Genomic DNA, 108,072 nt, shown 5'->3' with positions numbered 1-108,072 from the left:
CTTTCATTACACACAAAGGAGCTCCTTTTCTTTACTGTATACTTAATCATTTAACCTTTTTGAAACTGTACACTTCTATCTGATCGGAAAGATGATATAATCATAGGTGTAATATTGATAATAGAGCACTTTAATTATCCATGTTAGTTTGTCTTTCTCCGTTCCAAAAAGGAGGTCAGAGGTCAGAAGCAGAACAGGGAGCTTATAAGGATTTAGTGTCTGGCCCTTGGACACTTTGGCAGGATGGATATTGGCCTTGAACCTCTCAAAACATCATGTCACTGTTAGAAATAAATCATTTCCCTTTACTGGCCCCTGTGTCCACCAAGGGAATTCAAATATTTTGTTTATCTACCGTATACAAACAATTTATGCTTGCCAGAGTTCTTAGATGCAAGTGAAAACAATATTTGGATGACATCTTAGCAAACCACTTAGAGATATTTATCATGTTTATTTAAAGACTTTAAGAGATAAAGAAGAGAGACTTCTGAACCTTTAACTGCTCTTTTCAGCATGCTCTTTCAGGGCTAAACCCACCACGGCACCTCTCACATAAACGATTACATCAAGAGGCCTAACAAGACGTGAGGTGCAGAACACTTTTACTCTCACAGGTGTCCCGTCAGTCAAAACAGGTAAGCCAAGATATCGTGACCAGACATGTCGGCACTACGTGGGAACCGCTGCAGGCGATCGTGTAATTAATGGGAAGGAGGGAAAACGCGTGTTCAGTCCTCACATCACTCCTGACATTTGTTTTCGTTGGCAGAAAAAAGGGTCCGACTTGTTCCTGAGAGGTGTAAGCAATTCAGAAGACAGGGAGACATACGAGACGACACGTTTATGAAATCAAAGACCAACAGGTGAGGGAAGTGATGGAAGTTCTGTCTGCACAGAAGAATGGAACAGCACGAAGTACACCTGTTTGCTTTAAAATACTCTCCTGGGATTCAGACGGGCTGATCTGAGCCCAGTTTGCGGAGCGGAGCTGAAGGCACAGAGCCAATGCACATGCCACAACCACACAGGAGACATTCGCAATGGAAAATGAAATAAATCACTTTCTCAGTGTGAAACATGAATTGTTTCAATCAGTAGCTTTGATCAGCAGCCCAAACTGAGACGTAAAGATCATTTAGAGCAGGGATTCCCAACCAGGGGAACATTTACACCAGGCGTACTCATGCAGTCGCCACGGTTACGTACGTAGATAGAATGTCAGCAGCGCAACGAATTTGAAAAAAAAAAGACAATTTTTAATTATGATTCGATAAAAAAAATTTTAAAAAAAATCCACATATAGAGTCAGCTGTTACACATGAGCACCACTCGTTGCGATTGAGAGTGCATTTGAATTATAGTTAGCAAGGGAGGAGAAAAGTCTAAACAGTTCATGTAAAAGTGACAAATAAATTGTTGCAATTTTTGGCTTAAAAGTAACGAACACATGAACAAGATAGCTAACGGTGAAACAGTTTGAATAGTTTGCCAAAAGCAATGAATAAATGATTTAATGTCTAGTTTCTGCCACTAGTAAATGCAAACTTAAAGGGGAGCACCACCTCAATTAAAGGTCCCATATTTATTATAAAGCAGGTCAAAGTGACGTACCGCTGTGATGTCACTAACTACACGATATATAGACCGTTTCACAGTTTTGAATGTAAACATTCTTGCTGACAGGAAGTAATCGTGTGCCCTGGCCCAGCCCTGGAGAAAAAGGGGCGTGATACGTCTCCGTTTATTATGCAAATATGTTATTTCCATTGCCGATCAAAGTTCAAGTCACAAAGCCAGAAAACAGAGAAGTTGTGTTGTCATCAAGTAACGTGTCTGTTTATCTTTATTCATAACCAAATGAGCTTCATTCTATTGCGGCGTTGTCAGATCTGAAGCAGAAAATGTGCCCACGCACTCAGAACATTCCCCATAGTGATGTTCCCAACTCACTGTCTATGGGACAGCGCCACACTTTATACTCAATGACATCACAAATTTGAGTATTAGCACTCTAGTTTTTGGTTTTGGGAGAGTTGTTTAATCTGTATTAACCCTGACTTAATACAGATTGAGTCAGGGTTACGTGAGTTCATCTGACAGTGCGTCTGGAAAAAGAAGACGCACTGCATTGGACGAACTGTAAAGGTCGCTCCGCTCTTGACCTCTTTGTGTTTCGTCTCCCCATCCACACATTCAGGAGGCGACGCAGGAACAAGAAACAGAAGCTGCCGCTCTCTGCTCCACGGATATAACAAGCTTTGACAAGACCTGATGCCATTATCGCCTCGCCAAATCAAATCGCACCGCCACACGTTCGGCAAGTCTGATCGTAACGAGGGGGGGGGGGGGGGGGCTCAGGTATGGCCGGAATCCACTGGCAAACATTGGAAAATCCTGTGATTTACGTCCGCTGCGTGTCATCGTGAAAGGAATGCGTCTGTGTGTGTTCTCCTACACGTTTAGCAGCTGGGCATCACATGCACGCGGAGCAAAGCCGTCGAACACTCGGCGCCTGCCTTGGAAAAGTTCAAAAAAATCTCGCACTCTCTCTCCTCTCTTCTCCCCGGGATGGATGGGAAATATCCCAAATTTTCAGCGGGGGGAGAGCAAAGGTCGCCCCCCCCCCGTCACCCGTTAGTTGAGCAGGAACAGATGCCGAGAGAAGAGGAAAAGGGAGGAAAAAGAGGGACTTCAAATAAACAAATTTCTAAAACATAAAAAAAAGTTCACGTTTGAAAAAACAACGCATGCTGGGAAAAGTACGCAAAATACACACCGATGGCAGGAGACGTAAAATAAACACAAGTGGGCACAGCGAGAGAGAGAGAGAGAGAAATGTAGGACTTAAACCGTAGGCATGTTTTACCAAATATGGACACTTCTGACCTCACTATCTCCCCTCCCTCTCTCCTTTTCACTGTGACCTAGTCTCTCTCCCTTTCCTTCGGTCGGTGGTAATAGCAGCAGGGTGTGTCTGTAATTCAGGGTGTGTGAAGCCATTATATCATTCAGTCAGAAAGAAAAGCACCCATCCAGCTGCAGCATGTGAAAAGGGGTGGCACGGTTAACTCGCTGACCACTCTCGCAGTGTAATCGCGTGCGTGTGTGTGTGTGTGTGTGTCTCCTCATGCATAGAAGTAGCCCAGATCTGTGTCAAACTTGAGAGTAAATAGGTTGTTCTCACTCTGACCCAGATCCTCTGGCTGTAAACTCTTACCGGACAGGGCCTTTGTGTTTTTTGTTCAACATCACTCCCCAGGCATGTACAAAGTGTGTGTGTGTGTGTGTGTGTGTGTGTGTGTGTGTGTGTGTGTGTGTGTGTGTGTGGGGGGGGGGGGGGGGTGTTCTCCTAAAAGGCCAGAGCCACAATCAAGAGCACACCCAGCTTTTGAGATAATGTGCCAACAATGTCTTCTGTCCTTCAAGTTCCCCCTTCCCCAGCATCTATATCCTCCTCATTTCCTCAGTAACCAGCACACAGGAACACACTCAGGAATGTGGAGTAAAAGAAAAGTCAAAACAAGCACTAAGATGTCTATTCGCTAAATTACAATCCAGGCATATTGGACAGCATCTCTAATGAAGTCAATATGGTATTGCAAACTGTGTGTGTGTGTGTGTGTGTGTGTGTGTGTGTGTGTGTGTGTGTTGCAATAGTGACCACTTTGTCCGTCTCTGGTTGGTGTTTTGGTCTGGGGCAGAACGGAGAGCTAACAAAAGGTGGAGGGCAGTGTGTGTTTAAAATGTAAATACAGCTGTGAATTTACTATAAACAGAGAATGCTCTGGGGACGTGCTAGAGTGGTGTTGTTGTTGCTGAGTCTATCGCTCTCTCCCACACACACACAACCATGACCCTCTCACACACGCACAGCAAAAACATTTTGATATCAGTGATTTCAAACAAACACGCATAAACAGTTTCAGGCGGGACAGAGTCAGTAGAAGAAAACTGCAACTCTGCTTCTCGGCCCGTGTGTTCAGCAGCAGCAGCAGCAGCAGCAACCTAGCTTCCCCCCGTGTCTTTTTTCTTTGCCTTATATGGTCACAAGAGAGGTTGAGCGAGTAAGTGAGAGAGAGCGCGAGCGAGGACGGAGGTGTGGTCTATTGTTCCTGGCGGAAGAGGTGTAGGGTTACGTGCCGTTCTCGAACGTTAGGAGCTCGTGCTCGTCTGCTCAGTCGCCTCTTTCTCTCTCTCCTCTGACCGAGGAGGCAGACAAAAGAGGATGAGTTAACGTTAACAAAAAGAGCCGTCACATCGCCTCAGACATCTCCAAACCACACAGGAATGTCTTTCATCCAGCGTGCAACAAACGTGCGTGTACTTCTGGATCACCTGATTACGTAACGTCTGTGGAATCCCCCTTTATTCTTTTTTTTTTTTTTTTTTTTTTAAATGTGCGTGAACACATCATCAGTAATGATCTAATCCGAGCCAGCACCGCTAGATGAGACACTTCAAATGAGGTGTTACAATAACAAGTCAGTGCGGAGGCCCCTCGGCATGATTCTGTCAGCCGCGGGGGCTCTGTGATGACATGCCGGGTAAAGGGGTTGTGGACGTTTAGTCGGTTAGCGAGTCGAGGAAGAGAAGCGGCGCTGCAGGTGCTCTCCCGTCTCCTTCAGCCTCGCGCGACCTCATTTATCTCGTGTGTTTCTAGCGGGCACTGACACGGAAAAGGGCCTTTTAATCCTGCTCTCCGCCACACGCTCAAGGTCTCATGGGAGTCCTCGCACAAGGTGCGTGTAGCAGCACTTCCTGGTTGGGAAATTACTGAATTTATCTTCTGTAAAGGAATTTCCAATGCCTACTCTTCCACTGTTGACAATGTCCTTGTGATAACACGCCAATTTATTACTTGCTTTTATAACTGGGAACCATAGCACCACCACACAAGCAGACAAGCTGAAATCACACACACATATATGGACTGGTGGTATGACACACACCGAAATTAAAAGGTTGATCGGGGTCAGAGTTGTCTGCCATTGACTCTGATGGAAGAGAGAAAGGGAGAGGATGTTTGATGCGAGACATTATAGTCAAGATGAGAGAGACAGACGCTGTCAATTTGAGGGGGACGAGAGAGGTAATTTAAAGGACGGCAATAAGCGGAGGACGGTGCGTTTGTGCGTCTCAGTGTCACCGATGAGAGGGGCTGTGTCAGCATGAGCAACACCTACATGTTCAGACAGAAGGCCGAGCGATATGGAGGACATAAGACGCCGACGTCTTTAATCACACGGAATAATTGAGGGCTACTTCAGGTTCATCATTAAAACGCAGTGTTCGTGAAAAGCTCCCATTTATTTCCCTAGTGAGAAAAAACACAGGGAAAAGTACACAGCTATTACACTAAATCAGTATAATTTGGGGACAATAAAAGCTAGGACCATCTTGTTTTGTGTGTGTGTGTGTGTGTGTGTGTGTGTGTGTGTGTGTGTGTGTGTGTGTGTGTGTGTGTGTGTGTGTGTGTGTGTGTGTGTGTGTGGTGGTGGGGGGTTCAGTCAAAAACACAATTCAAATACAGAACATCTTCTGACTCGTTTATTACATCACTTGGTCATGTTTCCGGTACATAGAGTTCATTTGAGTAATAAACTAAATCAACTCGCAATCCCCACTTGACCTAAGTCAAGAGACACACAGACACACAGACACACACACATACATACATACATACATACACGCATGCACACACACACACACACCTTCCTCTCTCACATTAGGCAGAATGGTGTAAAACGACCCATGTGTGGCTTTTTGCGATGTGAAGAGAAACGCCACCACCGGGTGGACAAAAGCAGGAACTACAGGTTAACGCCGTCACTAGCCTCATTCAGTATTGTCAGCTTTTAAGTTGAATCCTCTCCACCCGCTAAAACTAAAAAAATAAAGTTCATCCCTCATCTTTTTACAGTATACGTGCAGTGTGGCGGCGTAGTTTCCATTCTGCAGACTTTCACACATTCACATAAAGAGCCCCGCCGCTCTCGTGAGGAGTAGAGCCGTCACATTATTGAAGAGAAATGGAAAACGCTGCAAAAAACCCCAAAACAACAACAACAAATGGAAGCGCACACCCGTCTCTAGGCAAACAAAAATAAAAGGAGACAGAGACAGAAGCAACGATGCAAAGCCGGAGCAGTTCGTCTAGGGATGGGTGTGAGCATTTTGAGCGTTTGCCTCCTGGGATCGCGGCCAGGTGTTTTTGTTTTTAAACCAGCTGAAGATGGCGGCCGTAATCACACACACACACACACACACACACACACACACACACACACACACACACACACACACACACACACACACACACACACACACACACACACACACACACACACACACACACACACACACACACACGGCGGTGAATGGCCGGGTCGGGGACGAGCTGGGTTACTGTCCGATGACCTTGCCGACAAATGAGTCCAGCTCGTCGTCGTCTTTGATCCCCACGAAGTGGTCGACTACGTCGCCGCCCCGTATGGCGATCACCGTAGGGACGGCAGACACCTGGGAACAGCCAGAGTCACGTGTTATAACACGTTATTATGACTAATCATTATTATGACTAATCACTATGAACATAAATCATGTGGCGAGATGTTTTTTTTAACATTTACTCGAACCACATTCCATCTGTAATCACATGATAGCAATCCTTACAAGTCAAAATGGTATTTAAAAGTATCCACAGTAACATTCTTATGAGAAGAAATCGTATTTCAAGATATCTAGAAATCCTTAAAAAAAACAACAAGTGGCCGTTTTAACATGTAATTGCTAGATTGGATATGTAATGCAGTAAAAAAAAAAAAAAAAAAAAACATTTGAGATGTCCACCGTGATATTTTTCCTATGCAAAAATGTTATTTCAGATATCCACTACGTCATGCTTCGTAGGAAAAATGACGTCACTTCTGCCATTGGTGTGTATGGGGTTTTTAATTTTCTGATATCTACAATAGAATTTTACAAGGAAAAACTGACGTGAGCCAATTTTGTAAATCCATAAACACATATCCACGATACAACTGTAGATATCTGACGAAATTAAAATGACGACGAGTAATAATTAGGTTATAGATATCTGAAATGTAAGATATCTATTGGAGATAAAGAATGTCATTTTGGATATTTACATCAAGTACTGTGGCTGCATATTATGTCACTTTAGCTTAAAGATACGTTTTAGCAAAAATGTATTCTATTAAAAAAAAAAAAAAAAAATGCGTATTTAAACAAACTACAAAATCCCAAAAGTCTAGATGTCAAATTCAACAAATGGACTGAACGCCATCAATGCTACCATCAGTGCTCTCACCCCGTACTCGATGGCCAGGTCTGTGTGATCGTCTATGTCCACCTTTGCCATGGCAACGCGGCCTTTCTGTTTCGCAATGGCCTTCTCCAACCTCGGCCCGAGGATCTTACAAGGACCGCACCACCTAAAAAAAAACACACACGAACAGAACCAAAGACCAACTTAATGAGGAATAAGCACAGCCGCATGGAGGAGTGAACCACGATAAGCTACTTGAGACTTTAAAAACATGGAGCAAACCACTTAAAATGCACTTCACAGTTCATTCAACGTCAGAACCAATCAGCTATCGGTCTGACGACAATTTAGCCTCCGGTGATAACGGCCGACATATCCGGGGTTCTGGTCTCCATCCTTTCCCAAAGGAAAGGAGAGAATGCTGTCCCACAATTCCTTGCGGCAGCAACATTTAAAGCGACGCACTTTTGCCTTTTTTTTTTCTTCCTCATACAGGAAAAATTAAATCCATTTCCATGGACACAGCCATGTGTTTATTATTAATCCCAAAATATCATCCTGATCCTGAAAACTCAAGACTTTTTTAAAGTATTATTTGATTGTTAAACATCTCTTGTGTCCGTTCTAAGCATTCAGTGATGAAACTCATCGTCATCGACTATTGGTGATATTTGCATCAGTGATGTCCAGCCGGCGTAGCAGCAGATCTGTAATCGGTATGAGAACAACAGTCATCAGGTGTTTCCTTTTGAACTGTTACGTAACAACTTCCACACGCAGCGGCACAGCCGAGACGCTGTGCATCATGGGTAATTGCCAAAAATGACGCAGGCGTGAGCGAGGTTGTTAAAATAGTTATCGGTGAGGCAGAAATAAAACAAGTTAAAGTGATGGCAGCCGGTTTACTACTTTTCAGAAGGTGGAATTACTTTAAATTTTGAGGAACTGAATAATGAACTTCAGCTTTTTATGAGAACAGACAAGTACACATTTTGGAACAGGACCAAACAAACGGGTTGAGTGGCTTAAATTGTAACCGTTGGCCATTAACGCTCTTACCTTTAACGTCTTACTTTCTCAGTTCAGCTCCAAATGGTTACTATCGATGGTGAACCATCGGGTTTTTGTAAATAGCGATAAGCATCGTCTACATGACACTAAATCTGAGTCCATGTAGCGAGCATCCCGACTGTCTCGATCCAGATGAGATCAATTTAAGTTTACATCAGAATGCATCAAATCATGTTTAAAACGAGGGAGAGGGAGACCTTTCTACTGGACAGAGAACAGTGTGGTGTTGTGCAACCTCACATGACTAGAGAGTGGAATACCCCCGGGTCAGTTATGTACATGTGGGTTTATTTTTAACACACCCTGTATGTAACACCTCTAGTCATTTAAAGAGGCAGGGCAGCTGGAAAGCTATTTTCCCGAGGGCAACGCCCGAAACTGTTCCTTTCTTTAAACTTTTTGAAAATCCTTTTTTTTTTTTTTTAAACACAGAAATAATCCAATCCCACGTTACATTTCATCACTTTAGTTTAGCTTCATATAGGTGGATAGTAGAGCATAGTCACCTACTACCAGCCCTCCCCGCGCTACTCACTGTGCGTGGAAGTCGACTAGCACGGGCAGCTCGCTGTTGATCACCCTGTCCGTGAAGTCCTCGTGGTCCTGGACGTTGAAGGAGACTTCCCGGCGGGAGGTGTGAGGGAGGGAGCGGGGCAGAGAGCGGGAGGGCGAGAGGAAGGACGCCCGGGTGGCGGCGGACTGCAGAGAAGAGGTGGAAAAAGAAGAAGAAGAGGAGGAGGCGGATGCTGGGAGGCAGCGGATGTCTTTTGCAGAGAGCGTCCAAATCCTGCGCACTAGCAGCCTGTAAGCCATCTGTGTGGAAGACGCAGCAGTAAAAAAAACAGAAGGAGAATGTTGGTTAAAAAGAGTTTATTGTGATTTCAGGCCAGTTTGACGCACAATGCTCTTGAATTTACAAGAGAACATGTCATAGTAGTCAGTGCTATGTAAGCTAAGAAGGTAGATAAACAAATAAATAATTAAATTAATAATGTTTACGCTACACTCTGGTCCTGTGCATATTCATTGATTCTGCAACAATCCAATTATTGATTAATTGAGGTTACTTTACAAGTGAGAAATGCTAGAAATGTACTGGTTCCTGCTTGTCAGATGTGAACATTTGCTGGTTTGGTGTGATGTCACGGCTTCCTGTCAGTGCAAGTTGAATAGATTTGGGCTGATGGACAGACAAAACACCTTCTTGATTAATCTACTGATTCTTTTTTTAAACAGATCATTTATTAAACGGGTTGGTCTTTAGATGTAAAAAAAAAAAAGAAAGAAAAAAAAAGTATGGTGAATAACGCCCAACAATTGTTTTCCCAAAACCTAAGCGAAGTATTGAAACTGGTTGTTTTGAATAGTCCAACAACAACAACAACAACAACAACAAGACAAGCAATTAATCGATATTCTGAAACTTGTTGCAGATGAATACTCTGCGGATTCGACTACGTGATCGTTAAACTAATCGTATCGATCGTTGCAGCCCTTAATAAAATGTCACATCGGATCAGCAGCTGACGGAAGACATCGTCCCCATAACCATTTGACCGTCTATCGTCCACAGACATTACCAGCTGTCACATGAGTTTTAGCGTCACTTAGATAGTTTACTTATACTCCGGAGCTCTAGTTGTAGCAGTCTGTCATGTTTTAGGAACATTTCTGTGACTCGTGAGAAACGTTGTTCTACCACACACTAGTAACTACTAGCTAGTAACGTTTTAAATCAAGTGTGCGTCTTTGTATTCACTCGGTGTATTCACGGCTTCTTATGCTTGCTGCGTATCTACCGGCGGCTCGTCTGCTCCACTAAGTTAACCTACGTTACGTATGACTTTGCCCTCTTCGTCCTCGTTCCCTCGCCTCCTAACCTCACCTCACCCGCAGTCGCCTCCTCGCGCCGTGAGACGCACAAACACTGAAACCGGACAGTTCCGCGACTCAACACCAAATGTCACGCGCGGCATTAACGAATTACAGCAATACGGTGGGTTTTCCGTGTTTACCTTGCTGCTTAGCTAGCGTTGATCTCGGCCTCGGCTGACCACTGAAGTACTTCCGCTTTGGTGCCGCGGATGAGAAAAAAGAAACAGGGGACCGAGCAGCTTTTTATCGCCTCTTCAGGCTGCAGTACCGCGAGTAGCGCCATCTCATGGCCGCCCGAGGAAGCACAGGGCAGTTCGTTGAAGAGAAGTAAAGGGGGAAATAAATCCTTTAAAACAATTCACAGGTAATATTTATGTTGTCAGCAGTGAAAAGTGACCAAGCACATTTACTCAAGTACTGTGTAAGCACAGTTTTGAAGTACTTGCACTTGATGCTTTCCATATACTTTATAGTTCTACTCCACGACAATTCAGAAGTATTACAATTATTGACTTAATCATTAGAGTCATTAGAAACACTTATTTGCAAGTCAAAGTCTTGCATTCAAAAATGTAACTTAGTATATATTTCTAGTAGAAATATACAAGTATTATAAGAAAAATGTACTCAAGGTAACCAAAAGTAACCTTGTCAGACTGAGATGATTATATCATTGGGACACTATTATAGATGCATTAACATGTCAATGTTTAATTCTATAACTGGTTTAGGTGGAGTTGATTTCAAATGCGTTATTTTGGGTAGTTACATTTATAACACAGCATCTTGTTTTATATATGGATCACATGTTTTGTTTGTAAAATTTTGATTAGAAAATGGGTTTAAATTGTGTTTAGAACATATGATAACTTTATAAAATATATAAAGTTAATATATTATAATAATATTATATATTTTAAATATTATTTAAAATGATACCATTGGTTCCCAACCTTTTGTACTTGTGACCCTTTAGAGAAAAAAAGCAGTGTCTGGTTGGGGCTGCATGTCCTATTTATCACCAAAGAGACAATTCCCCGTTAAACTTATCAGATGGTTTCATTTAAATAACTGTTTAAATTTAAAATGTAAAACTTTCTACAAAATTAATACAGATTTGTGTTGCAGAACTTTGTTTTTTTCTTATTTTCTCCCAGATTGATCCTGAGCAGAAGGTACTGACCCCCAAAACATTGGGCTAATCTAAAGAAGACAGAATCCACCTACAAACACCATTCAAGCTGAATAACTAATTATTGTAATTAATTAATGGTATATTTAGATTGTATATTTTCCTCAAACAAGATATAACAAATTAATCACTGAGCCGTAAAAGTGTTGGTGGGCAGATTTTGTTAGCCTCAGAGAGAGCCAGGCTAGCTGCTTCCCCTCGTCTTATGCTACGCTAACCAGTAGCTTCATATAATAACAACTCTAAACTTAGTAGTAAACATACATTATATCTTGGTTGTGTAATCCACGCACAAACAGAAATGTAAAAACAACAATCTTTTGGTTTAGGAAGTTATGTGCTGCAACTCTTTCTTGACAAAAGCTTAGCTTTATGCTAAGCTAAGCTAATTGCCTCCTATGCTTAGCTCCATATGTATAGCACACATACAATACATGTGAGAGTGGTATCAATCTTCTTCTCTAAACGGGGTGACCATGGCTAAGTGGAGAGCAGGGCTGACTTTCAATCAGAGGGTCAAAGGTTTGAATCCCCGGCTCCTGCGCAGCTAGTTTTATGTCAATGTGACAATTGCAATGCAAGACACTTAACCCCAAATTGCTCCCGTAGCTGTGTCTATATACCGTAGGCACAGCTACGGAATTGGAAGTCGCTTTGGATAAAAGCGTCTGCTAAATTACTGTACTTGTAATGTAATTTAAATTTCATTAGAGATTGTGTCCCAATATGTCAATTTATAGGCCATCAATTGAATTTCTATGTCAGCAACTGCGTCGTGACATGAGCAAGACAATATGATTGTAGACTGACTTTGTTGCTGTAAGACCGGCCTGTGATAACACGGTCTGAAAAATTGTTTGTGTTATTATGAATATAAACAATAAACATGTGTGTGGATCCTATTTTCTTCCGTAAATTAATATCGTTCCCTGACCGCTGCTTACGATTAATTCATAATTCATTGAGATGGTCGATGGACTGCGCCTTTCATGTCCGAGAGGGCAGCAGGATGAAAGGGATGGAAGGTGGGTGGGCTGTTTGGAATAGATATGGGTGTCATCCAGGGCTCAGTGAAGTCAGACTCAAAGAGACTGGAGAGAGAGGAACGGCGGTAAATCGTCATGGTGGTACACAGGGCCACCATGAGGACCGTGAGTTTCCTCTTGTAAGGATGAAGAGTCAGACTCCCTCTGTGTTGTATGGCTACTCCATTACAACTGTTTTCTTTTTCTTTGAGCCACATTTTGCCACTGCGGAAACTAAAGGACCTCCATTTGGAAAGCGGGGCTGGAAAGAAGATTGCTTCTACAAATTCAGTGCGAGGTCTTTTTGATCACCCTCACTTTGGATCGGAACGCTTTTGAACAGGATGAGTAAAAGCGTTGAGAGGAAAGTTGGAATTTCTAGACCCTCTCTCGCCCTTCGGCCTCCTCCGCTGTTTCGCAGCATCGGACCGCCTGGCCCTTCTGCCGGTCTGCCCCCACACCGACGACTCCGCTCTATTTTCTGCAGGTCCAGAGCTGTGCTGCCTGCAAACGTGCACCCCATCGAAGCTTCGGATGCACACGCCTTTACGGACATCCAGACGGGCAACCAAGCTGGTACGATTGTGCGCCCTCTCTCAGAGGATACTAAGTCCAGCACAGCGTTGATTGCACATCAGCCAGAAGTGGACTCAGATCTACACACGGGAGCTGTGTTCAGGTCAGGGGTTTTGGCCGCCACACAGTCTACAGCGTCAGCAAGCACTCAGGTCCAAAGCGAGCAGCAGGACAGACAGCTGTGTTCTCACCTCTGTCCGCCCGCAAGAGCCAATGGCAGAAACAGAGGCAGGCAGGGCAGATGGGTGACTCCGCCTCAGACATCAGAGGATCCTGCGATGATCAAAGAGAAGCAGCAGCAGAAGAGGAGAAAGAGGAGCTTCAAGGTGGACTGCGTGGGCAAACAGAAATATGCAGCGCCGTTACTCTGCGAGAAAGAGGACGATGCCAAGCTCTGTGAGTGGTTACAAAGTCTGGGTCTCGCAGGTAGCAAAGAGGTGGATTCTGTCACTTCAAAGGACCAGCGGCGGCTATTTGCATCCAGACGCAGCAGGGTGAGCAGAGAGCAAGGGACAGCAGCGAGCCACAGGCGAGACAGACGCCCCCATTTCCTACCTCCCCTCTGTCAGTCGGGCTCCCTGCTGCACGTGCCTCTCCTGCTCCCTGAGAACTCCCCCCCGCCCTCGCCCTGCACCTACCCAAACCCTCCCATCCACCAGCTACCCGTGCCGCTGCTGCAGCCGCTCTCGTCGAGGAGGAAGTGAGAGGCTGTCGGCCAGCCAAAGAGGGGAGGCCACTGACTCGCTCAGGTTCAGAGGCTCTGGATGTGTACTGATCTGAGTTTAAGTCTTGTTATGTTCTAACGGGTTCTTGATTTATTTCTATATCTTTTCTTCTTTCTCACTAAATCTTTCCATGGCATCTTAATTGTTCCCCTATACATGCATTTAATCTGTTTTTTAAATTGGATTAATCAAGGTGGACACAATAACATGAACAGCTGTACGGTCTGATGCAATCTGGTTCATTTTAGCTCTGTGAAGATGTTAAGGTTTTGTGTCTGCATTATGATGTTATATTTTCTTTTTCTTTTAACATATTTTTCAAACTTTCAAACCCAAAATAACCTAAACAGTTTGCATTAGCCCATGTGCAAAGACTACCAGCCAGGGTTACTTGCACCTCTGCAGTAGCCAGAGGCCGAGGCTACATAAGATTGTGAAGGAGTTCAACATATTTGAAAGAAATAGATAATGTAGATTCTATTTAAAACTACATGTAGCGATATTGATTCAGTTGTAACAACTGTACATCACGTGTTGCAATTGGACGGCCATGACAACTTGTTTACTATAGTGAGCAAAGACGTCTAATCACTTAGCTAAAAAAGTACTTTATAAATGGTTTAAATATATCGCAAAAAGTAATGGATACACCTGAGATAGCTGATATGAATGGATGCGCATGTACATTAGCTAAACGTAATGGATGGAGCCTACACATTTAAGATAGCTAGGCTAACGGATAGCCCACACTATTTTGTAGCTAAATGTGATACACATTTTAAATAGCTACACTAATGAAAAGCCTACACAATTTGTTCTGTAAAAGGTGATAAACATTTTAGATAGCTAGGCTAAAGAATAGCCTACACATTTTTGTTAGCTAAAAGTAATGGCTCCACATTTTAGACAGCCGTGGATAACAGTTGAAATGTATACGTTGTCCAAAGGCTAAAATAAGTAGCTGAATAGCTGAAAGCAATCTATAAACAGTTGAAGAAGTCAGCCAAAAAAATGTATAGTTATTTTAGGGACCTAAAATGTAATGGATAAATAATAAATAGTTTGCAAGCTAGTTAGCTTAAAATTAGCCTAAAGTAAATCGTGAAAAGGCAAAAAGTAATGTTTGTTATGAACCACAGTTCTAGAAGTGTTTGTGTGGATCTGTATTAACTGTGATGCATGAAGTTACTTATCAAGTCCTACTTGTTCAGTAATTACGGCGTTGAGAGAAATGTTTATTTCAGGCTCCTGGTGTTTGTTTTTTCTGTGTCACGTTCTCATCTCTCCTGCAGAGGGCGCTGTGCATGTAACACACGGGAGGCGGTGGGGGGATGTTTATTAGACTGTGGCCGTTGGGGCCTGAACAGAGCGGAGCTCTGTGTCCCCGCTGAGGTGGGATCTGTGTGTCAGGACCAGAACACACCAGCCTCAGTCCTCCTTACCGCTCGCCCTCGCGTACCCCTCCCGCACATGTTTACCCTTGAACGCAGCCCAAACTGTTTGTGAGTGAGGCTCTTTTTTCAAGGCCTGCCCGCCCCCACCCCCCCACCCCCCAGCCCTCTTTCTGCCAAATAAACATTGCACCGGAAATTGCAGGGATATCTGGGATTTTTGAGGGCTCCCGGTGGAAAGAAGGAGAGGACTAGAACAAGGGTGCTCTCTGTGACACCTCGGAGGTGAGGGGAGGGCGAAGACGCGGGGACGGAGGCGGGGGGGGGGTCCAGAAGGGAGGGCGTGACCTTACCTTGGGTGGTTGGTGAGGTGGGCAGCATCAGCATATCCACTGACGAACAGGTACAGGTGACCCAGTTTCCTTTGACCCCATCAGGGCCCGGCGTGCGTGCTGAAGCTGACCTCGCTAAACGCAGAGGACCCTGACCTCTGGCTAAAGGGTCGAGAGGACACTATACTCTGAGACGCACGGCAAACTGTCCGAACAGATGACGACCTCCTGGGGTCGTCGTAACTGCCGCACCTGATCGCTGTCCTCCTGTGGCTGTTTATTTCCGCTCCCGTCTCGGCTGCAAGAGTTGGGAATACAACAGCCATTGACGAAGCTGAGGTGTAGGGGACAAAGCACGCATGAATGGCAGGGTGTGTTTTCTTTTGCGTATACGACCCCCCCCCCCCCCCCCCCCCCCCCCAACCCGCCTTTGTGTGTGAAGTTTTGTCCCCGCTCACTCCCCATAAACCCAGACGTCTTTAATTGACAATAACACCCCGGTGGTGGAAAAGCACACACAGCTTACAGCCTGTTGTTGAGCAGTTTGCGCCAAGAAGATGGAAAATTACAGTTGATGACCGTGTGTTTATCTCAATTAGTGTGAAACTGTACCCACAGTGATTTTATGAGTCTCCTCACATGTCCTTTTGCTGGTCATCTTTTTTTTAAATGTTGTGACGCCTCTCTTTCTGTCGAGGCTTACCACTGGCCTGTAATTGAGATATCCTGAGAGTTATGTTCCTTATGTACACCATGTCTTCAATTATAGTCATATATGTACTGTATATATATATACATATATATATTTCTATAAATACTTGGGAAAAACAGGAATTGCACAAACAGGAACTCAAATGAACGCCTTTCTCATCTGTCCTTGAAGGTTTGAGGTCTTGAATATCTTAAAACGCAGAGCTACACAGCGAGGTTTACATGAAAGAACGCAGCCACAACGTCCCTGGTGAGAGTGTGAATTTGTGAGCATGAAACGTAGCAAACACTGACAGGAATGTGTTTGGATGTTCGGACGCAGACACTTGTATGGGATGACACACCTGACAGCTATGTGAGTTTATACGCTTCCTGTCTCCTTTTCCCCGCCAAGCTCTACTCTTAAACCGATCCGTGTTTCAGTGTTTGGGAAGTCAACAGTGGAGTTCCTGTTCTTGGTTTAAAAATAACTTTGTGACTTAAATTCCTTAAATCCCCCCCCCCCCCCTCATCCTTTCTTACTGGCACTCTCCCTTTGCTTGTTTTTCTTTCCTATTTCTTCTGTTTTGGAACAGGCTGTGCCCTCTCTTTTTCTTTCAGCCACCTTATATCCGTCCATGATACACACATGCACACACACACAAACACACTCATACAAGCACACATGCTGCACATGCTCGGAAGATTCATGGAGAGAAATGATGGTGATTATAACTATGATGATAATAACTGAACAAAATTGACTTCACTCTGCCAAAATGGTTGTCTCCTTTTTAAAAACAGGGTTAGGGGGTTTAGGGTTAGACAACACTGACAACAATGAGACGTTTATAGAACTAAAATTACTGCTTCGTGGCTGTATGCCTCCGCCAACCACTCTGTCCAAAGGTTTCATCACGTCATCACTTTATTCTATTAGATATTTGTGTGAAGTTGCCATTATTAGCACATGAATTATTAAGTTATGGACAAAAACATTGTTTTTTTTCATGTCACAGACATGACCTTTGACCTCCAAAATGGCCTTGAGTTTAGTGGACGTTTGTAGCAAAATTTGAAGAAATTCCCTTGAGACAATCCAGAGATATCGTGTTTACAGGAACGGAACGGACGGACGAAGAGACAACCGGAGAATCGCAAAGCGTGGAGGCATAAAAAAGTGAATTAACACCATAATAATAATAACGGCAGTAGAGGAAAAAGAACATAGAATACAAGGAGACAAACGTGAAATTAAAGCACAGAGAGTGCTACAGCATGGTCTTTTAGCATGTTAGCATGCTAACACTTGCAAAATAGCAGTCAACGCAAAGCACAAGCCAGATTTGGTGGCGCTAGCAAAGCAGCACAGCCTAAATGAGGGTTAAAAGCTAAATCATCGGAAAATACTAGAAAGACTGTGATATTTTATATATTATACATATATAATAATTTTTGCCTTTATTTAATATTTATTGAAGATAGAGACAGGAATTGAACTGTGGACATTGTGCTTATGTGGTGCGCACCTTAACCATTAGAACACAGGACACCCATAGAGTTTAAATTTAGGACGAGAAAACACTAAAACACCGTCCCACGCTCTCCCATAAAAGTCAGACAAAGAGAGATTACAACAACCTTCCCCTCTTGTGTGACCCCCGCTCCCAGAAAGGGACAACAAAGACACCTGTCCTCTTTCATCTGAGAAGTCCAGAGTGACATTTCCAACAGTGGACAGAGGCGGGAGCTTCAGGCTGTTACGCTGCCGTGACTTGACAAAGCTTTGCCATTTAAAATGTACTTGTGTGTGTGTGTGTGTGTGTGTGTGTGTGTGTGTGTGTGTGTGTGTGAGCGCGTGTACCTGCGGTTCATATTTATAATTATGTGTGTGTTTGTGGCGCATAAAGAGTTGGAGGAGTGTCGCAGCAGGTGCGGCCAGGAGCTCTGCTAAACAAACACCCCACACCTGTGTCACAAAGCCACTTTTCTGTGTGCTATGAAAATAATCAGATGTGAAAAGTGAGCCGCTTTTGTTCCACCGACCTCACTTTCCTCTCTTGTTCCTATCTACTTCCTTTTTCTTCTTCTTCTCACTGCCTAATATTTCCCTGGCTCCATGCATGCGGCCTACACCTCTGTCTGCCTCACCCCCTGTCTTGTATTTCCACTGACTTTGTTTGTCCACTGACTTTGTTTGTCCCCCCCCCCTCCCCTCCCCTCCCCCCTGTCACCATTCCTATGACTCTTTAATAGTAGCGTCAGGGAGGTTGTCCAGCGAACTCTTAAAGCAGACCTGTGTCACTTTAACCGTTGCGAGTTGACACGTTCTCCGTCAGCTCGGAGCATAAAGGTCACAGCGCAGGGGGGAAACCTCCCAAGCGTCCAGTATCCCCGAGAGCCAATGAAAGCCTCCACTCTGGTGTGTTGGAAAACTCTGCATGTTTGTTTATTATGTCTAGGGTGGAAGCCACCGAGACCGAAGTGGAAAAGGACACGCTCTTTGATGAGTCAATGGAACTTAGAAATGAATACGAAAAAAAAAAACATATTTCTCTTTCTATGTGTGTGTGTGTGTGTGTGTGTGTGTGTGTTGTGAGGGCGGTGCATACAAACAACACACAAGCTTCAGAGAAGTCCGGGGCATTTTTTTCTTGCTTCATTTTGTCTCCGTACGTGTTGGCCTTGTTTACACGGGCCTGTTACATCACCTCCGCAGACTGACAGGGAGAAACGGTTTGTGTGGGAAGAGGATGGAAGTTTGGTGAATACATAATTTTGCTCCCTGTGTAGGCCTCTGTGTGCCTGTGAGCACATTCTGTACACAGCATGCGGTGTGTGCTTCAGGTCAGTATCATTATCGTTACGATCGAGCTTAAAAAATAGACACCCAGCAATTAAAAAAAAAAAAGGTATTCTGAAGGTGTTTCCAGAATCCTCAAAGATTCTTCTAAAATGTTTGCGCAAATGAAAAACTTTTTTTTCACCCGTTTCTCAAGTTGCAACTGTATTTCCTGTCGGCATGGATAAAATCTCTATCTTTCTGTTCATCTCAACAACTACTGGGTCGATTGCTGTGAAGGTTTGTACCAGCATTCATGGTCCCCAGAGGACGTACGCTAGTGACTTTGGTGATCCTCTAGTGCCACCAGCGAGTTCACATCCGTGGTTTTTAATGAAACGTCTGCACCGTTATAAAATTGACGTAATCACTTTGCACACTTTTTGTCTAGCGCCACAATCAGGTCACACTTTGTATTTATGTGACGCTAGCTTATGACCAAATAGCTGCAACGCTAATGATATTTCCGTCAGCTTAAGCCACGCTTTGTGTTAAGTGCTAATCAGCAAATGTTAGCATGCTAACGCGCTAAACTAACTCTAACACTATAAACATCAGGATGCTGGCATTGTCATTGTAAACATGCAGCCATGCTGATGTTGGAAATTAGCAATATAGATGTAATGCTTAAAAATTACTTAACATTTTTTTTTTAATTTAATTTATACAATTTACAACTGTAAACTGCAACTGGAAAACTTAGTTGAAAATATTTGTTATTATGCAACACACCCAGGTGGTTAGAAGATTCTGAAAGTATCTTCAGGGCCGCGGTAAGGGTTTTTAAGAGACTGTCTGGGTTTTTCAAGCATCGCTGGGTATTTATTTTGTAGAAAAATCGGATGCTTCAGTCTAATACATGAAAGGCACCGAATGGAGCTAGGTGTGTGTGGGCTTTCGTATGTGTGCGTCAAGTGCTATTGGAGTGTGTTGCCGATATGCAAATATGAGTATATGCTTGCCAGAGGTGCATGCAGAGGTGTACGTGCACGTCTGTGCAGCACAAGCGGACTGAACGGGGGTGCAGGGGGCGATTTATAGAGGATGGAAGGGGGGACGACATTATCTCTGTTAGTACAAATGACCGCAGGCACCCCTCCGCTTAATGATACATTTTAGGGAAACTGCAATGGCAAAACAACAATTTAACCACCCACGAGCCCTCTCACTGCATTTCCACAGGCTGCCCACTGCCTTAATGTAACGGTTGAGAGCGCCTAGACGTGGAATACGTATTTAACCCCCTCACACAGAGCATCAGTGTGCGCGTCAGCCACCAGCTCAGGTAGTGCAGATGGCTGGTTTCCTGTGTGCGTGTCTGCGGGGATGACGGGAACATTATCCAGGCGGTGCTCACCTCCGCTCTGCACTCTTCAATGAAAAAAAAACCTTAAAACCAAAGTGGACTAAATTCTCGTCTGTTTACATGGGAAGCTGTTTGTGCTTGAGAGTGTGTGTGTGTGTGTGTGTGTGTGTGTGTGTGTGTGTGTGTGTGTGTGTGTGTGTGTGTGTGTGTGTGTGTGCAGAGAGAGGTGGCCTGGGAACCTGTGAGTAGGTAAAAGGGATGTGGGGGCTAAAGACAGGATATGGAGGGAGGAAGAGAGAGCGACCAATTGCGCGGGAGATTATCATAATCATTTTCACCATCACTATAAACTCAATCATGCAGTCATGACCGGCTCCAAGGAACACTCGGCTCGCCTTGTGCATGTACTTTATCTGTCCAGGTCTTGTCTAAAAGTATTTTTATAAAACGGGGGGGAAGGAAATTCCTCGCTGTTTTCCATGGCCGGCATCGAGTATTAATGTAGCACAGGCTAGCAGCTGAGTGTATTTATTTTATTTTTCACAAAGCAGCAACCGGGACAGAGGTATGCGTGTGAAACGGACTTTAAAGCATCAAAAATATTATTTTCGCTCAAACATAAATAAATAAACACCCAGAAGCCAGGTCCTCTTTGGAATGTAGTAATTCTGAATTTTTATGAATGACTGCATTCATGTTTGGCCACGCCCCCACCCCCCTCCCCAGAAGCCTCAGTTCTCCCGTGTTGGAGCTTCAGGCCCCGCCCTCCTCCTCCCCTTCTTGTCGGAATACCTTGGCCGCGCGCCTGCCTCCTAATTGGTTGAAGGAAGGTCCGCGGTGGGCGTGGCCGCCATAAAAAGCACGGGGTTGATATAAAGCACAAGCCTCAAACTTTGATCGATGAAACTTTACAAGTGATGGGAGAGATTCGAGGACCGTCGTGCATGTCGGATTTAATCTCTGTGGACAAAAGCTATTGTTTCTGAGCTGGTGGAGGATTTATTTTTCTGTGATCAAAAGTTGTTTTTTTTTTTTTTTTTAACATCTTCTCTTCTTCTTTGGGAATCAGCTGACAGCATGGGGATACTGCTATTATTCGCCGTCTTGCAAGGGGTGGCAGTCGGCTTGGTAAGTGCATGCAGTTTGTTTTCTGTCACCGTTCTGCTCTATGTAAACACTGAGGAATACAGACTCACGTGCCCGCACTCTACCGCAACAGCAGCTCGAGCGGATTCATGGTCGAGCGAGATCCTGCCCACTGTTCAGCTGCACACGAGTGATAAATGACTTGCTATACACTTCATTTCTCCGTCCACGACTAAATGTTTGATTGTAATTTGTTGCAGAAGAAGTGGTAAGATTTGGTGGCTTCCAAAGTGGGGGTTCGGGGAACACTAAAGGTCCTTGAGGGATGTCTCAGGGGGTCCGAGGCAAAATAGAGTATCGGGCTCCGAAAACTGCAATATACAAACACGCCAATACAAGTCCTGCACTGAGAATGTCACTCAACTAAAAGTATTACTAGCAAAATGTACTACTCATACTGAATACAAAGTGAGTTTTGTACTATATTGTGATAAATTGATAAATGAATGTATCAAATATAATTTTGCAGTTGTTGTTGGTCATCAAATAATGCAAAATGCATCGTGTTTTATAAGAGCATCACACGTTTTGTATGTAAAATCGGTAATCTGTAAAGTATCTAGTAACTGAAGCTGTCAAATTAAATCAAGTGGAGTAAAAAGTACACTTGAGCAGTGTGTACTTTCAATCCACCTCTGCCTTCATCCACCTCCGAATCCACAGTTCAGACACTCACCAAAATCTAAATAAACCGATGAAATGTTTTGATTATTTCAAGGGGTTTCTTAACCCGAAAACAAAGTATATGCACATGAGCTTCCATCTCTCTGTAGTTCCCAAATTACACTGCGGTAATATTACCCAACAGTGATACGAATGGAGATAAAAATACACTTACGGCCGATATGAACTCGCTGCACACTATAAGTGTTGTGGGACTTTTAGTGAGGGGCTATTTAAAGTACCAGGTTAATGCCAACGACGTGACTCTTAAAAAATGGACAGCTATTGTCGTCGCATCGTGTAATGTCATATCAGCCACACGAGACCCACGGGAGCGAGCTGTAACGGCAGGCACACCGGGACCTGGCCTGGGTTCAGACAGTGGCACCAGAGTCAGGAAGGGATCCCTTTGGGTGATCTGACTGTGGACAGCCAGAATGGCAGCTCTCTGTGATCTATACCTGCTTGGAGTTGTTGGAGTGGCTCTGGTGTGTGTGTGTATGGCGAGAGAGGGGGTGAGAAACAAAAGATGGGAGCAGTGAATGTGTGTGTGTGGGGGGGGGGGGGGGGGGGGGTTGGGGGCAGAGAACGTACCTTTCATCCCCGCTCGCCCGGTGAATGCCAAGCGGAAGGCGACAGAGGGTCACAGATATCCCTGCGGGGTTCGGGACAGTGCTGGGTATTCAGCAAATCTTTAAGCCTCGCACACTTTGAGGAATTTCTGTGATCTGTGTAACATGAGTCAATCTATTGTCCTGCCCGGTTCCAGTGCTTCCTCGCGTGGAAAACATCGATGGTAACTAAAGTGCTCGCTATGTCCCCTCCTGTAGGTGACTGCCGGCTGCCCGGTGGTGTGCGAGTGTCCGTCGGGGCCCCCGTCCTGTCCCCCGGGGGTCAGCTCGGTACCGGACGGCTGCGGCTGCTGCAAGGTGTGCGCCGGTCAGCTCAACCAGGATTGCCACGAGGGACGGCCCTGCGACCACCACAAGGGCCTGGAGTGCAACTACGGCAACGATGTGGGCCGTACCCATGGCATCTGCAGGGGTGGGTAGCACAGGGGCGGTGGGAAAAGCTGAAAGAGAGAGGGGTGAGAGGTGAGGGAGGGTCAGAGGCAGGGGGAGCTTTTGGGTTTAGATCGGGCGTCGGGTTTGGGGTTTAGCTCGGGGTTGAGTGAGGGAATGTGTAACTTCAGGGTGGGGAAGCTGGCTTCCGAGCCAAGCGGTTGGGGTTTCTCTTTGATAGGGGGGCTTCGGGTTTGAAGCCTGTGCCACGTTTCAAAAAACCGAGCACCTTCACGAGCTGCGACTGAAACCCGGCCAACTCCGGGGATTTATATAAGCAGTTCAGTGTGTACGCAAACGGCACTGTGTTTTTTTTATGTGTGTTTATTTGGGGGTGTTTCTATATGAAGGGGGAGGTATCTGGGGGTGTTGCATGGGGAGTCCCACTCAGAAAGGCGAAGGGGCAGGACGTTGTAAACAAGTCGAAATTCCTTTCAGATCTAAGAATAGAGCTCGCTTCAGAAATCTGGAGATAGTGTGTCCCTCCTTCTCTCTTCTGAGCCACTTCCTGTTTGATCTTTCCTTCTTGTCACAAAAACACTTCATATCTGGAAAATCATGTTTGTTTTTTTTAACCAAACTGCCCGTCTTCTTCCTTTCCCCTCAGCAAAGGCGGAGGGCCGCTCGTGCGAATACAACGGGCGGATTTATCAAAACGGCGAGAATTTCCACGCGGGCTGCAAGCACCAGTGCACCTGCATCGACGGAGCGGTGGGCTGCGTGCCCCTCTGCCCCAGCCACGTGCCCCTGGCGTCGCCCTCCTGTCCCGCCCCACAGCTGGTCAAGGTGCCGGGCCAGTGCTGCCTCACCATCGACTGCCACAGGGGCACCACCGTCGTGCCCCCGGTGCACCGCCGACCCCATCCGCCGGCCTACCCGCCTTACCCCTTCATTCCCTACCCGGCCTACCCCTTCCCGAAGCCTTACCCGAAACCCTACCGGAAGCTGTACCCTTACAAACCCAAAAAGGAGAAGGACACCCTGGGCAACGAGCTGGTGGAGGTGGGGCGCAGGTGGGACAAGCCGCGTGGAAACAAGCACATGGCGGGTAAGAGAGAGGGTGCCGCCGTGTCGCCTCAGAGTGCTGTCTGTTTCCTCCACGCAGTAAAGCATCATGTTTACGTTTTAGCCGTTTTAGCCCCGTTGACGCACAAACGGCCTCACTGTGAGCCTTTTCCTCTGCATCTACGTGTGTGTGTGTGTGTGTGTGTGTGTGTGTGTGTGTGTGTGTGTGTGTGTCAGCATTTACGTGAGGCTTGTTTTCCACTGGCTCCTTGCACACCAGAGGTGCTCTCACACAGCACATACCTCTGTCACCCAGCTTTCCCCTCTCTGTAATCGCCCTCTCTATGCGTCAGTGTTGCCTGTTCAGTGAATGAGGCTAGTGTGCTTCGCATCTCCCGGACCTCTCCTTTCCCCTCTCTCTCCCACTGGCCCTTTCTCTCCCCCCCCGGCTTTACTTTTGCCAATCTCGCTCCTCTTTCTCCGTGGTTTCGCATCGCCCATTGTCCTCTCACACGTCCTCTGTTTCATCTCTCGTAGCCTGGAGGCAGGTGGGAGATCAGTGCGTGGTTCAGACTACTTCCTGGTCCCAGTGTTCTCGGAGCTGTGGGATGGGCATCTCCTCTCGTGTCACCAACGACAACGCCCGGTGTAAGCTGATCAAGGAGACGCGTCTGTGCAACATTCGGCCGTGCAGCTCCATGTCCATCCCAGTCAAGGTGAGGAATGTGTGTGGAGGCTTTTTAAGATTCTCGTAAAGGGATGGATAGATTCAGGAAAGGATTGCTCTTAAGGGGTCAGATTGGTATTAATATCGCGGCATGTATACAGACCCCCCGCCCCTGGATCCCCCCTCTGTTGCTGGAGCCCTTTCTGGTCCATTCGTTCTATTCACGGTTCTGTTGCTGTGTGGGGAAACGTCCTCAGCAGGGTGACGACGGAGCCCATTTCAGACCACGATTCCTTTGCTCAGGCTCCGTTCATGGTTGGCCCGCTGCTTGAACGATTAGTTCCACATTTTGGGAAACACTCGTATTCACTTTCTGGCGCTGGAGTCAGATGAGAAGATTGATTCCACTCTTAAATCTTGTATGCAGTCGGTTAGCTTAGCACAACAAATGGAAACGGGGGGGGGGGGGGGGGGGGGGACGGACTGCTAGGCCGGCTTTGTCCGGAAAGTCAGCCTACCGCCACCTCTGAAGAACTAAAGCAGTGTTAATTAAAACTGTATATTGTTTGTGTAAAAATTACATTTCTACATTTTACAAGGGGGTTCACGGCGCGGACCATTTCTTGGGCGGGGCCAGTGACTTCCGAGTCTCTGCTGGGTGCCTGTGTGCCTTTTTAGAAACCTAATTTATTTGCAAAAAGTTATTGTCAACTTGTTTCCAATGCAAGAAAAACTTAATTTACATAAATCCCAGAACTTTTCAGAGACGTGACAAAGAAATCTCCCCTCGTTTGTCTGTGGGGGTTTGGAGCTCGCCCACGCCGAACCTGCGACACCGCGGCTGTCAGCTGCACTCGCGGACTCTTTGCTATGTGATTTGAAGAGCGCTTGATTCGCCCACTCTGTTGCTCTCTCGCATTTCAATAACGCAACACCCTCAAAAACACTTTGCCTCTCGTCGTGAGGCTGATGGGTTGTTTACGCACCTGTTCCTCCCAATGTTTGCAGAGCTGCTGTGGGTGTTAATGTGCGTCAGTGTCAATCCTTAACTATTGCTGGCATGTTCCTCTCAGGCGCTTTGTTTTGTTTTTCCCTGTCTCTGTAATTAACTGCATTAACTTTTTGTTTTTCACGTCGAAGGGCTTGAGTGATGAGTCATTTCATTTTGCTGTGCGGTGTGGCGGTTTCACTGGAAAGCGACCTGCATCACAGCTGCACCGCAAAAGATTTTTAATTGCATGACTATAGGGACGGCACTGGTTACTTAGTCCACCACTCTGGTCCAGACTGAACAACTATGGATTGCCTTGAAACTTTTCTAAAGCACTAAAGACTGAATCCTCTCTTCTGTTCTCCCTCTGCAGAAAGGAAGGAAGTGCTCCCGCACCCACAAGGCCCCTGAGCCCCACCGCCTGTCCTACGCGGGCTGCAGGAGCACCCGCCTGTACAGGCCCAACTACTGCGGCGTGTGCAGGGACGGCCGCTGCTGCTCGCCGCGTCGCACGCGCACCGCCAGCGTGGCCTTCGCCTGCCCCGATGGCGAGCGCTTCAGCAGGTCCGTGATGTTCATCCAGTCCTGCAAGTGCAGCGACGAGTGCAACCACCTCAACGAGGCCGCCATGCCCCCTCAGCGGTGGCTCTACGGAGACACGCACAAGTTCATCGACTAGCGGTATCACCCCCACCTCCCACCCCGACCTACATTCCCTCACAATAAAACAAAAGACATCAACTTCCCCCATAGTAATCCCCATGATAGAATAGCTGTCCTTAGTGTATCTATAAGTAGACGCAAGCGAGGTGAACAAGTCGAATCGGCTTTTCTTTGAGATTATTACGGGAGGAACGTGGAGAAGAAGGAGGAGTCAGACGGGAGCAAAGTGACCAGCTCCTGCTTTAGTGTAGATAAAGAGTTGTTTGTGGCCTGGCCAGACTGCTACAGACTGTGACAAAACTTGGACGCAACCAGCCGCCATGTTGCTGCAGTGTCCCCTGAACTCTTGAGACTTTTGTCGGGGACGCTGGAGCAAGAGCTGACACACACACACACACACACACACACACACACACACACACACACACACACACACACACACACACACACACACACACTGGCATAACTGTTGGTGTTTCTCTTGTTGGGGGCGTTGATTCACATCACAGTCACCGAGCAACAGGTCCGACTGGCCAATAAGAGAGCTGGTCCGACGTTGCTTTGGAGCCAAATATGAAACGCGCTGGAATCATGCGTCCGTGCGCTCCCAACAACGCAGTATTGATAAACCAAATGAAGACTCTCGGAGAAGACTTGACAGCGAAAAACTGGGGTTGTGACGGCGAGAAAATGGAGGAGCATCTCAGATGTCTCTTCCAGGAGCGCAGCTTGTGTCTTTTTATGGTATTTATTCACTGGTATTTATTGTTGAGACGGACGCAATGACACACGGTGGCTTGCCACAAGGGAAGGGCGGAGCTGCTATGTTTGGAGCACCAGTGTGGCCGAACAGGAGGGGGGGGGGGGAGGAGATCTAAGAGAGGGACAAAACAGCTGAGAGCTGTCAGTCACGAGAGGACTCCCACAGATCCGAGGCTTGACCCCCCCCCCCCCCCCCCCCCCCCCCCCCCTCCCCAAGGGTTGCATTGGAGGTCACAGCGGTCAGAAAGCTGTATCTAATGATGGACGATGAAGGCCACGGTAGAAGAGGAGGTATGTACTCGGAAAAGACAGAGTTGAACCTGAAGGGTCGAAGCTTTGTACGCATTAGTGGGGAATATGTGAATAAGGTTGTTTACACAGCTGGACTCATCCCGTGCTTTGCCTCGGCGAGAAAGTGAGACATTTAGCAAGCACCAGAAGAACAAGCCTGGGATTCTGGCGCCGAGACGTCGACCGCCCGATCCTGCGCAAATTAGAATCCTGACTCTTGACGGCGACAGCGAGAGAAGATCAGCCACTCTCCGGTTTTGCTGTAAAAATAAAATTTGGAAACGGCGTGCGATGAGGTAAACGTGTAATTTGTGACTCGCGGTCAAAACCGCGGGGCTCTGGGCCTGTAATCGAGCAGCACGGCAAACAAAAAAAAAAAATCCACGCTTCATGTTTTATAGTGGCGTCTGCTCCTGAGGAATGCTGTCGAAGGCCGTGTTGTCAGTTGACGTCAACTGTCGGAGGCGGAGAGGAGCTTTACGGTCCCGCTGAGGACGGGGCCACAGCTACCGGACGTCAGCAAGAACCTATTCCTAAGGACAAGTTGGAGGGGAATTCTGTATTCTCTCATTTTTCTGCCAAAGTCCTTTTACTATGACTGAACAGCCTAAAAAAAAAAAAAAAATGACTGACTGTAATGTGGTCACTCAACTGGGACTCGTGTTCAAGTTCGCGCACCTTACGACAGCCTGGATTCAAGACCTTTCGATCTCATGGAAAGGTTACACAGAGGGACTGATTTTCATCTGTACTGAATAAACATTTCAAATGGGTAGTTCTACATCATCTGTCATTTCAAAGATGTTTCGTCTTGTGGCTAAGACGTTCTTTTTCAGTTTGCTGTGAAACTGGAAAATATTTGCATTTTCTACTCTCTTGGCTTTATTAGGCTTTTTAAGCCTAAACCATACATGCGATTGTAATTGTTGGCCATGTTGTCATTGCTACTTGCCTTTGTAGATGCTGTGGTTTTGGTACTGTATGTCTAGTTTTGTTAAAGGACACTTATAGAGCAGCTATGTACAGATGCATCGTTACCTTCTTTGTAGTTCCATCTGCTGTATAAGGGCCAAACCTTTTACAGCGTTATACTGAAGTAGTCCATGTCTAGTTTAGCACTGAACAAAGCGGGGTTCAGATCCTTTGAGCGTTAGGTGCCAATTTGAAAGCATGATGATTGTATGTCTAGTGTACTTTTAACACCATCTGCAATAAAGTCATGCTTTTTACGGTCTAATTAAAAGAAAAACGTGTCGAAGCGTTCCTCATGAATATTTGTTGGAAACTGGTCGTCTAGCACGCGCTGGATTTTGAAGAGTTTCAATGAGTTCATCATTTTGCATTTTTAATAAAGACATTTCCCCTCACACACACACACACACACACACACACACTGTTGAACACCAACAGCTTTGAGACTGTACTTTGGTACATCAAGTGTTTTGAGCTAAATGCTAATATCAGCATGCTACTGTAAAACAGGTTAGCTATGCTTACATTTGATAATTAGCACTAAACAAAGTACAGGACAATTTTTGGATTGTAGTTAAGTGAAATATTTATAAATCTTCAAAATAACATGCACATTAAGTAAATTATTTCATTATACAAGGTGCTAATGACAATCTCATGATCAAAATTGGCAAACGCACCACTAGGATTCTTAGTGACTTCATTTATTGGAGGCATTCAATTGGAAATTCAAAGAAAGAGCTGCCATGTGAGCCAAAAACGTAATTAACGGTCACTACATGACTTTAAAGACCTGCTGGAGTGGGGGAAAAAGACAAAACACCAAACCTACTATACAAACTAGTTTGAACAATAAAAAAAAAAAAAAGGAGCTAAAAATCACTTTTACATGTTCCTCAGAACTATTTTTCTACACGTTGCTCTGCTGGAGATTAAATTCAATGGATATGGGGTAGAGACAATAGCCTCACAAGACACCACAACAGTAAAAAGGGCATTTTATAAAAAGTTTTAATTCCATTAAGCAAAAAAAACAGAACCCCCCCAAACAAAACAGTAAAAGACAAATTAAAAACGACCATACCCCTCCGCCCCCAAAAACTGACAATAACAATAAAGGTTTGGTGAACATCGGGGAACGAGCAGAGCTTTCAAATCGATGGTGAAACACGTCTACTTCCAAAATCAAGATCCACGAAGACGAGACTTCGGCTTGGCTGGAGGACTCATCTGGACTGCTCGACTAAAAAGGGGACAGAGGAGGAGAGACGAGTTGAGCGACAGCTGAGCATACCGACTTTTCAGCAACAGGTTAAACGGATGCGGGCAGTTTCCATTTTGACGAGAGCTCCAATGTTACATGACAGCACCAACTGGTGGCTCTAGTCGCCGAGATGAGTCTAAAAAGGTGCATTACACCGGCTTATTATCTGTGGGGCGGTCTTTAGCTGGGAAGATCTCCCTGGATTAAACGATTGTTTCGACAGCAAAGTGCTTTGAGCCCATTTATCCACAAATTACAATCATTCCAACAGGGCAGCCCCACAGGCATTGGGAAACGCGAGGGCTTACTGTAAGAGGAGATGTCGATCTCGTCGGGCAGCTCGGCCACGTTGACCTCGAAGCGGTCCTGCACATCGTTCAGAGTCTTGGCGTCGGTCTCGTCCGACACGAAGGTTATAGCCAGGCCCTTTGTGCCAAACCTACCGGCACGGGCAACCTGACGGGCGCAGAGAGACGCACGTCACGAAAATGTAAAACCGTTCACAATGAGCAACACAAAACAAACATCGCCACACTATTCAAAAATAACGTCACAGAACGAAACATTAGGGTGTGCAGGCATTTCCCCCTCTGAAGTTCTCACCCTGTGCAAATAGGTGTCGGAATCTTCCGGCATGTCGTAGTTGAAGACGATGTTGACCCGCTCGATGTCCATCCCTCGGCCAAAGAGGTTGGTGGCCACCAGGATCCGCCTTTGGAAGTCCTTGAATTGTTGATAGCGAGACAGCCTGTGGAGTAAGAATGGGCAGAGCCCGGGGGGGGGGTTATCAACACAGCTGCTGGAGGCATTACTGGACCGTACCCCCCCCCCCCCCTTTGAAGGCAACGATGTGTTGAGTTAACTGATGAGGCCTCATGCTCCATAAACATACTCAGCATTCAGAGCTCAATGGAGCGTATGTTTATGAGAGTGGGCATATCAGTGGGGGGGGGGGGGGGGTGTGTGTGTGTGTGTGTGTGTGTGTGTGTGTGTGTGTGTGTGTGTGTGTGTGTGTGTGTGTGTGTGTGTGTGTGTGTGTGTGTGTGTGTGTGTCTCATCTCACCTCTCCTCCTGAGCCATTCCCCTGTGGATGGCGATGGCAGGGAAATTCTGTTCCACCAGAAGCTGGGCCAGAGCGACGCAGCGCTGGACTGACTTGACAAAGATCACCACCTAGAGGCAAAGCAAAGGCATTGAAGTGTGGCTGCTGAGGGAGCATGGACACGAGCAGAATTACAGTGGAAGTTATCGCAGCGACTGAACAGCTTTAAAAAAAATTTTTTGCCGAGAGTTCAGACATGAAAGCGGTACGGATCTTTTAATACACGTTTGATGTGAGGCTACAGCCAGCTAGCAACAGGAGCAACAGGAGAGACGGGAACCGGGGAAACCAGCTCATCAGCTCATCTAAAAGCACGCCAATTTACAGGTCGGTCGTTCGTTGTACAAAAACTATTTGCTTCTTTATGAGATGCATGTGCTGGAGAAAAACATGCATCCTGGGGGGGGGGGGGGGGTGAAGACGTTGCAGTGAAGACGCATTTTCTGAAACCATTCAGCTACTAAAGCGCTCCGATATAAAGTATTGAAATGTGCGTTTGTGGTTCAGGAGCCGCGGGTAGGCGGATTTTGTTACCTTTGGTAACATATTTTACAGTTTTCTTGTAAAGCAACAATTCCAGTTCTGTAATCCCAAAACGACAGGACTTTCTGGGGAAGCCGTATGCTACTGGTTGTGCACCGTGCGACAGCTCCATCGCTTTACCTGGTTGAACTCCAACACGTCCAGCAGGTCAAAGAGCTTGCGGTTCTTCTCGCTGTCCTTCAGCTTGCAGTAGTACTGTTGCAGGCCGTGGAGTGTCAGTTTGGTCTCGTCGTCCACAAATACTTCCATGGGCTGCAAAGGACAAGACGATGAGAAACTGTTAGGTAAACTTCTAGTTACATCATCGGCAAGTGGGCAAAGCGTGTCGAATTCAAATGTGCAGCAGCTTTGACGCACCGCCAGTTTTCCGGCTGATAAAACAGTTCAGTAAAAACCTGAAGTAACGACACTTCATCGATCACTTACATCCTGCATGAATTTGCGGCAGACTGGTCGAATCTCCTTGCTCAGAGTGGCGCTGAACATCATGACCTGCTTCTCATGGGGTGTCATCTTGAAGATGTCCTGCACGTCACGCCTCATGTCTGTTTCACAAAGAGAGGCCAGAAGGATACAAATTAATACAGAATTAAATAGGGTGTAACCAGATACCCTGAAGTGAAATCTATGACAATCAAGAAGAAAATCAGCCATTACACAACAACAGAAAATACGCCTCACCTAGCTGCTCCAACATTTTGTCACACTCATCCAGGACAAAGTGCTTGACGTTCTTCAGGGTGAGGGTCTTGTTGTGGATGAGAGCGAGGATACGGCCCGGCGTTCCGACCACGATGTGAGGGCAGTTCTTCTTCAAGACGTCCTCGTCCTTCTTGATGGCCATGCCGCCAAAGAACACGGCGGCCTTTACCGCGGACATGTACTTGGAGAAACGCTCGTACTCTTTACTGATTTGGAAGGCCAGCTCTCGCGTGTGACACATGACTAATACAGACACCTGGGGGTTAGACGTACAGAAACAGATTCAGACACTTTGCATTCCGGTATATTATCCAATGAAACAGGACATGTGGGCTCTACTTAACGCAAGCCACAAGTTTAAAGTTGAAGACAGCCCAAGGTACGGCTTCCTTCACTTAATCCAATCCATAGACCTGGTGTTTTGAATACGCATACTGACCTGTCCATCAACGGGTTCAATCTGCTGCAGTGTGGCCAGCACAAACACCGCCGTCTTGCCCATACCAGACTTGGCTTGACACAGAATGTCCATGCTCAGGATAGCTTGTGGGATGCATTCATGCTGGACTAAATGGGGGGGGGGGGGGGGGGGACACAAGAACATTTTAAGCCAGCGTATTTGCATTATCATTAGAACATCAAGTATCTTAAGCTACTGAACAGAGAATGCAGACATGGGGCAGCCCTGCTACTTTTTGTTATATTTGTATTTATGAGACACAAATACGGGCAGCTCATGTAACTTGTACACAGTAAGGGACATGGCGTTTAAAAAATAAATTCTAATAAAATGATGACTAAAATGTCCCTCACCTTCAGACGGATGCTCAAAACCACAGTCGATGATGGCGCGGAGCAGCTCTGGCTTGAGCAGGAAATCTCTGAAGCCAGAGCTGTGGATGGAGACGTAGGAGCCCTTCACCTCCTTCTTGCCTGCGGGGGCCGCACTCTCTGGGGCTCCTTGGGGCTCCTCATCCTCTTCGTAGTCGAGCAGCTCGTTGTCAACATCATTCTCTGCCATTGTGTCTGTCTAAAACAGGGAAAAACAGAAAGGGGTTTGGTCTTTAATCGGTTCTTTCACCTCCTACCTTGGCTGAAAACCGTCTCTCTCATTGGGTTTAAAGGGTTAAAGGGGGGCTTTTAACTGAGCCCAGCTGTTGTTGCCACTCTTTGTGCCAGGTTTCACAGCACGTTTTAAAGTACATTCAGATAAGATGTTTGTGAAAAACGTGTGTATTCATTATTCCATTATAAGTTTGGTTTGTGTAAACTGTTGTACTAGTGCTGCTGTAAACACTAGCATCGTTGTGTTCACCCCGCAAAGCCCATTGTAAGACGTGAGGCCATTGAATGAGCTATGCTAGCTAATTTAGCAAAGAAGAGGGTCCACGTAAAAGTTTACGCTACAGTCTTTGCTCCGTATGCAAGCAAAAACTGCCTATTTACACGTACATCGCGTACAAACCTGGTCCAGTGAAGCATCGGAGGTTACGTTAGCCGACCCAACCGGTTATCAACTGAAACGTTTACAACACTGAGAAGCTATTGTGTTGCATAACCATTGCTAACGTGGCAAGCTAACGCGCTATACGGCAGCAACTATTTTGATAATGGACCGGCTGCACCATACATTCCTCTTGTGAATTAAGTCATTTAAAAAAAAAAAGAAGGAATACGCAAAATATAAAAAGGCTAACAACGCACTCGTAACATTAGCAAATACGAGGGAGACGGTGCGCTGACGAAGCTAACCAATGCTAGACTACAAAACGCTAGCTAGCTCAGTTACGGTTAGCACTCTAAAGCAAACAATAAAGGAAGCTATTTGATTCCAGGCTAGCCACTTTGTCGAAATAAACTAAGTTATGACTTCCTGGACGCCAGTCGAAGTTTTGAGAACTTTCTAGTTGCAACAATGAACAGATATTAAATTCTTACCTTGTCGGTGTTTGCTACGCGTCAACCTGAAGATCAAAACCGCATGGGGAGGCCTCAGTTCGTTTATACGAGAAACCGGACGTCCCGCCCATGCTGAAAGGCGTTGATGTCATTGGTGGATTCATACGACCGTCGAAAGAGGCAGCCAGCGATTGGACAGAAAGTGTGTCGCAGTACACTGCAGTATAAAAAAAGCGGGATACACCGGTATGGAAGACCACGGTAGTTAGATAAATATTAGATAAATACATATGCAAAATAAAATTAATTAAGCACAATATTGTACACACATACATTTTATTGTATATATGTATGCAATAAAATATATGTAATTTGCATACATATATATATATATATATATATATATATATATATATATATATATTTGAGTCTTTCTCTTCAGCTCTGAAGGACAACCCTTGCTTATTTAATAAAAAATGGAAGCGTTACTTGTACTGAACTGTAGAAACCACTGTACATGTATACTTCTGATAAAACCAGCACTGTGACTGGTATTCATTTTATTTGTATCTATTTTATTGCATTTATTCATTCATTCAGTTTCTTCTCTCCTCCTTCTGTTAAGCCAAAAAGATAAATTGAAATATTATTGATATTTTTGGAGAAAGAAAATTCCCCTCAAGTGGTCACAGTGCTAATATCGGTAAAATTGTTAGTAATGAGCACAACTCATGAGAGTGATTCTTGCAAACAACAGAAATGTCAGTATTGTTAATAAATGTGTTAATAAAAAGCAGTTTGATTTTTATGTTTTTCTGGTTTGGAGACAATGACCTGCTAGAAATGGTGACACCATCGTCAGGTCGGACTTGATAACACTTTTGGTGAGTACTTTTCACAATAAAGTGACCAAACAATGGCATCAAAAATAAACATGTTTATTGTTTTTTATTTAGTGGTTACAGTTAGAAACAACTTCACACTCTTTATACTGTGTATTATTATTATTTGGACATATAAATTAGTGTATTTATTTTCATGTCAATACTAATTTGAGTAGTTTCTGTATTAATAATATATGCTTTGTTATCAAACAACACAAATCTTTTTGCCATGTTATATTCAGTGAGATCCCTGCAAGAAATACTATCTTTGTGAATGTTTTTTCCCCTTATTTATTCATAATCATTATTCAACCCTACAACACTCGCAGATGGTCTCCTCATCTATCTCAGGAAAAAGTGCAAAAAATTGAAGTGCATGTTTCAGTCCATTCCTGCAAGCCTTTGGTTGCCACTAATTTAGTTAGTAATTAGTGTGGTATAAAAATCAATGTGCAGAATGTGTACTAGGAAGTAACATGGACTTATAATGGTTGTTAAAGCCTCACATTAAAATGACCAATAGGAAAGCTGCCTTCTAAAAGAACATGCTGGTAAACATTTTGCCGAAAGCATTGCAAAAGCAAATCCCGCAAATCAGTGTTGGGCTACTTATATCTGTGATTCCAGAGCAGAAGAGAAACTCCACTGTGTAGGACAGAAGTATGGGAAACTGTCCGAATCTGGGCGGGAATGACCCTCTGAGTGAGTACCAGACGGGGCGCAAGAACGGCTCAGGAAGTCCCTGACCTGTGGAGGCAAAGAAAGAAACAGCCAGTCCTCCACTAGGAGACCACCTCCGTGCAGCCCTGTGCAGCAGCCCAATTCAGCAGGCAGTTCCTCCAGACTGTTACTGCGCAAGTCCAACCTGCACAACAGACTTAAAGCTGCGATCCCCCTGGGTAACGAGTTAAGAGAGTTGCGAGCCACATTAAGGATGTGCAGCTCCAAACAGCTACTGAAGAGCTGAGGGGGGAGGCTCTCCACCCTGTTCCCACTGAGGTCCAGCTCTGTAAGCAGCTGCAGTGCCTTTACCTCAGCGGGCAGCACCTCTAGCAGGTTACCAGCCACCAGCAGTCTGCGAAGGCAGCGGAGAGTGAAGAGCGCTGGGGGGAGGCTCTGAAGCTGGTTGTTGGATAGATCCAGGATTTCCAGGCCTCGCAGCACACCAACGCTGGCCGGCAGTGCCAGAACGCGGTTGTAGGCGAGCCTGAGGCAAGAAAGCCGCCGCAGATGAGCCAGGCTAAGCAGTTCCTCCAGCGTCCTCAAGTTATTGTGCTGCAGGTCGAGCGTCCGCAGGTTGGCGAGAGCCAGCAGGGCCGAGGGCAAACGCTCCAGCCGGCAGTCCTGCAGCAGCAGCTCGGTCAGGTCGACCATGCGCTTCAGGCCTGTCAGCACAAGCAGCCGGGTGCCCTCATTGTAGATCTCCAGCCTCACCAAGCTGCCGGCCACCTCGCACAGCTCCCCGGGGATCCGCTGTAGCATGCCTCGGATCACCAGCACACGGAGGTGACGCAGTTGGCGGAGGCTCCCCAACGCCCAGCTGCGGCCCACCCCGCCGTCACTGCTCAGGCGGCCAGAGAGGTGGAGCTCATGTAGGCTGCGGAGGGAGAGGACCCAGCTGGGGATCTCTGACGCCTGAGTAAAGGTGAGGTGGAGGACCTCCAGATGTTCCTGGAGGACTCTGAGTGCACCGGGATCCACCGCTGCTGTGCAATGATAGAGGTGGAGCTCCCTGTTGGGTGAATAAACAATAAAAGACCTGCATATGTACGTCACAGCGGTCTGCTTTTTAACAAAATGTCTAGACATAGCTTTTGATTTGCATTGTTTAAAATGTGTGAAGCTTGACTGCACCACTGCGAAACCCACCTGAGTGAGGTCATGTTGGCCACCTGCGCAGTGAACCTGGCATCTGTGATGAGCTCCAGTTGGAGGACCTGAAGCTGGCTGAGGGTGAAGAGGGCCGGAGGGAGGCGAGGCAGGGCCACCAGCTGCAGTCTGGAGAAGCCCTCTGCGTCCACGCTAGTCATGGCACGCAGCTTCTCCTCCCCCCAGCGCCTCTCCAAGCTTTCCCCCAGCAGCCTGCTCTCACTGACAGGAGACAAAAAGACGGACAGACGCTGGGCCAGCAGAGGGTCATACTGGTCCAACATGTGTAAAAGAAAGGCCAGGTCATTTCTCAGGTCAGGAACATCTCTCAGGGAGCACAACTCCTTCAGTGAGTGGAAGGAATACTGCCGTAGAGGGCTAAGTAGGGCACAGAATAAGAAATATATCACACAGTCGCCCCAAACACAGCTTTACACTCTAATCCTATTATCAGGCCTCTGGTATGCCTTGAAGGCCCTTTGAACAATCATTCAAGTCTCAAAACATTTTGAATCAACCATTTTACATGTTCACTTTAATCAGTTCTTAGGGTATTTTTACACATATCCCTGTACACTTTACATCAATGCACTAACCTGTGTAAAATCCAGCCGAGGGTGTAAAAATTAAGCAGGCCGTACAGCCCCAGTAGGGACAGGTAAGCCACAAGCAGTTTGCGTAGAAGGGAGGAAAGCACATGGATACACTCGAAGGTAGCGTAGCCCACCAAGGCCTGCTCCTCAGGGTGACAGGTGTGGGTGAAGGAGAGGGAGCTCAGAAGAGGGATGGTGTAACTCAAGATCAGCGTCACCATCAGCAATTTCAATATTGTCTGAGCCAAGTAGACCTGAATAGATGAAAGGGAGGCATAATGAACAAAGTGACATCATTCAATCAAGCCTGATCAAACTCCTGCACTTTTAAAGGTCTAGTGTGTAAGAAGCTAACAGACAAAAGACAAAGTAGATGATATCAAATACAAACCATCTACATAGACTAGATGATCTAGTGACACCCAAGTGGAGACGCGCATCGCTGCGTGTTTGGCTGACATCTCAAAGTGGATGACGACACACCACCTCAAGCTCAACCTAGACAAAACTGAGCTACTGTTCCTCCCGGGGAAGGGTTGCCCGCACCGGGACCTGTCCATCACCATTGATGATACCGTGGTGACGCCAACTCGGACTGCGAGGAACCTGGGTGTGACCCTGGATGACCAACTGTCATTCTCTGCAAACATTTCATCCGTTACACGCTCCTGCAGATTCCTGCTCTACAACATCAGGAGGATTCGTCCCTTCCTGACTGACGAGACGGCGCAGGTTCTCATCCAGGCTCTCGTCATCTCCCACCTGGACTACTGCAACTCTCTACTCGCCGGAGCCCCGGCGTCGGCCATCAGACCTCTGGAGCTTGTCCAGAAAGCCGCAGCTCGCCTGGTGTTCAATCGCCCCAAGTTCTCCCACACAACTTCCTTTCTCCGTTCTCTACACTGGCTACCTGTAAGAGCTCGCATCCAGTTTAAGACTCTGGTGCTAGCCTACAGGGCAGTGAAAGGAACAGCTCCTTCCTATCTCCAGGCCATGGTCAAGCCTTACACCCCCGCCCGACCACTTCGCTCTGCTGCCTCGGGGCGATTGGTCGCCCCGTCGCTCAGAGGTCCTGGCGGCCGATTGACCCGGTCACGCCTGTTTTCTGTCCTGGCCCCACAGTGGTGGAATGAACTTCCCACTGACGTCAGGACAGCGGAGTCGCTGCCCATCTTTCGGTGCAGGCTGAAAACCCACCTCTTCAGGAACTGCTACCCTGAGCCTTCCACTTAGCACTTATTGTATTCATACTAGCTTGTTGCACTTATTGTATTCGTATTACTTATAGCACTAACTGTTTTTCTTGTTTCTGCACTGTACTTTGGCTCTGAGTTATGCTCTGCTTCATGCTCTTAGATGCTTGTTTGGGAAAAAAGCGTCTGCTAAATGACTGTAATGTAATGTAATGTAATCTCTCACCTTATAGATGACATCTGAGCTTTCGCAGTGTGACCGAAACTTCCTGACCCTTTCGAACAGCGCCCTGGCCTGTTCCCCATCACTTTTATCCAGACTCATGACCTGCCTGGGAATGTCAACCATGACGTGCTTGGAGGAAGGAAGGTGCACCTGGGACCCGAGGGATACAGACGACATGGCGTAGCTACAGGAGAGTGTGGAGGGGCACGGGGAGGGAGGGGCGCCATAGGACGCACTAACCGATCTCTTCAAAAGCGGGCTGTCTGTGCCCGAGTCTATGCTAGTTCGTCTCGTGCAGGTTACCGGGGGTGAAGATGAAGCTGAAGAGAGAGGAGGCTTGGGCGGTCGTCTCTCCTCCACCACCGCCGCCACCACCTCCTTCTCTTGGATGCTCTCCTGCCGGGCGGCATGAGACAGGGCCTGAGATGTCCAGGGTGACTCGCAGCACTTTGCCAAGATGGCCAGAAAGTGCTCTATGCGGGCGGAGGTGTGGGGGAAGTGGAGCCAGAAGGAGCCGCTGGCCACCAGCACCAGAGACTGCAGCATGGCCATGTACGGGAAGAAGCGGGAGCACAGAGGCAAAGCCTTATGGTAGCACACCTAGACAGATAGAAGATAGACACTTAAACCAACAATAACTGGCTTTTTTGTCCAGTTTGTGAACACAACATTGCATATATTATATATCATCATACTTTAAGCAAACGTGTTAGAAAACAGTGACTCAATTACACTTTCAGCCAATACGGAGCAACATCATCACTTATTTGGAGTCGTGTCTCTGACCACTTGGTGAGTTTAAGTCCAATTTCACTCTCTTTTAGCTCTGTTTTTGGTCTCTACCAACTCCTTAATCAGTTCCACCTCTTCTGTTGCATCATTTTCAAAGACAGTACCTGGCTAATGTAAATGTACTGCTGGTAGGCCAGATGTGTGCGTCGACCCCGGCCTGTGGAGTGAAGATTTGGGCTGACGTTGCGTGGAACATGAGTTGGGGGCTTTGGAGATGGAGTCAATACTTGTCTGCTAGTTGAGGGACTGTGATTAGTGGTGTTCGCAGTGATAACTGGATCCATGGGAATGCACACCACTCGATCCCTGGACAGCTGCTCCGTACAAGCCAGGACGGATGCCATCAGCATCAGGACCACCAGGTAGTCCATGAAGACCTCCCACCAGGGCTTCAACAGTTTACACCGACTCTGATGCTGGTTCAGAGGCACCAGCTCCGACAGGGAGAACATGGCGACCTCTGGGTCCCACAGGGATGACTGTAAAAAATAATAGTGAAATAGTAAAGAAAGATCTGAGCTACGCACTTAAACTGATGAAGTGATGTACAAGGATGAGTCTGGCTTTCACTGTCAGCCGTTTCGGTAACAGCAATTGAACTACAGTATGTGACCTGTGGCCTGATCCAGGAGCATCCTGGATCAGGCCACAGGTCACAGAATAAGAGGATCCTGCCCTAAAAAGATAGTTTCTAAATCAGCTTGTGATGGTGGCTGTGTGGTTGTTCGCTTATGTTGTCAATAACATCTAATCAAACTTTTAATAAGTAATGGTAAGGGAGTTTATTTTTTTTAAAAAAGCTTAGATTTTTGCACGTTTTGTTATGAATGTTACATAGAACAGTAAACACATAGAGTTTCAGGGAAAACTGCCACTCCACAATTCCATTAAAGAGCCCATTTAAAAACAGACATGACATCATCTTTCAGCTTTCATATTAGCTATCACAGTTGGACCTTTAAATAAACTAAATAAAATGGTACAACATCAAACACAATGTCCATTGTAGGCCAACATCTCTGAAGTCTACTTCTTGTCAAAAATACAAATCACAAGCGAACAGCTCCTGGATTAACTTTCACATACCTGGGTGAATAACTTGCTCTCTTTCCCCCTCTCTCCTCTGATCAGCCCACAGCCGCTTTACACAAACTTCATTCCGGCGCTGTCTGGTTCTGCCGTGAAACTTACAACAAACTCCTCCTCAACTGGCCGACACACAGCTTTTCAACGGTTGCCATGGCAGTGGAGGATGTGTGGCTGAAAAATCTAATTCAGCGCTAGAAGCCCGTTCAAGACTGACCCGGGGGGGGGGGAGGGTGCCTTTACTTTAACTCCTTCAGAACAGACTCTGAGGAAAATATCAGAGGAATATTAGACACATATTACAGTCACAAGAAAATACTAACTATTAGAACAATATATTATATCGAAAGTAAAGGTACTTTCTATGCAGAATGGTCCCTCTCAGAGTTTCAGCCTTCAGGTTGAGATGAAGTTCTATGTGCCAAAATTACCTTCTTCATAAAGCCTTTTGTTGGGTAGTTTAATCTCTAATATTTTGTCATATTTTATGAACTCACTAAATTTGTAAAACCACTGCTCTAGCCTGTTTTCATGAACCCTAAATGTTTTACAACGTTGTATCCAGCATCATCCAGCAGGGGCTGCTGAAGTTACTGTACTGTGAGTTACACATAACAGCAGCATCTGACTCCACACAGCTTCCAGAGGTCTGATGACCGGGGAGCGTTGTTATATTACAGTTATTGCGTGAGTGTGTGTGTGTGTGTGTCTGTGTTAACGGAAAGGCATGTCATATGTAACTTGGGGTGCTGTTTCCTTTGTATTTGGGTCAAGAAGAATCTGGAGCAAAGACTCAAACTGACAATGAACCACATCGCGATCTACTCTACACAGCTGGTGTGTTTATTTTCTGTGTGTCTGTACTGTATTTGCGAGTGTGAAAACGTGTGTGTGTGTGTGTGTGTGTGTGTGTGTGTGTGTGTGTGTGTGTGTGTGTGTGTGTGTGTATTTTACTCGTCTTGTGGGGACTCGCTTTGCTTTTGAGGACCAAATGGGGACAAAATGCACATTTCCATCATGTAAATTGTTACATTTCAGGGTGAAGACTTGGTCTAAGGTTGGGGTAAGGTCATGATTAGGTTAAGGTTAGGAAAAAAGAAAAGTGGTGTGGTGAGCTGTGAGGGAGTGGCATCTATTGTCTCCACAAAGAAGACGAGGTGTGAAGACGTAACTTTGAGGGACAGGGACAATTTCTTAGATAACGTATTATCACCATCTAGGCCTACTGCTACATACAAAGTCAAACCTACTATTGAACCGGGATTACTGTGCTTTTGAAACTTGTTAAAGCTATAATCAGCAGTGCAATCTTCAGTGTTGGATAAACAGCAAACTGTGTGACTGCATTACATTTTGTTGTTGTGGACTTTATATCACATGTGTGTCAGGGATTCTCTGTGTGCGTATGAAGTCATTCACATGGGTTCACAGCGTCCTGATGAGACCAACGCAGGACAACAAGCTGCTTTAACTGTGAGGCTGTACTCAAGCAGAGTGGTGCTTTGAGCTAAATGCTAACTTCAGCATAGCAACATGCTCACAATGACAATGTTATGTTAAGCAGGTATAATGTTTACCTTGTTCACCCTCTTCATTTAGCGTGGTAGCATGCTAACTTGCTAACATTTGCACAAAACACAAAGTGCAACTGAGGCCGAAGGGAATGATGTTAGTTTTGTGGGTATTTAGTCATGTTGGACAAATGAAAACTTTGATAAGTTATGGCTTAAGAGTTAGCAAAGAGTTCCAGTGCTGAGAAATGAAGCCAAAAACTGCAGTTCCTCAAATGGCCACTTGAGGCTGGCTTCCAAATACACTCAATCCCATAAGACCACATGCCCAACTTTACAGTGCAAACAAACATGTTTACAGCAGAGATCAAAAACGGTTTTGGTCTCCAACTAAACATGGTAAACAACAAAATATTTTACTGAAAAGTCGGTTTGGTTTGCATTTAAGAGGCCATTGAGGTTCCATGATCTCACTGCAAAAGTAACTGATGGAGACCAAAAAGAAAAATAAAAAAAATCTCTTTCAGGGAAATATGGGTTTAAAATTAGACTGCAGGGCTGTGGTGTGGCAAGCTCAAGATTAGAAGAGGGCCGATTACACCCTCGGTTTCAGAGTTCTGCTGTGAAAAAGGCCTGCGGCTTCACACCTCTTTGTTTGCAACACACTCAAAAACAGTAACAGCCACTGACACTACCGTGCCCATAGGCAGGGATGTTTCGGGTGGGGTTGTGTTATATGACAAGATTCACACGTTCCTATCATAAAAAAACAAAACTTCACAAGCTTGCAACAGACCTCTGCACATCAAATGGCTAAAATCTTTAAACATGAACAGCATGACACACATATTGTTGCCTTACTGGTTGATGCTAAACAATTTGTAACATTAAGTAGAAATGATGGCTGAAAGTTAACCCTGACTGAAAAGACTAAACAAGGTTCCTAAAAGCAAATGGTTATTTTACCATCATATATGAGGATTTTGGAGAGGGAAGCTAGATTAAAAAATGTATCCAATGATAAGGTTGTTTGGATCTGGACTTGGCTTTCTTAAAGAGTAAATGCACATGTAAACATGATGATGATATGACTGATGTGATGAAACACATCAATGTTTGCGTTAATGTTGACGTTTCTCACCAGATTTATACAAGTTGGCATTTCACGGTTAAAATTTTTCCAAAGCGCCATCAACATTCTGAGTCAACCATTTGGGACTAATCTACACCATGAAATAAAATAATGTTAACGTCCTCTAATCAGACCCACCTCCTCGCCTCTCCACACAGCATCTATCATCTACACTTTTTTCAGTAACCACTGTGTAGCATTACAATCACAGCACAAGCCTCTTTTCTTATCAGTACATTACAAAATCTGCTGAATCTGTGTCGATGACTGATTATCTGGCAATAGCAATAATTATTCCTACGTTACCATAAGAGTGCCTATGAATTATTAAATTGCTTAATTTGACTATTTAAGTGGTTGGCTAGTAAGCTAGCTAACATTAGCGAGCTTATTCCACAATGTTTTCATGCTAACGCTACACGTTACAGAAAATGAGCAAAACAGCGGGCTGGTGGCCAGCGCCAGCTGGGTCTAACGATCCGGACGGGGAGTGCGCTAGCTAGCTAATTCTTGTGTCATTTGTACTCAGATATATAACTCCACATCGCTTTTTTCCAAGCTACTGTAGCTGTCATATTTGTTGACGCTGTGTTTTAGGCTTTCGACAAGTGGAAGTGGCTGGGGTTGAACCTCTTAGCACCTTGCTCCCTTTTTTTAGCATTTTTCAATATGCTGTGGGTGGACTTAGGCGTAGACCTGGGGGAGAAGTTACACTTTAATATTTAAAATACAAGCCAACAGCATGACCATGAACAACATTCTAAGACAATATATCCTCTGGCCTGATGATATGGAGGCAAACAATAGAAGTAGGCCTAGTTCAATTTACAAAGCAATCTATTTTGAATATACATGAAATATACATATATTACTTGGATTGGCCAATAAAGTGTGTTTTTGGATGAATTTGTGTCTGATTGGTTGATCGGTCCACTTTGATCCAGACTGAAATATCTCATCAACTATGGATTGCCTTGACACTGACTTTTCCTCTCGTGTCACCATGAAGTTGAAATTTTTAGAGCTTTCATGAATTGAAAGCTTTTTAGCCAGCACCATCATTATCATTTCAAATTGAATTTATGACCAAATACCTGCAAAACTGGTGTCATTCTGATACGAGAACAGTTGTACTTTTTGTTTTCTTAGCTAATTAGCAAATGTTAGCATGCTAACATGCGGAACTAACTATGATGAACGTGGTAAACATATTGTGCCTGCATACCTGCTAAACATCAGTTGTCATTGCGCTCATGTTAGCCTAGCTAGCATGTAGACTTTCTTTTTTGACCCTCTGCTGCTGTCGTGGTGAATATGACAATAAGAGTGGGCCTGCTGTAATATATAGTCATACATTTATTCATCATTTTGGCTTGTGGTTATACATTTAGGCTTTCTCTCTTTACCAGCACCACTGACTTTGCAGATGTAGGCAGTGGCTTCCTTGGGTACCATATCTCTTTGGAGTTCTCACACCCCCTTACCTCTCTGACACCCTGCATTGTGATGCACATCTCAGTGAGTTGGCTGGTTGTGGGAGTGGGGATGCCCATCAGTTGACTGAATTTGAGAAATTGTCGTCATAATCATTATTATTTCCATGACATGAACTTGACAGTTCAGGTTTTTCAATCTGACAGCCATTGATTGAAAAGAGTAGGAGGATGTGATAAGCCGTAAAATAGAAAGAAAGAATACCTCAGCAACATACTTGTTTCCTGTTCAGTGGGAGGCAGTGTTGATGGTGTTTACTCTTGAACATGACCCTTTGATATAGTGTGATATCGAGAGAAAAGTACAGTCCACGGTTCCCATGGCTATAGTGGATGTAGATTTGTTGTTTATACATATAAGTACTGCAAAGCAAATCCTCTTTTTAAATATATACAGTATATAACACATATAGACGTTACCAGCATCAAAATCTCACTAAGCTCTCAGCCTTTTCTCCTCTCTTTTCTCCATTCCTTTCTCTAACGAGGAATGGAAAGCCCTGCACTGTCCTTAACCTTTGTTCTTTTGCCAACCAAAATGAGAGAAGGTTGAAAAGTTGTCAGGAAATGAGTGTAAAATGGGTGGGTGGGGGTGAACTGGTGACAGCAAGATAGAGAAGCTGTTGACCGTGAGAAAGTGGCACAGCGCTTCTTTTGTGAAGTCCTCTGACTAAAACCACTGTCAGCCACCAGCCACAACAGCACAGATAAACACCAAAGTGCTGAGACTGCGGCCTGACAATCTGATGCTTCTCTTTCTGTTTGATCAAATTATGTGATTTAATGTAGTACTTGTACTACAAAACACCTACACTATTTCCTCTGGAGTATATTGAGAAAGTACACAATGAGTACACAAACGGGAATACAAATATCAGCAACCTAGATGTTTCACTTGATTTCACCTGATGACATCATCGGAGCTAATTTTTACAGACTTTAGAAAGCTTTCTGCAGAACCACAGCAGGCATTGTACTGTTGTGAAACTGTTTTCACAGATTGAGCAGTATGAGCCCACGATGCATAAAACGTATCTTAAAGCAACACGATGTAACCTTTGCTGAGCAGCAGCCATGGTGGCCTCAACTGAAAATGACAGGATGTCTGAAAATGCTAAAACAGAGTAGAACAGGTAAAAGAAGAGTCAATTGACTCAGTAATTCTTTTATTCTGTTAGACATCAATATCTATCAAAAGTACACAAACAATAGCTAACTTTAGTCACACTGGGCTACTGGTCATACCAGCCCAAATACAGTTGTAGCAGCTAAACCTTTGAGTGGATTGAATTAAGTAAGGTTGTATGTCACTGCTTATTAGGGGTATTGAACCGTTCAGCACGAGGGTCAAGGTTCGACAGGCACTACAAACCGAACAATACGTTTGAATAATACTATTGCATTTGGAATGCAGAAGCTTAAATTGTGGGAAATATAATGTTCTCTCGGTGGAGCCACTGCGCTCAACATGGCAAACCACCTGACGTAATCATACGCTAGTCGCATATCGATGTGTCCTTGAGCAAGACACTTAACCCCAAAATTGCTCCCGTAGCTGTGCCTACGGTGTGTGAATGAGTTAGTCTGATAGGCGGGTGGCACTTAGCCCCTACCATCAGTGGGTAAATGACGACAAGTATTGTGAAAGCGCTTTGAGTGGTCGGAAAACAAGAAAAGCGCTATCCAAGTACATTGTACTCTGGTAAGGCACGTGTGTTCTGGGAGGCGCGCTACGCTAAACTAGCTTAGCAGCAAAACCAACAGCAGCACACAAGCTACAAACTCTCCATGCAGCGTTTAGGTAGCTACTCCCTACTGATTAAAACAGGGCTAAAGCAATCGTTACGCAATCCCCATTTTGCCATAATTCCTGCTTTGTAAAAGAAAACAAAAGCCGGACACAAAATGTCCGAAGCACCCGCTGTTCCTCTGACAACAGACGGCCGGACGTCACGGGCTAGCTGCTCACTGTAACGACGCAAATAGGCCGATGTCATTTATCTAGTGTCTCAGAAAGCATCGGCAGTACAGCAGATCTCTCGCCTCCTCCAAAGATCAGAGAGAGTGTGACCTTCTCTCACGGAAGCACAACAGCAGCCCATGTGTTAAAGACAAAACAGGAGTTGCTGCAGCTTCCTGTACACAAATGAATCCATCACTGTTCAAAGTGAATAAGAACACACTTTATGATGGCCTTTCTGCATTTTTTGCTGTATTGAACCGTGGCACCACTGTATCGTATTGAATTTGAAGAGAAAGAAAGTTGTGTGTGTGTTCTTTCCAAAGCTACAGTCTCACTTAAATGTGTAAAAGTGGCCTCTTTAAGGAGATAGGCTCGTAAGACACCAGTTTCCTCTTTTTTTGGATCACTGATTGAGAATCAAAAGTTAATAGAATTCACATGCTAGTATTCGTTTTAAAGGGGTTAGCACTCAAAATAAATGTTGCACCCCATCATTTGATTAAAATAGTTAATGTTAGGAACAGTTTTGAAAATAAATGTCATTTGATGGTTGGATGGCAGCTGGCAGCTTTCCGCTACACAAACATTTCTTAAATGTTATAATTCAAAAGAAAAAGGAAATATAGTTAATTAATAGTAGCATTTATTCATGTATATATTCAACACAAGTAAGTCATATCACACATTTACCACATTCCTCCCACTTGATATACCATACCTAGTCAGGTTTAAAGACTCATAACATGGTGAGTGAACATCAGAAACAAAGCAATAGGAAAATGAACTTTTGACGACAGTCACACCAGCGTCTCCCCCTCCTCCTCCCAGAGTTTCAGGTTCCTAGAAAGGCACTTTTTCTACCACCATCAGGGGAACAAGAAGCCCCTGAACCCCCTAAAACAAATGAGGCAGAAACCCACCGAACCCACCAGCCCGTCTCAGCTCCCTGCATCACTCTTGTCTGCTCTCCCTGACAGCCCCTGAGAGAAGGTTGCAAGCCCCCCACCACATCAACCACAGTGCACTGACATGCCTCTCTTCATGCACATCAAGGCGAACTCAGCTCCATGTGTATGCTGCTGACACCAGGAGTCAAATGAGATGTTTGCAAAAGTACAGCCACATTGAGGAATGCTTTTGTTTCTGCTCACATGTGGCCCTTGATGATTTGATTTTAATCTGAGGTCTGATTCAGACCTCATTGCTTGACAACAGATACTTATATGCAAAGAAAATAGCTTTTTTTGTCATTGTTTAAGAAAGGGTGTGTTTTGTAATTGTCTTATCAAGAAATGGTACCTTTATTAGTCATATTTCTTGAGGATTTGTGTATTTAATGACATTATTCTACAAAGGTTAAAATAGGGAGTTTAAAATATTTAAGTAGACATTCCCTTAAAGGCCTGTATTCTTCAGTGTGGTTTATTACATGTATTTAGTCTGTATTGTACTGTATTGTAACACTCACAAAGTTAAATAGTGCAACCCTGTCTCCTATAAAATAAGAGAAGAACTTAACTGCATTCTCAATTACACATTCTCAACTACGTTTCTGGGTATATTTTCTCCTGTCGCAGTTTAAAACACGTGGTTAAGATTGTAAATTAGAAACAAAACCAAACAAACTACTTTATTATGTTAAGGCAACAAAACCACTTGGTCAGGTTTAGTAAAATATCATGGTTTGACTTAAAATAAGTATGTTTGTTACGTTATTTAAGTTAGGGACGTAAATGAAAATAAACAAACGATGACTTTTGGTTTCACACTAGACACAAACAGCAGTCTCCTGGGTGAAAGTCCTGTGTTTGTGTGACCTACGCAGCCACCCGACCTCCTCTGTGTGTAGACATCTGCGGACTATGAAAGTATTTTTGAGATGTCAAAAAATTCGGGTCAAAGTACATTCCCAAGAAACCATAATTGACAATGCAGTTTTGTTGAATGTGAACGTAATTTTCCAGAAGACCAGGCTGAACACTGACTTGACCAGTTTCATATTAATCATATTTTATGTAGTATTTTGATTTTCATGACAGCTCTAGCTACTAAAGCATAAGATCATGTCCCGTACCCCGGAGGCTTTGTTAAGTAAAAGAGTATGTCATCTGCATACTGATTGATTTTGTGTTCTTTTAATTAAACCAGATATGCTTACTGTTGGTGAAGACTGGAGACTCTTAAGACTAAATGGTTCCATTCCTGTGATTAAATATTGAAACTTTTAATTTTGGTTCTGGAAAAAGCACAACATTTGGAAATGTTTTTTAAATGATAAAGGTATTTGTAATCAACATTTTACATGATCATAACATCTAATAAATCACCTACAGATCATTCGTAAAGTTTTAAAAGCACACTGTTATGAGTGGTCTCCCCTTTACCACAAATATTTGAGTAAGTCATCACTCATGGGCCCATTGGTAGATTGTATTAATGTCTATTGGCAGGGATACTGCTTTTTGCCTGTATTGTTTATTTCAAATTTCTCTGGGTATCTTGTTAGTACAGCAAAATGACACCGCTTGTTGGGTTGTTTTCTGTCGGGCAGGTAGTTGCTGGTCAATGTAGTTAGCTACTGGTAAAGCTATGGGCTGGTAAATGTGTTCGGGGTCGATGCTTCATATGTTGTGAGGAAGAAAAAGGAGGAACTTTGCAAATTGTATTGACAAGCCATATGCAGCACGATGACTCAGTATGTTTTATTGGCACTTCCTTCTTTTACCATGAGTGTTAAACTTTATATCTTGCTCTTAAATGATTATCAAGCACTTACCCTTTCAATTTACTCATTATATACATATTTATATATATATTTATATATATATATATATATATATATATATATATATATATATATATATATATATATATATAATTTACGATGATTGTACTTAAGAGCTTATGAATTACTTATAAGATCTCACTCCAGATCTGACTTCTTTCCAAGATATCACTTTAAATAAAACATCTTTAAGGCAATTATTTTCTGTCTTTCTGACAAAAAAGTTAATCAGGCTACAGTTCAGCTCTCAAGATGAAGTTGGTGAAAAAGGAAAAAACCTCCCTCCTCTCATAAGGAACTGTGTGGGATGACTGGGTGCCACATAAGAACACACACACACACACACACACACACACCATTAGACAGACAGACAGACAGACAGACAGACAGACAGATAAACAAAAAAGAAAGTGTGATGTGTAATTGGCGCCTCAATAGTAAAGGTCCACATGTTCACATGAAAAAGATGAGATATTCAAACTTTCCAAAGAATGCTCAGCGTATTTATGAGTCCACCCACATGAGCCCCACAGCAATAATCAAGGCTTCTCTTGACTTGACTTTGGTATCACAGCACCTTTATTCACAGTGGGTCCTCAACCTAAAGTGTATGGTTGACCAAACCTTTAGAGAAGACAGAGATGTTGTCATGTTTATGTAGACTTTGCTGGTCAGAATAAGGGCAGCAGAATAGTTTGATAGTTATCTGTTAACTTCTATTAACTTTTTGGGCAATTTTTTCCCTCCGATGCCGAAAGACCCACAATCCTCAGCGGAATCAAATCAAATCTCTTTGTCATGTCATGTCATCAGTCGATGGGTGTGAGAAAGAGAAAAGAGGACGTTGTCAGAAACGAAGACACAAGAAAGGCTCTCAACATTCAGCTGCGCAATACAGAGGTAAGATCAGTGCTTCATCTGGAATCTCACTGTTATGGTATCAAGATTATTTTCAATGTATTGAATCTTTTAGACGTTTTCTAAAATGGCAAATTCAATCAACTGGCATACTGCAACTTCTTCTGTCCAACTTCAAGGTTGTGAAGGGTACTATTTTATAGAATTGTATAATCAGGTTACTAAATAAATCATTTTTATTATTACAGAGATTCATGCAAAATTAAAAAAAACTGATAAAAAAGGTCAAATGAGTTTACTTTCACTTTTTTTGCAACGCAATTCTCTTGCATTCTCTTTTTTTACTTTTTCAGTTGAAGCTTTCCTCTTTCTTGTTTACCGTATGATCTGATAAAATGTTAAAATCAACTAATACCAAAGCAGTATTAAGAATTTATTTGACACATATCCTATGAAAAATGTATAAATTTAACACTTGGTAAATACTCTTTATATATTTAGGTAATGTGGAACTAATAATCCCAAATTTGTAATCATTCTGCTGTTGTTCTCAATGTCTAAATAGGGTACTGGGAGCTCAAATGGAAGTATAAAGAGTGTACCACAGTGTCAGTTTAGTTGTCAAACGCCACAGTTATCCTCAGTGAAAGCCCTGAAACCTTTGGTGCAGGTGGCGGGCTGTATATTTGCTGAGGAAACCTCAAGCTTTGGCATTGTAACTGAACATGTAGCGGCAGGTGTGCGACATCAGAGTGTGTGAGGCTCCAAACGTGACTTGAAAGAGCAGATTTTTCAGACCCCCCCCGTCCCTGGGTTTATTCTTGCAGGATTTTTCACCTCGTCTCCCATCACCTCCCTCAGTCACAACCATGCCGCGGTCGTTCCTCGTCAGGAGTAAAAGGACTCACCTGCTCGGCCCGTCTAAGGACTCCTACAGACAACACTCCCAGCCCCAAACGGACGCCAACCAGCCTGTGCAGCGTGCGACGGGACAGGGCAGGAGGAGGTGTCCCGAGGATGCTGTGAGGCCTTTGTCCCCCATGTTAGGAGTTAAAGACTTGCTGGCTTGCTCACCATGGGAGGGGATGGCAGTCCGTTCTCACAGGAACCCCACAGAAGAACCTTGGCGTTCAGGTACTCAACACTTTCTAATCGCTGAGTAAACAGTATGTGTTCTGTGGATAGCATGTATCTCAGCCATAATTCAGACAGTAGTTCTGTAAAAGAAAGTGCACCTCAATTCATCTCATGATTCATCTTTGCACACTCAAGGCGTCTAAAGCTAAGCAAAGACCCAAAAGAAAATGATTCTCTGTAAACTCAAGTCATTCCCATCATCCTTTCATATTCTAACAGAAGCCCCCGTGGAGAACCGAGACGTCCCTCGGCCGGTCTCGCCTTGGACGGCGGACGGACACCAGGCATCTGAACGAGAGAGACAACTGGAGGGACTGGTCTACTTGTTGCTCAACCACACGTCACACACCGACCTCAAATCCCCCGTCAGCGAGTGCCCGCTCTGTGAAAAGGTGGGAGGCCTCCGCATTGACAGAATATTTACGTCCTTATTATATCCGTCCTTATCTGCTGCCAGAAAGAAAGAGGAAAGGGTGAATAACGATAAAAGAAACTGCCATGACACAGAACGTGGCAACATATCAGAGGGTGACACGGCGATTCGCAGCGTAGAATAAAATATGTAGATGCAGTCTGTTGCCGTTCAACAGGGGTGTGTTTGCAATTATTCTTTTGCGGAGAGATTTTGTGAACAAAGGGGTCGATTGAAAAAGATAAGAGGCTTGACTGCTGCAAGAGGAATGCATGGTGAATACTTCGGAGCAAAAATAGTGCATAATGTTGTTTATGCTTTATTTTCATTCAAGCTTCAGCCTTGAAAAAAATAAATCTCAATCTCTGTGGATCAAAACCTTTGAATGTTTCAAGTGAAATGTCAAATATGAATTATTATATATATATATTATAACATGTTGAATAAACAAATAATAATAAATTATTCATCATTGTTTCAAAATTTCCTCAGATCTATCTTTGGCATTTCTTGTTAGTAAAAAATGAGTAAAAAAGGAGAAAAAGTTTTACAGTTTTACAGGGAGTTATGTGTCATATTTGCTAGGCAACCAGCGGTAACTCCAGTAAGTTACTGATCCCATCATAGAAATCATAATCAGTAAGCTTTAGGAGTGCTGATGGGCAGATTTCTTAACATTGCCGGCCAAAGCCATGCCAGCTGTTTCACCCTGTTTCCCAGTCTTTATGCTAAGCTAAGCTAACCTGCAGCACAGACTGGACAGTGGCATTATTCTTCTCACCATAATGTTTCACTCTCTCCGTCTCCCTCAGTCTCTTTCAGAAGTCTTGATTTCAAGAGGCGGCCTGCAGGCTCATCTCCACAACACCCTCTCCGTCCCGTTGACTAGATCCCCCATCGCCACCAACACCCTTATGCCCTTCGGCTTCAGAGCGATAGGCAGCTACGCGAGAGCCAAGGTACAGTGAGAGAGAAGTGGTATTATAATGTTTCAGTACAAACACACGACTCGTCACGGATTCACTTTGTTTCTTTTCAATGCGTTTGCGTATCCAGGAGCGCAGCTTCGACTGCAAAGTGTGCGGGAAGGTGTTCAAGCGCTCGTCCACCCTGTCCACCCACCTCCTCATCCACTCGGACACGCGGCCCTACCCCTGCCAGTACTGCGGCAAAAGGTTTCACCAGAAGTCGGACATGAAGAAGCACACCTTCATACACACGGGTGAGTGAACACAACCGCGGGGGCGAAACTCCGTTCCGCGGAAAGGAGCCCAAACTCACTAAAACCCAGTGCGCTTTCCTCCCACAGGTGAGAAACCACACGTGTGCAAAGTGTGCGGTAAAGGATTCAGCCAGAGCTCCAACCTCATCACCCACAGCCGAAAGCACAGCAGCTACCGGCCCTTCAGCTGCCCCAGCTGTCAGCACAGCTTCCAGCGCAGGGTGGACCTACAGCGCCACCGAGAGACGCACTGTGGCTATGGAGACATGTACGCCCCAAACTGAGACCATGACCATGGAAATCATTTCCAATACCTCATAATTGTAAAAGTCAGAATGGTGACGCCTTGGATAATAAAACCTGATTGATTGTGTAAGAACATTGGTTTGAGTTTTTTTTTTTTTATTTTTTTTTTTTAGAAATCACTTTGCCAAAAGTCATTCACAACTGATAATGTGGGCTGCCCCCCCCCAGGATGTTCCAGGAAACAGTGTCAAGAGGACCATTATCCAATCACGTCGTGCAATTTTCAGAGAACTATTTCCCTCAAAAAAGCAGATGTGATTGTAGTTTTTGTGCGATTTTCCTCATTGGATGTAGCGTCCTTGTTACACTGCAGCTGGGCTCCCAGCAGAGATGATTGATGATGACACAACCACAGGATGTGCTTCCACTACTGCATGGACAGGAGGTCCATTTTTTTAAATTACTTTCTAAAAATGAAAGTAAAAAGAAAAACACACATACAAAACTCTGTACCATCTCTACAGCCAGTTCGGTACATGTTACATTCAAATCCTGTGATTTAAAGCCGCACTGATCAACATTTTCATGTTAACAACGGACTAAAAGACCAAAAGACTACAAAGTGGCTCTCAGCTCTGCTCGCTCCACCTACTACTCTGGCATCATCCACTCCGTCAACCCCCAAGGTCCTCTTCTCCACAATAAACAAACTCCTCAAACCTATGGACAATCTCTCCCACTCCTCCACAGCAGAGAAATGAAACTCCTTCCTGTCGTTCTACAAAGCAAAAATTGACACCATCTACAACCAACTGGCCACTTCCAGCCCCGCTCCGTCCAACCCTGTGTCTGTAAATCCTCCACTAACCGACCGCTCACTCTCCTCTCCCCCTCGGATCTCAATACATCACTCTCTGGCATGAAGACTCCGACCTGTGACCTGGGCTTTTAACCTGTAAAGTCAGTTATGTATGTTTTTCTTGATTTCTTTTCATCTTGTTCCTTGCTGTCATGTCATTGTATTTTGTTCTTATTATAAATGCTTTTATTGTTTCTGTTTTTACCATGTAAAGAGTCTTTGAGTGCCTTTTAAAGCAATATATAAATAAAATGTATTATTATTATTATTATAAAATGGGACGAACCCACAGAGGATGAGCGACCAACTCAGTTCCCCTCAGCTCTGCGGAGCACTTTAACCAACTAATTGTTGTGGTTTTCAGGACACAGCTTTCATGTTTTGGGCTACTTTTGCTGCTGTTACGGGTTGTTTTTCCTGCTAAAAAAAGCTCTTAAAAACATTATATAAATAAAAAAAAGCCACTGAGCACAACCTTCTCAGCACCACACGGCAGACAGACACTTAGTGACTAGCTGGTGAACATAGCGGAGCGTTTAGCAGCCGAAGAGTATTTTTCTCAGGACTAAGCAGAGACCAAAACAGAGCTGAAAGGACAGGCTGAGCTTCATCGGGTGGACAGCAACATGCAAATCACTGCTGCTCTGTTTCTGCCGAATGTGGAAATAGGCAGAAACTGTATTTTACAGTGCACATTAACTTCCTTTGACTTGCATGTGATTTGAGTGAAACAACATGTTTATTACATCTTATTTGGCCACATAAACATAAACAGAATACACACACACACACACACACACACACACACACACACACACACACATAAATGCAGTTTTCCATCTGATTCACAGTTACAGCGCAAACAGTGACAATGACGGACTCTTCAAGCAGCCACTCGCAGTGACCTCTCAGTTCTTCTTTGACCTCGTCTCTTAAAAGGCGGCGATGTGATGATGTGGTTTCCGTTTGAGTCGCTCCGACTAAGCTTGGATCCCGTCAAATCCAGATGAACATCTCTCCGCGTGACGAGTCGCTGCCACTTTTGAAATGACTCGATGCAGGATGGCTGGCAGCAACAAACAAACGTTTGCGATGAGTAAGCGCTAATGTGTTCACATGGTTTCGGTCCTCAGGCGTTTTTTTCTGCTGCAGAGCGATGAACGATGCAGGAGAAGTGCACAAACACGGCTCTAGCAGCTGTGCGAGCTCACACACACACGCACACACACACGCACGCACACACACACACACACACACACACACAAGCTGTTATAACCTCTGTCCCAGTTCTCCTTTCTCAGATTTGCAGGAAATCCTGAGAGAGAGATAAAAGAATGAAAAACTGTTCAGACCTATCTGGCACATCGGAGTCGAAATCTGCAGGTGTTCGCCTAATGCTGATAAATGTTCTGGAACTGCCGGCGCTTCTAACCACAGCAGTTTATTTTAAATCCACCGCTCTGACATCCAGTTCACTCTGCAAGCCTGTAAACATGTGGTGCATTTGAACAAAGGGGTGGCTTCACATGCATGTGTCTGTGTAATGAGATGCAACGTGTTGCTGGCTTTCCCTTTGAATCATTTTGATGGTACTTTGTGTAATAATACAAGTATAATATATATATAATAATATAGTACAAGTAAACAATAAGATAATTACCAAAAATCTGTGGATTTTTTTCAATGGCAGTCCAAAATAGCTGTATGCCCACTGCTTGTGTTGTTAAAGGATTTCATTTAAATCAATTGGCTTCAGTATTCAAATGAGGATCATATAACCTGGAGCCCTGAGCAACGGACAAAAGTGTCTTCTGATTAGTCATCGTTCACATTTTTCCAGACAGTCAGACATAAATTCTAGAGTAGTTTCAAAACACTGGAACTTAGTAACACATTTGAGTTTAGAGAGTTCTCCCCTAAATTCGCAATTTAGCTGATTTAGTCGTCCCGTAACTCTGTCCGAGTCACGATGGACACTCGTTTCAAAATCCAGTATCAAAATCCATGCAGAATAACCGTAATTAAAGAAAAATCCCTTTCTTGTCAAGACTTGGCGCCACATTACCCATAATGCAACTCGACTGATAACAGTTTAGTCAACGATTCGGGTGTGTTACGCTCGTAGCGGCTAATGTAGCCTTGAGCAGAGATGAGCGGCGGGCTCCAGAGGTCAGGTGAGCTCACTTCTTTCTAACTCCACGCCCCCAAATATTAGTTTTCTTCCGCTTTCAAACTCGTACTCTTAAGCCCCAAATGATGCTGACTCGAGTGACATCACTTGAGGCGATTTAGCGGACGTCACAAAAGGCTCACATAATGCACTAGTAGTCCCCCGACATAGACGTCGATGTGTGACCGTCGTCATCCGACCGTCGTCATCCGACCGTCGTCATCCGACCGTCGTCATCCTTACCTCCTACACCGAGCTGGACGCCTGATCGGATGTTGACAGTGGATTCCAGATGTTGCCACTTTTATCAGTGCGGTCCGTTAACTGACTTTCTCCTCCGGGTGACGCTGGACGTGTCCCTTCAAAAGATAGAATTACAGTCTCTTTATAATGTCTCTACACAACCTCAGATGGGGAAAAAAAAACATAGTTAATATTGTTTAATGTGGAGACCTGCATGATCCTCACTTATTGTATATTATTTTAAATGTTGGATACTAACGGGTGGTTTCCTAAATCTGGATAAATCAAAAATCCGCCAATAATCCCACTAAAATGAACTGGCTGTGTGTTGAATTACTATTATGTTACATTAATCAGTGATCGACAGAAGCAAAATGGATATGATGATGATGAGGATCACTTGCTTGTCCGGTTCATATGTCAAAGGTCCTGGACATTTAAGACTCTTTTCAGTGACAGAAGGAAGCTGATCTCGTTACCTGTATAATAATAGATGCACCACAGCCCCCCCATCAGGCCGACGCCCATCACAAAGGCAGCGAAGACAATTCCCATCACTGGTCCTGTCGGCACTGCAGAGACACAGCGTTCATGAGACAGTGAGACGGTACAGCAGGTCAAATAGTCTCACGGTAACATTGAATAATAAGTGATGCTCACTGCTGTGCTCCGGGTCTGGACTGGCCAGTGGGGAGACACTCAGCCTCTTGGTTCTTTGGCCGGCAGAGGGCCCCAGTTTGGGTGCCAGTGAACTGATGGACTGGGTGACCACCATGGGCCGGTAGAGGTTTCTGATCTCACACTGAGATGGGACACAGGATAAATAAGACACACTTTCTTTAGGTCTGCCCCCTATTGAATGGTGAACATTTTCAAGTTACACGAAAGCAAAAGCAGTACTTTAGCAAATATGATTATTCTTTTTCTTGCTGAGATACCACTAACGTGTCAGTACGGTAAATATGAAGCTACTGCTAGCAGCCGGTTAGCTTAGCTTCACACATAGACGGGAAGGAGCTAGCCTGACTTTGCCCAAAAGTAACAAAATAAAGTGGTTTTGTTCCAAAGAGTTCCGGGGACTCCCTGAGAGGAACTGCCTACCACGGAGTACTACATAACGTCACGTTAACACCATCAACAGCAATGCTGAAGTGGCATAAAGCGTGACTTATGCTCGATGCATCCCATGAGGGTCGCAAGTGTCCGCACGGCTAAAGTGACTTCACACCATCAGACACAATGGGTGGGCGGAGAAAATGGAGAACTTAAGAGGACCTTTGAGAATGTTTCGCCGTATACAAAATAGATATAAAAGTGTATAAAATCCAAACGCTTCCTCGTCACTTTAACCGAGGCTTTAAGCTGGTTGGTGAATAGCAACGCATTGGCGAGTCAAAATGAATCGTAGACATACTCATCAAAGCCTGAGCTCCACTTCATTACAAGCTGCCGTTTGTATTTTGGGTGGTCCGTTGTTTACACGGCTAACAGGTTTTTAAAAATGGCGGCTGCTGGTGCTGCTCTGCAATCAGCCAACACAGGTAATTTTGTGGGACTCGTGTATAAAAATCTGATGTTGCCAACACTGTTTCATCAGGACGTTTTCAAATTCCCCCAAACATGCTTGTGTATAAATTCAAGAGTAGTTTCAAAACCTCGCAACTAAGCACCTCTTAGGGAGAGTACCTATTCTGAAATAGAATCTAAGAAAGTCCCTCAAAACGGCGTTATAAGAACTACGGCCGTTCCTCGTTCTTGCGGTGCATACACAATAAAAAGAGGGGATCTTAGACCTATGAGAAAGCTCCTGCGGTCCGGAAAAGCCTATTGTCTTGTCTTCACCGTGAGGTTACCAGGAAACCAGCTAAGGCTCCAGGAAGTCACCGCTCTTGGCCAAGAAATAGTCCACAATGTGTTATATTTCACAGACAGGTGTTAATACATGGAGCTTCTTGTTACCTTTAGACAGATCCAGGCTAACAGTTTCAAATCTTTATGCTAAGCTAAGCTAACCGGCTGCTGGCTGTAGCCTTATATCTAGCATCCACAAGTGAGGTATCAATCTGCTCATCTGACTCTTAACTATAAAGACCTTTTCAAACTCTTCCCTTGATGCATTTGACAGGAGGCTTTGTTGCTATGAAATGTAGCCCTAGTGTGCTAACGGTTTGCGTACCTGGTGTCTGGAAGATCTAGAAACAAGTGGAGGGATACGTAGTTTGTCCTCACAGTCGTTCTTTCCTATTTCCTCCGTGGGTTTCCCTTTTTTCCGGTCGGAGACACACAGACGGAGGCTGCAGTGGAGGAACTGCATAGAGTCATTATAAACTGGCCGAAGGATGAAACTAAATCTCAGGGGCTGTATCTCCTCCTCTGCTCCCACATCTGCGCTACTCTTTTCCATCCTCTCTGGTGCTTCTCTCCCTCTTCTGTCAACTTTGTGTCGGAGTAGGACATCTCCATCTCTGCCCTTTTCCAGCCCATCTATCTCCTCCTTTTCCTCTTCCACTTCATCGCCACCACCTTCGGCCTCGTCTTCGTCTTCATCTTTTGTCTTTGCACTTAGGGTCAGTGAGGGGTCTGTGGAGCAGCCGTCGCTTATCACGGTCCAGAAACGAGACTTTTTGGGGTCCGACAGAGGAGAGACCACGCACGACTTCACCTCCGCGACATCTATGAAGGGCCCTTTGGCTGAAATCTGCAGTAGGACAGATAACAAAACAGTGAGGAAGAAGACAAAGGAATGAAATGATGCACCATGAAGTTAGCTTGCTGTTCTCACTGGTGCCATACACTTGCATGACGAAAAAAATAATCGCACAAATGAGGTTCTTGTCTTTGAAGAACTTGGTTTTGACAGCTTGCGTCAAATAAGCACAGAAAATATACGACACACACACACACACACACACACACACACACACACACACACACACACCTCAACATAGACACGGTGGTCTGCAGTTATGACACAGGGGCCGATCCGCCTCTGCTCGTAGCTCTCAGCGACAAAGAGCTTCAGAAGAAGAACGGGCGCAGACCCGTGTCCGGGTGTCGGAAGGCGTCTCATTCCTGGATCGGGCCCCGGACCCCCGGGCGCCCAGGGGACCAGCCCTGCCGGAGGTGTGTTTACGTCGTCGTCATCGACGTGAGCAGACCCGGGGGGCGTGGGCACCGCAGCCAAACAGCTGAACTGAGAGGAGAAACAGGAGGCCGCAGGTTAAACATTGTTTTGTGAGTAATGGAGTATTCAGAGGTATATACGTTTACAGACGTCTCACATGTATGCCGAGTGGACTTTTGGACTTCATTTCTGTCTCATTGAGTGCCAGGATGGCCTGAGGCTCGTCTCTCCATAATAACACCTGGTCAGAGAGGAGGGAGACAGAATGCTGTATGGGTTCATTCACTGCAAAAAAAATGAAGCGCTCGATGTTATGAAGGTATATTTGTGTCTTTATTACGCAAACAAAGCAAATTTCTCGCGCTGCAATCAAAAATCAAGTTTGTAAGTGAAAATATATAAACTGAGAATAAATTATTTGTTAGTTTTGTCCTTTTTGTTTGTGTAATAAAGACACAAATATACCTTCATAGATGTCCAACGATTTCCAGCAACTAAACAACAATAAAGCAGAGATCATATTACTCATGAAATAAAACTCCTCACAGCTCATCCGTATTAACCTTTTACAGTCTATCGATGAATCTTATGACTGTGTCTAGATATCTCAGTTTTGATGCTCAAGTCAAGAAAGTTGTGCAGTCCTGCTTCCTCCACATGAAAAACATATGGAAAAGGTTGTCCATGCTTATATTTTGTCCCGTTTTGGACTACTGCAACTCCAGTTATTCATGTTTAAGCCAGAGTTCTCTCTGTCTCTGTCTCTGTCTCTCTCTGTCTGTCTCTCTCTCTCTCTCTCTCTGTCTCTCTCTCTCTCTCTCTCTCTCTCTCTCTCTCTCTCTCTCTCTCTCTCTCTCTCTCTCTCTCTCTCTCTCTCTCTCTCTCTCTCTCAATGACATTTAGAGCAAAATAATACCTGATTCAAGATTATTACAGTCAGAGGAAAGATATTTATTTTTACACATTATAGGCACATTTTTCATTTAGTGTTTCATTACACACACCTTCTGCCTTTGTTGCTTGCCTCTTTGCTTTGCTGAAATCACTCTGTATCCTCCCTCTAATCTTTCTCTCGCTTTATTTGCCTCTGAGCAGCATCCCGTCTTAAGGCTTTAACTCCGCGCTGCTCTGGTCATGATGACCCGGGTCACAAGTCCCACTGGGAACAACTCCCACTTACCACAATTTCAAGTGTCTATTATGTGCCTTGTGTTTTTGTTTTCGCCACTGTCTGGTAAACTTTGTCCTCATTTTTTAATTCTGTTGTTTTTCCATTTGTGCTCTCAAAGCTTCACTCATCCGGTTTCTGCTGTTTTCTCCTTCTCAAATCACATCTCAGATTTTCCCTGCCTTTTTTGGTTTATGTAAATTAACTGGACATGGATGACATAAAATCTCCCAGAATTCTTTACAAATTGAGCAAAAGAAAGAATAAGATTGGATTATTTTATGGAGTAAAATAAACATTGAATTTGGTCAAATATATAATATTTATTATATTTAATAGACAACATATTTCTTGTCTCACCATGTTTTTGTACTGCACCCCTCTCGGCTGTCCCAGGAGAAGACCCTCGGTCCCACAGGAAATGACTGGGAACACCAACAGGAAATGAGTCCCATTGGACTGAGCCAGGCACGTCGAGTCTCGCAGAGTCACGGCGGTCACTGGGACGGACAAGCTCTGGAAGGGAGGACTGATGTGAGACGACGTGACTTTCACATGAATCATTTTTCTGTATAAGTGAAAAGACGTACACATAGTGTGTTTAATAATAACAACTGCGAGCGCTAGAGTCTGCTGTGTCTGTGAGGCTGTACTCCATCTCAGTTTCTTGTGTTAGCATGCTAACATTTTGCATTCAGCGAGTACTAGCCAATCAGAGGCAGAGTAGGGTGGGTCTTTGCGAGACGTGTGTGGGTAAAATAATCGATCAAACTACCGTGGATTACAGGCAGCGCAACTGCCGACGGTTGTGAAAGAGGTCATTGGGGATGCGGATGAGAGGGCGCTATCGGTGCCACCGGTTACGCTACATAAGGCCGCCTAAAAAAAAAGTAAACTCAACCTCTCATCCAAAACCCCTTTTATTTTGTATTTCTTTATGGTCATTTTAGGGGCTGTGCAGCAAGCTTCAAACACACCACTGCAGTATTATAAAAATGTAAAGTTGATCTGGCTAAAATGTTGGCATCAAATTTATACATCTAGCAGACACGATTCAACATTGGCATCCCTTTTCGCTCCGTTTCCGATCTCCACTAAACCCCTGAGGGCAAACATCTGGCTCCAGCTGTGAGAGCTAGTCACTCACTTTGTGTGTCTGCTCAGCTACTAGCATACGGTAGGTTTAAAACTGTAAGGAGACACTAAAACACTCTATAAATCATTTTCATATTACATGCAGGCAGTTGATTAATTGTAAGTAAAAAAACAAAACAATGATTAGAGCAGCTTTAAATATGATTCATGTACAAGATATTCCCATCAAAAGCAAAGGTTGGTGTATTTCATTGATGACTACGGTTAAGTTAAGGTGCAAGTTTAAACTAAATTCTTATTAAGTCAATGTTGCCGCCACTACAAGCAGCCGCTGGGCATTATGGTCTTTGTGAAACCTCTGGATACATCAGTAGGCCGCCTCTCTCTTTATGAATGGTTTACGTCTAATACTGAGGTATGAAGACCTGCAGGACGCGTCGGTCTACGGTCACGCTGAGGCGTCCGTCCTCACACTGCACCGTGAAACTCTCCCGGGCTCCTCGTGCCCGGCCTCCAGCGTTCAGCCACTGCCTCAGCCGGCGCTCCTCGGCCCAGGGCGGCCTCGCGACCGCTGGATTCATCACGGCAACCGCGTCTGAGGCACAGACAGAGAGGAGACACGGAGACAGCCACGCGGAGACGTCAAACACTCACACTTCCAATACCCCTTTCATTCGGCACATGCGGTGGAAATATCCTGGTTTTTTTTCGTTTCTCATCCCCCACCGTAAAGCAAATAATTTCTCCTGTACATAGAGGAAACTTGGGCGGATTTCAAAATAAAGCGAGGTCACTCACACGGCGATGGAAACAAGAGACACACAGGGGTCCTGACCTGTCACGCCCCCAGCCAGCTGGATCACAAAGCGATTGGCCAGGTCGGCCTCGGTGTATGAGGTCAGCCCGGTGTAACCGCTCTCTCGGGCCCACGCGAGAAGGTCAGGTATGGTGGTCAGGTCAGAGTTAAGCGTACTGGACAGGGTCAGGTCGGGCTCAGGTGGGTAGGGGGGGGACACGCTGTTGGAGGACTACGAGAGAGAGAGAGAGAGAGAGAGAGAGAGAAGACAGATACGTAATCAAGAGAATCCCAGTTGGTAATCCATCGTTTTATCTGTTTGTGGCTTATCCTTGTGGTGTCTCTGGAGATGTTGTGAAGGCCAGTCTGCTCTCAACAAGGCTGAGCAGAGGAGGGATGAGGAAGTGGCTTCCACCCATAGAGTGCATATAAGAAGTGGACGTAGTCATCGTGAACCCATTGGTTTGTGGATTTCCGTTTTGGCCGACGCCCTTTTGGATTTACGGCCGGTCGCCATCTTGGCTTTTTTTTGCAACCGGTGACGAAAGTGACCCTATTTGGACGGCGGAAGAGTGACCTAGAGACGGCTCTGGTAGGATAGCGACCTGTCAATCACAGGGTAGCCCCACCCTAAAGCATACTCTGCTTTATGGTCTGTTTGACTCTAAATGGACCATAATGTACTAAATGAACATCATGCTGTGTTGAAGAAGACTTGAAACTAGAGATTGAGACCATAAACTCATGTTTACAATGTTTACTGAGGGAATAAATCAAGAGAGAAGTAGAGTAATTTTAGACTAGACTTCTATACAACCAGAGGAGTCGCCCCCTGATGGTCAATAAAGAGAAAGCAAGTTTAAGACACTTCCTCATCGTCTTCCATTACACGTCACTGTGGTCTTTTTTTAGTACATAGTGTATTTGTCAAACACGTCACCCAGTGCAACAGTGTGGCTTGCTTGTGTGTTTTAATAGATTTTGGGCAATAATAGAGCTCTATGGCACAGAGAAAGATGATACATCAGGCTATATGGCTGCATAGGCGTTACATGTCAGTAGGATCAATTCATTGTTGTATCGTTTTAAAAAAGTTGTTGACAATAAGCAAAATATAGAATAACGCCATCCTCTTCCATCCTCTTTAACTGCTTATCCATAGAGGCTGAACAGGAGAAAAGTAACTCTCCGGCAGTTGTTAGACGAATAAATCAGATGACGTATTCAGACACGAAGAGGAGACGGCGCTCTTACATGAACGGAGACATGACCCCGCACACCGTGAGCAACGACGGCCCAGTTGACTGGAACAGAGCTGCTGAGAATCAGCACCACCGTCTGGCTCTTTGAGTTGGTCACCATCGGCACGAGAGAGACGATCACCTCCACCTGGAGGGAGCTGGAGGAGACGGAGAGAGAGAGAGAGAGAGACAAGATTCAATGTAGCTTGTGCAACAACAGCCACTATATGCTCCTCACCCCCCCCCCCCCCCCCCCCCGAGGCTTCTCACCTGCAGAGCCCTGAGCCGGCCGAATGGAGCTTGATCACGTGGACCTCTGGGCCGGTCCCACCTGCCGCAGCGCAGACGCAGCCCTGCACTTCCTGTGGCTGCAGCTCAGAGGTCAGGTAGTTGTGAGAGAGGAACATGGACTGCAGCTGGCACACATCAGGCAAAGTGTGATCTGTGAGATGGAGTCAAGAGGGAGGCGGGTTTCACAAGGTCTTTCCACACCATCTGTCCGACCTGAGGCTCACGTTTACCTCTGGTGAGACGGGAGGTGAGATTGCATGACCGGAATTTTAACCTACAGAGTAGCAAACCGGTGCTGCACAGATGTTTAGGTTAATGTAACATTGTGAATAGAATTTAAACTTTTGGAAGTGGACGGACAGCATCATCACTTCTCGGGGGCTCACCCTCTCCCAGTGGGACGTAGACTCGGTTGCCGTGCGTCGCGTGTGTCAGAGAGGACAGGCTGCCGTGGTGCTTCAGGGCCCAGCGGTGCAGCGCACGTGGACGAAAGGGCAGCGAAGGCACCGATTGGACGTTCAAGCGCAGGTTGCGGGTCTGCACACTGGAGTTCGAGGATACCTAGCGGATGAAGGCAAAACAGAAGATTTCAAAGGGGAGAAAAAGACGTTAATGGAACAGGAAAACCGGCTTATGCATCGTACAGCAAATCATTTATGCGAGCGCTCAATCAAGTAAAGGTGTCACACAGATGTGATGTGACACACTCGGACCGACCTGCACCAGCACTGGCAGGTTTGGGGGCAGTCTGTCAGCCTCCAGCCACCAGGTGAGCGGGGACTTGGAGCTGAGCAGCAGGTGGAGGGCTCTGAGAGGTGAGGGCGAAAGAGACAACGGCTTCAGCAACACCGTCACCTGAAGACAGAAGAGGACACGGCTGGGATGTGGTTTACAGCAGTTAGGAAAAGAGCCAAAAATATAACAACTGAATACATGAATGGATAATACTGTATGTTAAATGATTACAGTGATGATGAATAGTTTTCCTTTAACCTCCAATCAGTTGGTAAAAAAGCAAAAGGTGTTTTACTTTCCTTCACAATTAATTAGTTGATAAAATAAATGCTAACTTGTGGAAATATATTTTATAAATTTTAAAAAAACAATATATAAAGTACATAAAGTAGTTCCCCCTAAAAAAGATATATATTTATATATATTTTTATATATATATATATATATATATATATACATACATACATATATACATACATACATACATATATATATATATATATATATATATATATATATATATATATATATACATACATAAATACATATATATATATATATATATATATATATATAAATATACAGTACCTTGTTTTCGGGGCTGCTTGTCACTCTCCCCACTGCAATCACATGAGTTTCCTTGTCACCGCGTTCCCTGGCAGCACAGCCCGGCCCGGCCTCGAACCTCTCCAGCAGACCCTGGACAGGGTGAAGCGCCCCCGTTGGTGCCACGGAGCACTGCACCTCCACACCGTGAGCTGAGGAGGAGCAGGAGACGCTTGGACTGTGAAGATGAAACTGCAGGTAGGGGTGTACACCCATATTCCTCAAATGGCTCAACAGTGACTGCTGAGCCACTTCTCCTGCCTTATTTCAACGTATCAGTCAGACAGTCTGATGTAAAAAGTCCTGCCAGAGGAAACTGGAATATTTCCCAATAGAAACAATTTTCCCTTACAATAAAGACCTTCGACTTGAGGCTGCTTGAGCGGAGGAAATATCACAGTTGGTACGTTTGATGTCGACACAGCACAGTCATGATTGTTGTCGGTCTGAAGATAAATGGGTCCGACTGATGCTCTTACCTCCCGTTCTCTTCCAGAGCAGAAGGAGACAGAGAACAGTCCATCCGACCCCCGACAGTGAAGGCATCATGAGCGTTTCACTGCTACGCTGACTTAATGTTCCTCTCGCAACATCCTGGTGAACAGAAACAGGCAATAAGACACACAGAACACCCCGTGTGACTAATACATTACAGTCTTCAGTGCTGTAAACTGTAAACTGAAGTGAGTTAGTAGTTAATAAGACAAGCAATTTAAATACATCACCGTGAGCTAATAATGATAATATAATAATAATAATAATAATAATAATAGGCATTTTCATTATTTTCTGATATTTCATAGACAAACAGATTAGTCAATTGATTGAGAAAAATAAATGGCTAATTAATCCATAATTAGCCAACCATCCTAGTTGCTATGGAAGCAAATTTACAGCAGAAACTAAATGATTATAATAACTATAATAATAACTATAATAAAGCCATAATTTAATCAATTATTGGATTAACAAGCCAACATTATATGACAAAATAAATATTTTACTTACTAAGCCAAATTATATTATTACAATTATATAATTTTTGTATATATATATTTTTAAATGATGTATTATATTATTCCACTGTCTTTATTTTAATGCACCAGTCACCAAGCCAACTTATTTGTATGTGCAAACATACAAATAACTGTTTCTGACAGTGAGTCAAACAATTCTGAAAGTAAGTCGATAATATCAGGTAAAAATTCAAAATTTTGAAAAACAAATGATGAGATAGTAAATAAAAAATATGAGAACTATTATTTGACTATGATAATTTGGCTCTCATTTTTATCATGAATACATTTGTATCTTTTTTTTTCTTTAACTTGCAGAAATGGGCTTCCATAGTTTGACTAGGAATGTGAATGCACTTTTTTTACAGCACATATCCCAAAAAGTACCTGAATATTAGAGCATGAATATCACACAAAAAATATAAGCACAACTTAAACAATCAATACATTGAAAAACAATATATTAAATCAGAGGTTTCCTTTATAGATTCCTACATAATACATGCACGTGACATTCAAACAACAGGAAAACCAAGCAACGCAGGACTGAAGAACATGAATCAAACTACATTTCTATAAAGGGTCGATCAAGCCGACTTATCGACTAATCTTACAATTCATTGGTGCACGAGGTACACACAGATTTACTCCCATTAGGATTTAAAAGCCAGCTTGTGTTATCTTATGTTTCTTTTTGAATGTCTAAAGCTCATCTGATGAGTCCTAACCCCCCCCCCCCACCCCCACTAAGGACTAAACGTGAGGAGAGACGGTGAACTCACCTGCGGCGCAGCACGGAGGGAGAGGCGGACTGCTGATCCAGCTGTTGATCCAGACTCCACTGGGAGGACTGCCCCCCCCCCGTCCTATTTCCTCAAACACTTAACCACGCAGTCACACACACCCTCCACATCTTAAACGACGCAAAAAAAAATACCCCCCCCCCTCCAACTCTCTCAGCTGTCGTGTCACGCGTCTTTCTCCAGCTGAGGTGCGACTTGTGAGAAGTATTTTCTCAGTAGAAAATTCACTTTACGCACCGAGTGGGACACTGAAAAGGGAGGGGAGGGAGGAGGCCTGGTTGTGGAGACACAATTAAAACAGGGGCAATGGGAGGGGACTGCGGGATGGTGTGACAGAGATGGCGAGATGGAGAGGAATAAAAGGCCTTTGGAAAACGTCTCCCAACGTGGACGGCAACAGGAGGGGAGAGAAGGAGGGAGAGGAGAGGAGGGGAGGAGGAGTAGGAGGAGGGTGGAACCAAAGGGGGTTGACTGGCAGGTGAAATGTTTGGGAGGGGGAGAAAACTCACACGTGTTATGTCTTCTTCGACCCTGTGAGACATTAATGACATGGTTCTTATTTTCCATATTTCTGCTCATGAGTTTTGAGTTGGTTCTGTCCCTTTCGACCTCACATGTCTGTGGGGAATAAATAAGGTCAATAGGAGCCAACACGAGCTTTCAAAAACTAGTTTATAAATATAAAACACTCTAAAGATAGAGTGGAGTAACGTCTGCATGAGAAGAGAGAAGTCGCTCTTCCTCTGCGTGTTGTAACAAGAGCGTCTCCTTACTTTGTTGACATAGACAGGCCGGTCCCGCCATGTTTTTAGGACATGCTAGCACGTGTGAGCGATGCTCCACTAGCTAGCTCACGGCCGCCGCTCTCGGTTACAGCTCATAACCGGCCGACCGACGTTTTGACGTCACGGAAGCGTAACACCCTCCGGTTCCCCCTCAGCTAAAAAAAAACGTTTTTTTAAAAAGACGTTTGCACCGCTAGCGCTGTTAGCAACGTTAGCTATAAACCGGCGGCTCGACGCCGCCATGTTGAGAGCCGTTAAGAGGTGAAGTCCCGCTGCTTTCGGTGTGCGGAAGCCAACGATGAGTTAAATCACGTCAGTCCCCTTTCATTTGTGCCGTGAATTACATATATGGGGTTTGATCATTTAGCAAGTGAAGAAAGGTCACCGTTTGCAGCGGGTTCGTCGTAGTAGCATTTAGTTTTGTGCGAAGCGGCTCAGTTGAACTACATCGCTCGTCTTGCACAATGTGTGTGAATCCTGATCCTGTATCGGTGGAGTTTCACCCACGCGGGATACCTCGGCCTCTGCTGCAGCGTTTCTCTTGTCAGTCCCCCAGCTGTACATTAGCGCAATACTTCATCGGCGAAAGAACTCTTTGAAGTTCACTTCTGGCAAACGTTTGATGCAACGTTAACACAAGAGATACAAGTGCGGCGATGGTGGATGTAGCCTACAGCACGCGCTGAATTAAATTGATGTTCTCATTAAGCACCCATCATCAGTTATGATTTCCACACATCGACTGTCCAAAATTGATAAGAGCTTTTGGTGGATTTTGTTAAATAGTTTGCTTTGCTTTTTTCGGCTAAGTGGAGTACTTTGTGACTTTTTTTTCCATCAGAACAACCGAATTACTGCTCAGTTTTCTGTTTTTTGAGGCATTTCGAGTAACGTAAAAAAATAAATAAAACCCACTTCTGTTAAAATATGACCATTAATGTAACTAGTGTCCAATTCAGCTTTCTTAATTGCTTTTTGAGACAAGTTGTGTCTACAGTTCTTCCTCGTCCAGTTTAATTCCCGCTACAAATTCTAGGAATGTTTTTAATTCCGACCAATTTAGGACACCATTAACAACAACAGCTGGGACCCGGTCTGGCTCTGCATCAGTCTCAAAAAACAACAACCCTCTCAGAGATGGAAAATATTGTGCCCAAAACTGCTGCAAAACTGGCTCAATAGTCTCAGCACTCATATTACATTTTAACCAGGTTTTTTATTCTGAACGGCAAAATCCATCTGAGCACCGGTGATTACGGAGAACTGATGTGGACATCAGCTGAGTTCACTGTCCTGGGGTCAGCGTGACCGTTGGCACAGAACAGACATCTGTACATTTCTTCTATTAATGAATTTAAAGAAACTTTGGAGTCATTTTCTATGTTGGTATTTACAGTCTGCATTCTGTCTGGGTAATGGTTCCTGAACAATGTGTCAAAAAACGGTATCTAAGGAGCATTTTCAGGCTTTAAAGTCTAAATATCTGCCTGCTGTAAACATCTGTCAACATCTGTTAACATTAATCCACAAACCTTTCTAAGAGTGCCGTCCTCTCCGAACATCAAAATGACTTAAAGTGACACACTGTTACCCCAAGATTGGAAATAAAATCGTTCTTTTTTTTCTCAGCGTTCTGTGCGATGAGATGCTGCTCTCCGTCACCATGTGAGATCAGAGAGGCAAGAAAATCCTGTCATCTCCTAAATCCTCCTGCTCCCGCTGTCTTAAGAGTTATAAAGATGTGCAGACTAAATCATTTTACTGTCATTAGAACTGAGTACATGCAAGATGTAAGAATTCCTGCTTCTCTGTGAGGCTGTACTGATTTGTTCTAAATGCTAACATCAGCATGTCGTGCTCTGTGACAATGCTAACATGCTGACGTTTAGCAGGTATAACGTTTACCATGGTCGTGTTCCAATACACATACGAACATGCTATCGAGTCTGCCAAAACAATATTTAGCATGTCCCAATGAACAGTGTGTTAGATGCAGGGGGGCCAAAGAATATTCTATTATTCAAGTTGCTACAATCCGTCTCTGAAGCTGCCCCCCCCCCCCCCCCCCCGCTCTCTTCCTCATAACCTTTTAAAAGAGTGGATAGACTTCGGCTCAGGCCTGGGGGCGAAGTTACACGTTCCATCATTAGGTCCTTCATGTTGACGCCGAGGCTTTGGGGGATGGCTTTAATGGAACCCTTGTGCGTTTGATCCATGGGCCCATGGATGTGAAAGATCGCGGTCATCCGGGTCATTTTATCTGAATTTTACAATCGGAAGTCTAACATTTTTTGCTTCATGAGCCACTGAACATCTTTCATAAAAATAAACGGGGCCCCGCCTCCAACACTGTATCCAGTTCTCTTTATACGTCCATGATATTATGGCGATTCTGACCCACAATCCTCTGCACGGCGTAAGATGAGCCAAGGTGACAAATTAAAGGTAGCGGATATATAGATATCTTAGCTTAGCGTGCTAATATTTCCTAATTAGCTAGACAAGGCTGAGGCTGATGGGACTGTCACTAGTTTTGCAGGTTTTTGGTCATAAACCATAGAACAGGACAAATACGTTTTTGAGATATATTGAGGATTTAGAGTTGCAGTGAGCTCAAAAAGGATGGAATGATGACATTTTTCCTCACTAAGCACCGATCAACTGAAAGGAAAATAAACTGATCAATGCTTCTGTGTTGGGTTCACATCTTTACTGAGTCACAGTTCGAACATATTTCACCAGCAAATGACAGAGAAGGAAACACAAAGATGAGGGGGGGGGGGGACATAAATCACAAAAAGAACTAAAATCTGTAAAAGCTTTTTTTGTCATTGAGAAATGATTGTAGTTAAAAATCTGTGTTGTACCGAAAGACGAGCAGACGATGAAGAGGTGTCCTACACTAACAGCTCCCCTCCCTCTCTGGTAGAACCCCCACCTGCTTCGCTTCTGTGACACCGTCAACGGGCAGCCGCTCTGAATTCCCTCCTTCCTCTGGCTCCCCCATGTGTTAATGTACAGGTGGTGCATGACTGCGGCTGACGTGGATACATTCATGACTGAGGCAGGGACACCGAACACAACGAAACACACACTTAGCAGCAACAAAAACAGCAGAGGTGAAGGGACGAGAGACGAGAGCAGGACAGGGAAAGACACAGACTGCTTCCTGTCAGAAGAATCACTTTTGACTCTCTGGGACTCGCTGAGTGCTTCACCGCGTCGGACAGACGGCAGGATCCCGTCATCTCGTCTTCCATCTGTTACATAATCTGGATTATCTTCATCACCACTTCCTCCTCCTCTAAAAGCCACGCGGCGTCACGGATCTGCAGACCTCTAGAGGTCAGCAGATCCGTGACGCCGCGTATGCGTGCGACATGCGATCCGACTGCGCCGATACCCGCTCGCACGCGCATCGGCCCGGCCGGTTCTTCCGTCCCGTCGCAAAGAGACAGACGTGGAGAGGAAGAGGGGATTAGCCTCTCGTCACGCCTTCTAGTTCCTCTCTCTCTCTCTCTCTCTCTCTCCGTGCGGGACAGAGAGTCCGCCTTCTCTCCTCTCAGAGTCTGGCCGCTAACGACCCCTGTGACCCCCTGACCCTAGCAGAGGTCGGAGACGTAGTCAAAGTCCTTGAAGTGGTCCTGTTCCTTGCGGGAGAGGGTGCGGCGCTCGCGGGGCGGCGTGAGGGCGGGAGCCTCGGCGGTGAACTCCACGTCGAAGTTGCTGACGTCTTCTTTTCCTCCGATGTTGGGGACGAACGGGGGCGGGGCCTTCCTCTGAAGAAGGTCCTCCCAGTTCATACCCTAAACACACAGGCACGTTCAGATCCTCATCAACGACTCTCTCCGTGACATTAAGACTAAAAAAACAAAGTCTCACCCTGAAGAACGGTTGTTTCTTCACGTCTTCGGCGTCCTTTTCTCCAGAGCCCAGACGTCTTTCTGGATTCCTCCTCAGCAACTAGAAACAAAAAGCAGCACCTTTTATTCTTTGTTGTCTAAGTGACAAGTGACCAAAAAAGTGCTTAAATGTGCATATTTTTCAACATCACAAGCAAAAAAAAAAGGGATAAAAGGTCAACTGGGCGGAGCCTGACCCGTCTCATGATGCCGATGGCTTCGGTGGAGAGGAAGCGAGGGTAGCGCACTTCGTCGTTCACTATGCTGTCGAAGACCTCCTCCTCATCGTCGCCTGGGAACGGAGACTGAAAGAAACCGACACTTTAGTTCGCATCGCATTACATATCAGACCTCGATGAACTCGGTCCCTAAAAGCCTCGATTGAATTATATATGAAAATATATTACCAGTCAATCAAAGGATGGATGTTACGGCACCACCTAAGCTCAGCCTGTACGAGATTGTGCTCCATTAGGGGAAACAGGGAAAAGACGCCCGAGCCACAGCCCATCCGTCAGTATTGACACCACTGTAGTGATGCCAACCGCTGGGCGATTTACCGCCATTTTACTCTCTTTTTCCAGCCAAGCTAACCACCTGCTGGCTGTAGTTTTACATTAATCACACAGACATGAGGGGTGGCCATCTTCTCATCTAACTCCTCCTTGACATTAATGTCTAAAATCAAAGCATGCAGAGGTTGCCAAACATCTCCTCGTGGTCTTTGATAAACACTTTGTCAGTCATTAAAACCACTCCAGCTCTGTATTCTCACCTCACCGACCAACATCTCGTAGACGAGCACCCCGAGCCCCCACCAGTCCACCGCTCTGGTGTACGACGTGTCCGTCAGCACCTCCGGGGCCAGAAACTCAGGAGTCCCACAGAATGTGCTGGTCCTGTCCCCATAACCCATGCCTCAAGAGGAAGACGAAAGTGTGAGGGCCGGAGTAGATTTTCGGGGCGACACAGGGGGCCGGTACGATGAATCAATAACTCACCTTCTTTACAGAGCCCAAAGTCGGCGATCTTCACGAAACCCTCCGTGTCCAGCAGCAGGTTGTCCAATTTAAGATCCCTGACAGAGAAAAGGAAGTGGATTTATGTTGCATACTGAGGGAGTATTTGTTCATCCTTTTTGTAGAGTATGTGCAATTATCCAAGTACTCACCGATACACAATCCTGTGGTCATGAAGGAACTGCAGACCCAACACCACACAAGCCGAGTAGAACCTGTCGGATAAACCACGGACAGAGAATTCAACATATATACACGAGTACATATTCACGCTACATACGGACGAATACACATGGAGCTTTCCAAACACACACACACACACACACACACACACACACACACACACACACACACACACACACACACACACACACACACACACACACACACACACACACACACACACACACACAGCAGAACTCACACAGCACGTGGCTCAGAAAAGACGTCGGCGTGTATGTGCATCATGAGGTCCCCTCCCGCCGTGTACTCCATGACGAAGCAAACATGCTCTGGCGTCTGGAAACATGCGAACAGGTTGACCAGGAAGGGGTGGTGCGAGCCGTTGACCGTCTCAAAGATCCGCTTCTCGCACATCAGGCTGGAGACAGACAGACAGACAGACAGACAGGGGGGGGTGAGACAGTGAGAACCGCGCGAGGCGAACGAGCTTCGTCACGCGGAGACTTTCCGGTCGCTACTAGTTACCTCTCCACTTCATCCCTCGCCACGATGTCTCCCTTCTTCAGGGCTTTGATGGCGTACAGGCTGCCCGTCCTTTTGTACTCCGACAGCAACACCTGGACAGATTCACATTTTAAGTTATTGTCAGTAATTTATCATAAAGAGACCAAAGCCATGCATTCAGTGAGCGCAAGGCACACAGGTTGTGCTGCTTACATTTTGAATATCGATTTTCATCTTTTTTTTTACAATATGAATATATGTTCAAATTTAGAATATTTGTTGACAGCCCTAATAAAAACGTTAAAGTTGTGGGATGTAAACCAAAAAAATCCCCTGTAGAGCAACTTTCACACAACACATAGCAAGTTGATCCAACAAAAACAAATAGCAATTCCATAAAACATATTGAAGAGTTAAAGTACTTTGTGAAGAGACACAGTTAGCATTTAGACCAGCAGCGCCAGGTGTGTTCATCCTAGGAGGAGAAAGTAAAGTTCGAGTACCTTCCCAAAGTGGCCCCTGCCGAGCACTGCTATCAGCTTGAAGTCCTGGAGGCACAGAGGGCCTCTGCTCGGTCTGAGAGAGAGATTAAAGGCAGATTATAGACGCCGCATGCAACGAAACACTACAGCATGTCATATTTAAATGTGCCTCAGAGACTGAGCAACACAGTAAAAACACTACATGACAGAACCTCCGCAGCGTCTACGTTGTGATTTGACTAATGATGTTCAGCATGTGACTCAAATCGGCATCACATATCACAGTATTTCATGTGCGGTAACAACACAGGACCATATTGTGTGGGGGTGTGATTCTGGTGTCAAGCTGTGTTGGCCATAATGCAAACAGATATGCTCAGGTGTGGTTTCCGTGTGTGTGTGTCTGTGTGTGTGTGTGTGTGTGTGTGTGTGTGTGTGTGTGTGTGTGTGTGTGTGTGTGTGTGTGTGTGTGTGTGTGTGTGAGAGAGAGAGAGAGAAATGGGTCCCCTTTGTGTTCACACCTGCGTAAAGAGTTCTGGGACAGAGATCTGGTTGGCTGCTCGGGAACAGGGACATCCGGCGTGGACGGGGGATCAGTGACCGGCGTCTGTTCCTGTGGGACACCGCAGAGACGAAGACAAGCCAGAACACCAGTGAAATGAGTGTGTGTGGCGGGACAAAGAAAATAGAGGGACAAAATGACTGCTGACATCTGTAACGCCCTTCCGTCTCAGCAGACAGACAGACAGACAGACAGACAGACAGACAGTTATCCGTTGAAGATCATCAGGAGCGGTTGCCAGATCCCCTGCTGGCTGACAGCCTCACTCCTCCCCTCTTCCTGTCCACTCCACCCCTTGCTCACTACTAATTAGTTCTCTAAAAAAACATCAGAGTAATTAATCCCATAATACTTCAACCCCATTGAACACACCATCTGCCACAGGCCCTCTACTCCTCCGACTCTCTCTCTCTCTCTCTCTGTGTGCTCGTCTAATTCGGTGTGTCTGCCGCTCTGCTCTCTAAAATGCAAGTTGGCTTTATTGTCGTGATCGTAACCAAGCACCGTATGCAGGCACTGCATCGCCAGAGCATCCAGAATATGACTGTGTAGTAACTCAGGATGTAAGGAAAAAAGAAAAGAAAAAAGAAAAGTGTGTGTGTGTGTGTGTGTGTGTGTCTATATATATATATATATATATATATATACATACATATGTGTGTGATAACATGTAATAAATGTAAGAAAAAGATAAATAAAAAGAAAAGATTATCTATATATATATAAATATATGATAACATGAGATTCAATCGCTCTGACTTTAAGTTATTATAATATTAATTCAACTCATGGAGTTCCTCAAGGCTCAGTGTTAGGCCCATTATTGTTTATGTGGTACATAAATTGTACATGCAAGTTTTCCAAAACATTGTTTTGTTGTGGTTAAAATATGGATTTTGGTTTCGGAAAAGCAAATAAAAGAGTTTGTTCGTTGAGCAAAGTGTCTCCGCGTTTAAGCGAAGCATCATCTTTGGTGATTGTTTTGGTGATTGCGTGTGTCATTGTGTTTTTATGTGCCGCGAAAACTTGTTTGAAATGAGAGAAAGTCAATACGCATTTATAAGGAACAAAGAGTGTCAGGACTAACGTATACAAATAATAACAATTACACAGAGGAACTGAAAATGCACACTTTGCAAGTTTCAAAATGTTTAAAAATAATCTAATGCAAAAATAGAAGGAATTATGATTACAATGGCATTTTTAACATCAAATAGGATGTGCTTTGTATAAAGTTTAGGGGCAATAAGCTCTCTCTCTCTCTCTCTCTCTCTCTCTCTCTCTCTCTCTCTCTCTCTCTCTCTCTCTCTCTCTCTCTCTCTCTCTCTCTCTCTCTCTCTCTCTACAGTTCTTCCTCTTCATGCCACCTCTCCAGTCCTCTCCCTCACATTATCACCCTCTGCAGTTTGTGCTCTTCACATGGGAAACTAACGCGGATTTGGCCTTGATCGAATTAAAGCTCCCCTCCCATCCAATTACGTCTCATTAAAGCCGTCTCCCTGAGTTTTCGGCTCTCCATTTCTCTGATCATTCATCCTCTCTTCGCCACGCTCCTCTTAGATTTCACTGCAGCAGCAGCACAGTGCAGCTGCCTATGACTAGAGCACTGTTTCTGAGCCAAATGCCGCAGGTAGGAAGTGAGCAGAATAGTAACGTGATAGTGTTAAGGTGCCCATCTTTTCCACCGTCTGAAAATCCTCTCGTCTGCTTCCCTTCCTCTTTGTCCTCCGTCCCTCTGACTCACCGAGGGAGCGGCTGCGTCCACCACGTCTCTCCGGATTTCAGCTTTGGGAGGAGAGTCGCTGCCCAGATTCAGCTTCTCCACTGAGATTTCTCTGCACACACAAAAGAAAACAAATCAGATTTTCTTTTACAGAAGCACAAATTAAAGCCCTTTGCTTGAACAGTTTAATCTCTATTGGAGGAGTTCTTTGTCGAGGTGTTGAGGTTTTAAAAACTAGAGGCAGCTGGATTAGAATGTTGGTATACAGACGATTGATCTTTTCCCCAAAACAGGTTGAAATGGTTCAGTCTTTCATGAGCTTCATTGATTTAATAACACAAATTAATGAATGCAAACCTCTCTTAATGTGTCTTCACTGAATTATGCAAAAAGTAACGGCACAGATAAGAAAAGGTACCGTTCATTGAGGCCAAATAACAGAAATCTGTCAAAAAATTATGATTGATTACATCTTTATCATAATTTGTATCACTTAGAAATTCAATATTTTTAAAAATGACATTAGAAGATAACTTTTAGAACCAGACTTGAGAGAGAGTGCTGTTTCGCATCATTTCTGCACTTAATGTCTCATTTCTCACCAGAAAGTTGTGAAATACTTAAATATAATCAAAATAAAAAATGTATGAATTAAAAAGCATTTTTAAGTGTCTTTTCTGCCGAGCAGCAGGCGTCCTGGTCACCCACCCTGTGCTCTGTGTGAGCGTGTTGCCCGTGAAACTGGGAGTGTAGGCGGGTGTGTTGCTTCCACTGGGGATGGCGTTCCTCAGCAGGCGGACCCAGGTAGCGATGTCCACGTTCATCTGACGAGCACGCAGGAAGGCCTTGCCTGAAACACACAGAGCGGAGTGCACCTAATGAACGGCACGCCACTAAAACGTCTCAGTACGGGCCGGATTCACTAGGAGCAGGAAATCAAAGAGGATCCATTCGTGCTAACTTCAGCATCGGATGGAGGAAGGTCTCCTGCTGAGCTTGCATTTCCTGTAAATGCTTATAATCCAGAAAATACCACAAGCCATTTACACTTCATCTGCTGCTGCGTCTCTCGACCCATTTGGCCTGCAGCTCCTTTAAACAAGGCAGCTACTGGAGCGGATAAACCACTCTGTTTAAGTTGTTGTTTGAGTTATTTCTGTTGGGATAATTGAACAACAATGAAAGAAAAACTGTGATGACGAAATGTATCATCACTGCTTGTTGTATGGTATCAATGCTTTTACCTGAGGTTGGGTAAAAGAGTATCTATATTACACTAATATCTAGTTTTTACTGAACACTCATTTGGCTTTTCAGGAGTTATTTAGGTTGCAGTGAACTTCAATAGGGCCAGATTTTAAAACCAGGAAATGATTGGCCAGACAAATTCAGCAGCCTATTTAAAACCCTTTTTCTTTTTTTTTTTTAGCTTTTGGTAATTCTTAATTTTAAACAAATGCAAAAAAAATTGCAATTTTATTGTTGTTATATATAATTAAAAAAAACCAATATATATATATATAATAATTATATATATATATATATATATATATATATATATATATACATATATATATATATATATACATATATATATATATATATATATACATATATATATATATATATACATATATATATATATATATATACATATATATATATAATTATATTTGGGAACAAAGTGCATGGACAGAATAAACTAGAATGAACGTCTCACTGTTGTACAGTAAGCCTCCACCAAAACTCAATGTGGTGCCTCTGAATATTATATTCTGCAACGACCACAACACACACAATCAAACACATTGGTTTGGACTTGCCAGTCTGGGCCGAGTTTAACTGTAAATTTAGATGTTTTTATTCCTTTATGGGTGAAGAGACGTTCTGTGTTTCAGTTCAGTGGCTGTGTGCGGATCTGAACATACCGTGCTGTTTAGAGAAGACTTTCTTCTGCCTCTGGAGTCTTCGGCCTCTCTCTATCACAGGGTTGAAGAAAATCACCTAAAGCAACAACAATATGTTAATACAACCAACTCATCTGCAGTGAGCTGTGGAGGCTAATATCTATTACACTTTACCTGTCACGTGTGTGTGTGTGTGTGTGTGTGTGTGTGTGTGTGTGTGTGTGTGTCCTGTACCTCAGCCAGCAGCAGCCCCTGTGGCTCCAGTTCCAGCTGGACTCGGTGTGTTTGGTTGTCCAGGAACTCCTCCAGCTTCAGGTACTTCAGAGCGCACAGGGAGCGGTAATCTCTCCAGTACACTGCAATCTCCATCTCCCGGGACTAATCGCACAAAAGAAACACACCAGGGATGTAACGTGAAGGCGTGATCGCTGGTCCAGCATCGAGTTTAGGTTGAATCACACCGCTATACAGCGATTACTGCGACTCACTCTCTCCAGGTCCACAATGAACGTCTGGTCCCAGGTCTGCTCTCCAACTGTCTTCCACACCGTCTGACCCACCACTGTGTTCTCCAGCTTCAGCACGGCGCTCACCTCCGCTGTGAAACACACACACACACACACAGGATCTGTTTAACATGTATTTATTATACGCTGTGAACATCTAAAAGGCACCGAAACAAGAAAAAGAAAGGAACCACTCACAGGAGAGCTCGTCGTTCTTGCCGGGGATCTTCAGGCTCATGCTGCTGGTGCTGCGGCTGTAGAGGCCGCTCAGTTTGAATGAGGGCCGTCCGTCTCCCAGAGAGTAAGAGGGAAGAACCAGCGGGGTGCCTCTGCTCCGCCCTGGGACGACCTCCAGCAGCCCCACACAGCCCAGGACATGCACCTGCAGAGTACCTGGAAGGAGAAAAAAATGAATTAGAAAGATCAGTGCTTGAAAAACGGACATCTAAAGAAAGAACTCAAAGTTAAAACGGTTTACAGTTTCTGTGTCTACCTGTGAGTGGGGACGGTTTGCTCATGGTGCTGTACTGGTTGTGGACGTACGGGGTGCTGTGGCGGGAGCTGAAGGCCGAGGAGGTGGCCAGCACCAGCTCCTCCTTGATGAGGCAGGCCTTGGGGTGGTCCTCGGGCAGCTCCTGCAGCCTCTGCTCCAGAGAGCACCGGAGCAGGTCCAGGCGCTGGGACGACTCGCTCAGACCGCACTGAGCCTGCAGACATCATTCAATGGTTTTTTGGGGGTTTGTTTTCTTTTTGTGACGTACAAAATGTATTGATGTTAAGAGGGGAGATTAGGTTGTTGCAGCAGCAATGCTAATAATTCAAAAGTAAAATAGTCGGCGTGACCCCGAACAGTCAACTATTTGATCGGCAGAGCCTGATTGGTCTGCCGATCTCACAGTCGCAGTGAAGGAAAATGTGTTCGGCTAAAGACACAAAGGAGCGTTCATCATTCAGAAATAACAACATGGCTGTTTCTGCATGTATTAATCAGAGTACTCGCATAAGAACGTAGCACTATGATATATTTGTGGAAAATTAAATTTGGACCAAAAGTTCTATCAAAACCACAAAAAACAAGCAGCAATTCAAATGTGCTAAAATGGAACAAAAACTGAGCATATGTGATAGAATAGTTCATAACTGCTTTAACAATGTGTGGTATGTAAATGTGTAGACTGTAAAAGTGGGAAAAATGGGGCGAAATGTTTTTACCTACAGATCAAGTCAAGAATTGATTTTTTTAAATTGATAATTTGGATTAGTTCGACATTTTGGGATACACGCCTAATCGCTTTCTTGCAGAGAGTTAGATGAGAAGATCAGCACTACTGTTAAGTCTTCAAATACAAAGCTACAGCCGGCTAGCTTAGCTTAGCTTAGCTTAGCACAAAGACTGGAATCAGGGGGAAAACAGCTGACCAGGTTCTGTTCAAAGCTAACAAAATCTGCACTTCGACGAGTAAGACATACTTATATGTGTTAGTTAAACTGAATAAACACACAAAAAGGTGGAATCATGAACAAAATGTAACTAATATGTAACTTGAAATTGATAAAAACATGTAAATCTACAACAGTCTTCGGTGTGTATCAGCGTTTACGAGCATTTATCGGCTCTCTGACCTCAGCCATGGCCTTCTTGTCTTGGACCTTTCCTGCGCCGAGCAGTCGCAGCATGTTCTTGGCCCCCTCGGCCATGGCGTGCTCCACGCGGTAGTGGTGCCACAGCTCCTCCACGCGCAGCTCCATCCCGCACATGTCCGGCTTACCTGGGACACGGCGCCAGGTTTAGTCATCAACGCGTGAACAACAGCGATATGCACGGGTGACGTATGTTGATCACTGGCACGGTCAGATAAATCACTTGAAATCAGGTTCAGGTGAGTTTGTCAACAGATGATATCGTATCTCGTAAAATATCTCAGTCTTTTCACTGAGGGGAGAATCTGTTGGGTGAAACAGTGGTTTCACATTTGATCACAGTTATTGAGGTTGGCTTGTGTGGAAGGGTTTGCTTCTTTTTTTCGTTTGTCCTGTTCAGGGGAATGCTCCATGGGCTCAAATATTTACCCTAAAACATGCAATAGTTTTGGCCACATGGGTCAGCGAATACGAGCTGTAAACACAACACCACCGCGTATCGTCACCTTTTAAGATGATACCGTAGTGGACAGTGGGTTTTTAAAATCATTTCGTTTAAGACGGACAAACGGCGCTAACGAGCGCTGTGAGAATGAAGCCAAACAAGAATGCACCAATACCAGTACTGGGTCCGATGCCGCGTTCAAGTACTGGTATTGGTAAAACTACCGCACCAGATGCCACTACAGCAACATGACATTAGCTTCTCTAAGTTCTAGATGATATGAATCATAGCAGCTTTAAAAGAGAGAAAAATAAAAGAGAATGGAGAGGAAACAAAAAGCTTGATCCTAAAGTCAGTCAGCTCTCCATCCTCTCCAGGATCACTGCTGCTCCCAGCTTCTGTTTCCCTCCATGCTCGCTCTCTCTTTCATCTCCGACTCCTTCCTTCACTCTGTCGTCATCTCTGACCCCCCCCCCCCCTCTCAGTCTCCCTCCCTTCCTGGCTCCCTGCATCTGTCCTGCCTCGTCTCTAACCTCTGCTAAATGAGGCATAGCTTTTAGTTGTTGGGCAACATCAAGGGGATGCAGGAACATCAATAAGGCTCCAACCTGAGAGAGCGAGAGGGCAGTAATGGAATATGTGCATGTGTGCGTGTGTGTGTGTGTGTGTGTGTGTGTGTGTGTGTGTGGTGACTCGAAGCCTGTACACTGTGAAGTTCTGAAGCAGGAATCGATCCATTACCACCCGTATCATAAAATATGCAGTGTTTATAAGTTTTAGAAGAGTAACAGGTGGGATGAAAGAGGAATCGGAAGATGAGAGCGAAGATGAAAAATGAAACAAAAAGCGTGATAGGTACTTTGGTTGTCCTCAGACTGCTCCGTGGCCTGCATGGCCTTTCGGATCTGCATGCGGATGATGTCGATCTTTGTCTTGCTGTCCTGCAGCATCTGCTGAGCCGTCTGCAGCAGCTTCTTGTCCTGCGGAGGGGACAGGAAGCACAGGAGGAAATCAAATAAGAGAGTAAAAGAAGTACATGTGACAGAATCTGCGGCGGACAGCGAAGTGAGCGACGGTCGGGCCAGACGAATACCTTGGTACCTCCGTTGGCATAGATCGGAATCATGTTCTCGGCTCCTTGTTTCACTTTCAGCTCGATGTTTAGCTGCCGCTCTAAAGCTGCGATGCGGTGCTGGTTGGCCGACATCCGATTGACGGACCCTGGAGACCTGGGGGTATCTGTGCAAGAGGAGGGGTTGGACGGTAAGAGGTCAGGTTACTGTTGGTGAAGTTGTCTTCTGGTGGCACGGAACGTTAAAGACCACCGATGACCATCATCTACTACCGCAAAGCATACAATAGGTTTGTATAGTGATTTCCTGCTCGCCTGGCACTAGAACGTCGGTGGACACTGTACCTTTGTTGTCATCGGGCCCCTTGACCACAATGTGTGCGTCCAGCTCCTGCAGCTGGGCCTGGAGGGACTCCAGCTTGCGCTTGGAGCTGCGGAGCTGCGAGTCCACCTGCTGGGCATTCCTCTTGTCGGTGGTGGCCCTGCGCAGGTTCTCCGCGCCCTCCTTGATCTTCAGCTCCTTGCGGATCTCCCTGCGGATCCTCTCGCGGTGCTCGTCCAGGCACTGCTGCACGCTGGAGTCTGAGAAGTCCGTGTTCTGGTCCAGGCCGAGCTGCTGGAGCACCGACAGCCCGCCCGGATCGCTCTGAAGGAGGAGGAGAGGAGGAGGAGGAGGAGGAGGAGAGCGCAACGGTTATGGAGAAGTCACAAAAGGAGAAGGAGCTCGAGAGGTGCGCAGAAGATTGTAGAAAAAAATTAAAGGAAACTGTATACAGCCCACTGCGTATGTGGGGGGTTATTCAATTTGAGTTGAAAGCAAAACAGAATCAAAAGGCGACATCCAGCTGAGAGGCGCTCAGCCGAGGTCACGGCAGACAAAGCTGGCAACGGTCGCCCCGCGCAGTTCTGACGAAGTGGAGCGCCGTGGGATGAAGGGAGGGAAAAAAACCAAAAAAACAGCAAACCCAAAGTGAAACCTCAACATGTGAAACCCATCAAAGCAGAGGCGGCGCTCGCGTCAGCTCCTCCTTGTCTGCTTCTGGATGGGTTACCAGTAAACATGCACACAGAGCGGCCACATGTATGGAAACGTAGCACTGGTGTGTGAAGACACTCACACATACCTATGTACGCAGTGTTTGTGGTTTTCACCCCCAAAAACACCCAGATATTTCACAAGGAGTCGATCGGTTCAAACAGGTTTCACTTCTCTGCTCATCAAAAAGATATTTTTACGGTGAGGTGATCAGCTGTAGTTTAAAGTAAACAACAAATACAGGTGGAATAAGATACTGACTATGGGATTACGACGATCATTCCTATTTATTAGTCTCCGTTTTGACAAATTTGTAATTAAGTATTAATTTAAATTTTATTTTATTTTTGCAGTGATTCCTGCATTAGTGTCCTCCGTGGGCTGGACATTTTTGCTTCACGGTAACTTTGACCCCCTGCTGGTGTTGATGCAACACGAAGGACAAGCAACATCGAACGTGAATCGGTGCTAACTTTAGCGAGCTAGGCTAACTTTCTGGGTGGAACACAAACTTGACAGCGTGACGTTGAATGTCGTCAAAAAGGGACGGACGCATTTAGTCACGAGCGATACTTGACCAGCGCTATGTGGCCTTGTTGAGACAACTTGTTGAGACGCTCAAAAGTCAGCTGACCACTGCAGCGCGAGACGGCAGTGGTCAGCTGACAATTTAAATTTCTTATTAACTTTAAAATCAAATTGTCATCTGTAATAAACAAATTAGAAATCCGACATAATATTCACGTAAAAGCCCAAGACGGGGGACAAAATAATGTGAACGCCTTGCCAAGCCCAACTGCACCGCCACAATAAAGGTCTAACAACTACTGCAGGTGAGTCTTAACTAAACATTCTGAGCTCTGCAAACAGAACATACCGCATGTGGCAGAGCAGTTGCATCTTAACAGTTAACATTACTGTGTTCCTCCCCTGTATATTGGCTCCTGTGTACAGGGAACCAAATTCTTCGTAAACCTATTGAAAAGTGAAGAGGTCATGCATTCGTTTAGTGTTCTGACATCAGACCTCATTAGATCACACACACACACACACACACACACACACACACACACACACACTGAGGACCGTCCCCCTCCCCTCTGCCCCAGTGTAAAGTGGGGGTGCTCGGGGCCTTTCACTGCACCATGCAGCCAGCCGTCCAGCTTAGCAGATCTGATTACAACTTCTTAGGTCTCTGTGTTTACCCGGCCACATGCGGGCCGGGGCTGCAGCTCTGCTCTCATTAGAGCCATAATCCATCTGTAACACAATACAAGTACGACAGTCAGCCACGGCCCCGGAGGCCAAACCTAACCACGTGGCGCAGGCCGAGCGCCTGCAGGATTTGAACCGCTGCTGCAATGCGACGTTACGTCATCGCACGGCTCCGAAGCGATGTTGGCGAGCATGAGTCCAAACAAACAGAGTCGTGAAGACTAAGAACGTGTTCGGTGCGGTCAAAATAAGTGTCGGTCCATCTGTCTGATTGAAGTGAGATGGAATGAGCGAAAACTTCATCTCATTACATGCGATACAACATATCGCAATATTATAGGTCATCGCAGTATTCAGCATATTGGAAGATATAATTGTATTGTGACTTAGGTATCGTGATAATATCGTATCGTTGGGGTCTCAATGAAACGTGTGTGTAGTGTCACATGACTAGTGTACATGGTCACATGACCAGAGCTGTTTACTTCCTGGCTGCACCATGACACAACAAATGCTGCATCAAAACAAATATTGGTTTTAAAGTATGCTTATCATTAAGAAATATACAAATCATCTTTAAGTAGGTTCTAGTGCTCGAACACCACCAGCCACTTTATCAGGTACGCCTGCTCAACTGCTCGTTCTAGTCAGCCAATCGCGTGGCCGCAACTCAATGCATTTAAGCAAAGTACAAAGGGTCAAGACGATCTGCTGACGCTCAAACCGAGCAATAGATTAAGGGAAGAAAAGGTGATTTCCTGCGACAGGCCTGAGAAGTCCTCGGTGCCGAGAAGGCCGAGGCAGCAACGCACCGAGAACGACAGGAAGGGAAGAGCTTGTGCTGTGGCGCAATCCTGTCGGGCACAACGCAACTTAATCCCTGGCGTTTTTTTACGACAAAGAACCTCTGGACAAGGCGTGAGTTAGCTCACACAGAGCGGCGAAATCACAACGACGCACAGGAATGAGAACTAGCGAGTGATTTCGCTGTCGGATGTCTTTTTTTTTTTGCAGGAAGTGAACGAGGAAGACGACAGAAAAGAGAAGGGCCGTAGTAGTGGTTCGAAAGAAAAAATAAAAAAAAAAGGGCAGCCATGCTGAGGGCCTTCTGCGGCCACAGTTTGCCTACCCAAGACTCTGTGTCACTCTGATCAGTGTGTACCGGGTCCCCCGGTTGGTCCCCCGGTTGGTCCCCCGACAGGTCCTCCAGTGTGTCCTCACTGGCCATGTTTGGCCTGCTTCTGGCTTCGCTCCGGGGCCTCCCCCCCCCTTCTCTCCTGTCACACACACTCGGCACCGACGGCAGCGCCAATCAGGGCAACACCGAGCGCTTTTTCCTGTCTCCTCAAAATCCAGGATGTCCTTCCCCACCGGGAATCGAAAAGGCGGTCTGAAACCGGAGCGAGTGAACGAGGCGGAGGAGAGGAAGAGAGAACAGCACAGAGCGAGCCCCACCTCGCTGCTTCCTGTTCTGCTCATTGCCAGATAGAGGCCGAGGCGTCATGCACTTTGTACACACACACACACACACACACACACACACACACACACACACACACACACACACACACGGGTGGTTTTGTAAGTGAGAGAGCTCACAGCCACTCTGCTTCCTGCTACTGGGTCTCCAAAGCTGTTGTGATAGATTGCTGTCATGTTACATGGACCATCAGACCATGTACGTCTTTGTTTGTGTGTGTTTTCAGCAGGTGGAAGTACAATACAGTCCACGTCTGCAGACATGTGCAGCAGTATTTCTATTATTTACATGCAGATGAATAAAGAAAATGAGAGAAGCGGACAAAAGAGAAAACACATTCCCACTATCAAGCGCTAGAAAGTCCTTCTACTGAAAAGGGACACAAACGGCACGCTCAGAGAGGAAGAGACGGACATTCCGCATAGAGAAGCGGGACGGCAGGCTGAGTCGCCACCTTACGAGACGTGAGCGGGTAGAGATCGGACAGACCTCCCCCCCCCCCCCCCCCCCCCCACGGACCTGTTTCTGGTGGTCCCATCGCTGTCTGACTTCTGTCCTCCTGTCAGTGAGACAGACAGACAGACAGACAGACAGACAGACAGACAGACAGACAGACAGACAGACAGACACACACACACACACAGATGCATGCACGGGTTGGTCTGACTCAGACGCTCAGCAGTGCGAGGTCACTGACCCTTCTGACCCCTCAACGTGTGGCAGATGGCTCTCTTTGGTGCACTCTCTCTAGCAGTCATACCACACGCACACAAAATGTGCTCATAAACACACACACACACACACACACACACACACACACACACACACACACACACACCACACACACACACACACACACACACACACACCACATCTAGTTCTTCTTATTCTCCCACACTGCTAGAAGGGAATAGGAAGTGAAATATTGTGAAGTCAATACATACAGCCGGTTGTTCTTGCTTGGCAGCGTTGTGATCAAAGACATAAATGCTGTGTGTCCAGTATCTATATGTAAAACTCTTTCCTTACCGAGCAGCTGTGGCTCTCGGGGCTTCCTCTGGGTTGTGGACAGGTGGCTGCAGAGATAGCAGCCCCCATGCATCCATTCTGTCTCTCCCCCCTTTTTTCTTAGTTTTTTTTTTTTTACAAATACGGCTGAGCTGTCATTGTTAATTCTGCTGTAATGAAACTGAAAACTGAACACTTCAGACCTGAAGACGAGCTGCTGTGAAGCCTGTAGCGCCGATCTGTCTCGCTCATTGTGTCCGTGACATAGATGCAGTAACTAAAAAACTGAGCACAGTATCAGGAACTAAGATCCCATCGGGTTTTACATACATGCTCTTAAAGTTACAGTCTCACCTGGTTATGACTGACACACACACACACACACACACACACACACACACACACACACACACACACACGGAGTAATTAACCACTAAATGTCCGGTTTATTTCCCCTCAAGTAGCTTTAAGATCAGATGAATCATCTCTTCATAGACATCAGCTTGTTCTAACTCCTCACTGAAGCTTATATGTCGTCAGACGGAGTTAAATATTCAAACCCAAGCCTCCATGTCCAACAGATGTATCGTTTGATACACATCTTCCAGCGTCCTGTTGTTGAGCCGAAAGACACGAAACGATCTGTAGAGCTGAGAGGAACTGCTGAGTGTGTATTTAATGTGGTGAAGCACAAAGTTGGGTTGGTGACCAGCAAGAGTACGCTAGATTTTAAAATGTATCCAAACGCTAGCAGCGCTAGCTCCAACAGTCGCTAAAATCCAGTGAGAAAGTCGCCAAGTCGGCAATGCTGACAGCCCGCCCCTTCAGGCCTCCCCTACAAAGCCACTCCCCCAAAAATGATCGTTATGAAGGTAAACGAGGAACACGGCTGTAGTTAATACTAGCAGCTAGTGGAATACTCTGGTGATGCGCAATGAGTGCTCGGGTAGAGTAGGTACCCAGACGGGTAGACAGGCGGGTTAACAGGCGGGTCGCTCGTCCAATCATCACATTTGGCCTGAATTCGGCCTGCTTGGGGTGCAGCAACGCCCCCTTTGGAAACATTTGGCTTGAGACACAAGAGATTTAGAGCCGACGCCGTCAGTAGATTGGAATAAATAAAGCAAATTCAAATTTGATTAAATGAAAGGAGGGATTACTAATATTGTAACATCAATTATTACATCATTGTAAACTGAATATCTTTGAGAGCGTTTCATACAAAAGCAGGTTTGAAGATGTCACCTTTTATAATGATAAATAACAACTGTTTTCACTGTTTTTCAGACATTTGTTTTTTAGGGCAAACAATTAATGAACTCATCAAGAGAAGAATCGGCAGATTAATCCCAAAATGAAAACAATGGTTGGTTCCAGCCCTGAAGCGATCCACATTATTGCACAGTTAATGGCCCATTCAGTCGTGCAACAAAACAACACAACAAGTCGTAGCGATGGCCGACTCGTTCTCATGTTCGTCACACTACTTCTGGTCTGGACAGTCCTGTGTGGTCTGCTGTTCTCTCTCTATTTTAGTCTCTTTACACCTTCACCCAGTTACTCGTGTTGCTCCCTTGTTCCTATTTTTCTTCCATCCTATTGCCAATCCGTCACACGCCGTCCTCTGTCACACACCTTGGTGACCGGTGCAGCCAGTGGGCGACAGAAAGCCGTCCCTTTGATTAAGTTTGAATGGCCCGTCAGCTCAACTCGTCTGTGTCTATAAATAGAGATAAATCCATTTCGTTGGAGTAGAGGCGGCGCTGGAATTCACCAAGTTGTCAGCCCTTACTCTCATCCGCTCACCTACTCACCAACACCTGCATTTCACACGCAGCAATAACAGTGATGGGGCTTTGGACCGGACTTTCAACCTAATTGTTACAGTGTAGTGTTGCCAAAAAAAAAGTAGTAATTAAATAAATGTACTTTAAGCTAGGTATTACATGGGGCGGGTTTGGGATTTTCCAGGAAGTTTACCAGTGATGAAACCATTGTTTATTATTAGGAATATGCAGATTAAAATAGTTCAACGCAAGGTCATGACGTGAGCTTTAGTGTGTGTGTGTGTGTGTGTGTGTGTGGGCCTTATTTTTGCAATGTGTGGCCTTGAAGATGCTGCAGGTGTCAGATGTTGTTGGAAGCTACAGCGACAGAAAAAAAGGCAGAGGAAAGGAAATACGAGTTTTGTGGTATTCTTAGCGTACAGTTAAGAGAGGAGATTTATCTTAATAGCGCCATTCATCACTGTGAGTCGTACAGTCGTAACACAGCATGTGAAAGAGAGAGCGAGACGGACAGAATTTGTGAGGAGGACAACTTTAAATTCTCCTCACATCCTGATGTCTGCACACAGCCTCATTCAGCAGACAGTGGGATTTGGGGTGAGAGGGTGAGAGGGTGAGTTGTGAGGGAGGGAGGGGGTGTGTCTCCCTAAAGACACACAAACACAAACATGTCTTTGTGCCGCCGCGTGGCAGATAAAATACAGCTATGGATACCAAACGAATGACATAAATAATACACTCTGATGGAGGAAAAGCTTCAACACACATTAACACTCGTACTGTACACACACACACACACACACACACACACACACACACACACACACACACACACACAGGACTAATGCACTGCAACCGGCTGGTAATGAATAAAACAGCACAGTCGGGCATTGTCAGCTGGATGTTGAGAGTACTAGCGGGAGGAAATGTTGCTCCTCATAATGTCAACACAGCAGATCAGATGTGGAGCGAGAGAGTTAACTCGGGGACAGCGTTACACTCGGTGAGCAGACTCTCGTGTGGGTGAGTGGGCCAATCGCAGTGCAGAGCGGCAGAGTCGAGTGTGCGGCACACTTCGGCGTGTTTTGGGCTGACCGAGGGGTCGGGAGAGCAGACGAAATCTTACTCGGCAAATCAGAAAACGACCGTAGCCGAACTCCCGGCCGATATCTAGCCCTACGATTGAAACTTCGGCCCTCTATGAATGAGTTAACGGCTTACAGAATGTACCTTGGACCGTGTGAGTGTGTGTTAGTGTGTTTCCTGCTAATCCCTAAAATCCCTCATATTCCAGGGGAAATTCTGTTGCCAAATCTCCTTTTGCGGTTTTACGGCGCAACACGGCTGTACGTATATCTGCCCGATGAAGACATCACGTGCACAAGGGGAGAGGATTCTCCCCCATCCGGGTAAACAGGTGAAAGACTGTGCAGGCGGCTAGGTCTGTGTGCGTGTGCGTGTGCGTGTGCGTGTGCGTGTGTGTGTGTGTGTGTGTGTCGAGGCGGTGTCCGCTCCACAGCTGGGGAGGAGCAGATCGGCATGAATGGCATCTTTGTGAGCCGGTCGATCTTCTCAAGAGACTTCGGTAAACGCTTACGTGTTTGTGTTCCCGGCTTTGTCCATTGTGAACTCCACGGCAACAAACAGCCGCTCTGTTCAGGCTGCTGAGGAATAAGACCCCCCCCGCCCCCCCCCCCCCAATAAGAACAGCTCCACAGTCCTCACGCTTAATCTGCTTCTGTCATGGTGCATGCAGCGGCAGACAGGTCAAGGACACTGAAACACCATTTTGACTGAGCAAAAAAGAAAATAAAAAACAGAATAGCGGTCGAGAGCTGGCACTGACCAGCTCAGATGTTAAAAAAGGTCCTTGGACCTGAAACACACAGACACAGCCTACTTTTCTCTGAACGCTACCTGCATACAAATAAGGCAGCAAACAACGTTGTTGACCTACAACAGTCAACCCGGATCAGGGTGCTACTCAGAGGACTAATGAGGCGCTTCACGGCTTCACACTCGTCGCTACTGTAACCTCTTTGCAGATTGGGGAAGTGGCTGATGTTGAAATATCTACGTGGAAGAGCGGGGACTAGAGATTATAAAGAGCAGAGAACAGCCTAAAGCGTAAGATAAAGAGGTGCACGACGAAGCAGGGCAGTAGGGAAGCTCCCGAGTCTGAGCTGCATGAAGACCGAGAGCCCAACGGAGGAGACCGTAATCAGGAAAAGTCGTTAAATGTTTGATGCCGAGTGTTTTTCAGATTTGGTTGCAACCAGCTCGCACAGCGGTGCGAGACGGGGCGGTGACGTGTGAGGTCTGCTGCTGCAGAGACTCACACTCGGCCTGATGTGGAGATTTTCAGCAGCCGTCCGATCGTCTCAGGGTCCCATTCTTCTAGTGACAGGAGCCCACAGGGCTTTAAGGCTTCTGGCCGACAAGAGTCACGCTGCTGCTTGACTTTTCGTACTTTTTTTTTCGCTCTATAGGTAAACAGACACTCGCACACATAACCGCGCACACGGTGCTGGGATCGCACCAGGTAACGGGGGAGTCGTTCTAGAAGAAAGACAAAAAAAAACACAACGATGCACTCAGTTTTCCAGTGTTGTGTTTCATAATTCAGCTCCTCAAATCTCACTGGAATGCAACAGCCCCAAACATGAATGAGATAAAACTGCCACCGGATTGGACCCGTCCCCCCCGTCCCGTCCCCCCCGTCCCCCCCGTCCCCCCCCCCCCGCTGCTCCCTGGGACAAATCCAAACTCAGATGTTGTGCGCGGCTGTCCGGGGGAGATCTTTAACCAGAAAAACAAACACACACGTGTGTAAATCTGCGGCCGTTGAGATCTCTGCCTGCCGAACTTGGCCCGGTAACGGGGGTCACATGGCGCGCTTCCTGGCAGATGCTTGGCCCCACATGCAATATGCTCGCAAGCCACCTGTGCAGCGGTTCAGGAGGGGACACGGGAGAGCGGGAAAGAGCCCCGCTGTGTAATGGAATGGTCGAGCAGGCATGATGGTAATGGACATGGAAAGCAGATTAAAAATGATTATGGCAGAAGGACTCGGGAGGATAAGAGGTCCATTCTATAATGCAGATGATTATCCCTCTCTGCCGCTGCTGTTGATTACGATAGCGTGGCGCTCATAAACACGGGACAAAAAAAACCACACGAGCGCAGTAAATGTTTTCATTCGTGTCGTTTTAATAAAAGTATGTTGGCTAATGAACACAAGAGCTCCATTAGTAGAGGCTAAGTGCTTTAAAGGTCGCTGTAGTCCACAGACGGACCCAGAAGATTGATTCTTTGTTTTCAGGTTTGTGCAGCTGTAGTGCAGACTTACGCACATTCTGTTTAAAAAGGATAAGGATGGAATTATTCTATGTTTTTCTTATTGTCGACAAATCCAGTAAAAAGACCAAAATCAATAATGCGTTAGGCCGTCCTAGTATTCAGTCTGAATACAATGTGACATCTAATCGTTAAATAGGTCCAAACTTCAGTATGTAGAAATGCACAGAGTGCAATTGTCTTGGCTGAAAAGTCCCGAAAAATGATTTCCAGTTTAAACTGTAAAAGATCCTAAATGTTATCACTTGACTTTGTTATTGTCATCTACAGTGGTTATTTGCATGAAACGATCAAAAGGATTAAGAAATAAATGAATGCATTTTCCTTTGAAAATCTTGGCATTAGCAGTTTTAACGTCGGCTGCTTAGAGCTGGTGTTAGGATGAAGAACAAGTCAGAACCTAAGCTCAGCCTTGCAGGGCTTAGTGCTGTGAACGGTGGAGGTCCACGGCACACAGAGAGAGAGAGAAGCTCTGGCTCCACCCACAGTACCCGTTAGAGGATGGGTTCACTATTTGTATTTTCGTGGGATTAATATCAATTTGTCTTTATGAAAAATATAAATGCCTTTCCCGGCGATAAGAGGAATAAGGAGGCAGCAAATATGACATGCTGCATTTTGTAATGAGCCCAAAAAAAAAAATCAGTCAGGTGAAAGAAGACGAGCTTAAACTGCAAGACGCTGCATCCTATTCCTTAAAAGACTCTTTGTTCTCCTCCGGTTACAGCTCTCGTAATCTCCCGCCCATTGTTGGCGCTGGATTAAAAGAAGCCAAACTCACAATGGCACCTGGCTGCTGTTTGTGGCCCGAGTGTCCCACCGCTCCAGCAGTTCAGCCTCAGAGACTCGAACAGCAACAATGGCTCCAGTTTGGGTTACATTTTGAAGGGTCGGCTTGTTGTCGGGCTACACTCTGTCTCTCCCTCAGGTAACACAACAGGTAATAATAGCTGTCCCCCCCCCCCCGTCTTTACGGCCTCTGGGCTGAGAGAACAGAACAGAACGGTCCACTGTTTCGAGGGCGGCATCGCGGGCCGAGCTCCCTCGAAGCCTCGGGTCTGTGCTTCCGCTCCGGCAGCACAACTCGCAGGCTATCACATGACCCCCCACCCCCCCCCACCCCCCAGCGAGCTGGCGGCAGGACTCCTCTCACATGCCTCAGGTGAAACCACAATCAGGTCAAACAGCCCAGTCTCTTTCTCTCTACTTCAGTTTCTACTCAAACAGCACGTGGCAAACGACGTTTCGCGTACATTTTTTTGCAACATACGGTTGGTTTTGCATCCCGCTGCCAAATGCTGCCGTCTGGAGTTAAGGCCTCGTCGCACCTTAAAGTGGCCGAGACAATTCAGAGTCCCACACAAGTGCAAGACTTCAAAAAAAGTGGTCTCCAGACCAGACTCGGGGTACTACAGCCCTCTTCAATATACACCCTCTTGTTGTTTGTCCCTCTTACGTCGGAGTGTTTCAAACCCGGGCCAAACGCCACAGGCTGTTTCACAAGCGCTGAGCCTCAGAGCCTCAGAGCCCACTGGCATTACAAAACCACTTCAGCATCCAATCAATGCCCGGCTCTCAGGCGGACACGCGGCTCCCAAATGGCTCCCTTGCTTTTGTGACCTTCCCATCCCCGAGTCCTACCGAGAGAAACATCATTTCTAGATTGAATTTACGATACGTTGCTCCCACGGCCCGAGGCCATTTCTCCAAACGTGTCCTTCTTAGCAACACATTCTTCAATCCTGTAATGCCACAATCTCTTAAAGCCCTAAAACACCAGCCGGCTTAGAAACAACCAGGATGCAGCCGAACACAAGTAAGCAGCATAGTTAGCAGCTAGTCTGTCCCTCACCAGTTTTTTTTATTATGTTCTTCCTTCTGTTGGCTTGCTATCAGTTATAACTAATCCCCTGAAAGCCGGTGGGATGACTAGCATACAGCAACAACAGCTGGTGTTCAGACCGGTCAGCGGAACGGAAACGGGCTCGGTGAGGAGGTCAGTAGGAGGGAGTCGTGGATGCTGCTTTGATGAGATACTTTGAATTTTTGGGATCTTTTATTGACATTGGCATTTCAGATATCGGCATTCCTCTGTCTGGCACTAATACGGGCCGCTTGACGGCACCCTAATGGCCCGTCTGGTTCATCGACGAACGCCATTAAGAGGTCTCGTCGATGCAGCAGTGATGAGTCCGCCTACTGGGGCGTCTGGGAGAGAGACAGACTTCTGCAGGGACAGTGTAATCCTGGATTCAGGCAGGAGGGACTGGATGTTGGGGGGGGGGGGACTGAGGGCACTAATGCCACCCGACTAGGAGGTCAGACACACACAGTGAAGTCCACTCTCCTAATCCTATTATCCATGGCAGTGGCAGCTGGAGACACACTCTATGGTGAGTGTGATGCAAGAGACCGCCGTGTATTATAACGCGTGTGAGACCATCATCAGTGCTGCTTCTTCTCACGTGTGTGTGTGTGTGTGTGTGTGTGTGTGTGTGTGTGTGTGTGTGTGTGTGTGTGTGTGTGTTCCAAAGTCTTTCGATGCCATTAAAGAAATGGACCGAGTTCGCCTCCGCTCTCTTGGATGATCAATAAAAAAGTAATTTGGTCGGGGATGGGAAGAGTTGCCTTCGCTCCCCACCGCTGAGTGGAGCAGCAGCAGCAGCAGCAGCAGCAGCAGCTGCTCCGACTCTTATAGATAATAACTACAGGAAACCGACCGAAATAAAGAATTCATGAGAGGGAGGCCGCGAGTGTATAGCTACCTCAAAGTGTGTGTTGTGCTATCCGCCCGGCGCAGAGCTCACATCCAGGAGAGACTTGATTTACATTCCTTGAAGCCAAACTAGAGGAGGGTCGACATCGACGCGGGAGAGGCAAACAAGAGATAGATAGATAGATTGAGAGAGAGAGAGAGAGAGAGAGAGAGAGAGAGAGAGAGAGAGAGAGAGAGGGCAGAAAAGCACTAATGGTTGAGCTACACTTTACACTGATGGCCTCCTTCTGTGCATATATGGATAATGTGTTTTTAACAAAGAGAGAGAGAGAGAGAGAGAGAGAGAGAGAGAGAGAGAGAGAGAGAGAGAGAGAGAGAGAGAAAAGACGGGGTCGTTTGGGTCGTTTTTCCTCTGTGACCTCAGACAGGATGTGTGTCGGCAGCAGCAGAGCCTTGATGAGGTATTCAGGAGAAATAAAAAGGGGAAAATGTGATGAAGAGAGTTCAATCACCCCGCCGCCGCGCCTCGGTCCACTCTGTTCGAGCCACCATTGTTACACAGGTGGCCCCTTGATCTCAATCAGCCGTCCGTTACTGCCCGTCTGCGGGACCGGAGTAATGGCGGCTGAACCCATGTCATCGTCACAGCGGGAGGCCGGACGCACCGCCGGAGCACGGCATCGGGCGATCGGCGAGGCGTTACGGGCCGCAGAGATCTTTAGAGGGACCCACAGTTAATTGCGCTCTCTATGACTCATGATCTACTATTCTGTTGATGCGATATAATGGCGAGCTAACAGATAGTGGGACATAATTAGGCATTCAAAAAGGTGCACTCCACCAATTTACCACAGGAAGTTCAGTTTACTTTTGGAGAGGAGAGTTACAGAGTCCGTGAAAACTAGTCGGAACATTTCAGAATCTGAGAAAATAACTCCCATTTTCGGAGACTACAAATGGACAACAGAAAGCCTGCGTTACAAATTGGTGCAGGTTTTTAGAAAGACATGGGCCTTTACAAGGCAGGGGGAGTCTAAAAGGAAGGAGCTACAGATTTGCAACGCTAAATGGCAGAACTAGGGCTTAGAAGGTTTAGTTCGGGTCTTTGAAAGCGGGGTTGTGTGAGGAACTTATCCACGGTCAGCGTGTTACGCCTTCAGTAGACAGCAGTAGGCACACATCCAGGGTTGGAGAGGCAGCAAAGCAATGTACTGCTGAGGACGGGGATTTCTGCAGAACGGATTTTAGACACCTAACACAAAGGCCGACCTAAAAAAAAAAGAAATCGATACCAGCTTAGGTGTGCGATACCTTTAAAATACTTTCTGCCGGTTTACCTCGCCGCAGAACACGGGGGTTTGCTGGTCCACCGCTGCCGGGGTAGTTTAGTGCGTTCGTGTTATTCTGTCACTTTGGTGGATCCGAACAAAAGTATTCTAAATATAGCGTACACTTAAACTGTAAAATATGCTTTGCTCCCGCGCAGTAACTCCTGTCGACCGTCACCTGTAGGTACTAACACACAACACTACGGTTGAGCACGACCCCACTTCAAAAGACCGTTACTATCCCTTTAAATGTGCTTCCCCTTATTTACAGGAAGCTTTTTCCAAGGAATCAACCTGCAGCGGAAAAAGATGTAAAAGCGTCTGTTGATAACCGCCGTAAACCCACACGCAGCGCAGCTTTCCAAGAAACACCGGACTGCACCTTCCCCATTCAGGGAAACCACTAAATGTCACCGAAGAAGCCCGTCTGCGCTCACAACACGTGATGGAGCGGAGCGTCTGACAGGCGGAGTGAAGGAGGGAGAGGGAGCTGCTTCACTGTGCACTTGTTGCCTTGTGTTAAACCAAACCCATGTAGACGGACACAGAAGGTTACGGCTGTATGTACTGTTTGTGTTTCAGCTGTGTAGAAAGGTTTGACCTTGTGACAGCACGGCGGTTGCCGACTGAGGAGCGATGCGCCGGCTCCCGGCTCCTGAACCGGCACTCAGCCCTCTGAATTTTTAACGTCCCCCCCCCCCCCCCCCCCTCCGGTGCGTGCTGAACTAGGCTGACACCAGGGTAACTGTAACCCAACCCCTCTGAAGCAGACCAGAGGCTCCAATGCCACAACGCCTCCCATGACTCACCACAGACTCCACCCGAGGCTCACCGCTGTGTCGCAAACGGGAAATCATTGCTTTGAATTTGGGTGTCTCTGATCTGTATCAGGGCTGTGGAGGAAGTAGTGGCTGTAGTGGAGATGAAATGGTGTTTATATAGTGTATTGTGAGTGAAATAAACTGCAGGCTTAGGCTAAGTTTAACTTGCTGCTGTCTTCAAGAATGCCAGTGTTCATTGGTGGAAAGTAACTGAGCACATTTACTCTAGTTCTGTACTATAAATAGTATTTTTTTCAGGGTATTTTACTTGTTGTGCTCCTTTAAACTTCTACTCCGCTACAATTCAGATGGAAACGTTTGACTTTTTACGCCGTTGAATGCATGTGACTGGTGTTAGTGAGCAGAAGAACACGATAGTTAAACCAGCGGCTCCCAACTTTTTTGAATCGTGAGCCCTTATGAAGAGCAGCGTCTAGTCTGGGCTCCTCCCAGACACCTTTTAAGGTGTGTGGAAGTTGTTTGTAGCTCCACTAAAATAAAATGTGTCCCTCTAAACTTCCCCCTCAGATAGTTGACTCGAAATTAAAAAAATATATTTCATCATAAAAGCAAAGACTAGCAAAAATCCCCAAAATAGGGAGTCTGTAAACATGAGAATCCTTCCCATACCTGGCAGTGAAGACTTGTTTTTTTCATTTCTGTGATATAAATGTGAGTATTTACCAGGCATGGCAGGTGTAATGAAAGACGCTATTGAATTGCATCATGGGAGCTGTAGGGCGCTTGCATTTCTTTTTTTTAGTGGAGCTTTTCACAATTTAAGGATTAAAAGTTAGGCTGTTTTGGGCCTCTGCAGCTTCTATTTAGACCATTACAGTCTTCTTATCCCTCATCAGAGTATTTTACATTATCAACATTCTACAGATATCAACGAGAGTTCATTAAAAAGAACATCTTCAGATGTTTCCCCACCTTAGATCCTCACTTGCACAGCTTGCACGGGCTTGGAGCTCCGATATGCGCACTAACACAGCGGCGTTAACACTGCGGGTAATGGAGAAGAAAAAGTTGGGAACTCACTTGTAGCTCGTTGTTATTGGCCATCATGTGCTGGGCAGGCAGCCAATTAGATGGCGACGCCACGAGACTTCTGCTGATGTTCCGTGTCACTTCACCGCCGTCAGATCATTGTGGGACTCATAGTTTGAACTCCTCCGGTGGTTGAAATACACGCAGTCCGGCGTTAGACGTCCTGTGAAAATGAAACGTAGAATATCACTCAACAGTCCCGGCGAGTGCGCAGTCTGATGCACAGAGTTGCGCGAGAAGTCAAATTAACGCACTTGTTAGAATCGGGACGTTTGGAGACACGACGCGGGAGCAGGTGAGCGGAGCGGAGAGGAGGAGACCATCACCTCCTGGCAGCAGGATGTCAACTCTTGGACTCTGATCTGCATCACGCATTGCAGTCCGTCCTGGAGGAGTACTGTGAGAGCGACCGCTGCTGCGGGCTGTCTTCTCATGCTCGGGGAGAGGGACAAAAAAAAAAAAAACAACACTGCGAGGAAACCCGAAACCCGCCCGGGATTCACCGCACCACTCCGCTCTGGTTGTAGGAGGAAGCTGAGGCCATGTTTCCCCCGCGGCGGTGCACTCCGGCTCGGCTCTGCGGAAAGCTTGAGAGCCGGTTGAGCGATGCTGGGGAGGAGGGAACAGATGTTAAGTTTAGCGTACCGACAGGGAATGCAACTTCCGGTTACAACCTTCAAAATATAACCTGTGTTGGTCGCGAGAGTTTTAAATATGGGATACAATATGGTTATTGTGGTGTACAATAGTGCTAGACACCAACCTACGTCACGGAGAATCCTTCTGAAAACGACGTCACGTTACGTAAACAATTAAGCTAGCAAACGTCACAAATATTGTGTGCTCAACAAATGACAACAACTTACTCACGGTCAACAGTTACAGGAGCATTTGCTGTGGTACCTGGAAGTCCACGTTATCGTACAACATACTTAAAACACATGTTTACTTTTAAATATAACAGTATTTTAACAGAGCTAATTACAGGCCAAGCTGACGTGTTAGGACATTAGCTTCAGCGGACTGGCAGCTGAGTTCGGGGCGCACCACTCCAGTCTGCAGGGGCCCCGCGAGAGGGCGCTCGTGTCACATACAAAGAGAGAAGTCCCCATGGTGGGAGAATTAATACAGCCCACTGACGTCACATTACTCAGATAACAGTGTTTTAAAAATAAGAAGATACTAATAATAAGGGGTATTTACTTAATGGCAGTGGTGGTATAACCATTAGGTTGACTGTTAAACTCTACACCGAGGTGGTTGTCCAGAATTCACAGGGGCGGGGGTGCGAGCCCCAGCTCCACCTGTCCAGGTGTTGAGGACGTGTCCGTGGGCAGGACGTCTTTGTGTGGATAACGTTGTAAAGCCATATCGATAAACGCGCTATAACGATTTACTCTCAATATATTTATTGTATCTGACTAAATGTGGCTGTTCTTACAGAATACATGAGCTATCACATGTCTACACTTTTTTTCTTTTTTAAACAAACATTAAAAGTCAATTCGTTTGTACTTACACGTGCTCTCTGGGTGTTTGCACGATGTTTGGCCGTCATGTGCGCTCGAACAACCGATACAATCACTACTTTATTTTGAAATCGGCACATGTCTTCCGGTGCTGTTACCGTGGCTCTCTGTATCCAGCCTGACGCAGCTGGAAATGGGGCGCAGACGTCTGCGGCAGACCGAGCGCCCTCCTGCCCCAACCCGGGACCTGTTGATCACATTTAACGTGACAGCGTCGACCGGCCTGTTGGGAAAGGAGCTAACGACGACAGCTAGCATCTGTGTTAGCTCCACTGCTACCGAAGCAGCTGTCCATTCGAGTGTTCCCTAATGTACATACTGTATTGTAAAGTTTATTCATGTATGTTTTAGATGGTATTTATGCCTTTCGATCCCAGAATGTAAGCTAAACGTGTAAGCTTTCTTGGATAACTATTTAGAATATAGCCTGGCCAGATTAGCCCACCTGTGCTAAAATCCGCCCCTTCATTCATGTGTGAAATTGGAGGAGTGCACCTTTTTAACTTTTCATCATTTCTCAGGAGATTCCAAACTACAACTAACAGCAGAGAAAGATTTCTTTTAACCGCGTCTGCTGCCGCCAGAACATTTCTACATATCAAACTTCTTCTGCTGTGTCAGATGGCGCTCGCTCTGCTGTCAGTGAATCAGCACAGAGAGGAAACCCAACCAGCCTGCACAGTGCAGTCGACGGATGAATGAAAGGCCTCATGGCCCCCGCGAGAGGAATTCACCGCGCACGAGGACCGGCTGCAGGACAACAATATGACCACTGTGTCGCTGGAGGAAAACGTCCGGAAACCGCAAGCCCGGGGAGAACAAATTCACTAACTCACTAACTTGTGTATTCATTACTGTCAATGCAATGGTTGGACTACGACACAGGCTTTTTCCCGTAGGGAGCCAAATTGCCTGGACAGTGGTGGTTATTCAGCTGCAGCTTGAAGATCGCAGCATCTTTGACCCTTTAACACTGTTGACAAAATCAATTTGAGTTAAGTTTGATGTGGGTTTTCCGCAGGATTTTCTGCTCTCTGATCACGCTGTCTGCAAACCAAACCCTCATCAGACAATAGGCATTCATCTGAATTCATCTTGGATTTCGTTGACCTTTGACCCCAGAAGGTAGATGCTACCAGATGATGTCAAATCAACCGTCTTATGTGTCTGTAGTGTCCTCATTAGACGGCAGTGAAGCACAGTGTTTTATTAGCCTTCTTTTTAGGAGAATGAACACTCACACCAGCAGCTTCAAATAGAAGTTTTTCCTTCCAATAAGTGCTTTCCTGTTTAGGATATCGGCACGATCTCATCGACTGGTTTCACTGCTGCCAGATGTTTTGTCAGAAGGTATAAGCAATGTGCAGAAGCAGCGTCATTAGTGGTAAACTTTCACCAAATGTCTGAATGTAAAGAAGTCAGTATCCAAAAGCAAACAATGTTTTAATCTGTTGAACACACAGTGTCTCAGTAGTACAAATAGTATTCTGACCCAGTGATCCGATGAATGAAAGTCCTGCATTCAAAATCCTATTTAAGAGAAAGTACAGAAGTATTATCAGCACAATGTACTAAACAATAACAGTACTCATTCTGCAGAGAAGGGTGACTGATATCATATATTACACTATCAGATTGTTACTGCTATCTCAATGCTGGTTTTAATACTTTAATTCAGTCACTTTGTGCAGTGGTTCCCAACCTAAGGGGTCCGGTCCCCTCAACGGGTCACAAGATAGGTCTATGAGGGGACTGTAATGATTAATGGCGCTGGAGAGAAGGAAAAAAAGAGTTCTGATACACAAACCTGTATTCCATTTTTTTTAATTTAACTATTGGTTAATTTGACCTCTTTTGAGCCATAAACACTTATTTAAAATGAGACTAAGTCATTCTTAAAAGAATACATAATCCATTATTTCTCTTACGAACAAAAAAAAGAACTCATGAGCAATAAAACACACCTTTACTCATCTTAATACACCAGCTATAGCCTTATATGGTCTGGTATGACCAGTAGCTTATTGTTGCTAATGTTAGCAAACTTTAGACAGATATTGCTATTTAAAGTCACAGCGAGGTACTTTCAACTGGTTACGGAACAGTCTTAGTTCAACACTGATGCCTCTAAATGACCTACATTAGTAAACAAGACCAACAGCGACAAGTTTGGCTACTTCTATATTCAGTAGTTGTTCTTGATCCTGGTCATCGGTGCCATCGGGTCGGATTTTGTTCGAAACCAGATGGAATTATGCAGGTTCACCAGAAACTCCTTCGGCTGACTCCGGCAGCAACCAGCCGAGTGCAGACCGACCCAGATCCGGCTTCGCTGCCCGCAGTAAGAGCGCCGGCGGGAGGAGGAGAGCTCCGGGCCCGGCAGCAGCGTCTCCTAGGCCCGGGTCGTATTGCTGGGCCCGCTGGAGGGAAGGGAGTGACGGGAGAACCAGAACCAGGACTGAGCAGGGGCAGACTGTCAGGCCCCTGCTGCAGTAAAATGGAAGGATTTCTTCAGGGAATCTGTCAGTGGGAAACACTACCACTTTCATCCACAGGGGTCGCCAAAATCAACACAAAATGAAAGTTTCTTGTAGTAGCTTTAACAGACATAACTCATAACTTTATGACTCTTTTCTAATACTGTTACACAAATTGTTAGCATTTACCAATATCCCTTAGTGTCCACTTGTGGCCATAGTGTTGGTTATTAGCAAAGTAAAGTACTTAATGTAAAGTTATGTAAAGTGCTACAGGAATATAATTCACTCACTAATAATTACATGATGTGTCTCAGTTCCTCTCTTATTTCACATAAAGTGGATGTAAAGAGTCATACACAAGCACTAGATTCATCCATTTTTATTTCATATTGGAAGCAGTGATTTTTGGCACAACACCACAAAAAAAAAGTTTCTGCAATACAAAAGAAGACCACAAATATTCACAGAACAAATACCAAACTATTTCAAATGTAAACACTTATATCGTATCGTATGAAACTTAATGGAAAAGTTGCACAAAAATACCAACGTAAAGGAACTCGAGGCACTGTTATATTAAAACAATATAGGCGCACATGTAGGTTTACTCTCATAAATGCATGCATTATTATTTGTGCTTGGATATGCATATATAAGGGATTGAGTCGTGATAAAAAGATAGAGATATAGTAATATATATATATTATATAGATAATATATAGCAGCAAACAGCAGCAGTGGCCATACGTTAGATATCCTTTGACAAAACATGCACAGTGTGACTGCAGTATAAATTGTTATAATAATTTAGAAAACTATATTCTGTACATGCTGCGTTCAAATATCATAAATATTGGTTTGAGATCCACGTAACTCCTGTCATATAAAAGTGTGCATATTACTTATAGTAGCAGTGCATACCAGTGGTAGAGGGTGATAACAGGAATAGAAAACACAGATTTATTGTAAATCACATTGGGGCGCCTCACTCATGCAGCCAACAGGTGGCGGTGCTGCCTTTTTGTTTTCTACGCTCTCCGCCGGCCTCACCTACCTCGTGCAGACACAAAGAGGCAGACACAGGTGCTCTTTTTTTTCTTTTCTTTCTCTGCCAGCATGACATTATAAAATCACAGTTACTGATACAAGAGATCCTGATAAGTTCTATCAGTCTATATAAGACCATCCTGCCATAAGTGTAAAGCATGTTTCTGATATATTGCACAAATTACCCCAAAAATAATATACATATCTATGGAGAATGTGTAGGAAAAACTTACGTTATAGTGAACACATAATAAGTACTGAGCATGGTCTGTTGGTACTCGACTGCCCCCCCCCCCCCCCCTAACCCCACATCACCCCCCTCTCTCCAGAGCGGTGCATTGTCTCATCTCAGACGTCCTCCTTTCTCTCCCACCATGACATCATCGGTAACCCAGGAGACTCCCTGAATGCCAGGCGACCCAGGAAATGAGGTTACAACTTTGGAATGAGGGAGGGAAGACAACAACTATGAACCCCCCCCCCCCACACACACACACACACACACACACACACACACACACACACACACCACCCCACCCCCAGTGCAGCACCCTCCTAACCTTCTCTCCCCTCGCAGAACAACAAGGAGGGCCTTCTTCTCTCCCTCTTCCTCCATGACAGACGCCTCTATAAAGTCCATGAAAACCTGGTTGTCCAGTGAAGTCACAGTAACACTGAACTGACCAGAAAGAGAGGGGGGGGGGGGGGGGGGGGGGGGGGGGGGCTATTTGCACACACAGCATTCACTATGAGGATTTTAGGGGTTCCTAAATCCACAAACATTTAAATCTATTAACAGTACTACCACTTACCTCTGTAAATACATGGACCTACACAATAAATAGAAGAAAAATAAACAAGTGCAATTTGTCATAGCTCAGTCTCTCATCTGAGAGGGTGACCAGTGTCTGGTCTCAGTGTCTGGTCTCAGTGTCTGGTTTAGACACATACAAAAGGGGCCCGCACAGTGGAGCGCCGCCCCACACGACAACAGTGTCTCTAAAACAGTTACAGTGCATCTCGGCGGCAGACAAAGACAGCCGAGGACTTGTTATTCAGTGCCTCTGGTAAGGAAACATGCTCTGGTGTGAGGTTTACAGTGTGAGATATGCATGAGTGGGTAACATCAATCAATGACGCGGTGCATCTATGGTGTATTTCTTCTAACGGGAATAAGGATGTTGAAGGGAAATCAATGTTGTGGGGTCTTGTGATGATGTGACTTGTGATGGGATTAAAAATATGATCCTTGAATTCCCCGTGCGTCTTCAGATATGACTGTTGTACGATCTGTTTAACAGTTGTTTCTTTTGTCTTACAGTGTGATTACGAATCTGTTGCTAAATTTCAGGCGTAGGATGTAATGCATTATGTGCATGGTTAAAAGGAACAGTTTGACATTTTGGGGGAAACGCACTCATTCACTGTCTTGCCAAGAGTGAGCTGAGAAGATTGATTCTGCTCTCCTGTCTACAGCAAGCAGCAGGTTAGCTTAGCTTAGCATAAAGACTGGAAACGGCTAGCCTCGCTCTGTCCATTAGTAACTAAAGCTAACTGATTAACACCCGAAGTAAAAAAAGAAGTGGTTTTATTAAACGGGGACTTTTTATTGGCTGAGAAAGCAAGTTACTTCCTGCCGGTTGCCTGGCAGCTGCTCTGAAACCTGTAAAGCTGACTTGTGGTTCCTACGCTTCAGTTTTTTAACGGATTAAACAAACAAGATATGACGTGTTAATAAGTTAGCTTAAGAGGTGCTGGTAGGTTGATCGTGTTACCTTCGGTTTGAGCCATGCTAGCTGTTTCTAGCCTAACCGTTTTCTGCTAGCAGTCTCTATGCTAAGCTAACTGGATGCTAGGTGTAGTTTGATATCTCCACGCTAACCCTCTGCTAGGAAGCATCTCATTTCCCAAAATGTAGAACTATTCCTTTTAATCAATGTATGTGTTTGATCAACTTGTTGGTTGTTTGTCTTCAGTGTTGGGTCTCCACCTCCACCACAGTCCAGTCCCCAGTCGGGGAGCTGCCCCGGCTGTCAGGAGAGTAGCTGCTGACGGAGGTGACTGTGGCGGCCGGAGGGCTGACCTGAGGCAGCAGAGGCCACATGCTGCTCTCCAGGGGGCTTAAGGTGCCCCCCGTCCCCACAGGGAGGAGGAGGAGGGGAGGGCAGCCTCCGTCCCCGGACAGCATCAAGGTCTGGTTGATGAGCTGCTGGACCATGTCCACCTTCTTGTTCCATTCCAGTTCCTGTGGAGGGACCGGACGCAGCTGCCTCTGGAAATCCTGCGCGACGCCACGGGAGGTGGGCCCCCCCCTCCTCCCCACCACCTGCGTGTTCCTGTTCTGGCCTCCCCTGGCCTCGTCCTCCTCGTCGCTGGTTTCCATGGCTTCGTAGATGGTGCAGAGCCCCGATGACGGGGACAGCATGACTCCGGTCGGGCTCCTCCTCAGCTGCTGCTGCTGCTGGATCTGCTTCTGCTGCATGCGGTACTGCTGCTCCAGCTCCAGCTGCCACTGCAGAACCTGCCTGCGGTGTCGGTGCTCCTGCTGCTGCTGTTGCAGCTGCAGCTGGAGGAGCTCCCGACGCTGCTTCTCCAGCTGCTTCTGCTGGTCCAGCCTCAGGCGCTCCTCCTCCAGCCACTGCCTCTTCTGCCTCTCCTGTTCCTGGCGGTGCTGCATCTCTCTCAGCTTCTCCTGGTGCTGCTCCAGCTTCCTTAGCTGTTCTCCACCGGCGCGACCATCAACGTTGGTCTCTATCAGAGGAGAAGGAGAAGGAGGAGGAGGAGGCGGTGCGATCGTGGCGAAATGCGCCGCAACAGTGGGATCAATGGGCCTCCTGTTGCCTGGGACCAAAGCCAAGTAGTGGCCGTTGGCTATAGGAACGGCGGCAGTGTGGTTCTGGTTCCGGTTGTCTTCCCGCGAGTGCGTTAGCAGCTTGCGATCTTCGTCCTCTTCATCCATCTTCTCGTCTCCTGTGAGACAGTCAAGATCACTTGGTGCATCCATTAGAGATGCATGCATCAAACAGTCGGTACAAGAACAGGGACCAGGAAGTAGAGGGTTCGGGGAGAGATTTGACAAGACGGCTAAAGGTGTAACGAAAAAATAAAAATAAAAGAGAACGGGAGCTCTGAAAATAAATTGACATCCAGGACACAGGAAGAAGTATAGACATACTGTATCCACAAAGCAGGAAACAGAGAAATCATAAGGTAGTTCCTGCATGATGTTTTCTCTCTGAAGTTGCACGTTCTTTAATATAACCATCTTTTTTCTTTGATTGCTTTCATGATGTAAACTACAGTGAACAGGTACCACACTCATATCTCTGTCCTCTTTGAATACGTTGGTCATCATGCAAGGCAGCGGTCGTGTATAAATACACAATACAATACAGACGTTTGAAGGGACAGATGCAAACATGGGGGACTAGACAAAAACATGACAGAAGTAGACTCCACTAAAATAATGTATGGTTTAAAATGTGCCCCTATGTAGCTGTGTAAAGGGAAGCAGTGGTGTCCCAAAACACAAACCTGAAACGGGACTTCCTGTAGAGGCTCATGAATATATTAACAATTTAGAAAACGACCAAATGGATGTGTGAGGTTTTTATACAGGGATCTGATGTCAGGGTTTTGATGAGAAGGAGCAGGCAGGTCAGAGGAAAAAAAGGCACGAAAGGGAGAAACGTGTTCGGTCTTCTTGAGCTTCAACATTCAGAAACATTCGAGCGGCTCGTTCAAAGAGAAGCCGTTTCAGTACATCTGTATGCATGTCTGTCTACGCGCAACGTATCCAACGGTTCGTACGATACCTTGTGCAAAGTTTGTCCTCACTCTTTTTGTGCGTTATCGTACGAAAGTCCAGCAACGAGTGTCAATTTCCACTCCAAAAAAAAACGCAGGAAGTCTTTTCAAAATAAACTTCCACCATCGCAGGAAGCAACTTACTTAGGTTTAGGCAACAAAACTACTTAGTTAGCTTTATGAAAAGATCCTGAACTACTTGGTTATGTTTATGAAAAGATCCTGAACTACTTGGTTAGGTTTATGAAAAGATCCTGAACTACTTGGTTATGTTTATGAAAAGATCCTGAACTACTTGGTTAGGTTTATGAAAAGATCCTGAACTACTTGGTTAGCTTTATGAACAGATCCTGAACTACTTGGTTATGTTTATGAAAAGATCCTGAACTACTTGGTTAGCTTTATGAACAGATCCTGAACTACTTGGTTAGCTTTATGAACAGATCCTGAACTACTTGGTTAGCTTTATGAACAGATCCTGAACTACTTGGTTAGCTTTATGAACAGATCCTGAACTACTTGGTTAGCTTTATGAACAGATCCTGAACTACTTAGTTAGGTTTGTGGTTTCAAAATAACCACAGAAGTGCCGTTAGTGAAGTACAGAAGTATTGTGACAAATAAATCAACGTTGACTTCCTGTTTCACACTCCTGGAGGACAGACCGGTGTTTGTTTGAGCCGTCGTCTTCCTCTCCCATCCACCCTGTATGACTTTTTGCTTCCTGTATAAATCCTGGTTAATGAGTGGATTACATACAATCTGTGTTCGTCGCTGTATGAGAGCAGCTGGTTTGAATAGCTTTCACTCGGTTTAAAGCACTCCTTTGTAGGCGAATGGTTTATTTCCTGCCTGATTTCTGCTAAAAGGTACCGTTGTTGTTTTTTTTAGACAATTAGGCCATTCGGTGAGCACCACCTGCCAAGGATGTGACCTGAATGTGACGTCGGCCACCTGGTGTGGAATCTGAAGAAGTCATGAAGGCACATCAGCATGCTGGAGGACAGGACACGGGGACACCAATCGGATCACCTCTTTTGATTCGAACCAAAATTCCATTTTCAACACAACACCATCGTGCAAT

General features: G+C 45.4%; 7 protein-coding genes across 13 annotated transcripts; 2 read left to right on the top strand and 5 right to left on the bottom strand.

Annotated features, from left to right (window-relative positions):
* Window positions 1–6,315: 6,315 nt before the first annotated feature.
* On the bottom strand, window positions 6,316–10,458 carry txn2 (thioredoxin 2). Its single transcript, XM_068737051.1, has 4 exons — window positions 10,378–10,458; window positions 8,898–9,175; window positions 7,334–7,457; window positions 6,316–6,522 (listed from the first exon to the last, which is right to left on the bottom strand). Exons 2-4 carry the CDS (start codon window positions 9,173–9,175, stop codon window positions 6,406–6,408), a joined length of 519 nt encoding a protein of 172 aa, XP_068593152.1. The 5' UTR covers window positions 10,378–10,458; the 3' UTR covers window positions 6,316–6,405.
* Window positions 10,459–21,230: 10,772 nt separating this feature from the next.
* On the top strand, window positions 21,231–28,818 carry si:ch211-106h11.3 (CCN family member 1). Its single transcript, XM_068737006.1, has 5 exons — window positions 21,231–21,444; window positions 22,956–23,169; window positions 23,794–24,234; window positions 24,729–24,907; window positions 26,223–28,818. Exons 1-5 carry the CDS (start codon window positions 21,394–21,396, stop codon window positions 26,526–26,528), a joined length of 1,191 nt encoding a protein of 396 aa, XP_068593107.1. The 5' UTR covers window positions 21,231–21,393; the 3' UTR covers window positions 26,529–28,818.
* Window positions 28,819–29,105: 287 nt separating this feature from the next.
* Window positions 29,106–34,158, bottom strand: ddx39ab (DEAD (Asp-Glu-Ala-Asp) box polypeptide 39Ab). Its single transcript, XM_068737005.1, has 10 exons — window positions 34,087–34,158; window positions 32,962–33,178; window positions 32,588–32,715; window positions 32,128–32,404; window positions 31,873–31,991; window positions 31,567–31,698; window positions 30,865–30,974; window positions 30,405–30,549; window positions 30,110–30,257; window positions 29,106–29,780 (listed from the first exon to the last, which is right to left on the bottom strand). The coding sequence occupies exons 2-10, from the start codon at window positions 33,167–33,169 to the stop codon at window positions 29,764–29,766; spliced, it is 1,284 nt and encodes a 427-aa protein (XP_068593106.1). The 5' UTR covers window positions 33,170–33,178; window positions 34,087–34,158; the 3' UTR covers window positions 29,106–29,763.
* Window positions 34,159–35,008: 850 nt separating this feature from the next.
* Window positions 35,009–42,272, bottom strand: si:ch211-106h11.1 (volume-regulated anion channel subunit LRRC8D). Its single transcript, XM_068737066.1, has 6 exons — window positions 40,691–42,272; window positions 39,709–40,083; window positions 38,813–39,412; window positions 37,397–37,647; window positions 36,801–37,178; window positions 35,009–36,663 (listed from the first exon to the last, which is right to left on the bottom strand). Exons 2-6 carry the CDS (start codon window positions 40,054–40,056, stop codon window positions 35,541–35,543), a joined length of 2,700 nt encoding a protein of 899 aa, XP_068593167.1. The 5' UTR covers window positions 40,057–40,083; window positions 40,691–42,272; the 3' UTR covers window positions 35,009–35,540.
* Window positions 42,273–50,304: 8,032 nt separating this feature from the next.
* Window positions 50,305–53,582, top strand: LOC137892134 (zinc finger protein Gfi-1b). Of its 2 annotated transcripts, none has more exons than XM_068737064.1 (6): window positions 50,305–50,474; window positions 51,294–51,566; window positions 51,789–51,961; window positions 52,794–52,940; window positions 53,038–53,203; window positions 53,291–53,582. In XM_068737064.1, exons 1-6 carry the CDS (start codon window positions 50,378–50,380, stop codon window positions 53,485–53,487), a joined length of 1,053 nt encoding a protein of 350 aa, XP_068593165.1. In that variant the 5' UTR covers window positions 50,305–50,377; the 3' UTR covers window positions 53,488–53,582. The 2 variants fall into 2 exon arrangements, with proteins under 2 accessions (XP_068593165.1, XP_068593164.1); XM_068737063.1 differs by having other exon boundaries at window positions 51,260–51,566.
* A 1,325-nt stretch (window positions 53,583–54,907) lies between these two features.
* engl (endoglin, like) lies at window positions 54,908–67,693 on the bottom strand. 2 transcript variants are annotated; one of them, XM_068737062.1, is made up of 17 exons: window positions 67,576–67,693; window positions 66,257–66,371; window positions 65,760–65,929; window positions 65,154–65,291; window positions 64,823–64,997; window positions 64,416–64,587; window positions 64,159–64,303; window positions 62,944–63,136; window positions 62,534–62,703; window positions 61,374–61,529; window positions 60,003–60,086; window positions 59,660–59,914; window positions 58,898–59,419; window positions 57,382–57,523; window positions 57,201–57,293; window positions 56,722–56,837; window positions 54,908–55,623 (listed from the first exon to the last, which is right to left on the bottom strand). In XM_068737062.1, exons 2-16 carry the CDS (start codon window positions 66,324–66,326, stop codon window positions 56,725–56,727), a joined length of 2,598 nt encoding a protein of 865 aa, XP_068593163.1. In that variant the 5' UTR covers window positions 66,327–66,371; window positions 67,576–67,693; the 3' UTR covers window positions 54,908–55,623; window positions 56,722–56,724. The 2 variants fall into 2 exon arrangements, with proteins under 2 accessions (XP_068593163.1, XP_068593162.1); XM_068737061.1 differs by lacking the exon at window positions 67,576–67,693 and having other exon boundaries at window positions 66,257–66,692.
* Window positions 67,694–71,069: 3,376 nt separating this feature from the next.
* LOC137892081 (serine/threonine-protein kinase N1-like) lies at window positions 71,070–98,737 on the bottom strand. 5 transcript variants are annotated; one of them, XM_068736989.1, is made up of 23 exons: window positions 98,380–98,737; window positions 98,117–98,288; window positions 82,673–82,973; window positions 82,349–82,494; window positions 82,115–82,235; window positions 80,793–80,938; window positions 79,663–79,876; window positions 79,368–79,562; window positions 79,152–79,261; window positions 78,898–79,041; window positions 78,685–78,760; window positions 77,465–77,606; window positions 76,778–76,868; window positions 74,993–75,084; window positions 74,493–74,565; window positions 74,011–74,102; window positions 73,727–73,903; window positions 73,455–73,517; window positions 73,285–73,361; window positions 73,059–73,201; window positions 72,481–72,588; window positions 72,264–72,344; window positions 71,070–72,187 (listed from the first exon to the last, which is right to left on the bottom strand). In XM_068736989.1, the coding sequence occupies exons 2-23, from the start codon at window positions 98,141–98,143 to the stop codon at window positions 71,984–71,986; spliced, it is 2,823 nt and encodes a 940-aa protein (XP_068593090.1). In that variant the 5' UTR covers window positions 98,144–98,288; window positions 98,380–98,737; the 3' UTR covers window positions 71,070–71,983. The 5 variants fall into 5 exon arrangements, with proteins under 5 accessions (XP_068593090.1, XP_068593092.1, XP_068593091.1 ...); XM_068736991.1 differs by having other exon boundaries at window positions 98,452–98,737; XM_068736990.1 differs by having other exon boundaries at window positions 98,117–98,737.
* Window positions 98,738–108,072: the final 9,335 nt, after the last annotated feature.

The sequence above is a fragment of the Cebidichthys violaceus genome, unplaced genomic scaffold (genome assembly GCF_023349555.1).
Source record: "Cebidichthys violaceus isolate CVI_PGR_0920_01 unplaced genomic scaffold, fCebVio1.0.p SCAF_75, whole genome shotgun sequence".
NCBI lineage: Eukaryota > Metazoa > Chordata > Actinopteri > Perciformes > Stichaeidae > Cebidichthys > Cebidichthys violaceus.
The sequence above is the reverse complement of the archived record's forward strand: the minus strand, read 5'-3'. Positions and strand labels throughout refer to the sequence as shown.

Bases quoted from the DNA above. Each gene is read 5' to 3' on its own strand.
- si:ch211-106h11.3 (XM_068737006.1), top strand. From the start codon at position 21,394: ATGGGGATACTGCTATTATTCGCCGTCTTGCAAGGGGTGGCAGTCGGC. The intron at 23,170-23,793 runs GTGGGTAGCACA...CTTTCCCCTCAG, and splicing joins TACCCATGGCATCTGCAGGG to CAAAGGCGGAGGGCCGCTCG. The intron at 24,235-24,728 runs GTAAGAGAGAGG...CATCTCTCGTAG, and splicing joins TGGAAACAAGCACATGGCGG to CCTGGAGGCAGGTGGGAGAT.
- si:ch211-106h11.1 (XM_068737066.1), bottom strand. From the start codon at position 40,056: ATGTTCTCCCTGTCGGAGCTGGTGCCTCTGAACCAGCATCAGAGTCGG. The intron at 37,648-38,812 runs GTGAGAGATTAC...TCATCTATTCAG, and splicing joins GCTCAGATGTCATCTATAAG to GTCTACTTGGCTCAGACAAT. The intron at 36,664-36,800 runs GTGGGTTTCGCA...TTCACCCAACAG, and splicing joins GCCAACATGACCTCACTCAG to GGAGCTCCACCTCTATCATT.
- LOC137892081 (XM_068736987.1), bottom strand. From the start codon at position 85,806: ATGGCCAGTGAGGACACACTGGAGGACCTGTCGGGGGACCAACCGGGG. The intron at 79,262-79,367 runs GTGAGTGGTTCC...TGTGTTTCACAG, and splicing joins CAAGAACGACGAGCTCTCCT to CGGAGGTGAGCGCCGTGCTG. The intron at 73,362-73,454 runs GTGAGTACTTGG...TTTCTCTGTCAG, and splicing joins GACCACAGGATTGTGTATCG to GGATCTTAAATTGGACAACC.
- LOC137892134 (XM_068737063.1), top strand. From the start codon at position 50,373: ATGTCATGTCATCAGTCGATGGGTGTGAGAAAGAGAAAAGAGGACGTT. The intron at 51,962-52,793 runs GTGGGAGGCCTC...CGTCTCCCTCAG, and splicing joins AGTGCCCGCTCTGTGAAAAG to TCTCTTTCAGAAGTCTTGAT. The intron at 53,204-53,290 runs GTGAGTGAACAC...TTCCTCCCACAG, and splicing joins GCACACCTTCATACACACGG to GTGAGAAACCACACGTGTGC.
- engl (XM_068737061.1), bottom strand. From the start codon at position 66,578: ATGAAATATCAGAAAATAATGAAAATGCCTATTATTATTATTATTATT. The intron at 63,137-64,158 runs GTAAGAGCGCCG...TCTCTCTCGTAG, and splicing joins GGGGTCATGTCTCCGTTCAT to TCCTCCAACAGCGTGTCCCC. The intron at 60,087-61,373 runs GTGAGACAAGAA...CTCTCTGACCAG, and splicing joins GGGTGCAGTACAAAAACATG to GTGTTATTATGGAGAGACGA.
- ddx39ab (XM_068737005.1), bottom strand. From the start codon at position 33,169: ATGGCAGAGAATGATGTTGACAACGAGCTGCTCGACTACGAAGAGGAT. The intron at 32,716-32,961 runs GTGAGGGACATT...CCCCCCATTTAG, and splicing joins TTTTGAGCATCCGTCTGAAG to TCCAGCATGAATGCATCCCA. The intron at 32,405-32,587 runs GTCAGTATGCGT...TCTAACCCCCAG, and splicing joins TTGAACCCGTTGATGGACAG to GTGTCTGTATTAGTCATGTG.
- txn2 (XM_068737051.1), bottom strand. From the start codon at position 9,175: ATGGCTTACAGGCTGCTAGTGCGCAGGATTTGGACGCTCTCTGCAAAA. The intron at 7,458-8,897 runs GTGAGTAGCGCG...GTTTTTTTTTAG, and splicing joins CTAGTCGACTTCCACGCACA to GTGGTGCGGTCCTTGTAAGA. The intron at 6,523-7,333 runs GTGAGAGCACTG...GGCTGTTCCCAG, and splicing joins ACCTGGCCATCGAGTACGGG to GTGTCTGCCGTCCCTACGGT.